The sequence below is a fragment of the Misgurnus anguillicaudatus genome, chromosome 19 (assembly GCF_027580225.2).
Source record: "Misgurnus anguillicaudatus chromosome 19, ASM2758022v2, whole genome shotgun sequence".
Classification (NCBI taxonomy): Eukaryota; Metazoa; Chordata; class Actinopteri; order Cypriniformes; family Cobitidae; genus Misgurnus; species Misgurnus anguillicaudatus.
In genome coordinates this window covers 3913482-4057660 of record NC_073355.2, presented here as the reverse complement: position 1 = coordinate 4057660, position 144179 = coordinate 3913482, and the positions used below count along the sequence as shown (strand labels likewise).

The following is a 144179-nucleotide window of genomic DNA, read 5'->3' as shown; positions in this document are numbered from 1 at the left end:
TTTCAATGTGTGGCAGCGTCCTGTATCATAACTAAATCTCTGCCGCTTATAACAACTCAAACCGTGTGAAAAGCTGGTAAAAATTAGGTGAGTTATGATTATTCCTCATTAGAAATGAATACAAGGGAGCGCACTGGAGACCCATCCAAGATTGCGGCCACCCGATACGTCAGCTCCAATAGGCAGCTCAGTCTATGAGGTGTCTACGTATATAATGGCTGCATCCGAAAACTCTAAATTGCTGCCTTCTGAGGCAGCTTTCCAAGGCAGCAAGGCATCAAGGCATGTCCGAATTCAATGTTTGGTTTACTTCCTGTCTCCTGAGATACCTATGCGTGGACGTACATTAAGAATGTGATTGGTCGAGTCCGGTCGAGTTCGAAAAAATAAAATGGCGGCCAAGGACACGACTGGACCACCAATTTAGTGTAAATAAAAGGTATATTTTCACTTTTTACACCTTTTAATTGCATTTCTAGCGAGAAATTAGTATTGTAGTTTTCAAATATGTGATTAGTTATCACAAAGGCGCTCTCTGTTTACATTTCAAACACGCTGCCTTAGAAGTGTGTCCGAAAGTCTTTCTCTGAGCTACCTTCATGCCTCCGAAGTCATTTCCTCATGAGGCAGCGAGGCAACGAGTCACTGCCTTGAGTTTTCGGACGCAGCAAGTGTCTATGCCTCTACCGCGGAAAGTGGCGGTGTAGCAACCAATGAGAACGAGCGGGGAACACATCAAGGCAACGAAAGATTAGGGGCTCTATCTTACACCCGGCGCAATGCAGCGCAATGCGCGACGCAAGTGTCTTTCGCTAGTTTCCACCCTAATTTTCACGTTTAGCGCCGCGTTGTTTAAATAGCAAATGCATTTGCGCCCCCTTTTGCGCCCATGGGCGTTCTGGTCTGAAAATGAGGTGTGTTCAGGCGCATTGTTGGCGCGTTGCTATTTTGAGGCAACTAAAATAGACTACGCCATTGACCAACAAAAACCTGGTCTAAAGTCTAAAGTCAATGGCGCAATGTGTTTTATGTTATTTAAGGAGCGCATTAGTAAAATGAGGACAGTCAGTTAAATAGCAGGGGATTATTCATGCACACAACCAAAGAAAATGCTGTGAATAGACTCATTTTTTAGAGTAGGACCTAAAATAAAAGATGGTGTATCATTTGTGGCTATATGTGCTATCTGAGGCAGTCCACACTCAAGTTTCCCATATGTTTACAAAAGACGATTTTTTACCTATTCATTCGACGATTGTTGGATATGTGATAATAATAGGACAAAAATAACGCTGCAGCCTTATTTCTGAGAGTGAGAGCTTTCATTTGATATAAGACTTGCCCATGTTTGTCATACTTGAAAAATATGAAATATGTGAATATTAAATGATATTAAAGATTATGGGGAGGGGGGTGATAGTGTAAATTAAGTGTAACTAACTTTCTTACAGTAAAACATATCTCAAAGTGATGCATATCTGCAGAAAGTAGAGAGTCTACGCTTTCAAACAGTATCTCATATGTGGTACTGGGTCCATGACAGATTAAAGGAATATTTTATATTAAGTCAAAATAAGATAATTTTGGACCCGGTACAGGGTCCACAGAGTCAAACAAGAAGAACGTCTGTAATACACTTAAAACTATGCATTCGTATTAAATAAGTTCAGAGCAAGAACGTCTGTAATGCATTTAAGACAACATATGCGTATTAAATAAGTTCAGAGCAAGATTGTCTGTAATACACTTAAGATTTTGTATGCGTATTAAATAAGTTCAGAGCAAGAACGTCTGAAATACACTTGAGACAACATATGCATATTAAATAAGTACAGAGCAAGAACGTCTGTAATACACTTAAGACTATGTATGCGTAATAAATAAGTACAGAGCAAGATTGCTGTAATACACTTAAGACAACATATGCGTATTAAATAAGTTCAGACCAAGAATGCTTAAGACTACATATGCGTATTAAATAAGTGCAGAGCGAGAACATCTGTAATACACTTAAGTCTACTTATGCGTATTAAATAAGTACAGAACAAGATAATCTGTAATACACTTAAGACAACGTATGCATATTAAAAAAGTTCAGACCAAGAACGTCTATAATACACTTAAGACTACGTATGCGTATTAAATAAGTACAGAGCAAGAATGTCTGTAATACACTTAAGACTACGTATGCGTATTAAATAAGTACAGAGCAAGAACGTCTGTAATACACTTAAGTCTACTTATGCGTATTAAATAAGTACAGAACAAGAACCTCTGTAATACAATTAAGACAACATATGAGTATTAAATAAGTACAGAGCAAGAACGTCTGTAATACAATTAAGACAACATATGAGTATTAAATAAGTACAGAACAAGAACCTTTGTAATACACTTAAGACAACATATGAGTATTAAATAAGTACAGAGCAAGAACATCTGTAATACACTTAGACAACATATGAGGATTAAATAAGTACAGAACAAGAACCTCTGTAATACACTTAAGACTACGTATGCGTATTAAATAAGTACAGAACAAGAAAATCTGTTATACACTTAAGACTACGTTTGCATATAAAATAAGTACAGAGTAAGAACGTTTGTAATACACTTAAGAATTTGTATGCGTATTAAATAAGTTCAGAGCAAGAAGCAAGATTACCTGGGTAATGCACTTAAGAATTTGTATGCGTATTAAATAAGTTCAGAGCAAGAACGTCTGTAATGCACTTAAAACTACGTATGCATATTAAATAAGTTTAGAGCAAGAATGCTTAAGACTACATATGAGTGTTAAATAAGTACAGAGCAAGTTCGTCTGTAATACACTTAATACTATGGGTATTAAGTACAGAACAAGAACCTCTGTAATACACTCAAGACTTTGTATGTAATAAACTTAAAACCACATATGCGTATTAAGTAAGTACAGAGCAAGAACATCTGTAATACAATTAAGACAACATATGAGTATTAAATAAGTACAAAACAAGAACCTCTGTAATACAATTAAGACAACATATGAGTATTAAATAAGTACAGAACAAGAACTTATTTGTATTACAGATGTTCTTGCTCTTAAATAAGTTCAGAGCAAAAATGCTTAAGACAACATATGAGTTTTAAATAAGTACAAAACAAGAACCTCTGTAATACAATTAAGACAACATATGAGTATTAAATAAGTACAGAACAAGAATGTCTGTACTGTAATACACTTAAAACTGTATGCGTATTAAATAAGTACAGAGCAAGAACATCTGTAATACACTTAATACTAAGGGTGTGCTCGACACTTGATCAAATGGAGCCAGGAATTGAAGCACCAACCTTCCGATTTGTTGACAAGCTACATAAACCACTGAGCCACGTATGCGTATTAAATAAGTACAGAGCAAGAACGTCTGTAATACACTTAAGACTACGTATGCGTATTAAATAAGTACAGAGCAAGAACGTCTGTAATACACTTAAGACTACGTATGCGTATTAAATAAGTACAGAGCAAGAACATCTGTAATACACTTAAGACTACGTATGCATATTAAATAAGCACAGAGCAAGAACCTCTGTAATACACTTAAGACTACGTATGCGTATTAAATAAGTTCAGAGCAAGAACGTATGTAATACAATTAAAACTGTATGTGTATTAAATAAGTACAGAGCAAGAACACACTTAACACTAAAGGTATACTCGACACTTGAACAGACAAACCTTCCGATTTGTAGACAAGCTACATGAACCACTGAGCCACGTATGCGTCTTAAATAAGTTCAGAGCAAGAACGTCTGTAATACACGTAAGACTATGTATGCGTATTAAATAAGTACAGAGCAAGAACGTCTGTAATACACTTAATACTAAGGGTATACTCGACACCTGATCAGGTGGAGCCAGGGATTGAACCACCAACCTTCCAATTTGTAGACAAGTTACATGAACCACTGAGCCACATATACGTATCAAGCAAATTCAGAGCAAGAACGTCTGTAATACACTTAAGACAACATATGTGTATTAAATAAGTTCAGAGCAAGAACGTCTGTAATACACTTAAGACAACATATGAATAATAAATAATTACAGAGCAAGAACCTCTGTAATACACTTAAGACAACATATGCGTATTAAATAAGTACAGAGAAAGAACGTCTGTATTACACTCAAGACTATGTATGCAAAATAAATAAGTTCAGAGCAAGAACGTCTGTAATACACGTAAGACTATGTATGCGTATTAAATAAGTACAGAGCAAGAACGTCTGTAATACACTTAATACTAAGGGTATACTCGACACCTGATCAGGTGGAGCCAGGGATTGAACCACCAACCTTCCAATTTGTAGACAAGTTACATGAACCACTGAGCCACATATACGTATCAAGCAAATTCAGAGCAAGAACGTCTGTAATACACTTAAGACAACATATGTGTATTAAATAAGTTCAGAGCAAGAACGTCTGTAATACACTTAAGACAACATATGAATAATAAATAATTACAGAGCAAGAACCTCTGTAATACACTTAAGACAACATATGCGTATTAAATAAGTACAGAGAAAGAACGTCTGTATTACACTCAAGACTATGTATGCAAAATAAATAAGTACAGAGCAAGAACGCCTGTAATACACTTAAGACTGCATATGAGTATTAAATAAGTACAGAACAAGAACCTCTGTAATACAATTAAGACAACATATAAATATTAAAAAAGTAAAGAAGAAGAACCTCTGTAATCAGAGGTGTGGACTCGAGTCATGTGACTTGGACTCGAGTCAGACTCGAGTCATGAATTTGATGACTTCAGACTCGACTCGACAAAATGTACAAAGACTTGCAACTCGACTTGGACTTGAACATCAATGACTCGTGACTTCACTTGGACTTGCGCCTTATGACTCGAGAAGACTTGCTACTTCACACGAAAACCTGGGGAATTTTTTTTTCACACGGCCGCGCCGCTTTCAGTGTATCTGGCTCGAACTGATTTTGCCAAGTGGTTGATGTCCTCAGGGCAACATATTGTGTTGACCCAAGGACAACATTTTTCTAAATAAAACCTAAACCTACCGCAAATCCAAACCCTAACCATAACCAAACCCTAAAATCAGAGGGACATGATAAGTGAAAAACAATGGTCTAGAAACAGCTAATCCTTGTTGTAAGCTTAAAGGGCGTTTTGCAGGTAAAATTTTTTAACGAATTTGTGCAATTTGCTTGTTGATAATAAACATTTAGACTGTTATCCATTGTATTTTATGTTGTTGGGTATCACAAAACCCGAAAAAGTATGAAAAAGTACAGCGGTTTGCAATGATTCTCCTTTCCCCCACAACGCACTGTTATGACGTCACGCTGGGGAGAGAATTTACCAAAGCCGCCTTGAGAGCATTGAGAATGACTATAGAAAGACGAGTAAAGTACAGTTCTGATAGCGCAGATTATAGATAAATAGATAGATAGATAGATAGATAGATAGATAGATAGATAGATAGATAGATAGATAGATAGATAGATAGATAGATAGATAGATAGATAGATAGATAGATAGAGAAACAGAGAGACAGAGAAACAAACAGACAAGTATAGAGAGATAGGCAGACAGACAGATAGCATAACGTTAGCATATCTTCGTGTAGAAAGTAAACAAACAATTAACATACTCGTGCATGCTGGCTTGAGGGGGTCCATGATCCTGCCTGAAATAGGTGTAACATTATGCGATCATCAGCACAAATGGTTTTGGCAGCATGTCTCTAATCCTTGAAGGGGAGTGAAGCACGTCACGTCTGTTCGCGGGGACCAGCGACCCAAACGCACTCACTTTCTTACATCCAGTAGCGGAATGGCAATCGGGTGAGTCGGGACTTTCCCGGTGGTCCGATCTGATAATAGTTATACATTTCGAGTTAACGCCGTCTGGCGGCGTGATGTGCGCCGGTTCCCGCAGCCCGCTGGTCAAACTGTGCAGCCTCTCTTCTCAACAAACTATATAAAAGTGCTCAACCTGTTCAGCAGGTCCAAACATGTACAGGATTTATAAAAATACGGTGATCAATGAGCGGTTCCTCCTCAAATGGCATAGCCTGTCGTGATGTAAAAAGCCGCCGAACGCCTGTTTATTACAGTATGTATGCGGTCGGATCCGAGTATGCTGCAGCTGCTGACTGCTGCTGCATATAAAATGATCGTGTGATTCGTTATAATCGCATAAACAATATAACAAAGCATCCTTTTATTTCACAAAACAATATATTTGAGGTATTATTTGATAGACTAGTAAGTGTGGATTAAGGATGTTTAAAAATCTCTAGCCTGGTGGTCAGGACATAAATGGATCAAATCAGCAGATTTGCGAAGTTTTATTTATCTCCACATATATCATAAATAATAATTAGCATGGTAACTTTGCAGTATAACACATTATATATTTCCAACGATGTATATATGATTTCCAAATTATATACGTAAGTATTAAACAGCAATAAATGTCTCATCTATCTCTCTGGCTCTGGCTGAGTCTTTCTCCACTTCTCCCCAACGTGACGTCATCGCAGAATTGGAACCGTTAATACCAAAAACGTAAAAAAAGTGGTCTTTAAGACCATTTTTGAGACATTTTAAAAATTATAAACATATCTTGAGTGATTTATGTACCCATTAATCGACAGTGGTGGTTAACCTGCAATAAGCACTTTAAACTTAAAACTAACTGTAAACTTATTTCTGAAATCTGATTGGTTGATTGAAATGTTGTCCCAGGGTCAACATAATGTTGCCCTGAGGACATCAACCACTTGGCAAAATCAGGAGAGCCGTGTAGATCTGTGAACAAAAATGTGCACAACCTGCATGCAGAGAGCACGCGCGCTGCCTGCACAACCAATCGGCCAATCACTGTAGTCCCACGTTGGTTTGGATGTTGGGACCGTACCAGCAGTACAGCTCAGCAGTGGTGCAGTCTACGTGATACGCAGGTACACGCCTTACCACTAGGAATTGTCAAGGAATTCCGTATACCCACTAAAAATAGCGTGAGGATGCGTAACAGCATGGTTTTGTGACATTTCAAACTTTTAGTCATAGTGAAGCACTGACCAGCATGCTACACTTGCTACTTTAGCGGGTTGAAATGCATATACATATTAGGCTATATATTTGGTGTGTTTGACTTCCTGCCGACTGACTGGGGAGCAGACCGATGTGGCGCCACAGGCGAGTGACAGCAAAGTACCACGAGAGTGATTCCAGTTATCACATGGAGAAATCTGCTTTGAATCGCTCTCGCGTTACTTTGACATCACCAAGAGGTCTGCTTAGCGCCAAATGAAGTTGAACCTGCAGTGTAGCTGCTCACGCGACACTGTAAACAAACAATCCATGTGAAGTGAACGAGTGCTGCAACATAAAATCTGGAGAGTTAACAACGCACATGTGAGTAAACAACATTTAAATCATCAGTCCAGTTTATTACTTTTTCTGGAGGTAAGGCTCCAAATGCAATAAAATAAGCCCGTGTTTATGTCCTGATGGTTTTTAGCTGCCTTCAGCATGTTTGCTTGTGCTTCACAGTGTTAAACTTTCCTTCTCTGTGTTCATTTATATATCTACGTTCAAGATGTATATGATCTGAAACTTCTGTTTGATTTGGGTGTCTAATATTAGGCAATATGATAATCTTGTAACAATAATTAAGTAAAAACCTATTTTCATTTTTAGACAATGCTTGTATTATATGCAAATAAGCTTTTTATATCAAAGACTATGCAAATTAGAGTTAATTCATGGTCATCTTAAATGTGTATTAAATAAAAAAACATTTACACCATTAAATTACACATGGTAATGTTATCAATAGTTGTCAGATAATAGCTATTGAAAGAGTGGATTTTTTTTCTCCTTCAATGCAGTTGTTAGCCATGGTTTGAAGATTGTAAACAGTTTATTTAATTTGAATTAACAGTTGAGTAGCTTTTGGCCCTGAGTTAGATGTTAAATAACACTAAACTAGTCTAAAAATCAGTCCAGTTTCCCCAGCTGTAAATGCAAATTGGCTATTAAAGTCTTTTTTTTCCTCTTATAATAAACTGACATGTTTATACACATTCAGTTTACGTGTTTATGAGTAAACTTTCAGAATGCTCTCAGTTACATGAATATCTATACTGTATGCATCTGTGAGTGTAGTGGTGCATATGGGGTGTCGCGCTGGGACGAGTGAGCATAAGGGTGAGAGGGAAAACAAAAATCTAGACTACACCACTGCAGCTAAGTCACTACATTGACATGGCAGAAGGACAGAATGCCCTTTTGTTTTCGGCACTATTCCTTCACTCTTTTAAGTAGCCATCCGAGTCTTGGCAGTGCCTGCTTCTAGTGCTCCAGTGGAGTGAGTTTTCAGCCATGGTGGCATCATTCTGCGTCCCTATCGCGCACAAATGACTGACAGACTTTTGGCCAATTTGATCTTTTGCGAATGCAATGCAGTATAGGGGCCTCCCTCCACCTGTCCACAGCACACATTTTATTTCTGTGGTAAGAGGACTTGAAATGACTCGAAAGTAAAATGGTAGGACTTTTGACTCGACTTGAGACTTGTTGGCTTTGACTTGTGACTCGACTCGGGACTTGCCTCGTCTTTGACTCGACTTGACTCGGGACTCGAAAGCAAAGACTTGAGACTTACTTGTGACTTGCATAACAATGACTTTGTCCCACCTCTGTCTGTAATACACTTAAGAATTTGTATGCGTATTAAATAATTTCAGAGCTAGAACACCTGTAATACACCTAAGACAACATATGCGTATTAAATAAGCACAGAGCAAGAACGTCTGTAATACAATTAAGACTAAGTATGTGTATTAAATAAGTTCAGAGCAAGAACGCTTAAGACTACATATGAGTATTAAATAAGTACAGAGCAAGAACGACTGTAGTACACTTAATACTAAGGGTGTACACGACACTTGATCAGGTGGGGCCAGGGATTGAACCACCAACCTTCCGATCTGTAGACAAGCTACATGAACCACTGAGCCACATATACGTATCAAATATATTCAGAGCAAGAACCTCTGTAATGCACTTAAGACAACATATGTGTATTAAATAAGTACAGAGCAAGAACGTCTGTATTACACTCAAGACTATGTATGCGTATTAAATAAGTACAGAGCTGGAACGTCTGTAATACACTTAAAACTATGTATGCGTATTAAATAAGTACAGAACAAGAAGCTCTGTAATACACTTAAGACAACATATGAGTATTAAATAAGTACAGAACAAGAACCTCTGTAATACAATTAAGACAACATATAAATATTAAAAAGTAAAGAAGAAGAACCTCTGTAATACACTTAAGAATTCGTATGCGTATTAAATAAGTTCAGAGCAAGAACGCTTAAGACTACGTATGAGTATTTAATAAGTACATAGCAAGAACCTCTGTAATACACTTAATACTAAGGGTGTTCTCAACACTTGATCAGGTGGAGTCAGGCATTGAACCACCAATCTTCCGATTTGTAGACAAGATACGTGAACCACTGAGCCACGTATGCGTATTAATTAAGATCAGAGCAAGAACGTCTGTAATACACTTAAAACTATGTATGCATATTAAACAAGTACAGAGCAAGAACATCTGTAATACACTTAATACTAAGGGTGTACTAGACACTTCATCAGGTGGAGCCAGGGATTGAACCACCAACCTTCCGATTTATAGACAAGCTACATGAACCACGGAACCACATATGCGTATTAAATAAGTTCAGAGCAAGAACGTCTTTAATACACTTAAGACTATATGCGTATTAAATAAGTACAGAGCAAGAACTTCTGTAATACACTTAAGACTACGTATGTGTATTAAATAAGTACAGAGCAAGAACGTCTGTAATACACTTAAGACTATGTATTGGTATTAAATAAGTTCAGAGCAAGAATACCTGTGTCGGAGCCACTATTCTCGCAGTACTCTGCTGCCATCTACTGGCATACCGGTCACTGCATGGTGGAGAATCTATAACAGCTGAGCCTAATCAGCCGGCAGAGCATTCCAGTGGAAGAGACACAGTTTTCAAACAAAAATTGGGGCTCCTGTTTCTTTGTGTTTTTTATTTTGGAATATTGTTGTGAAACTTAAATAAATGGATAACAAGAAGGACAAGGTGCCCTGCGTGTTGAAACTCTTTAATACACTGGAACAAAGCAACAATTCAACAAGGAATTGGCTGATACAAGTTTGAAAACTCTCTTAGGGGTGGATTGAATGGAAAGTTCTCATTTTGGATTATATGTTGAAGAGGACAAATTCCTGTGAGTACATATGTTTATTTATGGATGAAATGGAAGGATTGGAAGCAACAGTCGCTTTGGCAGATAATGACTCTTTGAAAAGCCTTATTGGTTCACGCAGAGGGAGATTACAGTTTTTTACGATTGCTATGACAGATTTTTCAATACTTTTAACAAGTTTTCAAAACTCTTAACACAATTAGCACTACATCCACCTATGTAAGCTATACTATTAACATATTTCTTGTTGGTTTAACACAAAATGCATACAATTAACAAAAATGTAAGATGCTTTAACTTCTTTTACAGACAAGCTCAAACAAGACCAAAACAATAGATTTTAAATGTCAAATTTACAAATGCTTTCACACAGCATGTCAAAACAGATAACATCATGTGCTAAACCTCACTTATAGTCAAAGTAAACAGCTGTTTATATGATGAATTGAAACATAAATATATCCCCTGTATTTTATTCCATTGGGATTGAAAAACAACTTATTGTACCAATGCAAATATATAAATCACAGCTGATTCCCACCTAAGAAACACACTCAGGTTCTTTCAATTGCATGACTATATGGTATACAATAGAGTAAAGGATGGCCTCTTTAGGTCGATCTTGTTTGTAAAAGGAACAATATGAGCAACACAAAAAATAAGATATATGGCTGCACAAGTCAATGGAAGACCACCAGGTCAAGGGGAAGATTTTCCTCCAGTCCCACCTGGATGCAATAGATGGTGCATTCCCAGACATCATACCTGAACACTGTCAGAGGTGGATAAGACATGGCAAAATGTTCTTCACAAGATGCCTTGCCAGAGAAAATCAGGTGTAATGTGAATGAGAACATGTGGCCAAATAGAAACGCAATAGATTAGATGATGAGATTTTCTTTTTTGCTTTATTCTTCAGTGGCTTTTTCTGTTTGTATTTGTTTATTTTTACTTTTTTACTGTAAATGGAAGTAATATTGAATATCTTGCAGTAATGTCGTAAATAGCCTACTGTAAGTTCTTTACTGCAGCAATTATGTCTACTTTTTTTGTTAGGGTTAGGGTTAGGTAACGTACTCTAAGATGGATGATTCATTTTTGTCTTGAATTGCTGCAGCAAAACAATCATAATTCATGCATTTACTAAACCCAACTAAACAAAAATATAAAAAAGTTTTCAAAAAAAACCTATAATCTATAGTCTATAATCTACTACAGTCTATAAGGACAGATTTACACATAAACTTATGCAGTTTTTGTTTTTCCACCTTATGTTTGTGTTTTTCATGACATTGTGTTATGATTGACTAAATGTTTTTGTTGGAAGAGAACATGTGTTGGTGATCTGGTATAATAGTTGATTCTGAAACATGTTTACAGTGTTTTTGTAAACAGTGTGAGAGTTTAGTTTACAGTGTGTGATTTTGAGGATAAAATTAACTGTTTTGCCAGTTGTGTGTTTTAGGTGTGTTGGTGCGTTAAGAGTTTAGAAAATTTTTTTAAAGTATTGAAAAAAGTGTCATAACAATCGTAAAAAACTGTAGGAGTGTGTACCCGAAAAATGAATGAAATTATAGCCAGAAGGACTGAAACAGGAGATGCAAACGAAGTAAATCGACTTCTAATTGCATTTAATAATGCTCTTGATGAATTGGAACAAATCAATGAATCAGTGCAAATTTTGCAGTCAGTAGAGGAAAGAAAAATAGAGCAGGAAACCTGGTATAATCCGAAATTGATACATTTTAAAGAATTTATATCTGAGACACAAGCCTGGCTTGAAACAAAAGCACAAACTCACAGGGAAATTGAAATTCCACATCAAGCAGATCGGACAGATCTAGAAGGTAGCATTAACTTGGAAGACAGTCTTTCTGAAGTTATACTCAAACGAGCATCATCAAAGATTTCAAAATCATCATCAAAATCCAGTCGTTCCTCCTCATCCGCATCATCTACTGCCTCAGAGCATGTAAAAGCTGAAGCACAAAGGGCAGCTTTACTAGAACGAGCCGCTGCACTAGATAATAAAGAGCAATTGGAAATAGAAGAAACAAAGCTAAGATCAGCAAAGGAAAAATTAGTCTTGGAAACTGATATTGCAGCCACTACAGCCAAAATCCAGGTTTAAAAGAGCTTTGAAAGAGAAACATGCGGAGATGATATGAATGCATATTTGGATGAAGGCCAAGAAAACGTTTATCTTTATAGTGAACAAGTCCTTACACCAGCTGAATATACAACTCTTGGGGCAGTTCCTAAGACGCCATTTCAGAGAACAATTCTAGGGCAGGCTTCTCAGCCTTTTCCAAAGGTTAAAGCAAGAAGTCAGAATTCTTTAAGTCAGCGTTTTGACTCTAGATCTAACACTGGACAGCAGAATAATCTGATTGAAATACTGCTTAGGCAGCAGAAATTGGCTCTACTTCCTTCAAGGAAAATTCAGATTTTTGATGGCGATCCTATTCATTTTATGTCATTTATGAGATCATTTGAGCATGCAATTGAAAGTAAAACTCAAGATAGCCAAGATAGACTCTATTATCTTGAGCAATACACATCTGGGCAGCCTAGAGATTTGGTCCGTAGTTGCCAACATGTGGATCCAAACAGAGGATACTTTATGGCAAAGAAATTACTCAAAGAGAACTTTGGTGATGAGATAAGAATATCCATGGCCTATATTGATAGAGCAATGAATTGACCCAATATTAAATCAGAAGACAACAAAGCATTGCAAGCTTGATACAAGTCTGCAAGAGTACAGGATGAAAGTTCACCTTTTCGGTGCTATATCTTCTCCGAGCTGTGCAAACTTTGACTTCTTAGTTGCAGGTGTCTTCATTATCATCTGCTGTTCGTTTTAAAGCACTGACACCATTCAAAATAACTTCTATGTGGATGACTTTCTGAAATCAGTATCAACAGAAAAGCAAGCGTGTGATTTGGCCAAGGCCCTAAAGGAAGTGTGTGCTAAGGGTGGGTTCAAGTTGACAAAATGGGTCAGTAACTGCAAAACAGTCTTATCTTCACTATCTGAAACTGAGAAAGGAAGCCCAATTCAAGAATTGGACTTGGATAATAAAAGACTGACTGTTGAACGTGCCTTAGGAGTAGAGTGGGATACTGAAAAAGATGTGTTTTCATTCAACTTTGACATAAAACAGAAATCTCTCACTAGAAGAGGTATACTCTCTGTAGTCAACACAGTGTATGACCCCCTTGGTTTTTTAGCCCCTTTCACATTAAAGGCCAAACAGATTTTGAAAGAACTCTGTAAAGCAGGATGTGGTTGGGATGAGAAAATCCCAGAAACCTTGCTTGGTCTATGAGAGAAATGGCTAGAGGCGGCTGGCCATTTCCTAAATTCCAAGATGTATCAAATCACCAAATTTTGGGGAGGTTAAACTATTCAGCTTCATCATTTTTGTGATGCAAGTGAATGTGGCTATGGAACAGTGAGCTACCTCAGATACAGTAATGCCAAAAACCAAACTGAGACATCCTTTGTTTTTGCCAAAGCTAGAGTAGCTCCTCTTAAACAGATGACCATCCCCAAGCTAGAACTTACTGCTGCTACACTGGCGTCACGCATTGATTGGATGCCAAAAACAGAACTGCACTTGCCTTTGAAAGAATCAACTTTTTGGACGGACAGCCAAACTGTTTTAAAGTACATTAACAATGAAAGTTCTCGATTCCACACCTTTGTAGCGAATAGACTGTCTATCAAAGCCAAGCCAATGGAGGTTCATAAATTCAAAGGACAACCCAGCAGACTATGCATCTCGTGGATTGAGTGCAGGTGCTTTGATGGAAACAAAACAATGGCTGCATGGCCCAGATTTCCTAAAATTGGAAGAAGAAATCTACAGTACTCTACAGAGGAGACAGTACTCTGATGCATCTATGAACTATGCTATCGACCTGAATGATTCAGCAGTAAAAAGGCCTACATTAGTGTACTTGCTTTAAAGGAAGAACCAACAAGTGCTACTACCAAACTGATTGAACACTATTCCCAGAGCAGTAGCATGGATCTTAAAGTTTAAAGTCTTTCTTCAATCAAATACATGAACCAAGTCTGTAACAAAGGAAACAACTCCTGTCCTGACTTCTGATCTTACAGACAGAAAACTTGAACCCAATCTGTCAGTAGAAGATCTTAAAGTTGCAGAGGAATCTATCATTCGATATGTTCAAGAACAGTACTTCAAGGAAGAATTCAAAGACATTCGACATGGAAATCAAGTAAAAACCAAAAGTGAAATTGTCAATCTAAATCCTTTCATTGAAAGTGATCTACTCAAAGTAGGCGGAAGGCTTAACAAAATGGCAATGCCAATGGAACTAAAGAATCCAATTATTCTCCCTAAACAGTCATATATCTAGACCAGTGGTTCTCAATCCTGGTCCTGGAGGCCCACTGCTCTGCACATTTTGTATGTCTCTCTTATCTGCCGGACAATGAGATCTCTGCTAATGAGCAGATGATTTGAATCACCTGTGTTAAACAAGGGAGACATACAAAATGTGCAGAGCAGTGGGCCTCCAGGACCAGGATTGAGAACCACTGATCTAGACTAACATGAGACATTATCATGAGAGCTGTGGAATACACTGGAACAAAGCAACAATTCGACAAAGAATTAGCTGATACAATCTGTAGTACACTTAATACTAAGGATATACTCAACACTTGATCAGGTGGAGCCAGGGATTGAACCACCATCCTTCCAATTTGTAGACAAGCTACATGAACCACTGAGCCACATATACGTATCAAATAACTTCAGAGCAAGAATGTCTGTAATACACTTAAGACAACATATGTGTATTAAATAAGTTCAGAGCAAGAACGTCTGTAATACACTTAAGACAACATATGAATAATAAATAATTACAGAGAAAGAACATCTGTATTACACTCAAGACTATGTATGCGTATTAAATAAGTACAGAGCAGGAACGTCTGTAATACACTTAAAACTATGTATGCGTATTAAATAAGTACAGAACTATAACGTCTGTATCAGACAACATATGCGTATTAAATACGTACAGAGCAAGAACGTCTGTAATATACTTAAGACAACATGAGTATTAAATAAGTACAAAACAAGAACCTCTGTAATACAATTAAGACAACATATAAATATTAAAAAGTAAAGAAGAAGAACGTCTGTAATACACTTAAGACAACATGAGCATTAAATAAGTACAAAACAAGAACCTCTGTAATACAAGTAAGACAACATATAAATATTAAAATGTAAAGAACAAGAACATCTGTAATACACTTAAGACTACGTATGCGTATTAAATAAGTTCAGAGCAAGAACGACTGTAATACACTTAAGACTACATATGAGTATTAAATAAGTACAGAGCAAGAATGTCTGTAATACACTTAAAACTACATATGAGTATAAAATAAGTACAGAGCAAGAATCTCTAATACACTTAAGACAACATGTGCATATTAAATAAGTACAGAGCAAGAATGTCTGTAATACACTTAAAACTATGTATGCGTATTAAATAAGTACAGAGCAAGAACATCTGTAACACACTTAATACTAAGGGTGTACTCGACACTTGATCAGGTGAAGCCAGGGATTGAACCACAAACCCTCCGATTTGTAGACAAGCTACATAAACCACTGAGCCACGTAAGCATATGAAATAAGTTCAGAGCAAGAACGTCTGTAATACACTTAAGACAACGTATGCGTATTAAATAAGTTCAGAGCAAGAACGTCTGTAATACACTTAGGGCCAATCCCATTTCTCTGTCTTACCCCTTCCCCTTACCCCTACCCCTTAGTTTTGCACGTTCACGTGAGAGTAAGGGCTATCCCAATTCTCGTTTTGATCAAGGGGTAGGGCTAAGGGCAAGTGGTAGATACCCCTTAAAACCAAGAATTTACTTGAAACCAAGGGGTACCCAGAATACACTGCGCAACCAGCAAAAATGGCGGCCAGAGCGTCCAGAGAGTCCCATAAATGTAAGTATTTTCGGCTTAATAATTAATTTAAAAATTACTAACGTCTTGTTTTGTGCTCTACACAGTCCTGTTCATATATATTTGAATTATGTTCTTAATTTAAATGTTTTAAAATTTCGCTAGTTTGCTACGCTAACGTTACGTTGCTGATTTGCACAACATTCCCATATTTGCTGATTTGCACAACATTCCCGTATTTCTCTAACTAGCCATGAATGGACTGCATGCTTGTCTACAGTTTTAACTAAATTCCATTAACGTTAGAAGCGAATTTCGTTTGATATCAGTGCATAACACTACTTGCTTTGGAGACATCGGTACGTGCTTTACGTATACAGTCCTGTATCACACAGGGACGCCAGAAGAAACTCAGCGGCTGATTCACTGATGACGTAACCGTAAATATTAAGCGGTGTCTCATTTCATAGGGGTATGTTTTCACCCCTAGCGCTTAACACTTGGTTTTGAGGGACAAGGGCTAGGGGTAAGACGAAGTGGTAGGGGTAGGGGAAGGGGTAAGACAGAGAAATGGGATTGGCCCTTAATACTAAGGGTGTACTCGACACTTGATATGGTGAAGCCAGGGATTGAACCACCAACCTCCAGATTTGTAGTCAAGGTACATGAACCACTGAGCCACATATGCGTATTAAATAAGTTCAGAGCAAGAATGTCTGTAATACACTTAAGACAATTTATGCGTATTAAATAAGTACAGAGCAAGAACCTCTGTAATACACTTAAGACAACGTATGCATATTAAATAAGTTCAGAGCAAGAACGTCTGTAATACACTTAAGACTACGTATGTGTATTAAATAAGTTCAGAGCAAGAATATCTGTAATACACTTAATACTATACTCGACACTTGATCAGGTGGAGCCAGGGTTTGAACCACCAACCTTCCGATTTGTAAATAAGCTACATGAACCACTGAGCCACGTATGCATATTAAGTAAGTTCAGAGCAAGAATGTCTGTAATACACTTAAGACTATATATGCGTATAAAATAAGTACAGAGCAAGAATCTCTAATACACTTAAGACTACATGAGTATTAAATAAGTACAGAACTAGAACATCTGTAATACACTTAGGACAACATATGAGTATTAAATAAGTATAGAGCAAGAACGTCTGTAATACACTTAAGACTACATACGAGTGTTAAATAAGTACAGAGTAGGGCTGGGAAAAAAATCGATTTGATTTTAAAATCGAGTTGGTAGGTCAAATCGATTCATATTTTCAAAAAATCGATTTTTTTTTAGATTTTTTTCTCCCCCTCTGCAGTATAGCGCAGTACATACAGTGTTTCCCATAGGCTCTACTGGGCATTCCGCCCAGATAAATTGCGACCCGCCCAGGAAAAAAAATCACTTTCCGAATTTTCTGAACTCGACTGGATGACCCGTGTTTTGTTGAGAGAGCCCGTGAAGATGCACGCGTCATAAACTCATCATCCAGCGCATCATAAACTCATCATTCAGCGCGGCACACTGGATCAACTGCAGCACATACTGAGGTAACTGAGCAGCCAGGGAACTACACTGCGACCAAAATGCAAATGATCGCATATGCTTATGTGTTTATAGCATCCAAGTTGGCTTCATTTTGCGTGCAAGCACGTTGTGTCTCTCCCGTTGAGTCTCTCCCGTTGAGTGTCCGTTCACGTGCTCTTTGTTTCTCAATGAATTGGGTGCGACGCGAAGCAAGCTCAGTGTCACATTGTATCCTTTCATGTTTCTGAACTTGAGCAGAGTTTTCCCAATAGAGGTCTTTCTTCACTGAGAGCACCCGTACGGTTCCGGGTTTATATTTGAAATGGTCAGTCGGGTCCAGGTCGGTCCTAGTTTAATTACTTCATGTCTCAAGTCTAATTAATATTGTGTGTAAAATCTGAGTCGATCGGAGAACGGCCGTGAGCGCTACCGCGATAAAGCTCGTGTGCAGTTTCAGCGTGTCTCCGGTTTCTTTGGCGATAAGAACTGGCTCTAGTTACAACCACGCTCTGCATTTTCTTTCTCCTATTTTTTTATAATCTTACTATTAATAGACCATATCTTTTCTTAAATCTAAAAAGTTTGCACAGAGATTGTAGCAAAAAGCAGAGCTAATATCAAGCCCATTGCACTGAATGAGCAAAGCTCAAGCTGACTCAGGATATAAAAAACGCAAAGCTGTAATGTAAAGTCTGTCATCGGGACAGCAAGTTGACTTTTAAATCTGAAATAATGAGTGGATTAAGCTTTTTTAATCGGCAAAAGAGAAATATAAAGCAGGAGCAGTAAAACTGCCTATCTAATAGAAATTATTACCATTATAACATCAGTCACATGTATAATCTATAAACCTGCACTGTCTATTAATATACTATACATAGTATTGAATTAAATTGAGTTTGATAAAAGGAGTCATCAAATTGCTTCATATATCAGTGCAAAAACATTAAGTGTTTTGTGGTGCTTTGACAAACAGTGTCAGCTTTATTTATGGCAAAGAAAGTTTGGGGTGGTTAGATTAATGAAATATAATGTGAAATTAATATTAATGTTCAATAATTCAAAGTATTGTGTTGTGTCACACATTATTAGTTCTACGTCACATGTATAGTAGACCATTTTTTGGCAATCATTGAATTATAATGATTGCCCTTTTCACCAGCTACCACCACAAGTAAATTTCAGATCTGTGGGAAACATTTTAATTGATGCATTTTAATTAAATATAATAAATATATATTTTAAAAATATATACAGTTTGCAATTATTTTGTTTTAAATGGGGGCGGGGAAAAAATCGATTCGAATCGTAAATCGAGTTTTTTATAAAAAAAAATCTCAGATTTTTTATGGGGACGAATCGCCCAGCCCTAGTACAGAGCAAACGAAGTTTTGCCATATACAACATTTATTGGCAATAATTTATTGCTTGAATAGATGCTATAATTGCACAATACTTAAAGTTGCTCTACTTTTTCCAAATAGCAAGGTAAATCAAAAACCGACAATTTCACCATTTTACTTTGACCTTTTACTCTTTTTTATAATAATTTTACATTATATTGTCTATGTCATCAGAGTTACACCGTTTTTGTTTCACAACAAATATGTTTCATCAACACATAATATTATAGTTGTGGATAATCAAGAGACAATTTTTTGAAATGGCTGATAACTAACACAATATATCTGTCTACTATATCTGTCTAATCTATATATCTAGCTATACAGTATCTGTCTATGTCTGTATTACTTATTCAAACAGTACATTTTCAAAAGCTTTTTCCAAGTGAGTTCTTGGAAATGTTATTATTGATTGTATATAAACTGCCGAGGAAATGAAAAAGAAAACTTAATTTGGTGATTTGATAAAAACTTAACTATGAGATTAAATGTGACATTAAGTATGTAGTTCAGGAAGTGGAACAATATATACAATTAATTTCTGGAAGACCACAACAATCTGTACTATTTCCTGTGGCCAGATGCATAAACATAGCCACTAAATTAATACATCTTGGGCTGGTTTCCCGGACAGGGATTAATTTAAATCAGGAATAGGCAGAAATGTCAGTGCAGGTTATTTTCAATTTGGACAGCTCTTACATTTATTTAAGTCTAGGACTAGTCTAATCCCTGTCTGGGAAACCGCCCCCTTAAGTACTAGTCTGATCAAATAGCAATGAAAGGTTATGATCACTCTTGCAGACTTAAATTATATGAGTAACTTGGAACTAGTCTACTGGTTAACATATATGCATTACATATATGCAAATGGACACTGGTTGAATCAATTAATACTTTTAAAGTGAATATTTTAATCCTAAATTCAACTAACACCATTCTCAACCTTTTATTCACATAAATTTTAGATCTGTGTGGACTAAAATCTGATTTGGTACCTGACAAATTAAAGGTTCAGGTTAGGGACAGGCTAATACAGATTTGTGGAAAAAATGTATTTAGCTATTTAATTACATTCAGTACAACATAAATCAGAATGGAGGGTTGTTAGCTATTTTCTTATATTGTATAATGCAAACAATAAGTCAAGTACAAAATAATTAAGGCATGTTTTCACACTGTTTTTTTTTTAATAAATAAGCATATGGAAGAATAATATTAAATAATCTTTAGTTATATGCACCTATATAACAATACATGTTCATACAGAGCAAAATTAACCTACATATATTTTTAACAGTTTAATATATGAAAAAGCAATGCATTTTCAGCATTAACAAACAAATCTGTCCTGTAGCTCAGTTGGTAAAGCATTGCGTTAGAAGTGGAATGATCATGGATTTGATTCCCAGGGAACACACATACTTTTAAAAATGTATACCTTTAATGCACTGCAAGTCACTTAGATTAAACTGTCTGTTAAATGCAAGAATGCAAATAAATGGAATATTGATGCAAAGAACACATCAAATATGCTTTTGAAAGACCCACTCTGTCTAGTAAACAAATACTGTAAATAGTGCACTACAATAATTGCTTTATTTACAATGTTATTTCATTTAATACCATCAGCAAAATCATGACAAATAAGTTCCCTCAAGTACTAAATCTCTCTAGAAGGAATAAACCTGGATTAATTCTGCTAAATAACTTATGTGATAAATATGTGTATGCTTTAAAGAAGGCAGGTATGATGAGGTTTGGGCAGAAGATGTGGACTGGAGGGTTGAAGTCTACAACTCCCACGGTGCAAAGCAATACATCATGGCCATGAATCCCATCAGAAGCAGGAGGAACAGCAGGAGGATGTACTCAGAAGGAGACACAGCAGGGCGCGACGGTCGACTCCGTAGGTACTGATCCACCGAGTCGGTAAAGCTGTACCTCTTAGGAGAGAAACCCAGGTCTCGCTGTGCCTTCTCAATTTTAAAGGTGTGACTGACTGCAATGTTTCTCACCTGAGAGAGATGCAGGGGTCAGACAGAGAGCATGTTATTAGAAACCACACCTGAGACCTGAGGGATGACATGATAGGACTGATGTTTTTTATTTTTAAATCAGACATACAGGTGACATCTGTTCAGGTACTTTAGTGTCACGAGATACAAGCTTTGAATGGATTGTTCTGAGCTTTTCTATCGTATCTGAAACGCAAAGAGATACAAAGGATGCAAAATTTTGGTGACTTGACAGCTCCAGTCATTGTTCACTTTCACAGATCAAATTCCGAGGGCTTCACATTTACTAATGGCTTTAATGACCTCCTTTTACCTGGCATTACTTTTATATAGAGCTGCTCTGTTCTCTGCCCTGTGCTCTCCTGGCACGGTCAAATGCCCCATGGTCTCTCTCCCCTTACCAGTCTACAGATTGAGTATCTACATGGAAAATCTCCACTGGGCAAGGGCCAGGTCACATCCTGTCTTATACTCTGAACCATCACACTGGTGTCTATAATCAAAGGGGAGGGATGCATTAAAACCATGTTGACCTACGTCATGAATATTAATAAGGTGACATTATACTCACTCAGTAATGGGCAGCTAAGAAAGCTTGCCACATACAGCAAAAATACATTTCTCTGGCCAAAAATATGTTTTAAATACATTTTGTAGAAAGTAAAGCTTATTTCAAAGTTGAACAAGTAAATCAGTAGTTCGAGTAATAGATATTTTTATGGATGCCACATGGACTCGGTGCTGAAACAATTGCAGCACAGAAGCTTCAGCTCTGCTTCTGTGATGCCTACACGTGCACTGTGAATGCTCTATTCTGTTGGTTCTCAAACTGGGGGCCATGAGATTGTTCCAGGGGATTCCCAGTTTTATGACATTTTATGAAAAACTTGAATTAATCATAAATTCTGTGTGATTAAAGGACAAGTTCGGTATTTTACACTTAAAGCCCTGTTTTCAGATTGTTTATGATGAAATAGAACGGTTTTGTATTCTTGAAACTGGCAAAGGCGGATTATCGCCACCAACTGCGCTGGAGTGTTTATTATTCAAGCTCTCAACGGAAGAATATACGGGTGTGAGGCGTTTGAAAAAAAAATCCACAAGTTTACAACAAACAGTAAAACACCTGTTTTTGTGTGAGCATATCAGTGGACACCCCTGACCACTCGGTGAGTTTCACGTCTTTGTAAATGAAAGTTTAATGCATTTTAGGAAGGATTGTTCCAGTGCACCTATAAACCCATTAAAGAGGTGGGAGGTGATACAAGAAACACACGAAAATTTTCGGGCCAGCATCATATGTCCAAATTTTAGTCAAAACCGTTCTATTTCATCATTGTCCTTTAAACGTCAGAAAAATAAGGCTACTAACCATCAGCACTACATTGTATCATTGAATGTTTTGTTTAATTCAAATTGTACGTTTTAAAATGTTTTATGTCTTAAAGTCGAAAATATTTGAGAACCAGTTGTTAACATCAGCACTAAAAATGGTGCTGCTAATATGCAGTTCACATATGCATTGTGTAAAAACGGACTTGTGTTAGCAGTTGTGTGTCTGAAACTGTCGGATGTAGCATCTATTTACATATATATCTATGGTCTGAGGTGGTCCGAAAGAGTGGAGACAGAGACTAATTTGCATATTCATAGATCCATGTATATAAAAATGAGGCAAGAGTGTAGAGTTACAAACAGGGATGAATTTAAAAGCCACCAAACACTTTCATTTTTTCCCTAAAGACTGTTACATGAGTAGTTACACGTGTAAGTATGGAGGCACTATATAAAACATGACGATTTTTTAAGCTGAAAAGTAATGAGAACTATGTTGTATGGGGGAAGAGCACTTAGTTTGCAGCACTTTGACCTCGGGCGCAGTAATACCTCAGACGGAAGAGAGAGAGGCCCTGTCCCAAATGGCACACTACGGACCACGTTTTATTTTGTGCCACCATACTTACTTGTGTAACTACTCGTGTAACAGTCTTTAAATAGGGAAAACATGGAAGTGTTTTGTGGCTTCTAAATTCATCCATGTTTGGATCCTAAGGAATAAGTGGGGCTAGGCTAAATGTTAACAGACATTCTAACTACAAGTAACTTTCCAACTACATCTTAAATTAAACCCTTTCACTAACCTTACCCCTAACAGTGTATTAATACATCACTGAGAGTTAGTTGACATGTAGTTGAAAAATTAGTTGTATTTAGTAGAATGTCTACAATAGACTATCGGAATAAAGTGTGTTACCCTTTGCTGTTTGCCTGCATTCTTTACAGAAACATTCAAAAAGCCTTTAAAGTAAAACACACTGTAACGTAGGATGAAGGAAACTTACCTCGTTTCTTGTTAGAAGCAATGGGATTTCCACTATGGGACTCAGGGCTACATGCAAGCGCTCCATAAGAATTGCTGGAGAAGACGAGAAATTTAATTTAGCCCAATTTCACAATTCTGCCATGAACTTAACTAGATAAAATTTGCATTTTATTGCACCTGCTGTGTAGACGAGAGACACAGGAATGTGAATCAGTGGTCGCCTATAGCCCAGTCTTTCAAACTGCAGAAACAAAGATTTGCTACTATAATAGACAGGATAAATATGAGCAATTATTTACAGGTAAGTAGGTCTATGTTTAAATCTTACTTACCAAAGGTGTCAACCATTCAAAGACATTGACAGACTCCCCATCATTGATAAAGTAGGCCTGTCCACTCTGAAAAATACAAACAATAACCATTAACTTGCAGTTCAAACAAAAATACAAACAATTACCAATAATGTGCATTTCAAACTGCTGATGGCTAAAAAAGGAATTTTCCTCTATTGTGTTACACATACCGCAACAAAGGCTTTCTCTGCTGTGAGCCCCTTTGCTGCTAAAACATGTGCCATCACCAGATTATCCACATGTACCCAGTTCATCTTGGCATTTGGGTTTCCAAAACGAAAGCTAAACAACCTCCTCTCCACATTTATCTGTGCCAAGAGAGGTGAGAAAAAAACTGTTATAATATACAAGTTTTTTTATATATCTGTGATCAATAATCAATACACAGACCGAACATCCTCTTTTTTAGCATATTCTTTGCATTCTTCCTCACAGCATGTACAGTACCTGTGGCAGCACAGATGGGCATGTGTTCATACTGAATGTTAAGTCACAGCAGAAGCACAGGCTAAATGTAAAGTCACAGGCGGCATTGTGTTTGCACTGTATGTAAAGTCTATATTAGCACATTTTTCACATTCTTCTTCACAACATGTACAGTACATGTGGGAGCACAGGCGGCCATTCGTTCATACTAAATGTGAAGTCACAGCAGAAGCACAGGCAGTCATGTGTTTGCACTGTATGTTGAGTCACAGCAGAAGCACAGGCTGTATGTAAAGTCACAGCCGAAGCACATGTAAAGTCACAGCAGAAGCAGAGACTAAATTACAACAGAAGCACAGGCCATATGTAAAGTCACAGCAGAAGCACAGGCGGTCATGTGTTTGCACTGTATGTTAAGTCACAGCAGAAGCACAGGCTAAATGTAAAGTCACAGCAGAAGCACAGACTAAATTACAGCAGAGGCACAGGCCATATGTGAAGTCACAGCAGAAGCACAGGCGGTCACGTGTTTGGACTGTATGTTAAGTCACAGCAGAAGGACAGGATAAATGTTAAGTCACAGCAGAAGCACAGACTGTATGTAAAGTCACAGCAGAAGCACAGACTGTATTTAAAGTCACAGCAGAAGCACAGATTGTATGTAAAGTCACAGCAGAAGCACAGACTGTATTTAAAGTCACAGCAGAAGCACAGGTGGGCATGTGTTTGAACTGTATGTAAAGTCTGTATTAGCACACATTCTTCTTCACAACATGTACAGTACATGTTGGAGCATAGGCGGCAATGTGTTCATACTGAATGTAAAGTAACAGCAGGAGCACAGTCTGTAAGTAAGGCCTGGGTATACTTTTTATGCGTAGGCGAGGGTCAGTGTACAGTGTGTGTTACGCAAATTTTGTCAACAGAATAGTTTGCACACCATTGGATTGTTGGGTACAGGTCCCGCATACATGTACAGAAGTATGTAGGCCAGGAGAGGTATTGTAATTTGCGTCAAACACCTGTGTACACATAAGGAATCATATGAAGTATATTTGGCAAGGAAAACATTGTTTTCTTGGGCCTTAAGGTCACAGCAGGCGCATGGGCGAACATGCGTCCGCACTTTCTTTAGTTGTAGCAGGAGGATGGGTGGGCCTGCGTTTGCACTTATGTAAAGTAAAAGCAAATCTCAAAATGGTTTGCACTGTATGTAAAGTCATAACAGAAGCACAGATGAGCATGCGTTTGCACTGGATGTAAAGTCACAGCAGAAGCACAAACAGGGATGTGTGAAATAGCAGAAGGATGGATGGGCATGCGTGTGCACTGCATGTAATGTCAGTTTTAGCACATCCTTTACATTCTTCTTTATAGCATGTACAGTACGTGTGGGAGCACAAGCTGGTACGCTTTGCACTGTATGTAAATTTGCAGCAGAAGCACAGGCGGACATGCCTTTTTACTGCATGTAAAATCGTAACAGGAGGATGGACGGTAATGTGTTTACACTGTATGTAAAGTCAGATTAAGCACATTCTTCACATTTTTCTTTACAGCATGTACAGTACGTCTGGGGGCACAGGCGGGGATGTGTTCATACTGTGTGTAGTCGCAGCAGAAGCACAGATAGACATGCGTTTGAACTATATGTAAAGTCACAGCAGAAGCACAGGCTGACATGCGTTCATACTGTATGTAAAGTCACAGCAGAAGCATAGGCTGTAACCAAAGCTGCTCACAGACTTCATTAATATTACACAGGTCTGGCCACACAATCACAACTTGGGCTGTAGAGTACAACTTGTATCTAACACAACTCTGTGTGTGTGTGTGTGTGTGTGTGTGTGTGTGTGTGTGTGTGTGTGCGTGTGCGTGTGCGTGTGCGTGTGCGCGTGCGCGTGCGCGTGCGCGTGTGTCTGTGTGTGTGTTTGTGACAGGTAATGATGATTCTTAAACAAATTTCGCATTAAATCTTTTACATTTTGACTAGGGGGTTGCATCTTTAAGTGTGTTTGTGTGTCAGAGAGCAGAAGAGTAAGGGAGGACTTGTACAGACCATCACCCTGTGTAAATGTCTTCTCTCTTCAGGACCATAGATACCAGAGGGACGAAGCGTACATGTGTGAAGGAGACCACCACCTAAAACAATACCATAATATAAGCAGATTTAGCCATACAAAGCACACTTCCCACTGTCTGTATTTATTTATTAATATTCATAATCTACAGGAATGCTTAAATGTGGTCTAAAAAAGAAACTCAGCCACTGACAGTCTAATGCAGTGGTTTTAAAACTGGGGGCCGCAAGATGGTGCCAGGGGGGGCCCAATTTTTTATGACATTTTATGAAATACATTAATTTATCATCAATTCTGAGTAGTTAAACCTAAAAAAACAGGCTACTAACCAAAATAAGGCTACTAACCAAAAGCACTACTTTTTTGTTTAATTTAATGTTTTTTTTTATTTTTATTAAAATGTTGAGTTTTAGAACAGTTTTTTGTCACAAATTTTTCTTTGGGGGGCCGCGAAGGAATGCACCGTACACAAGGGGGGCCGCACGCTGAAAAAGTTTGGGAACCACTGGTCTAATGCATATTGCATGCTCCAATCAGATTGCTCCCACACTATTTAGAGTCAGTGTGACTGTGCACAGGTTTTTATCAGCCAATAGAGCAGTGCTTCTCAATTATTTTCTGTCACACCCCCCCCTACACTCTTAAAACGAATGTGTTAAATTAACACATCTTGTGTCTAGTTAAGGACAACACACCTAGTGTGTTGTCCTTAAATTAACACATCTCTGTGTTATTTTTAGAACAACACAATTTGTGTTGTTTTAACACATCTTGTGTTGTCCCTTTTATTTATATGAACTCTAAATCAGCACGAAATGACACATAATGTGTTAAAATTAACACATAATGTGTTAAATAGTTTAACACAAAGCAATGTGTTAAAATTAACATACCCTGGATGTGTTAATTTTAACACATTGCTTTGTGTTAAACTATTTAACACATTATGTGTTGTTTTTAACACATTAAGTGTCATTTAAGTTCATAAAAAATAAAAGGGACAACACAAGATGTGTTAAAACAACACAAAGTGTGTTGTTCCAAAAATAACACATAGATGTGTTAAATTAAGGACAACACACTAGATGTGTTGTCCTTAACTAGACACAAGATGTGTTAATTTAACACATTCATTTTAAGAGTGTAGGAAGAAGTAAACTTTTCGCCCCCCCCCCAACTCTCCGCCGTGACTGTAAATAGTATAATTTGTCTATAAAATTACACATCTGCAAAACATTGTATCCTTATTAACATTAAAGAAAACACAAAAAAAAGAAATATCAATCAACTTACAACAAAGAATAACTTTATTAACAATGTTTTTTAGTCTGTAACAGAAAAGACTTAAAAATACACCAATTTGCCTGAAATAAAAAAATCAATTCTTATTTAAAGTATAATATTTTTTGACCATTTGATACTGAAAAATTAAATTAAATATAATCAATAAATAATAATAAAAAACTCAAGCGGCTTATCAGCGTGATTGGAGTGTAATGTCTTTAAGTGACGGTGCAAAAAAAATCACTTCCCGAAAAAGTATTTTCCCCTGGGTCTCGCGCGCCCCCCCTGGTGTCGCTTCGAGCCCCCCCTGGGGGTCCCGCCCCACTATTTGAGAAGCACTGCATTCTTGCCTGCATACACATTCAGCATCTCCAAAATTGTCTGCTAAATGTATGTCTGGGATTCAAACTATATTTTTACAATAGAAAAATATTGGCCAACTAATGAGTCTGGCTGATACTCAAGCAATATACTACAAAACTAGTCATTTAAAAAGCTTTCAAATTCCTTGAAATAATAATGTTCTTAATTTTTAAAATAAAGGTACTAATTTTAAATGTTTTTCGCTAACTTGACAACTGCCAAGAAAAATAGGGACAACAAGATGAAAGCAATAGCATAAGCAATACTAGGTTCTCATTTTTATAAACATGGTGTATCTCGAATTGTCCGCTATACATTATGCATGGTGCATATACCTAATGACATTGTGATCCCAAACTTTGAAAAAGCTTAAAGATCTATTGATAACCCCCTCTTTTACTTTTAATAGATTTCCTCTTTTTTGTGATGCCTTATTTTTCTAGTTTTTTCCCTTTTTTTGTATGGTTCCCTATTTTGGATTTACCAAAGAATCTTAGAATCATAGGTTCTCAAACATTTTTCTTACTCTTCTTTTAGTCTCTACTATGTTTTGTGCAACAGAATTTTCTATGGAGGTACTAAATGAAACCATACAGCCCAACAAATAACATATAAGAAACATTTAAAGGGCTAGTTCATGCAAAAATGAGAATTCTGTCATAATGTCCCACCCTCATGTTAACCTGTATGAGTTTCTTGTACTGATGAACATAAAAGAAGATATCTTGATAAATGATGGTAAGCACACAGTTGGCAGTAGTCATTGACTTCCAGTATTTGTTTTTCTTCTATTGAAGTCAATGGGTACCATCAACTGTGTGCTTATTATCAGTTAACAAAATATCTTCTTTCGTGTTCAGCAGAATCAAGAATCGCATTCATCTTTAGTACAACATGAAGCTGAGTAATAACAGGTTTTTTTTGTGTGTGTGTGAACTATCCCTTTAACCTTTAGGTGTATTCTCCCTTAAGCCCTTTTCACACAGATTTGCCGGAAGATACACGGGACAGGCATCCTGGAATTTTACGGGACCGCTTGCTATTTTATTCATTCACACTGCCAAGTTTACACGGCATCTGATGGTCCCGGAAAGACACGTGACCTGTTGAAAGTCCCGCCCTCTCTTCTACGCAGTGTCTGAAGTTTGCATATTATTTATTATTCCTCTCTCCAGAAACAACTCGCGTGCATTTTTGTTTATGATAAGACTACAAAGGAGCGCGTGAACGCACAGTTCTATTCTGGTGAATGATCTCAGCTTCAGAATGGATATTTGACGAGCTCCCTGATTTCTGCTTTGATACAGTTTTTAGACATTTCTCATCGTGATTGTTTATATGCATTTAAAACCCGCATTTTGAGGAGCTGGACGATATATCTTGTTGGGATGACGTGCGGGTATTTTCGTTTATTATGGCTCAAATGAGCAAGTGGCGCGATATTCTTTTATGCTGCTGAATGATCTCCGTTTCAACGAAGTAAGTAAAAATCTAACTTACCTGATATCTGCTTCAGTCCAGTTTGCAGACATTTCTCGTCGTGAATGTTGTAAATCCCTCATTTTAAAGAGTTGAACCAACTTCATGTTGCCATGACACGCGCGTCCTCACTACGGCACGTGCGTCATTGTTTATGCGTCTCATTTATCATTTCCTGATAACTGCTTCAATCTAGTTTGCAACATTTCTCGTGTTGAATGTTTATATGCACGTTATCTCTCGTTGTAAGGAGCTGAACCATAACTTGCGTTGTGATGATGACGTGCGCGTCCTCACTTCAACACGCCCTTTATGGCATTCTTGCGGCTTCTTGTTCACACAGAGGGTTACCCGTGTATCTTACTAGGTCCTCTTTCCGGCAACGATCCCAGAAGATTAACGGAACGAGTTTTTGTTCACACAGATGCTTGTCTGGCAATTTAACGGGTATTTTCTGGGGCCAGAGGTCTGTGTGAATGGGGTTTTAGTGTCGAATTCATACAGCTCTTGGCTTTGTTGTAAAGTCTGGGTCTAAATTTAACCCAGTGTCAGCAGGTTTGGTTGGGTTGGGTTGCAGGCTGTGGTCATTACCATAGCAGCCATTACCTCAGTACCTCATAAGTAATGACACACATACACATGATATAAGCAGTGTGCATGATACCACTTGCGCTTATTGCTGTTGTACAGAATAATAGGATTGATCTTCGAAACCAACAAGTTTCCATTTGCGTACCTTTTATCGATCTTCCGTCGGCAGCAAGCACCATGCGGTCGGCAATAGCTTTAGTCCTAGAGTAATGATCTATGTGCTGAGACAGAGAAGCAAAGAATTACAAACAATGTGATCTGATAATCATTGCTTATAAAAGTTTCAAATTATAAAGGCCCAACTATCCCTCCATTTAATTTTCTTTAGAAATATTGTAGAAAAATTATATGAAGTTTATTTATAAGTTCGTGAGGAGCATGGTCATGTAGTCCAACCAGTCAGCACAAAGGGGTGAGTACTCTGGATTCGGGCTAAAAGTCCAAGCTCGGAGCTCTCCCCTCAGACAGCAAATATTTTTATCTAATTTTCTACTGACTTTACTCGCCTGAAAAGTCCGCTCCCCTTCTCACTCTTATAATGGGAGAGGGAGGGTGTTACTGCGCCGAGTCGAAGTACTCCCAAAAGTGCTATTACGCCATAAAATATAGTTCCTCTTTTAAATCCGCTTAGAAAAGCGCTACGTTTTATTTTGTACCACCAAACTTGCTCGTATAACTACTCGTCTTAAATAGGAAAAACGTTGATGTGTTTGGTCACTTCTAACTTTATCTCTGATTGGTACCATTGAATGAATGGGGCTAAGCTAAATGCTATCGAAGTGGCGCGGCGCGCTCCAGCGCTTACGTGCACACACACAGATGATAGAGGGATGTCCCAGCTAGAAATAAAAAGTTCTAAGAACGTTCCCTGAAAGTTCCCGAATGTTCCCAAAAACATTCTGCCAACGTTAAACGTTTTTTAAGTTCTAGGAACGTTTCTGTTGTCTGAACGTTAGAGTAATGTTACATTTTACCATTTTAAACGTTATGACAATGTCATGTTTTAATGTTCAAACAATGTTTAAAACAACAGCTGTTTATTATATTGACTTGTTTAATTGTTATGTAAATGATAGAGAAACATTGCATTTTATTATTTTATAAAACATTATTTCTGTATGCAGTAAATATATTGCTGTAGAAAACTCAATTCACTTACTATGTTTAGATGTTGATGTTTGTTTCATTTTAAGTCATCCTTATTGTGATTAGTGTTTGTTTTAGTTGGTGTCTTGACACTTGACTTTTTGCTTGCTAGTTTTTTCCTGGTTGTGTTAACTTTGTGTTAATGCACCACAGTTGTTATGAACATGCCAAGTTAATAGTGTTATTCTGTGGTTGGAGGTACATAATGGTAAAGATCATCACCTAATTCATTTACTAATCAAAACTTTATTTTCTGTCAAAAATGTAAATGAGATCCAGCACTTTCACAGCAGTTTGTCATTAAGGAGTTTTAGAAACTTTGGACAAAAAATATCTGCTGTATAACTGGGATGCACAAACATCAAGAATCAGACTATGAATCTCAATCATGGTGACAATTAAATGAAAAACGTTATGCTGCAATGCATGCTGGATATTAACAAATTACAAACCTCATTCAGGACTCCCAGCATGCACTGCAGCATGGATAAATAAGGATTTTTTTAAACAATTTTGGTTGTCACCATGGTTGAGATTCGTGGTCTGGTTCTTGGTGTTTGGGCGTCCCAGCTGTACAGCGGATGTTTTTTGTCCAGAGTTTCTGGGACTCCTTGATGACAGACTGCTGTGAAAGGGTTGGATCTAATGTACAATATTGGCAGAGAATAGACTTTTGATTGGTGGATGAACTGGGTGATGGTCTTTACCATTATGTACCAACAACCACAGAAATACACTAATAACTTTTCGTGGCAAATGTGGTGCATTACCACAGGGTTAACGCAACCAGGAAAAACTAGTAGGCAAAAAGTCAAGTGTCAAGAGACCAACTAAAACAAACACGAATCACAATAAGGGTGACTTAAAATGAAACATCAACATCTTAACCTAGTAAGTGAATTGAGTTTTCTACAGCAATGTATTTGCTGAACATTCGGAAATGATGTTTTATAAAATAATAAAATGCAATGTTTCTCTTACATTTACATAACAATCAAACAAGTCAATATAATAAACAGCTGTTGTTTTGAACTTTGTGTGGGCATTGGAACATGACATTGTCATGACGTTTAAAATGGTAAAATGTAACATTACTCTAACGTTCAGACAACAGAAACGTTCCTAGAACTTAAAAAAAACTAGCCGCTTTTAACGTTGGCAGAATGTTTTTGGGAACATTCGGGAACTTTCAGGGAACGTTCTTAGAACTTTTTATTTCTAGCTGGGGTATCAACAATTCTTAGTTAAGGTAATAACATATTTTGATATTGAAAATGAGTAGACTATTCCTTTAATACTTAGGTGTAGGGGTTTGTTCAAATAAGCAAAACAGTTAACTATCTCACCATGTCCAGTGGTACACACGGAACTGATTCTTCATCTCCATCCTCAATAGGTCTGCCCGCAAATGCAACATTCACTGTGCTGGTGTAGATCAGTCTTGAAATGCCTCGCTCTATACAAACTAAAAACACATAAACCTTCAAAACATGCGTTTAGAAAAATTAAATAGAAAATACTGAAAGAATTACAAAAACATTAGTCTATAAGATCTAGTACAAAATACTTTACTATTTTAATGCTCTTTGGTTCCTTCAAGAACGTTTCAGTCAACAGATCTATTTTTATCCAACCATTTTTAATTTTTTATCTTTCGACCAACAGAAAGGTTCGGTGGATGTTCTGTATGGAACCATACAACTGGACAAAGAACCTTTGGAACCTTTAAGCTGTGGGTTGGCCAGTGACCAGCAACGGCAGAGTGACACAATCTGGTTCATTTCAATGGAAGCTTGGTGACTTCCATTGACATTCAATTCAATTCAATTTTATTTATATAGCGCTTTTCACAAGTGTTAATTGTTGCAAAGCAGCTTAACATGAGAAGATGTAGAGGAGAACACAGAAAATCAATAGATAATATAAGAAGTAGAGAAAGCGGTTAAACCGTACAAGCGAGCATATTAATAATGTAACGTATACAGTAAAGTGCTAAGTTAAGCCAAAGTTGGCTGACTCTCCCTGGGACTAAAAACCCTCTAGGAAAAAAAAACCCAATGGGAAAAAGTCCTAGAAGGACAAAAACCCTTGGGAGGAATTAATATATATTTATATATATATATATATATATAGAAACGGTAGGGATAGGAGGCGGGTAAGCGAATTAAACTGGTTTAGCCGGTGGTCGTTGGTCGGGCATCGGCTGGTCATCACGTTGAAGGACAGCCAGTGGATCAGTGATGCAATGATCTTCACAGCAACAGGAACTGGGTCTGTTTGTCTCATGGTCCTCGTGGTCGAGGACGAGACAGGGAGAGAAAAATAGAATTCTATTAGCGTAGGGGCCGTTCGCATGCAATGCAAGTGTCAAACATTATAGTGGTTCAAGTCGGCTCGGTTCCAGACAGGCTAACTATTGCGGCAATAGTATATTACCCATATGAGGTATGTGAGTGCTTTGTTCTAGACAAACTAACTACTGCGGGAAAAGTACATTTACTGGACATTTTATGTGAATGCTTTGTTAAAGAAGAATGTCTTAAGTTTAGATTTAAATTGATCGACTGTGTCTGATACTCGAACATTATTTGGTAAATCATTCCAAAGCTTAGGGGCTAAGTAGGAAAAGGATCTACCACCTTTAGACACTTTTGATATTCTAGGGATAATTAAGTGACCAGAATTTTGTGAGCGCAGTTTACGTGATGGATTGTATTCTGATAGTAGTTCTTTAATATACGAGGGCGCTAGGCCATTTAAGGCTTTGTAGGTGATTAGTAATATTTTAAATTGTATGCGATATTTAACTGGTAGCCAGTGTAAAGATGCCAGAATTGGACTGATGTGGTCATACTTTTTAAATCGAGTAAGCACTCTTGCGGCGGCGTTTTGCATCCCCCGAGTAGCGAGTTACAATAGTCTATTCTAGAGGTCATAAAAGCATGTATAAGCTTTTCTGTGTCTGATGCAGACAGCATATGGCGTATTTTTGAGATATTTCTAAGATGGAAGAATGCTGTGCGGCAGATGTTGGCGATATGACTATCAAAAGATAGATTGCTGTCGAACATTACGCCTAAATTCTTAACCGTGGAAGATGGCACCACCGTGCAGCCATCTATGGGCAACTTGTAATCTGACATAGTATGTTTGTAGCGATTCGGTTCAATAATAAGTATCTCTGTCTTATTGGAGTTTAGCATAAGAAAGTTTTGTGCCATCCAGTCCCTAATATCACTAATGCAGTCTGTTAGCTTAGAAAACTGGTGGGTTTCGCTAGGATGCGACGAGATGTAAAGCTGGGTATCATCCGCATAGCAGTGAAAACTTATGTTATGTTTCCTGATAATGTCTCCTAGAGGTAACATATATAACGAGAATAGGATAGGGCCTAGAACTGATCCCTGAGGTATGCCGTATTTAACGGGGGAGTGATATGACTCTTCCTCATTTACATAAACAAAGTGATATCGATTGGTTAGATACGATCTGAACCAGGCTAACGCCTGACCACTGATGCCAACATAGTTTTCTAGTCTATTGAGTAAGATTGTGTGATCTATTGTGTCAAAGGCTGCACTAAGGTCTAGTAATATAAGGATTGAGATTTCACCACGATCGGATGTTAATAGGAGGTCATTTGTAACTCTAAGCAGCGCTGTCTCTGTGCTATGGTGGGGCCTGAATCCTGATTGGAACTTTTCATATGTATTATTATTTTCTACGAATATGCGTAGCTGGCTTGCCACTACTTTTTCTAATATTTTAGAAAGAAAAGGTAGATTTGAGATTGGTCTAAAGTTATTAAGATCTCCCTGGTCAAGGTTTTGTTTTTTAATGAGCGGTCTAATAACTGCTAGTTTGAAAGCTGTTGGAACGTATCCTAATTCTAGAGATGAGTTAAAGATATTAAGTACCGTGTCTGACACTACATGAAATACCTCTTTTAGTAATTTTGTGGGAACGGGGTCTAGTATACAGGACGATGATTTGGATAACGTTACTAGTTTAGAGAGCTCTTCTATTGTAGTAGGATTAAATGACTCAAGATGTTCGTTTGGTAATCTAGTGGAAAATGTACTGTTGGGTAGAGTGGTGGCTGCTTGCGTAGTTTCTATGTTTTCCCTAATAAACATAATTTTGTTAGTAAAGAAGTTCATGAAGTCATCACTATTGTGTTGGAGTTTACTATTGGTTTCTGTTTGTTCTTTGTTTCTAGTCAGTTTCGCAACTGTGCTAAATAGAAAACGAGGGTTGTTATGATTTTCTTTAATAAGCGTACTGAGATAGGTAGATCTGGCAGTTTTAATAGCCTGTCTGTAGTGTTGAACACTCTCTTTCCATGCTGAACGCCATCCCTCTAACTTTGTGCTTCGGTAGTTTCTTTCCATTTTTCTAGCTACTTTTTTAAGGGCTGCAGTATGATGGTCATACCATGGAGCTGGCGGTTTTTCTTTGATTCTCTTTTTTCGAATGGGAGCAACGGCATCCAACGTGCTAGAGCAGACGTTGTTCAGGTTTTCTATTATAATATCTAGATCTTCACGATTATCTGCTACATGTTTCATTTGAGACAGGTCTGGAAGAGTGCTAATAAAGCTATCTTTAGTGGTGGAAATTATTGTTCTGGCTAATCTGTAGCATGTTGTAGACTGAGCAGTCCTATCTAGAAGTATTGTGTATGACAGAAGGCAATGGTCTGAAGCGGCATCGCTCTGGGGTGATATTTCGATGTCATTAATATTGAGTCCGAGTGACAGAATTAAGTCTAGTGTGTGATTACGAGTATGCGTGGGCCCTGACATGAGCGACAAAGACCTTTAGTGACAGGAAGTGTACAGTATAGGTGGAGTTTGGGGGGCAATCATGATTTTGTATGAGATATTGATGAAAATGGAAGTATAAGAATTAAAATTGTATTTGTCTAATTAAATATTTGAAAAGGTACACTGAATAACTTGAGGCTAAAATAGTATTGCAGCACCCTTGTTTGCCAGTAGACAAACGCAAAACTTCACCTACACTGTAAAAATAAACACAGCATGAAGTTAAAACAACTTGTTTTTGCAAGTCAATTCAACCTACTATTTTAAGTTTTGATTTGTGATAAGTTGATATAACTTATATAACCAGTTGAAATTGTTTAACTTAATTTGTTAAATTAAAGGGGACATATTATGAGATTTTTTTTAAGATGTAAACTAAGTCTAAAATAGGTCTGAGCAAAAGTGTGCCGTTTTGGGTGTGTCATTTAAAATGCAAATGAGCGGATGAAGTGCAACCACTGATCACAATGATGGTGGTTTGTTGCAATTGAAACTCAATTGTGCTGGGAAATATTTTATCTCTCTCTTTCTCTCCATACTAAATGGTTGTGCTGTGGTTGGATAGTGCAGATAAAGGGGGCGGTATTACCTTATTCTGACATCACAATAAGGGCCAAATTACAATGACCTATTTTTTCACATGCTTGCAGAAAATGGTTTACCAAAACTAAGTTATTGGGTTGATCTTTTTAACATTTTCTAGGTTGATAGAAGCACTGGGGACACAATCATAGCACTTAAACATGGAAAAAGTCAGATTTTCATAATATGTCCCCTTTAAATTATAAAACAGTTCTCTCTGGTTCTCAAAGATTGGCTGATAGCCGTGATATATTCCACCAGTATTGTCACGGTAATCGCTTCACCATTCGTCACGGTAACCGCTTCACCATTTCGCATCGTTTAGGTATCATTCCGCAACTGGTGATTATAAAATGAGTGAGGGAGGCGTAAACCACTTGAGCCGTACGGTCACTCATATCTATGGCTGGAAAAAGGTGCCAAGAGAGCGGATGGTCACACATGGGCACAAATGCTTTTCCGTGTGTCTCAATAAGTTCCCTAGCTCGTGAATCAGTCTGTGAATAACAATCAGAACAAAGCATTCACATAATTCATCTGGGTAATATCTTCTGGCTGTCCTTCAACGTGATGCCTAGCCGATGCGCGACCAACGACCACCGGCTGAACCAGTTAAATCCGCTTACCCGCTTCCTATACCTACCATATCTATATATATAAATATATTAATTTCTCCCAAGGGTTTTTGTCCTTCTAGGAGTTTTTCCCACCGGGTTTTTTCCTAGGGGGTTTTTTCGTCCCAGGGAGAGTCAGCCAACTTTGGTTTAACTTAGCACTTTACTGTATACGTTACATTATTAATACGCTCGCTTGTACGGTTTACCCTTATCCGCTATATTCTACTTCTTATATTATCTATTGATTTTCTGTGTTCTCCTCTACATCTACTCATGTAAAGCTGCTTTGCAACAATTAACAATTGTGAAAAGCGCTATATAAATAAAATTGAATTGAATAATATACTCATGCCACAATAGTTAGCTTGTCCGGAACCGAGCAGATATTCCTCCACTATACTGTATGACACCTGCATTACCTGCGATTGGCCCTTATGCTTATAGGATTTTGTTTCTCTTTCCCTGTCTCGTCCTGGAACCCGAGCACACTAAGACTAACAGACCCAGTTCCTGCTGCTGTGAAGGTCATCACACCATTGATCTACTGGCCTACTTCTACATGATGCCCAGTTGAGTCAGGGCAACCCATAGGGAGTCAGCTGACATTGGCTTAACTTAGAACTCTCTTCTATGCGTTATATTATTACTTTGTTCGCTAGTAAATGTGTTTTCACACAGGTCAGTGCTGTCATTGGTCTCTAACAGCTCTTACCCATGTGACCACCCCCCCCCCTGTTTCCACGACAATCAGACTGACAGGAAGAGTGAAGCTAGCAAGATATGGAGATAAACAATGCACTTCTTTGTGAAGTTTCTTTGCTTTAACGCGAAGTTGTGCAACTGTTCTATTAAAAGCCCTTCTCAAGGACCCATCAACTATTTGTGTGTGTGGAGGACAGCTATGCATTTATAAAATCATCAGCTCAAACGTCCAAGAGATAGCGAATCTCTGCAACGGACCAAGATTGCCTTGTTTGTTGTTAGCCCACAATATAACACCCAGCTCACGTCACGACAGAAGCCCAGTGGCTCAAAGATGTGGTGTGAACATGTGCCAATTTAAAATGTTGTGATTGTTTGCGTTTGTTGGATCAATGTGAATCAGCCTTGAGGGTTTCAATAATTAATCTTTACATACAGTAAGAGTAGTAAAAATGCCAATAGCTCACCATTTATCACATTATTTGTGCCGCCAACATTGATGGATTCAACCTGCTTTTTTCTCAGCTGTAGAAGAAGAAAATAACACTTGATTACTTTCAAATGGGATGAAAAGTTAGTGAGGCTATCTCTGAAGAAAAAGAGGATTGTTACATTCATAATGTCGATGTGACAGACCTAAACCATACAACAAACACTGTGTAACTTAAACTGGCGTACTAACACAAAACAGAAGTGAGCACATTTTGTTTGTTAACAATTACACACAACAAAATACTTATTGGCCTGGTTTCACAGACAAGGCTTAGCTAAGCTAGGACTATGCCTTAGTTAAATGAAGGTGTTTAAGCATCTTTTATAAACATGCCTTGGAAAAAGACATTACTAAGACAAATCATTATTGATTGCATTGATACAGTATATATTTTAAGATCTGTCAGTGCAAATTTATTTTCCCTTAAGACAGGTCGAACATGTGTTTAAGTCCAGGACTAGTCTTAAGCCTGGTCTGTGAAACTGGGGGATTGTGTTTCACCTTTTCTTTATTCATCATTTCTTGTCATTTTCACTACATAGTGAAGACATTTCACTTTTTTGAAATATGCTCATTTTCCAGCTCCCCTAGAGTTAAACATTTGATTTGTACTTTTTTGTAATCCATTCAGCTGATCTCTTCGTCTGGCTCTACCACTTTTAGCATAGCTTAGCATAATCCATTGAATCTGATTAGACCATTAGCATCACACAAAAAATAACCAAAGAGTTTCAATATTTTTCCTCTTTAAAACTTGACTCTTCTGTAGTTACAGTGTGTACTAAGACTGACAGAAAGTTAAAAGTTGCGATTTTCTAGGTAGATATGGTTAGGAGTAAATTTTCATTCTGCCGTAATAATCAAGGACTTTGCTGCCGTAACATGGCTGCAGGAAGCAGAATAATATTAGTCCCCTTAGTAACTTTCAATAGCAGGGTACACTGTAAATTATAACATGTTCAGTTTAATCGAAAAAACTAAGGAAACCGATTGCCCTTATTTTCCCAAACAAACTTAAAAGGAAAATTAAGGTTAACTTACTAATCAGCTCTTTTTTAAAACTCATTCATAGCTCCCATCATGCATTGCAACTTGACAAAATTGTGCAACTTTCTTACCATTTATCTTCACCATCATTGAGATTTGTATCAGAAATCATTATGTCTCATTTAAGCATCAATAAAACACCTTAAAGCGGTGTTATTTTGGAAAAGTGCCATATGAGCAGCATTTTTATGTGCTTTATTTTCTTTACCATTTATTTATAAACAAATGTTTAATGAACAACTTGGTACAATATAATTTTTAAATTAACCCCAGATGATCTGACAGGCTTACCTCCTACATCAAGCAATGAACAAATAGTTTTATTAAAACACTGTTGCAATTGCTAAAAAAGGAGAGTTAGTTCAGTGAATGTAGGGACAAATGTCTAACTAAAGGCAACAGTAATCACGAAAATGGTGACTTCAAATGAACCCATAATAAAAACACAAACTGGAGATTTAATGTGATACATTTTGTGGTAAATGTCCATTTAGAAACAGGTGTGGAGGAGGGGAATTGCGATCAAATGCGCATGCTCAATAGAACGTCTTGGATATTTTGTGTCATTTTACTTAAATTGCTTCAGTTGTGTGAATTTTATATTTTAACATTTAACCAACAATTAGCAATTTTAAGTAAACATTTAAGTTAAAAACAAGTAAACATACTAGCATTTTTAATGTAAGGTATACTATTTGATTTTACAGTGTACTATTTTCGGGCACTGCATAATATCATGGCAAAATGGATTCCAAAACGGTACAAATCAAATTTTTAACTCTAGGGGAGCTGGATAATGAGTATATTTTCCCTTTAACACAATATATATTTTACTAACAACAACTGGTACTATTGGAATATCACTGCGAAAATAAATGGATGTCTCATCACAAGATTTCGTCATGAACGGTGCTCTTAGGAAATGCATTTATGATCATGCAGTTATGAATTTCACTTACTTGTTCAGGACCTGACATTCCATAGGAAGCAGTGTGGAATACAACATTCACTCCTGCAGAGACCTTATACAAGGCATCAAAATCCCGGATATCATTCTTGAAGTAAACACACAAAGACTAAATTACAACAATGTCAATTTAAAGATCGCTACTACACTCTAAAAAATGCTGAGTTATTTTTAACCCAGCATTGGGCCAAAAAGGGACGAGCCCAGAAACTTGGGTTGTAATTTTACCTTGTTTCAAACAAAAATTTGAGTTGTTTTAACAAATACTGTATGTAAAAATTATCTGGGTACATGTTTTTCCAAGTAACCAATGACCATCTTTCCAACTGGTATTTCGATTTTAAGAATGAAGCTAAATTTGAAGATCTAACATATTTAACATATGTTATTTAATATATATGTTATATAGTATTTACTGTATAGTACAAAAATTAATAAACACGTCCATAAAATTATATTGATAACTTTAGTGTAAGCATTTATTATTACTGCATTAAACAGCATCAGCCAACAATGATAAACAGTAAGTTGACACCAAGTGACGGATGAATTTCCACAAAAAGTTTAACATCAACAACAAAAACTAAATTAATACACTCTCAGAAAAATAACTTGCCACTGGGACTGTACCTTTGAGGTACCAATATGCACCTTTCATGTACAAAAGTGTACTTTTTGAAGAGGTACTGTCTAGTATTGTCACGGTCCTAGAATTTTGGTACTGTACCTGGAAATTTTCCAGTATTCAATAACATTTTCAGTACCATGAGGAAAATATGCCACTGGCACAACATTATTTTATTATAAGACAAATATAACAAGCAGAATTTTTTTCATTTTCACATTTTTAACATGACTATGAGGTCTTTGGAGATTTATTCTCCTCAGCTTTTGTCTGATGCTATAACAAAAATATGCACAGTTTAGGAAATATTTTTGTTTTTCTTCAGGCCTTTAAAATAAACTAATTTACTATCTAGTTAATGGTAATGGTCCATATGTTAAAATGATTAACAATGAAATATACTCTAAAGCATTTATTAATGTAATGTTAATTTCAAAATTTTCTAATACATTTACTTATTCAAATTAAAAGTTGTATCTTAACATTATCTAGTATAAACATCCATAAACATTGTATAACAGTAAAAAAGATAAACTAGTACTTAAACAAATGTATTGCTTTTTGTTCGTTTGCATTAGTTAATACATTAACATTTATATGATAAACAGATTATAGTGCAAATGTAAAAAATACACCTCACTGAGGGTTAATAAATGACATGTTTTTGTGAACTTAAAGCACAACAGTATCTGGGTTGATTTTTTTTCACCACAGTCAAAGTATTTTCTTGTTAGCTTAAAATGCTGTCTGAATTTCCTCAGTCTGATAACTGTAAGGGGATTGTATTAACTTGGATAGTCAATTAACCTGACATTTTTGACAACACTAGTACCACCACAGTGACAACTTTTGTCCCTTTTTGTACCTTTTTTGAGAGTGTAGAAACGATTATATAATTAGTTAGTTAAACAGGTAATAATTTGCCTTTAGTATTGCTTTTTTATCGGACCCCAGGTTAACATGTCAGAAGCACTGTAACTCTTATACAGCCATAGACTGTAAAAACAGACCAGTTTAGCTACATGTAAGCCAAATTTTTAAGGAAAATATGGCGTACCAGAATGGATGGAATAGCTTTAAATGGCTGTTTCGGTTTTATATGGCACTTTCACAGCTCTTCCTGTAGCCCAGCAGGTTTCTCTGTGACATCTGAGCATGTTATCGAAGAGTCATGCAAACTTGTGCTGAAACTTGAAGCCGTCGTCCTACCTTGACTTGCATACTCTGCACCTGGCACCTGCTTTTGATACCTAAGAACCCCTCAACAATTAAATGCAAATACAATTCAACCAACATTACTATTGTGATCTCCAATTTCACTTTACCTGACAGAAGACAGCTCCATCTGGGATGTCCCAAGGTGGCTTGTGGAGATCTAGCAGTATGACGGAGACCCCTTGACGGGCCAGAGCTTGTCCCAGCCTAAATCCAAAATATCCGGCCCCTCCAGTGACCAGTACCCTCCCCGGCCCATTGTGATCCTGCCGGGAACCGTCAAGCTTGGTGGCGACCAAGCAGTTAGGACTGTTGCACAAGGCACCCACGGCACCATTGGCTCTGTGTCTGATCGGGGCGCTCGTGCCATTGCGGATCATCCAGTGGCAGTCGGTGGCTGAGTCCAAGAGACATGCACATGACAGCTGCTCCACCTGACATGAGGACCTGTTCTCCATCATAATGCAATCCGGGGTGCAGATACCTCCAGACTGGGAAAGATCTGAGACAGGGCAGTGAGAGTATAATGAATGCATGCCCACTGCTACATATCTGCCTATGAGTGAGTAAGTAATAAAATGCATAATTTACTTCTCCATGTAAACGGGCTGATGACAATTTTTTCCTTGCACTCTGCTCAATATTAAAAAAAAAACTGCTCACTGATTTGTCATGCATGGAAAAACATCCCTTACAAGTTCACTTGCTTTCTTTGTCAGATAAAAAATTAAAGAAGCAGGAGATTATATCCATGTGTAGAGAAAAACAGCTCTACATGTTAAACAGATCTGCAGAATTGTCACAGCACTCAAAAATATTCCAATATGTATAAAGAAAATAACGCTACAACCCAAATCAAACAATCCTAAAGGAACGTGTACAGCAGATTCAGATAAGAGTATCTATAACAGCCTCCAACCTTTTTGTGAGCAGGGCTACCACAATGATTAAAATCTGGAGCGCCCCTTTTTTGATATATCATTGTTTAAAAAGTTAACATACATAAAAGACGCCAAGCTAATATAAAAATATGTAATAAATAAATATTAAAATTAAGGCTAGAATGTGCTTTGGCAAGCAACTCAGAGACTCTGTGGGGGCAATCTGTAGACCACTGGCCTATAATCATTTGGAAAAATCCTAATAATCCTAATAGGATAAAATGCCAGTTGGTTTTTAGGGAGCCTTCCAGAACTGTCCTTTTTGATATTATTGCCACAAATAAAAACAAATTCAGTCAAAACACTATCTAGGACACCAAGAAACAAATAGCTGTGAAGTAATTTCAGCTAGATCCTATTTTATTAATTGATATTCTGACCCTTAGGAAAATTAAGCATGCAGTTTCATGATAGTAAATGTGAAGTAAAGATGTTGGCGGATTGATTATCATTTGTATTACAGTTTTACTACAACTAAGTAAGATCAAGGTCAGTTTGTGGTTGCTAATCAAAAATACGATAGTTAGCCTAAAAATTGTGTATGGTTAATTTTCATAAGTGTATTGCATAAGACTATTCATTTGATGTCTGATTTGACATTCCTTTCTAGTCTTTTGGAAATCTAGTAGCCTAAGTAGGCTAGTGTAGCCGACTGTAAGTCAAAATGGCTGTTTGAATATCTTGTAACTTATAGACCAGTGGTCTCCAACACAGGTTGCACGCATGTTGCACGAGTCTGTGAGGTGCCCGCCAAAGCACATTCTATTAATAATCTGAATTGTAATATGTAGGCTAACATATGTTTTATAATAGCTTGGCTTATTTTATGTATGTTAACATTTTAAACAATGATAAAACATATCAACAAGTAAAATAAAATAACATTTAAAATATTTTTTTTTTGAGTAGACTATATCAAAAAGTAGCCCTCCTGTTTTATCTATTGTGGTAGCCCTTGCTTACAAAAAGGTTGGAGACCCCAGACTGTAAGTGTTGGGGAAAAGCAGTTTGCTTTCTTTAAATGTTGACATGGGCGCTGTTTAACCCAAATCATCAGAAGTAATGTAAGTTTTAATAAAGAAGAAAATCATTTGTGATTCTAAATTCAACACAAGTTTCGTTTCTCAAGCAACCTACAGTTATTATTTATTTATTTTTAGGAAGGTTATTCATCTCAAATACCACTGTTAATAAATAATAGATTGAAGTGCTTCGTAAAAACAGGATGCACACTTTATCATTAGAATACCTCATACGTGTAATGTTAAAGCGATAAACTTGTTGCATTTACTAAAACTGACTTTTGGGCTATAATTAAACTGCAAGAATGTGTTACAAATTTTATAATTTATATTTTTTCCTCTTTCCTGTTTTTGTTAATTAAAAGGTTACACAAAGAGGTGTAGAGTTTTTGTAAGTGTTTACCTTTTGTAGTGTTATTTTCAGCAGCAGCAGCTGAGCGTCCAGCGGGCGATTCTGCCTTAGGTCTCTGGTGTCCTGCACCTGTCAATCACATGTGCTTCACCTGAGCGCTTTACTGTAAGTCACTGAGTAGAGGCGAACCACAATCTACACACCGATCAACCAATGAGCAAAATTAGTATTGATTCAGCTTAAACCCAATAAGCCTTAAATACCATCTCAGTTGACGTAACAATCTTGAAAAAGTTTGGTTACTTATTTACTTATTTTATACACTTTGTCCTTTAAATTAGACTTTTTACATTTTAAGATATGAAACTTTAATGGTTAATGTTGTCATTCGAATATATCTAAATAGTTAACACTGAAATTGTTGGGAATAAGTTGCTTTAGATAAAAGCTATACAAATAAATTAGAAAAAAAAAAAACATATTTAAAGAGCTAAGGCTTTTCATCTAGGCCATATTCTTTAATTATGAAAAAATAGTGGCATTTTTGTTTTGCATAATAGTGAGGGCTTTGGTATAAGAAACAAAAGCAACATGAAATGCACAAAATATAGGTATAACTTTAATGTATATTACAGAATAAATATTCATTAATATTATTGTTCATAATCAGTCAATACATAATGTCCTGTAAGGAATCATTTTGAAGGTGATGTTTTTTTTTGGGTGACGCCATAAATATCCATCCATAGTGTATCAACATGGACACAATGATGTTCAGTAGTTTCAGTATCAATGTATTGGTTACAATTCTAAATCTTTTTTGTACAAATTCGCTAGATGGATATATGCCATTTAACAGAATCATTCTTTTTCTTTTTGCTTTTTTAACAGCAGATATTCTTTTTCTTTTTTTTGAAAAATCAAGAATGTTCTAAACATTAAAGAGTTATTACAATGCATATAATTATATAACATTATAAAAGGACAGAACAAAAAACAAAAACAGGGGTTTCATTGCACATTATTAATTACTGTAGAGATTATACATAATAAAGACTTTACTGCTTTTCACATAGTTTTACAAACTCATAATACAGTTTTTTACAGATGCTAGGACACATTTCTCAATACTTAGGTCACTTTTGCAAAACTCTTCACACAACAAAATTCTATGTGGACTAAACTGAGGATCATTATCATAATTCTGCATCATGTCTAATTCAATCCAGTAACGTATATTGCAGTGAATTATAAACAGAGAAAACAATGTATAATACTACATGTTGTTAGTGTTTTTTAGGTCATTGTTTTGTGGGTGACAAGGTGTGTTTGTCAGCTGTCAACCTTTGCTAGTGTTCTGGAAGAATGAGTTGATTTGAGACATAAATAAAGTGTTTTGGTGGTTGTAGTGCATTTTGAATGGGAAATGAACTGCTTTGCAAAGCTAAAAAACTGTGTGAAGAGTTTTGCAAGAGTGACCTAAGTATTGAGAAATGTGTCCTAGTGTCTGTAAAAAACTGTAATGTTTCAGTTTTATAAAAACAGATTTTTTCAAAACAGGGTTTTTTCCGAACATTTTGATTTGTGATCTCACAAAAATAATAAAAAATGAATAATAAAAACCTTGATTAGCTGATTCACCTGTGTTTGATTGGATGGAGTTAAAATCTGCAGGACAGTAGCTCACAGGGAGCAGGGTTTCCCAATCCTGGGGTCTGATGTATAAACGTTGCGTACGCAAATTCTGCTTTATGTGCGTAGGCAGACTTAAAGGATGGAATCTACGCAAAGTTTTATACATGAGGCCCCTGGTCCTTAAGAACCCACTCCCAGAATGTTTTAGAAGTCACCTTATTTAAAGCAACACTATGTAGTTTTTTACCTTTAAATAATGTCAGTGATAGAACAACTTTTAACTGGACAAATTGTACTGTTGCTGCAACCTGAGCAGCCTCCTAGCTGCTACAAGCACACTCTGAAGGTGGCGGTGGAGGGTAGAGCACACAGCCCCGCCCCGCCCCTCCCCCTGCCTGCAGAAGAGTGTCTGATACCAGGCACTGTTGTGCTTTTCATCCACATGGAGCTGTAAGTCATTTTTACATGGAAACTACATAGTGTTGCTTTAACACTCTGATTAACAATCTGATTTTTTCCTTTACAGAAATAAAGAAAAATAAAATCACAAGACGTCAAATTTAGCAACAAAACAAAATTAAAAAACAAAACAAATACTGGACAAATTGCTATTGGGGGACGAATAAACATACTTGTTTTGTGTGTGTGTGTGTGTGTGTGTGTGTGTGTGTGTGTGTGTGTGTGTGTGTGTGTGTTGGGGGTGCTTATGGATTGGATTTGGCCACAAGACCTCATCAACATTAAAGGCAATGCGGGCTAGGCATTGGGGAAAATATCACCTTGTGTGCTGAAACCACCCTGGGATTGATCCCACCTCAATTCAATTCAATTCAATTCAATTTTATTTATATAGCGCTTTTCACAATTTGGTAATTGTATCAAAGCAGCTTTACATAATAGATGCAGTGAAAAGCACAGAAAATCGACAGATAGCACAACATAATAAACGATAGCACAAGCAGTTAAATTTGCTACGACTATAAATCAACATTATAAACAAACCTATTACTAATGTAACGTATAGAAGTTAAGCCCAAAAAGGCTGCCTCCCCGGGTTGAAAAACCCCCTAGGAGAAAAAAACCCCGGAATTTTAGCCGGGGAAGTAAAAAAAGTCATAGGAGGAAAAAACCCTTGGGAGGTATATATATATATACACACATTGAAACGGAAGGAGATTGAGCGGAGATTAAGCGGAGATTAAGCGGGTTCTGCCGGTGGTCTTTGGTCAGGCATCAGCTGGACATCACGTTGAAGAACAGCTAGTAGATCAGTTGTGTGCCGACTTTCACATGTACCGGAACTGGATCTGTTTGTCTCGTCCTCGGGATCAAGGACGAGACAGGGAGAGAGACACAAAATCTTATTAGCGTAGGGGCCGTTCACATAGAAAACAAGTGTCACACAGTAATGTGGTTTTAGTCAGCTCGGTTCCGGACAGGCTAACTATTGCTGGTTAAGTGTATTACATATAGTTAATGATTTTAGAAACGGAAACAGAACTCGTTTGACTAAGGCCAGAGGCCCCACTGCCGTCGTTAATGCTAACGTACAGTGGCAAACGGTTCTGTATGACATACTATTTTAAGGTATTACATATAGTTAATGATTTTAGAAACGGAAACAGAACTCGTTTGACTAAGGCCAGAGGCCCCACTGCCGTCGTTAATGCTAACGTACAGTGGCAAACGGTTCTGTATGACATACTATTTTAAGGTCATGGGAAAAGGCCAAAATTGCAAGCCGGCCATATTTGGCAGTTAAGACTCAGTCGAAAACCAATTCAAAGTTTCAGCATATTACTAAAGAGTATTAATGAGATTTACCATGCTTTGAAGTGTTGACGAAAAAAAAAAGGTTTTAATTTATTTATTAATTAATTAATTTATTTATTAGGTTGTACAAGCTAGCTATTAGGAGATAAGTACCATTGTTAAAACAACTATTTGAAAGCCTTGTTAAAGAGAAAAGTTTTAAGTCTAGATTTAAAGTTATCTACTGTCTCTGATTTTCGGACATCGGTTGGTAAATCATTCCAGAGCTTAGGGGCTAAGTAGGAAAAGGATCTGCCACCTTTAGACACTTTTGATATTTTAGGGATAATTAAGAGGCCAGAATTTTGTGACCGCAATGCACGTGATGGATTGTATTCTGATAATAATTCTCTAAGATATGAGGGTGCTAGGCCATTTAAGGCTTTGTAGGTGATTAGTAATATTTTAAATTGTATACGATATTTAACTGGTAGCCAGTGTAAAGATGCCAGAATTGGGCTTATGCGGTCATACTTCTTAGTTCGAGTAAGAACTCTTGCAGAAGCGTTTTGAACTAGCTGAAGCTTGTTGACCTGTTTTGCATGGCATCCTCCGAGTAACGAGTTACAATAGTCTATTCTAGAGGTCATAAAAGCGTGGATAAGCTTCTCTGCATCTGATGCAGACAACATATGGCGTATTTTTGAGATATTTCTAAGGTGGAAGAATGCTGTGCGGCAGACATTGGAGATATGGCTGTCGAAGGATAAACTGCTGTCGAACATCACACCTAAATTCTTAACCGTGGAGGTTGGCACCACAGTGCAGCCATTTATGGGCAACTTGTAATCTGTCATATTATATTTGTAGCGATTCGGTTCGATAACAAGTCTCCGCATGCCTTGTTTTGGCCAGATTGAAGCCTGCCTCATTCACGTAGATGAACTCATGTGGCAATTTTGCGTTGTTGCAACTCACAAAGTCTAATTGCATTATTTTCTCACACCATTTTAATGATGGCAAGCTCTTGTTGTTGAGTGAAGAGCCGTTCCCTTCAAACTTGAGGAGGTCATCCAACCATTCTGTAGAAAATGACACCACAAGATATCATTGGTTAGGTTCTTTTTCACATACTGTACAGTACTGTAACATCACAATGGTGTTATTTTACATATACTTCACAGCACTACCCATTTTTGTATAGTACAGTTATTGTACAGTAAGTATATGATACAGAATCATGTGACACATACAGTAGGTACAGTCTGGACCAGAAACTTACAGTTTTTTCTGATTGCTTAAGCACATTTTTTGTAACTATTGGCTATTTTTGCAAAACTCTACACACAAATAAGAAAACCTTTCACCCAATTATCAAAATATTGTAGATCTCTTGCAAAAGCGAACACAGCTAGATTAACTCTGCACACCTTCGTTAAAATGGTGTTTTCGTATCAAACAGTAAACACAAGCCATCATCTACTAAGCACACAATGTGCCAACTACACACTGATGGTATGAATACAAAACACATCTGGCTTTTGCCTTCTCTGTGTACAGATGTCAATTTGAGGTCATACTTTTGTCATAGTGTCATGTAAACATACAAGGATCCAAACTTCAAGTATTGGTGTTTATTCACACTCATTAAAACCAAGATAAAGTCAGAACACAAAATAGTAATTTCACTAAAAAAAGACAATCAGCCTACATCATTTCGTCTTTCTGGGTCCGGCCACAAAATTTCGTCCACATCGCATGCGATATCCTCCAGTCCAAGGCACCGGGGATAATATCTCCTTGAATGCCGTATCCAGGCCTGACATGATGCCTGGTCAATATCTCCACATGCCTCCTCCATTGCCTGTAAAAGGGCTACCTGTGAATGAGGATGACGGTCATACACTTTCCAGCGCCAGGCAGAGAAGAACTCCTCGATGGGATTTAAGAATGGAGAGTATGGAGGGAGGTTGAGTGCCATGAAAAATGGGTGGTCTGTAAACCAGTTGCGGACCAGAGCAGCCCTATGGAAACAAACATTGTCCCATATGATGACATATCGGGTATGCTCTGGTCTATGAACATGTCATGTGTGTCCAGGAATGCAATAATGTGTGCAGTGTTGTATGGGCCTATGGTTGCATGATGGTGAACAACACCATTTTGGCTTATAGCTGCACACATGGTTATGTAACCACCACGTTGTCCTGGGACATTGATGATGGCACGGTGTCTAATAATGTTCCTGCCATGTCTCCTGGTTTTACTGCGGTTAAAATTGGCCTCATCTACAAAAAGTAGCTCATGTCCCATGGCATCTGCTTCAAGTTCCATCACTCTCTGGACAAGACAAAACAAATGCAACACATCAGGCCCATGCACAGCACTACAGTATGCACTTCCAAATTCAGAACCAATGACACTATAGCTTACCTGCACATAGTCATATCGCAGTTGCTTTACACGTTCTGTGTTTCTCTCGAAAGGAACTCTGTAAATTTGCTTTATTCTTATTCTGTGGCGCGCAAGTACACGACTTAGTGCAGAAATGCTAACATTGTGTATATTTTGAAAGATGGTGTCATTATCAATTATCCGCTGCTGTATTTCGCCAGTCTTATTGCATTATTGGCAATCACCATGTTCACTATATGGGTCTCTTGCTCTGGAGTGAACATTCTTCCTCTGTCCCCAACATCTGGACGTCTAGCAATTCTGTAAAGTAACAATTTCAATATTTTTGCATGTATGGTACTATAGTGTTTCTCATTAAAGTATGGCAGTGCTACAAAGTACTTACCGATTCTCATTTCGAAATGTCCTAATGATGCTTGCCACAGTGTAGCGGCTCAAATTAGGCTGAACCCGTTGGCCAGCTTCCCTCAGGGTCATCTCATGGTTGATGACATGGTCCACTATTGTAGCTCTGAAGTCATCAATTATTCTATGTCTTACTCTTCTTACCCTTCCTTTTTTCCCCTCCTCGTCCTCTTCTTGCTTCTCCTTGTCCTCTTCCTCTAATTTCCTCCAACCCTCTCGCTTCTTCAACTCCACGTCCTCTTCCTCCAACTTTTTCACCTTCACGTCCTCTCCCTCTGGCTCCTCGTCCTCTTCTTGCTCCTCCTTGTCCTCTTCCTCTAACTTCCTCTAACCCTCTCGCTTCTTCAACTCCATGTCCTCTTCCTCCAACTTCTTCACCTCCACATCCTCTCCCTCGGCCTCCTCTAGTGATGTTACATTTGAAGCGAGGCTTCAGAGCTTGTGTCGAGCAAAAGTGGGCGTACCAGGTGAAGCTTTGATTCGAAGCTTGTGTTGTTAACGTTGAAATCACGTGACTAATGACAAACGAAGCTTCACTTTCTGCTTAGTCACGTGCGCGCTTCGCTTTGCGTGTCAGAAGGTTAGAACCCTAGAGGTTTTTTATGAGTTATTCGCCTTATTCACATTTTGGTCCCACATAATACTGTATATATAGTATTGTATTTACTTATACTTGTGTGCGCGTCTGTTATTATATGCCTGTGAACATTATTCTGTACAATACAGTATTGAATCATATGAATATTAACTCCTACTGGAATTTATTGCCACACTTTAATCAGTAAATACACGCGGACGGCGACGCACAAGTATAAATGAAAACCGACGCGGAACCTACGCCGTCGCTGCTACGCCGTAGGACCTACGCACGACTATAAATCGCCCTTAAGCAGTGAGTTGTGTTTACAGTTCTGCAAAAAGAGTGTTGTGCAGTGAATTGTGCCTACAGTTTTGCAAAGTGTGTGTTACAAAATTGCAAACTGAGTGCAAAGCAGTGTTTGTGCTTTTAGTTTTGCAAACTCAGTGAGTGGTTTTGCTTTACGTATTACAGTTTTTCTCAAATGCTAAAACACATTTCACAAACGTTTCCTCCATGTTCCCCAATGTCTCAACACAACACCCTTTTCTAAAACACAACCACACCTTCTCACTTCAAAACTGAAACTTTCACACCAAATGAGAGGCTCAAAGCTTTCAAAAATGTAAACACTATACACATCATTACACACTACAGCAAAACAATTGAAAACACAATTTGTGAGAAGGTTTTTGTTTCATAAGAGCCAATGCATATTTTTAGAAACTTTGCAGAGATCTAACTCTGCTGTACTGTGAACATGGATGTATACTTACTTGCACATACTCGTAACGTAGGTCTTTGTGTCGGGCAGACTTGCGCTCAAAGGAGAACCTTTAGACCTGTTTCATCCGCATCTTTTGTGTTTGTTTGGAATCTTCAGCAAACTGTGCACTCTGAACTTGCTTTTATACATGTGGTCACAGCATTAGCAACAAGTTTCTTCAATTTTGAGTCGTTGTGTGTAATGAATGACACCAGGTGTGTTCATTGTGTTCAAACATTGCTGACTGTGGCAAGCATTTTGTATCACACGAGCTTTCATTTGAGAATATGAGCAGAGTTCTTTTGCAACTTGTGTTTTAGCAAAGAAAAACGTGTTAAGATTTATGAGAATGGAGGATTGTGTTTTGTGAATTGTGTCTTCATGTGAAATGTGTTTATGATATTGGAAAATGATGGCTAGATTAAGTAAATGTGTTTAGACAACTGGTGATTTGGTTTAGAGGATTGGCTTTTGTGTTTTAGCATTTGAGAAAAACTGTAATAGTTTTAGAAATTGTGCTACAAAAATCACGATTAGCGCTTAAGCATTCAGAAAAAAACTGTAAAGATATACAGTCTTGTTCAAAATAATAGCAGTACAATGTGACTAACCAGAATAATCAAGGTTTTTAGTATATTTTTTATTGCTACGTGGCAAACAAGTTACCAGTAGGTTCAGTAGATTCTCAGAAAACAAACAAGACCCAGCATTCATGATATGCACGCTCTTAAGGCTGTGCAATTGGGCAATTAGTTGAAAGGGGTGTGTTCAAAAAATATTTTTTTATTACATTTTTCTTTTGTAAATGTATAGTTTGTTTATTATTCTCACTTTAACAGGTGAAAAAAACAAATGAGATGGTAAAATCTTTGTTTTTCATTTAGTTGCCTAATAATTCTGCACCTTAATAGTTGCCTAATAATGATGTACATAGAAATATTCTCTTAAGAAAGCCAAAATTTCACTTTTACTATTTAAATGTTTAGGTTTGAGGGTTTGTTAACATTTTGAATTGACCAAGAGCCCTGTAGTTGTACAATAACAAAAGTAATCCTCAAAAATACAACTTGCCTAATAATTCTGCACACAGTGCATAGTTACAAAAGCTTCAAGTTTTGTTACTTTGGTCTTAACATGTGTCTATACTGTAGTGTTCAAGCAATAGACAAAAATTGTATTAGGCATTTAGGCTAAACACCATGCCCATGTTGTCATTTGCAAAAAGCAGACAAAGGAAATCAAACATTCTTTATAGAGACTTGAATGCACTTGAATGCATTGATAAGTCATATTAGTAAAGGTCAATCAATATATTAAAAGCCCTACACTTAAAATGATTTCCCCCATAATGTACAGTTTAATACACCCTTTAAGGGGGGATGTTGTAGGGCTAGGATGGTTTGATTGTGTGCACTTATTTGCAGTTAACCGTAACCGCAGTTTTTATTGTAAATTTTGTTGCATATTAGTACATTTTAACACAGAATTCACAAAAAAAATTCATTTATGACAGTTTTGAACTTGCTGTTTAAACCAATAGAGCTAGAGAATACACATATTTATTAAATTGTTATTTAATCTTTATAACAGGTAACCTCTTTGTCAGTTTATATGTGAATATAGCATTTTTTGAAAAAGATATAATGCTTCAACATCTACATACAGTGTTTCACAACAATAGAGTCTATAAACATTATGTGTGCTACTTAAAAGCTCAGTGGCAGAGCATTGCGTTAGCAGTGCAAAAGGTCAAACACACATGCTGATAAAAATGTATTCCTTGTAATGCAGTGTAAGTTGCTTTGGATAAAAGCGTCTACCAAATGCGTAAATGTAAATCTATATTTATTTATTTTAAACAAGTATAGTATGGTACATTTTTTTGCTTATTGAAAAAAATCAAATGACAAGTTGTCGATCACACACTGATAGCACTGTTAAGGTCGTAGTGATCTGAACAAAATATCAGTGCTTATGTCTCCTTCAGACTTTTAAACTGTAAAATAGTTTCCCTGTAACACCAAAAGACAAGTCACACATTAAAAACAGTCCACAATAACAGCAAGCAGTGTTAGTCTATAAGAAGAGGCAATATATGCTTTTTTTTAGAAAAGTGATTCAAAATAAATGTAACATGATAAAAAGTTTACTAATGACCTAATGTGCATCACTCATAATGTGTATATTATGTAAACATGTGTCTTTCATTTGCAGTAGCAAACATTTCGCATTAACACTACTGATGCATCTGTTGAAGGACATTACAAACCTGAAAGTTTTGGCTTGTTTCTGGAAAAATGTCAGCTTCTCAATCTCTTCTGCAAGTCTCCTTAAATCATCCCCCTCAAATTTTGGTAGGGCTGAAGCCTTTAGTTGTGGACAGAGGAATTGGTACATTTCATAACAAAGCCCCCAAAACTCATTTCAAATAACTCTGTCTGCTACTGTGCAATAATATTAAAGAAATTTTGTGTTCTTCCCCTTCAGGTCACCAAACAATAGCATATACGTACTGCGCTGTTCAGGTCTGACAAGCATTTCTTCACAAGATCAGTATCCGTACTGTCTGGAGCCAGATGAAACCGACCACCTGTTTTATGAGCCAAGCACTTCAGAAATTCACTGCATGCTCTATTAATGATCAAATAAAAATGAGAGATAAAATTAGATAAATACATTTCAAAAACACATACATGCACTTTTTCTTTGTGTTTATCTAAGTTTAGCAGCTTGGTGCCAGAATTACTAACAGTTCGAGCCAGCACAAACCATCATTTTGGCGCTAAATAATGACTGTCGGGATTTACTAATGCACAGTGGATAATTAGCAATGAAAAAATGTTAGTTTTGCGACTGACCTTATTGCATATGCATTTCTAGGAGTTTCCCTTTCAGACGCAAAATTTATGAGAGGAGAGTATTTAAATGATTGTAATGATACTAATTTGTACTAGTTTGCGCGTGTGTTATGACTGGCATTTACCAAATAATGTTCGAGAATCAGACACAGTTGGTCAATTTAAGTCTAAACTTTAGAAATTTTTCTTTAACAAAGCATTCACATAAAATGTCAAGTAAATGTACCTATCCTGCAAAAGTTAGTTTGTCCAGAACAAATCATTCACATATAACTCATATGGGTTATATACTTATGCCGCAATAGTTAGCCTGTCTGGAACCGAACGGATTTTAAACCACAATACTGTATGACGCGTGCATTACATGCGAACGGCCCCTATGCTAATAGGATTCTGTTTCTCTCTCCCCGTCTCGTCCTCGACCCCGAGGACAATGAGACAAACAGACCCAGTTCCTGCAGCTGTGAAGGTCATCACACTACTGATCTACTGGCTGTCCTTCAACACGATGCCCAGCCGATGCCTGACCAACGACCACTGGCTGAACCAGTTTAATCTGCTTACCCGTTTCATATCCCTATCGTGTTTATGTATTTAAATATATATGTATCTCTCTCTCAAGGGGTTTTCTCGTCCTAGGAGTTTTCACACAGTGTTTTTCCATCCCCTGGAGAGTCAGCCAACATTGGCTTAACTTAGCACTTTCCTGTATTCTGCTTCTTATATTATCTATCGATTATTCTGTTTTCCCCTACATCTATTCATGTAAAGCTGCTTTGAAACAATTAACAATTGTGAAAAGCGCTATATAAATAAAATTGAATTGAATTGGTATTTGCGCCATTATTTAACAACGAAAAAGCATGTCTTAAATCATTTTGCGCTTGACATGGCTGCAGTTGTAATTGATAGGAGAAGGCTTGGCAGACATATGAAAGCGTGTGTTTTTCACACGTAACATTTTATTTGGAATGCCAGAGGAACAAATTCAAAAACATTGTTTACCAACCCATGTTGTTTTTTATTTGCTGGAAGAAAATAAAAGATGAGTCACAGGAGAAGTCACACAATAGCAGGTGTTTTAAAACTTCTTGTATACTTAAAGGAAAATTCCGCTATTTAACACTTTGAGTCTCATTTCTGGTTTGTTTTGGATGAACTACAGTGATGGACACTGAAATGTTGACAATGGGTCATGTCTTGACTTTTTGACTCGTTTAGAAGCGTCTCTTGACTGCTTCAGAATGGAAGTCAAGGGCCTTGCACAAACATGTCATTAAAACAACACTTAATGTTATTCACCAAGTGGTGAAAAAAAGAGGAACTCGTGGCAGAAGCCATTTCTCAGTCTGAAGGTTGCAGCCTCCGGATGTCGTATTTCTAAGCTGCATACGTCATCAAGACTGCCTTATTTCAGAATATTAACCATTATAAAGTTGACTATTATACTTAGTTAATCGTAAATTGTTGCAGTATGCTTATGACTTGCGAATGTAATGCCCAGTTTACCTTAATAAACCAGGCTTGATGACGTATGCAGCCTGCATATTAGACCTCCGGAGGCTGCAGCCTTCCAATTGAGAAACGACCAGAAGTATTTCCTTGCCTTTTTCAAAACAAATATTGTTGCATCGTCTCTCTCTCCCTCGCTACCAGGATTTTCCGCAATGGCGCTCGTTTTTCCTCTCTTTTGTGTGAAAATTGTCGCTCCAAATCCAAGTAAACCGATGTGTTTAGGTCTGCCGCTTAGTAATACGTCACGCGAGTGCAGCAAATGAGGAAGAGAGAAGAGAGAAACGCTCAGATCTGATTGGTGAATAAATAGGGTTTGGTTTTACACTGTGTGAGTTTGAGCAAGTTTGACTGCTATAGCATCCTGGATTGTAATGTAAATACCATAGACAGTAAAAGAAAGATAAATACGTGAACACGTGAATGCAGCTGCAGCATCTGAATACAGGGAACTATATGCAAGATAATCGCCGTCATTTATAAAGAAGATCGCATTTATGTATGAATCAAGATCGTGAGTTTATATAAAAAAATTGCCTTAAAGGGGAATAGAACCCGGGTCGCCCGTGTCAGTGACACTAACATGGTGCCACAGAGTCATATAATAGAAGTTGCTCAAAATTCACGCTGAAAACAAATTGTGTGGAGGAAGTGACGCATGCTGAAAGCAGTCGAATTTTTTAGTTTTTTTGTGCTCTGGTTACTACCAGAAACCCTAAGTTTTAAAATACGGGTAAAAGTGATACAGACCCCGTCAGGCTATGGTAGACATGTCATTCAACCTATTTAAAGTCGATGTACTATCACAAGGGTCTTGAAAATTTATTATGAAGGTTGAAAAATTACATGGTGGGAAAAAGAGTTCAAATAAAAGGGCAAAAAATAAAGCATTGAGTTGAAGTTGCAGTACTGTACAACTCTCACACTACATTACAGTTCACCTGTCATGGCTGTTGACTGCGATAGTGTGTATAGTGACATGTTTCTCTTTTCTCAGTCTTTCTGCCTCTTTAAGTATCAGACTATGGCTGGAGTCAGACCCTCCATCACTGATCAGATAAAGACTCACTGCATCTCCTAAACCACAGCCTGTCTGCAAACAAAAGATCACACTACATATCACACTCATGACAAGTAAAAATATATCTGAAAACAGCAATTGAAAAAAATTCTCACACAATGTATTTCAATGATAGGCTTCACAAATTAAAAGCTTTTTTGTTGTGCCACCATGTGGCTAAACAGGGCAAGACTACTACTACTACTACCTATTCTCAAAGTTTTTAGGCCTTTGGTTTGGTCTGCAATAATCAGTTTTGGGGCAGATAATAATAATAATCACTACAAAAGCAAAAGGTTTTCAGCACTTTGTGATCCTGTCTGTAAAAATTCAGGTTGAAGTTTTATAATCTAAAGTTTGATTTCAATCATAGATTTCACATAATCTTTGGCATGATCTTACTCAGTCAATTTTACAGATATCAAGGTTATATTTTCACAGAAGTTCTTTACATGATATAGGGGGAATTTATGTAAAATCACAAAAAACGACTTTAGCTGGGTTTTCAAAGGCAGGGTCACAAATATAGGTATAATTATTTTGCTCTAAATATGTATTATAGCAGATTATATAAATATACATAGTATTACTGGGAAACATGTATCGTCTATGCTGTTATAATAAAAAAATTCTGCTGATTTACAAATTGCAGTAATTCATTTTGTTTAATGAAGCAGAGTTACATATCAGTGCGAGTACCTGTAGTGCTTGTAGCATGCATGAACCTCCGTGTGTGCTGAGCTGATTCAGCCATTGCACGGCATCCTTACACAGATCCTCTGTGGACTGAACCAAACCATGCTGCCAGAGCCGTACCTCTCCAGAAAACGCCACCATATTAAACCTGACTCACACACGTATATACACAAACACATATATGCACAAAGGAATTTGAGGCTATAAACATTTTTTATTATTTACAAACTTTCATATACTGTTGTTGTTCATGCTTCTCAATTATTAACAGACATTGATGTAAAGATGAGTGTTCATATGTTAATAAACATACACTAAAAATGCTGGGTTATTTTCAACCCAGTGTTTGGGTCAAAAAGGGATGAACCCAGCTGGTTGGGTTGTAATTTAACCTATGCTGGGTTGTTTCAACTCAAAATGCTGGGTCAAATATAAACTTTTTGTGGGTTAGTTTAACCCAACGGCTGGGCTCGAACCTTTTTGACCCAATGCTGGGTTGAAAATAAACCAGCATTTTTTTAGACTGTATGATATTGCATCACAACCATGAGGATTCAGTGTTTGGTTTCAATAAATAGTTTGGAGACTAGAGTAAACTTTACAGTACAAGCAAAACCTTTCTGATATTGTTAACTGAGAGATGTTCCTGAGTCAACATTTAAAAACAAATAATCAGATTTGAGAAGTTAGGTTTAAATTTATAGTAACGTTTAGGCTTACAACCAATGTAAGGTGCTTTTACAAAATTAGGTACATATACATGCAACCTAATAATCTGTTTGTAATTGTATTCATGGCTCAATCATATTGAGAAGCCTTCATGTAAACACTGAGGTCAATCGGATGCAAATTTGGATCGTATTTTAACGGGGTGGTGTACATTTATCCAGAGATAAAGCGTAAACTCGACGAGAGATGCTTTGTGCTGGGTGGTGTTGCAAAGTCCTCTGCTTTTTTCGAGTTCAGATTTGGCTACTGTAAACTGTAAACATGTTGTTTTTTTCTGTGGATTAAAGATGAAAGGATTTTGTTCATTAGTTATTGGTATTTGGATGCTTTTGGGCTTGAATGTCCATTGGGATGGTTTTGATGCACGAAGCTGGCAACCCTGGCTGTGCACTTCCGCAGACATTTGGTTCATATAGAATGTACATGTAAACAAACATTATAATCAGATTGCAATGTTTAGGGTGCATGTAAACTGTATTGTCGTAACCTTCAATCATATTAAATTCAGTCAGATTGACAAAATTTTGTGCATGTAAACATAGCCATTGTTATTCATCTACCACTTTCCTCTGTTTTTATGGATTAAAGATACAAACAATTTCCTCTGTGACAGACTCTGCACAGTTTTGTTTAGGGTAGGGTATACTTATATTTATCCAAAATAAGTAGTTAGGTTAATTGTATTTACTTTAAATTAGTTTAAACTCAATTTCGTTTGCGTTTCACTTGAAAAATGTTATTAAAATGTTCATAATAACATTATTAAAATGTTTCAGTTAAAGAAAGCAAAATATTGCTTGTTTGATGCATTCAAATAAACATTATTAAATAGCACTCTTATAAAACTAAAAATCATGGTTTATCTGAAAAAGTATTTGCATACATATCAAGATAAAATATTTAATTGCCATCTAAGAGTGAAAATAATTTACCTTACACTGTTTGCATACAGCTGGTCCCAGATCAGCAAAGCCAGTCCTTTCTGAAGGTCAGAAAAGCAAGAACCCATAGATCCAGAAACGTCCAGCAGAACACAGACTGTATTCTCCAGCACTGTCCCAAACATACACCTGCTACCTGACAGGCAATGATTTTACTAGATCTCATTTTGAGCAAAAAGAGATACACACACCCAGAGATACACTCTGTGTAATGTCTCTGTTCCAAAAATTTTTGTCAAATGCTTCACGAATGACAGATTTAAATCTTTTGAAACATGACAACAACTGTGTGTATCTCCAGGACATTAGACTTGATTTACAAGAATTGATTGTAAACAGAGATTATAACAACATAATGCACAAATATATAATAAAATAAAATATACTTCCAAAATAAAACTAAATGTTTGTGAGAACAATTCATAATTTGAGCTTATCTAGCGATTGATATATTGTGTACTCATCTAAACATACACACTGAATATATTTCACTTATGTTGTCAAGTCTCCTCGACCTCGATAACTTTGAGAGCCCTATTTTAACAAACTAAGCGCATGGTCTAAAGTGCACGGCGCAAGTGCATTTGGGGCATGTCCGAATCCACTTTTGCTAGTTTTATGACAGGAAAAATGGTCTATACCCCTGGCACACAGTCGAAAAGGGTTGTTCCTATTCTCGTAATGGGATTTGTTTTGGGTGTAACATGCAGTAAACCAATGAGAGTCTCATCTCCCACCCCCTTTAAAAGCCAGTTGCGCTCGTGTCATGTCGATTATTAACATGGCAGAGTTTGTAAGCGGAAAAACTATCATTTAAAAACAATTGCATGATATTTAGTATTTATTGAAACTGTTTTAATATAGCAAATAAGTAAAATGTGTTTTAATTGCTGATAAAGTATGACGCATGATCACTGTAATCTCAAAAAGTTTTTTATAGGAATAATTGCACAAAAAAAAGGTTTTGTAAAGTAAAAATACTTATAATTTACAAATGTGTTTCAGCACTGGGACAGCAGCGCCCTCAAAAATGGTTCTCATTTCAACATATCCAAATATACAAAGTCATCATATACAATAAATCCGTGGTGGGGCACTTAAAAAAATTCTAAATAAATGCAATATTAGCACTTTTAAAAGCCACCAAACCACCAGGGGGCCACCTTTCTCGTAATTTTATGCGGTGCTGCACAGAAACTAGCAAAAAACATTTTTGTCACGCATTGCACTGCATTATGCCGGGTGTATGATAGGGCTCTGAATCTCATGTCACGTTTATGTCACATCCTATAGTGTAGTATAGATTATAATGGATGCCTATCCTTGCTGGAGCTTCATAATATTGACAGACTATTAAATAACTAATTCATCTCACATATGGAAACACAGAAATAATACAATGTTGTTTCACATTTCCTCAAAGAGCTCAAATCAAAAGCAATTAGTAATTTTGAATAAGGGGTTGTAATAAGACATTTGTTGTACCTGTCAGTAACCACTCCAACCTCCGACTGTATCGCTGCATCAGTTTCTGGGTCTCATTTAGATACTGCTTTAACTCACCAGCGGTCAGATGCAAGTGTTTAACACTCCCCTGTGATAAACATTAAGACTGTATAGTCAACCTCTTAGCACAAATCTACTGTATGTACGGTATCACTGATGTGATAGGTGCACTGTGCTTACGTTGATTTGAACGCTGGGGAATATGCCACAGTACTTAGCAGACACTCTTTTTTGGACAGATGGCACCATTTTTTTTAAATGGGAGCATTCGGGCCCAGACAGCATTTTGTGAAGGTCCATCTTCAAATTTTTGATACCAAATCTTTTCAGCCACTTAAACAATAAAATCAAAAGAAATTAATCCTACTGAATCCTTTATGATGTACGCTGATGGTATTTTTTGGGAATGGGTGCTTTGTCAGTCTAGCCAACATAATGAGATGTTCTCGGACTGAGATGGACAGGTAATACCTGTTTAGTTGAACAGAGGTCTTCGTGTTTTAGTAGTTTAATGGTGGTGATAGACTCACGCGTGCTTTTTGGTTTTGGATATTTCTTGAAAACAACACCTGTCATCGAACAGTCTGGATTACTTTACATAATCCAGAAATGGATATGGGGGAGACATTTTTGTTTGAATTATTTGTTTGAATTAAGTGATACAAACACATCGACTGCCACTAACCTACGTTGCCGTCTTCCATGTAGAAAACAGACTGTGATACTTTGATTCTCCTCTGATCAGCAGATCTCAACTGTCCTGCTGGTTTGCTGACATCAGTCGTCTGGACTAAAAATAAACACAAAAGACAAGTCTGAAAAAATCAAATGCACCATGAGTCACACAAATAGCCTCAGTCTGAGGATGTTTTAAACTGGGATAAATATAGAGCTGATAGGGGTTATGCTATTATTACTTACAAAAATAGAGTTCTTTATATGAGTGAAGTCTATTTTAAGATAGATCTCTATTCATTACGGTTTGGATGTTTGTAAGACAACAGACCTGGTGGGAAATCTGCTTTAGAGCTGCTTGGTCTCCAAGCAAGTCTTTTCTGTGCTGACCTGACTTTCTGCCTATTCTCCTGTACACATAATACATCATGATAAAAAATTAGACATTAAGATGACATCTTTTAATAATACAGAATTCATTCACCCATAGATAAAATGTCATGATTTGTTCTTTCATGTCACTCCAAACCCATGAGATTTTCTCCTGTGGAACACAAGAAGCTGTCAGGCAGAATCATAGAAAATGCATTATATTAAGTCTTCCTAACCATTTGATAGCTTTGTGCAAAGAAAATACTGAAATCGACAGCCAAAGCCACTGTATACTTTAATTTTATGGAAAGGGGCAAACAAGCACATTTCCTTCACTGTAAATAAGAGCTTGTATAAAAGTCATAAAGATTTTCATATGGATTGACATGGATATTACATGGCAGAATTTTTTCTGACATTTACGGTACATTCAAACGGGGTGTAAGCGTTAACGCTTGATCGAAGGCTTTTCTGAAGCATGGCCAACGGCCAATCACAGTGGCCGCAACACAAGCTCCGGTCTTCCATAAACGTAATTGCCTGGCTCTGCCTAGGTTATTTGCATAAGGCGAAATGATTGGCTGACGCACGTGTTGCCGCTTGAAAAGTTGAGAAATGTTCAACTTCTGCCGCGAGCAACGGCACTGACTTGGTGCTGACGGATCCACAATTCAGTTCGCCAACGCATGACGTCACCCATTAAAAGTGAATGGGAAGCGTTAACGCTTACGCCCCGTGTGAACTTACCGTTACTATGTCACAAAGTTTCTCCTCGGAAAAGACCAAATTGGACGAGCATTAATTTGTACTATGGTTCAAGCAGATTTGCTTTACTCTTATTTGAGAAATAATTGTTTTAGTGGGATTTTTAGTTTATATGTAATTACAGAATATGTGTAAAGCCAGCCAATCAAATTTCAGCTAGCTTAAGATATATCAGATGGTAATTGAATATACATGCTTATCCCAAAAACCATAGCTAGTTATGCTGCTCAAATTGCAGGGTCTTTCTGGTAAACCTGGTTTACTTTTGTCTGCTTTTTGTTGACTAGCTGGTTGAACTCATTAAGACGTCTAGTGGGAACACCAGCACACCAGCATCTAAAACACATTTGAACCAAACACAGTACAACTTCCAGTAGACATCCACATAGAATCATAGAAGTCCTTTAACATTAGTTTATTTCTTTCGTTCATACATTGTAACGTGTATCAACTAGGCTAACGTTACTCTGTAAAATGAATGTATACAATGTTAGCTACAGGTCTTTGAATTCTTACCTGGCTGCCAAACCCCTCTGCACAGTTGTGATCCATGCACGCCGTCTCCCCTTGTCTTTAGCAAACCAAAACATTTTATTTTCGACAAGGTATTTGTTTCAGAGATCAGTTTAGCCACTAGGCAGACGGATAAATAAATAAAAACCGGAAGTTTACTTTGGTTCAGGCGCTTAACCGCAACAACGTGCATTCGTCTGATGAAACGGTCTATATTGGTGACAAGCGGCACTGGTCTCTTCAGCAGGGGGTTATCGTAAATAAATGTGAAAAAATACAGGCAATATGACATTCCGTTTAACTGTTATATGTTTGCATTGATCTGACCTGTCTAGTAAGACTGAGTATTGTGGGTCTAGGAGGAGGTAGTTTTGCACTCCGGTCTGAAGTCTGGGGTTTGATGAATGGGGTGCTCATCTCCTGAAATCTTTGTTCTGATCCTTCGATGGAGCTCCTCTGGATCAGAGAGTCCACTAACTCAGTGACCTGCATCAAAACATGAGAGAAATATACAGTATGAACCATACCAATTAAAAAGCAACGTCATGGTTAAATCCATTTAAAGTCATATCCCATTTTACTTGTGAAACGGGAGTTTTGGTTTCACTTGATTTTGATTTTCCACTTTAGATATTTTCCTTAATGTATTACTGTCTGTTTACTGTATATCAGCTAACACTTTATTGTACTGATCGCTGAACAGTCCTTATAAATACACTAACTTTGCATCTACATATCAAATTATTCTCTGGGTTTTGATGAGTTATGTGAAAGTGAAGTGACCAATTTGGTAACCCATACTTGGAATGTGACATCTGCATTTAACCCATCCACTGAGTAATGAACACACACACAGCAAGTCGTGAACACACACACACAGAGCAGTGGGCAGCTATCACTGAAGCCCCTGGGGAGCAGTTGGGGTTAAGGTGCCTTGCTTAAGGACACCTCAGTCGCAATCTGCCGGTCGTGATCCAGACTCTCTAACCCAGTGGTTCTCAAACTGGGGGCCCTCAAGATTGTGCCAAGGGGCCCCAGATTTATGACCTTTTATAAAATACATAAATTTATCATAAATTCTGTGTAATTAAACCTAAAAAAACAAGGCTCCTAACCATCAGCACATCATTGTATAATGTAATGTTTTGTTTAAAGGTGCAGTGTGTAATTTTTAGAAGGATGTCTTGACAGAAATGCAAAATAATATATAAAACTATATTATCAGGACCTTTCATGATGAACCGTTATGTGTTTATTACCTTAAAATGGGACGTTTTTATCCACATACACAGAGGGTCCCCTTACATGGAAGTCGCCATTTTGTGCCGCCATGTTTCTACAGAAGCCTTTAACAGACAAATTGTGGGACAAAGTTGTCTCAGACAATGACGTGATTGTCCGGTAGCAGCTACGGTAGCTTCTCTATGTGTTTCAAAAGCGAGAGGTGAGCAGTGGACTGAGCCGTTGGTTGCAGTTCGCAACCTCACCATTAGATGCCGCTAAAATTTACACACTGCACCTTTAATTCAAATTGTAAGTTTTAGAAAGTTTATGTCATACATTTTCTTTGGGGGGCCACACGCCGAAAAAGTTTGAAAACCACTGCTCTAACCCCTAGGCCAGGGTTCCTCAAATCATACCCTGTTGGGCCGGAGCACTGCAGAGTTTAGCTCCAACCCTGATCAAACATACCTGAGCTAGCTAATCAAGGTCTTCATGACCACTAGAAAATCACAGGTGGGTAAGTTTGATTAGGGTTGGACCTAAACTCTGTAGTGCTCCGGACCTCCAGGGTAAGATTTGGAGAACCCTGCCCTAGGCCATCACTGAAGTTATTTAGAGATTGTGGACCCGTGTCAGGTACAGAAAGCATCTCACACACACTGTACTGCTCTGATCTTACCTTCTGAGAATAAATAGCAGCTGTTTCCATTTCTTCAATCAGGAGGCTGATGTCATCACTCTCTATGATGCCTGCAGGGACAGAAGAGGCACAAACTCATATTTTCCACCACAAACAAACACAAGACTTCCTGTTGCAAACCTCTCTGGGCTTACATAACATGTGGCAAACAAAGTCAACAAATTTTGTCAGACCTATAGACATTATTTGTTACTTTCAAAATGTTTTCTGTCATTTAAAGACAGGTGGGGGCTAAAAAATTCCTAAGTAAAAATGAGCTTGAGTAAAGTAAAAACAGCACCCCCAGCTACCTCAAAAGCAGCAAGAGTTCTTATGTCAACACTGCATTATGACTGCTTAAGCACCATACAGTATACAATAAAGTCCAGTGAGAGAGAACAAAGTTGTTTAGTAGCTGTGAAACTGCTATCAAAGCCATTTTATTCACTTTAAACATCAGATGAAGTAATTCTTTCTCTTTTCTATACGGCTCGTTGGAGTGCTTGATTCTGATTGGTCAGTCGCGACATTTGCAGGTGTGTTATTCAAAACTAATAACACACGGTAACCTGGATGATGGACATCATTTTGACAGGTACAGTTTAATATTACACAACAATTTAAAATACATTTCTTTTAATTCAATTCAATTCAATTCAATTCAATTTTATTTATATAGCGCTTTTCACAATACTCAATTGTTTCAAAGCAGCTTTACATTAATAGAAGCAGTAAAAGCACAGAAAAATGACAGATAGCACAACATAATACACAATAGCATAAGCTGTCAAATTTGCTGAGGCTATGACTCGACATTATGAACGAGCGTATTACTAATGTAACGTCTAGGAGAAGAAGCTAAATTAAGCCCAAGCAGGCTACCTCCCCGGGGTAAAAAACCCCCTAGGAGAAAAAAACAAAAACCCCGGGTTGTTGAGCCGAGGAAAAAAAAAATAAAAAGTCCTAGGAGGGAAAAACCCTTGGGAGATATATATGTATATAAACACATATAAACGGATAAGGAGATTAAGCGGGGATTAAGCGGGGTTTAAGCGGGTTCTGCCGGTGGTCGTTGGTCAGGCATCAGCTGGGCATCACAGTGATGGACGACCAGTAGATCAGAGGTGAGTCGACTTTCACATCTACCGGAACTGGGTCTGTTTGTCCCATTGTCCTCAGGGTCGAGGACAGGACAGGGAGAGAAAAACAAAATCATATTAGCGTAGGGGCCGTTCACATGTAATGCAAGTGTCACACAGTGATGTGGTTTAATCAGCTTAGTTTCAGACAGACTAACTATTGCGGCATAATTATATTATCCACAGTTGAGGATTTTGCAAATTGGGGGCCCACTGCGACGGTATATATGGTAACTAAGGGTCACCTTCTGATTTTTAAGAGAAAGAGAAAATGAAACCTGTCGACCCGTTTGACTAAGGCCTGTAACCCCACTGTCGTCGTTAATGCAGGTTCAGTGGCAAACGGGTCTATATTGCATGCTATTTACAAGATCATGAGAAAACGCCAACATCGCAACCTGACCATACGTGCCAACCCGTTTGACTAAGGCTGGAGCCCCACTGTCGTCGTTAATGCAGGTTCAGTGGCAAACGGGTCTGTATGGCATACTATTCACAAGACACAAAAAAGCGCCAAAATCGCAACCCGACCATTCGTGCCAACCATTTTGACTAAGGCTGGTAGCCCCACTGTCGTCGTTAATGCAGGTTCAGTGGCAAACGGGTCTGTATGGCATAGTATTCGCAATATAAAGAAAGCGCCAAAAGCCCAACCCAACCGTACGTGCCAACCCGTTTGACTAAGGCCGGATGCCCCACTGTCGTCGTTAATGCAGGTTCAGTGGCAAACGGGTTTGTATGGCATACTATTCACAAGAACACGAAAGTTCCAAAATCGCAATCCGACTATACGTTAAGATAAGGTTTTTATTTATTTATTTGGTTGGTCTGTTTTATGACCGCGAGTGCTTTGTTCGGTACAAATAACTATTTCGAGTTAAGTACTTTTACTAGACAAATTATGCGAATGCTTTGTTGAAGAGAAAAGTTTTAAGTCTAGATTTAAAATTATCGACTGTGTCTGATTCTCGGACATCGGTTGGTAAATCATTCCAGAGCTTAGGGGCTAAGTAGGAAAATGACCTTCCACTTTTAGACACTTTTGATAGTCTAGGGATAATCAAGAGACCAGAATTTTGTGACCGTAGTGTGCGTGATGGATTGTATTCTGATAGTAATTCTCTAAGGTATGAGGGTGCTAGGCCATTTAAAGCTTTGTAGGTGAGTAGTGATATTTTAAATTGTATGCGATATTTAACTGGTAGCCAGTGTAAAGATGCCAGAATTGGGCTTATGTGGTCGTACTTTTTAGATCGAGTAAGTACCCTTGCGGAAGCGTTTTGAACTAGCTGAAGCTTGTTTACTTGATTTGCATGGCATCCCCCGAGTAGCGAGTTACAATAGTCTATTCTAGAGGTCATAAAAGCATGGATAAGCTTCTCTGCGTCAGATGTAGACAGTATATGGCGTATTTTCGAGATATTTCTAAGGTGGAAGAAAGCTGTACGGCAGACGTTGGCGATATGACTATCGAAGGATAAGTTGCTGTCGAACATCACACCTAAGTTCCTTACCGTGGAAGATGGCACCACAGTGCAGCCATCTATGTGCAACGTGTAATCTGACATATTATGTTTGTAGCGATTCGGTTCAATAATAAGTATCTCTGTCTTATTGGAGTTCAGCTTAAGAAAGTTATGTGCCATCCAGTCACTAACATCGCTAAGGCAGTCTGTTAGCTTAGAAAACGTGTGTGTTTCGCTGGGATGTGAGGAGATGTAAAGCTGGGTATCATCCGCATAGCAGTAAAAACTTATGTTATGTTTCCTGATAATGTCTCCTAGAGGTAACATGTATAACGAGAACAGGATAGGACCTAAAACCGATCCCTGCGGTACACCGTATTTAACCAGGGAGTGATATGACTCTTCCTCGTTTACATAAACAAAGTGATAGCGATTGGTTAGATACGACCTAAACCATGCTAGCGCCTGACCACTGATACCAACATAGTTTTCTAGTCTATTGAGTAAGATTGTATGATCTATTGTGTCAAAGGCTGCACTAAGGTCTAATAATATAAGAATTGAGATTTCACCACGATCGGATGTTAATAGGAGGTCATTTGTAACTCTAAGCAACGCTGTCTCTGTGCTATGGTGGGGCCTGAATCCTGATTGGAACTTTTCATATGTACTATTATTTGTCAAAAATGTGCGTAACTGGCTTGCCACTACCTTTTCTAATATTTTCGACAGAAAAGGGAGATTTGAGATTGGTCTAAAGTTTTTAAGCTCTCCCTGATCAAGCTGTGGTTTTTTAATCAGCGGTTTAATAACTGCTAGTTTGAAAGATGTTGGAACGTATCCTATTTCTAGCGATGAGTTAAAGATATTTAGAACCGGGGTTGACACTACAGGAAATACCTCTTTAAGTAGTTTTGTGGGAACGGGGTCTAATATACAGGACGATGATTTGGATGACGTTACTAGTTTAGAGAGCTCTTCTATTGTAGTAGGTTTAAATGAATCAAGATGTTCGTGTGGTAGTCTAGTGTTAAGTGAACTAACGGGTAGAGTGGTGGCTGCCTGTGTAGCTACGATGTTTTCCCTTATAGCCGTAATTTTGTTAGAAAAGAAGTTCATGAAGTCGTTACTATTGTGTTGGAGTTTACTATTGGTTTCTGTTTGTTCTTTGTTTCTAGTCAGTTTTGCAACGGTGCTAAAGAGGAAACGAGGGTTATTATGATTCTCATTTATAAGCCTGCTAAGATAGGTAGATCTGGCGGTTTTAATAGCCTGTCTGTATTGTTTAACACTATCTTTCCATGCTGCACGCCATACTTCTAATTTTGTGCTTCTATAATTTCTTTCCATTTTCCTAGTTGCCTTTTTAAGAGCTGCGGTATGATGATCATACCATGGAGCTGGCGGCTTTTCTTTGATTCTCTTTTTTCGAATGGGAGCAACGGCATCCAATGTGTTAGAACAGACATTGTTTAGGTTTTCTATTACAATATCTAGATCATCACAGTTATCTGCATGTTTAATTTGGGACAGGTCTGGAAGAGTGCTAATAAAGCTATCTTTAGTGGTGGAAATTATTGTTCTGGCTAATCTGTAGCATGTTGTGGATTGAGTGATCCTATCTAGAAGTACAGTGTATGACACAAGGTAATGGTCAGAAACTGCATCACTCTGAGGTGATATTTTGATGTCATTAATATTAAGCCCGAGTGACAGAATTAAGTCTAATGTGTGCTTACGAGTATGCGTTGGCCCTGTCACGTTTTGTCTAATATTGAGAGAATTTAGAACATCCATAAACGCACGTCCTAATGCATCTTTATGGTTATCCACATGAATATTAAAATCACCAACGATAAGAGCTTTATCTACAGTGACTACAAGCTCAGACAGAAAATCTGCTATTTCTTTAAGGAAATCTGCATGGTGGCCCGAAGGTCTATAGATTGTAGCTAAGGCAAAAGAAAGCTGTTTGTGGTTACGATCAGTTATTTCCATATTTAACAACATTAGTTCAAATGATTTAAATTTTAATTCAGATTTTTGGTTTACTTTAAAAATTTTGTTGTATATTGTAGCTACACCACCCCCTCTCCCCTTTAACCTAGGTTCGTGTTTATAATAATAGTCTTGTGGGGTGGATTCGTTTAAACTAATGTAGTCGTCTGCTTTAAGCCAGGTTTCTGTTAAACAGAGTGCATCTAAGTTTTGGTCATTAATTATTTCATTAACAATAGGTTCTTTATTGGTAAGCGATCTAATGTTAAGAAGGCCGAATTTTAACATTCGAGGTTCATCTTGTAATGTATTGTTTCCTAATTTTATGTTGGTCAAATTTGTACGTGATGTGGCAAGCGGTGCTCTGTATTTGCTTGTTCGGGGAACAGATACAGTTGAAATGTATTGATATTCTGGTAAGATCGACTCGAAGTTCTGGGATATATGTGATCTAGACATATCATGCCAGCTAACAGACGGACAGTTAAGCTGATCCGTCTGTTTCCTGACCTGGGCCCTGGATAGTCATACTATATCAGAATTAAGAATATTAATCAGATTTCTGGTGAGTATAGCACTTCCTTCTGATGTCGGATGAAGGCCATCTCGGGTTAGGAGAAATGGTCTACCCCAGAAATGCTTCCAATTGTCTATAAACCCTGCATTATGCTGAGGGCACCACTTTGCGAGAAGGATTGATTGACAGCTAGCACACAAAGGCTTGCATTTTAATAACATATATGACATTATATTTACAAATTATTTAACAAAATAGTGTGTTTGTGACATTAGAACATTTAGTCTTATCTTAAAACCAAAAGTAAACTGGTTTTCCTCGCGAAAGGTTTGCATTCGTTAAAAATTAGCAAATAAAATACTTCAAATCAAATCAAAGTGACTGAACAGGCTTTATACAAATCAAAGTGACTCAACAGGCTTTATACAAACAAACAAGAAGTGAATGGTGAAGTGAGACATGACATGATTTCAAAATAAAAGACCAGAGACATGACTTCAAAATAAAAGACCTAAACAAGAGAACACAAGACAAAACCATTACAATTTAATGTTCCTAACCTTAAATAGCCGTGTAATAAGCAAGGTAATGTTCAGGCAGCTGGTGCTAATTGCGAAAAAAACCCTTTTAGTGCGATTCAAGACACTCAGCTTTGCGTCGGGACCTGATCACACTGTCAGGGGTTTATTTCTGTGATAACAACATGCCTATACATTATCCCTTATCTAACACAGATGATGAGTTATTATAAAATGAATCATGACAAAAATGATGTTAACTGATGTTCTTTAGAAGATTTTTTAAGAATATATTAATAAATAGTCTTAACTTTTTTCTTAAAACGTATTTGTTTGTTTTTTTGGCTTGTTAGATGTACACCTTGTAACACAGCAGCTTTTAGGTATTGTTCTGTTTTTAAGTTTAATCTGTAAATAAGTTTTTATAAGCTGTCGACCCCAAAAAAACAAGCGTTTAAAGACAAAAATGGATACAGGCAACTTTTCATAGTACTACTATTAGTAAAACTGCGTCCACTAGGGGGAAACGTAGTCGGCGATCCACTTTATTCTCCTTAAAGACTGGGTTTTACGGCTCGACAGCTTATAAAAACTTATTTCTGGGTTCTTTGGCTTGTTAGCTGTACATATTGTCACACAGCAGCTTTTAGGCATTATTCAGTTTTTCGTTATAAGCCAGAAATGACAAGGAGGCGGCTTCTCGCAATACAAAGTCAATGGAGACGGTTGGATTGCGTTCCCCCCCGGTGGGCGTGGTTTTCAAATTTGCATAACTGCGCTCTGTCTCTATGCGAGAAGGATTGATTGACAGCTAGCACACAAAGGCTTGCATAATGAGCTGCATAATGAGGCAGGAGGGAACTATACAGTAAAGAATGTGAGGACAAATGTACATGTTTGTTTGAGGTTTATTAAGAAGTTAACAATATAATCAAAAATGATTTGAGAGACAGCTGGCGGAGACAGAAATGTCTGAATGCGCACCCTGTTTATTTTCTTTATTTGACAAAAACACAAAGATCTCTTGTTATTGTGAATGTACACTAATTAAAGAGGACCCTTCAGAGTTTCAAATGATGTCAAACACGTAAGTGTTTGATTATTAATGATGGAGTATTTTAAGTTGATTCTGCTATGATAAGGAAAAAACACGTCAAAACGCGTCCCCCCGTTTTTGGACCCCTGGGGGTTAATAAAAGCTTTTGGGTAAAGTTAACCAGTCAGTCAGTGGCTGTGGGCGGGGCTTTGTTAGTGTGACAACACATTAACAAGAAAATCAAAAAGCATGTGTAATGAGACTGTTTTGGTGTAATGTAGATTTAAAAAGCATGAGTGGGTGGATTTTTGTCATTGTAGGTATCATTCCAACTCACTGCCAACACACAATTATGTCCAAACACCTTGTAAAAGTGGATTTTTCATAATATAGGCCCTTAAATATTAACATTTTGCAGATTCTGCAAGGGGTATGTGCTCTTATGAGATTAACTGTATCTATCCATGTAGCCCGCCTATGGTCTCACTTCTCACCTGTCTCAGTCACCCACAGAAAGCGCCCATGACCCGCATGTGCCAGGCCACGCAATGCCCGGGCAGTAACGGCATGAGTAGAGTTGCAGGACACAGGGCATTGTATAGTTTCCTTCTCTCCGGTGAACAGGCACACATGGATATTCAGGTTTGCAGTTCTGCAGTGCTCAGACACATAGGCATTAACAGAAGCCTAAAAAAAACAACACATTAAAAACATTAAGAAAAAACATTGGACTGTTGTACTAGTGCAGTGACCACTAGCATTAGTTTGAAAAGCCTAATCTAATATCTTTAATTGTGAAACATAAGTGCAATACAAAACAGCATTACAATTTATAAACACTTTAACAGCGGCAACACTCGTCACAAATGATATTATTACATCACATTAGACCACAACATTTTGTTGAACAGACTCAGCTGCTTAGGTTTTAGTAAAATGAGTATAAATTGGTTTTATAATTATTTATCTGAAAGAACGCAGTGTGTCTCAGTCGAAAATTTTACTTCAAAAAAACTTGAAATTAAGAAAGGTGTTCCTCAGGGATCAATTTTAGCACCTGTTTTATTTTCAATCTATATAAATGATTTAGGTAATGAGATAACTACAGCTAAGCTGCATTTATACGCTGATGGTACAATTATTTATGCGGCAGCAAAGTCCATGGAAAAAGCCATAGAGATTCTTTCCAGGTATTGCAATCTTCATCGTTAAATGTAAAATTGGTTTTAAATATTAAGAAAACTAAATATATGCTCTTTACTCGCTCTCATAACAAATTTTATTTTAACTTTGGAAGGGGACTGTGTAGAAAGAGTACACACCTATAAATACCTGGGCATATGGCTTGATGAAAGATTGGGTTTTAATATTCATATTGAAAATCTTTCAAAAAAGCTCAGACCCAAATTGGGGTTTCTTTTTCGTTTTAAGAAATGTCTTCCATTTGAGGCAAAAAAAGAGAATTATTCAAAGTTGTTTTCTTTCTGTGCTGGACTATGGTGATGTGATTTATATGCATGCTAATTTATCTTCATTAAAAAAATTAGATAGTATATACCATGTTGCAATACAATTTGTGACTAATGCTCCTACATGTACCCATCATTGTACTTTGTTTGATTTGGTTGGTTGGTTCTCCTTGTATCAGAGGAGAAAAATGCATATGCTTTAAAAGGTAACTTGCCTTTTTATATCTGTAGTCTCTTATCTTTTTGTTTTGGTAGTTATAAAACTAGATCATCCTTTAAATTACTCTTAACTGTGCCTAGATCATACTCAGAGTTCGGCAAAACTGCCTTTTCTTCTTATGCGCCTAGATTATGGAATGCCGAGTATTTTGATGCTGGATGTGCTCCCATCTTTAAATATTTTTAAAAACCTTTTGGAATCTTACCTGAAAGAATCTATCATGTTCGTGTTTTACTTAACTTTTATACATTTCATTTTTAAGAATTGTAGTTCTGAGTGCTGGACTTTTTTGTATTGTCTGTCTTGAAATATTTTTGTGTAAAACTTTGTGTGCTGCCATTTTGGCTAGGACTCCCTGGCAGAACAGATTTTTTTATCTCAATGGGATTATTCCTGGAAAAATAAAGGATAATTAAACAAAATAAAGTTTTTTTTTTTTTTTTTAGATATATTAAAGTTCAATAAGTTTCCTGTAGGTTTCATCGTGTTTCCAGAAATTTCACCCTGAGCCCGCACCATTGGTTCAGTGCCTTAGTGTTTACTCTTTTCTCAAAGTCTCAAAGAAAGGCAACAGAAATGTAACTCTGCCATTTGGGACAGAGCCTTTGGTTTGATTATAAAATAAACTCACTAACCATATTTTGATCTGGCATTCCGGTAGTGAGGAGATAAACTCCACAAGTCACTGAAGATCCTCCATACGGTTCCTCCTCTAGAGCATTCTGCAGAGCAGCTAGAGTATTACGACCCCAGCAGCAATCTGTTCTCCGAATCCATCTGAAGAAACACAAACACAGACTTCAAAGATTACCTATCAAAGACTTTAATTAAACTGAAGACTCAGAAAAGCAGTACAGAATGACAGGTTGCATACTTAGCAGTTCTTGATTTCAGTGAACCTAAGCTGAATTTGGAAAGTTATTAAAATGAAGTGGTTGCCTCTGAGTCAATGTAACAAAAGACCAGACCAAGAGTACAGCAACGCCACCAAATCCATTTCAAGAACTGGTTGATATTCTCTGTAACCCCCTTTCTGTTTTACACATTACTGCCAAAGTGTTTAGACATTTTGGTTTACTGACAGAGGCCCTCATTTTATTTCCTGTTAACATCCACATCACTCATTGGCCACATCGTCCCCTTTTTAGCTGGTTTAAGGTGGCAGTAGCTGGTCTTAGCTGGTCCAAACAGCCTGGCAAAGCTGGTGGGTCAGCTGGTCTTCCAGCATGACCAAATAAGTCCAGCTAGACCAACTTAAGTGACCAAAACACAGCTAGACCAGCTTAAAAAGTGACCAAAACACAGCTAGACCAGCTGAAAAAGTGACCAAAACACAGCTAGACCAGTTTGCTATACCAGCAACACCATTCAATTCAATTCAATTCAATTCAATTTTATTTATATAGCGCTTTTCACAATTGGTGATTGTTTCAAAGCAGCTTTACATTAATAGAAGCAGTGGAAAGCACAGAAAAACGACAGATAGCACAACATAATACACGATAGCACAAGCAGCTAAATTTGATGCGACTATGAATCAACATTATAAGCGTGCGTATTGCTAATGTAACGTAAAGAAGAGGGTGCTAAGTTAAGCCCAAGAAGGCTGCCTCCCCGGGTTGAAAAACCCCCTAGGAGAAAAAAAAACCCCAGGCTCAGCCGGGGAAGTAAAAAAAAGTCATAGGAGGGAAAACCCCTTGGGAGATATATTTATATACATTGAAACGATTAAGGAGATTAGGCGGAGGTTAAGCGGGTTCTGCCGGTGGTCGTTGGTCATGCATCAGCTGGGCATCACGTTGAAGGTCTGCCGGTGGGTCAGAGGTGTGCCGACTTTCACATTTACCGGAACTGGGTCTGTTTGTCTCATTGTCCTCGGAGAGAAGGACGAGACATAAAGAAAGAAAAACAAAACCCAATTAGCGTAGGGGCCAGCAAAAAACCAAGCTGGGAGACCAGCTAAAACCATCTCACCAGCTTTTTAAGCTGGTCTAGCTGAACTTAGCTGGTCATATTGGAAGACTAGCTGACCTACCAGCTTGACCACCTTTGCCAGGCTGGGAGGACCAGCTTAGACCAGCTACTGCTACCTTAAACCAGCTAAAACCAGCTACCAGCTTATGCTGGTCTTTGCTGGATTTTTCAGTAGGGTTGAGCAGCTACAGGCTACAATCATTCTGAAATCATTGTAATACTGAGGTAACTGCTTTAACAATTGTTCACATTTTTACATTTTGACATAACAATCATAAATTACTGTAAACACACTTTTTTTGGGTTGGATAGGTATTTTCGTTTTGTCTGTATTTTTTATCTTAGTGCTTGCCTCTTAATATCAGGAACTATGAAGCTAGCACTGCTGGCTAGTGTGGTGTCTAACTATGAAAACAATCTCCTCAGCAAGACCTAAAAAAAGACTGCCCCTACTGAAAAATCCAGCAAAGACCAACATAAGCTGGGAGCTGGTTTTAGCTGGTTTAAGGTGGCAGTAGCTGGTCTTAGCTGGTCCAAACAGCCTGGCAAAGCTGGTGGGTCAGCTGGTCTTCCAGCATGACCAAATAAGTCCAGCTAGACCAACTTAAGTGACCAAAATACAGCTAGACCAGCTTAAAAAGTGACCAAAACACAGCTAGACCAGCTGAAAAAGTGACCAAAACACAGCTAGACGAGCATGTTTGGTGGTACAAAATAAAACGTAGCGCTTTTCTAAGCGGATTTAAAAGAGGAACTGTATTTTATGGCGTAATAGCACTTTTGGGAGTACTTCGACTCGCCTGAAAAGTCCGCTCCCCTTCTCCCTCTCATAATGGGAGAGGGAGGGTGTTACTGCGCCGAGTCCAAGTACTCCCAAAAGTGCTATTCCGCCATAAAATATAGTTCCTCTTTTAAATCAGCTTAGAAAAGCGCTACGTTTTATTTTGTACCACCAAACTTGCTCGTATAAATACTCGTCTTAAATAGGAAAAACGTTGATGTGTTTGGTCACTTCTAACTTTATCTCTAAATGGAACCATTGAATGAATGGGGCTAAGCTAAATGCTATCGAAGCGTCGCAGCGCGCTCCAGCGCTTACCTGCACGCACACAGATGATAGAGGGATGTATCAACAAATCTTCGTTAAGGTAATAACATATTTTAATATTGAAAATGAGTAGACTATTCCTTTAAGCTAATCCCTGTCTGATAAACCACCCCATAGAGTTGATCCTGATTGGTTCTCTTCTGTGCATTCGAAGTGCTGATTAGCTCACACAGATAGAACCTTATAGAGCCAAGTTAGAGTTCGACTTTGCAGATAGAACCTTTTTGTTTTTTTATAAAACGTCCCAAAGTGTACAAAACTTAAAAAAAACATCACATAATGTAAATAAGTTGTCACAGAGTAAGAATATGTAAATAACTCAATTTTGACAAAAATGTCAGATAGAACCTTATAATTCCAAGTGGACAACATGTCTTTGAACGTATTTCCTAAACTGCTTCTCGGAAGTAAACAAAAGGGACGAAAATACAGCAGACACCATGGACAGACGACTGCGCGCTGTAATTATGTCCGTGGTTGAACTTGTTATACATAATTTGTATACAGCACTTTAGACAAATTGTTCATTTCCAGAATGAATCGCAGATGCAGCTTGAAAACAACGTTTTAATGCACAGCAAATGGCGAAGCCACCAAATTTCTGAGGCTCCGCCCGCAACTAAAGGTATGTCTGCAACTTGTCATTGTGCTAATATTGCTAATAGAAACTGTCAACAAGCACCCTTTGTTAAGAGCAATGAGAGGTTTTCTCGAAATGCTGTTTGATTAACACAAGTGACAGGAGCAAAATTTGTAACTTCCCCTTTAAGACCAAAGACCGGAACTAATATACACATGCGTTTTATCTTTCAACTGTTTACTTTCTCTCAAGACATGTTTACTTCCTCTTAAGGAACTTAAGACTTTGTTTTGTTTTCTTTGTGTGTATGGATTACTTTTATGTCAATAGCACCTTTGGAAATATATTTACCATATTTTTTGGTCTATAAGCCGCGTTTTTTTCATAACTTGGCTGGTGCTGCGTCTTATAGTCAGGTGCGCCTTGTAAGTCAGTATGAATTAATTTTGACATATATGAGGCAAGAGACAACATTACCATCCACAGCCGCGAAAGTCGGCCATATGCTGCTTTATTTATTTATTCAGTGATGTGGAATGACGAGCCTGGAAACTTCACGCTAGTTGGCTTGTTCAGTTAATTAAGCCTATTCAACCTTCCAGGTAAGTTCAATATGCTATGGTTTATCGTTTAAATAACTGATAGTATTACTTTTAACGTACAGACATCTATTCAGCCTGCTGTTCTGTCTACTATTGTTTAGTTGAATAACTTGCCTTTCCAGATTAAATGTCTGTTCTTCGGCTTGGATTTTGTGAAATAATTTTCTAAATAAACTGTGACTTATATGTTATTTTGTCTAAATGACGCATTTTTGAATGATGTGGCTTATACTCCGGTGCGACTTATAGTCCAGAAAAAATGGTGACATGTTCAATACTTATTTCACCCGCTGTATGTTTTTGTCATAATCGTGCCAAAATTTTGTCAAAAGTCGCATTGTTGTTCTCCATTAGATAAATGTGTCTGCTAATGCTTAAATTTAAATAATGCTTGGCTTATCAGACCGTACTAATAAAAAAGACATAGAAAAGCAGAAGAAAATAGGGCACAGAAAGAGAAGTACAGCAGCTCTGTCCTCTTACTGCCAGACAGCTTGCAGGTTTTCATGGGTGGTGGGAACCATCTTCTCTTGCCATGACTTGACATCTGAACCAAAACTGTAAAGAACATTAACAAAATCATGTGAAATACTGCACAACAAACAGGAAATGGACATAAATAACACTGTACAGTACATGGGTTAGTCCTGTTATGCAGTAGGGTTGAGTGGGGCACAAACTAACGCACGGTTAATTGTAACACAGCTATTTTACATAGTATCAGAAGAAATACAGTATCAGGGGAAATTTAATTTTTTGGCTTAATCGTGCAGACCTTTCAAAAATATCTATATATGTATTGATGCATAATAATAGAAGGATGGTCAGATAAAGAAAGATCATAGATGAATGGATGTGTGGATATCTATCTGTTATAGACAAACAATATCCACCACTAGTATATACAGGTGCTGGTCATATAAGTAGAATATCATCAAAAAGTTGATTTATTTCACTAATTCCATTTAAAAAGTGAAACTTGTATATTATATTTATTCATTATACACAGACTGATATATTTTAAATGTTTATTTCTTTTAATTTTGATGATTATAACTGACAACTAAGGAAAATCCCAAATTCAGTATCTCAGAAAGGGTCAATATTGAAGACACCTGGTGCCATACTCTAATCAGCTAATTAACTCAAAACACCTGCAAAGGCCTTTAAATGGTCTCTCAGTCTAGTTCCGTAGGCTACACAATCATGGGGAAGACTGCTGACTTGACAGTTGTCCAAAAGACGACCACTGACCAAAGAGGACAAGACACAAAAGGTCATTGCAAAAGAGGCTGGCTGTTCACAGAGCTCTGTGTCCAAGCACATTAATAGAGAGGCGAAGGGAAAGAAAAGATGTGGTTTCAGCTGTCGCATTTCTTGTGTCAAGCCACTCTGAAACAACAGACAGCATCAAAAGCGTTTCAAAGACAAAAAGGACTAGACTGCTGCTGAGTGGTCCAGTTATGTTCTCTGATGAAAGAACATTTTGCATTTCCTTGGGAAATCAGGGACCCAGAGACTGGAGGAAGAGAGTATAGGCACACAATCCACGTTGCTTAAGGTCCAGTGTAAAGTTTCCACAGTCAGTGATGGTTTGGGATGCCATGTCATCTGCTGATGTTGGTCCACTGTGTTTTCTGAGGTCCAAGGTCAATGCAGCCGTATACCAGGAAGTTTTAGAGCACTTCATGCTTCCTTTTGCCGACCAACTTTATGGAGATGCAGATGTCATTTTGTGCCAAAGCTACCAGTACCTGGTTTAAGGACCATGGTATCCCTGTTCTTTATTGGCCAGCAACTTGCCTGACCTAGAAAATCTATAGGTATTGTGAACAGGAAGATGCGATACGCCAGACCCAACAATGCAGAAGAGCTGAACGCCACTATCAGAGCAACCTGGGCTCTCATAACATCTGTGCAGTGCCACAGACTGATCGACTCCATGCTACGCCGCATTGCTGCAGTTATTCAGGCAAAAGGACCCCCAACTAATTATTGAGTGCTGTACATGCGCATACTTTTTATGTTCATACTTTTCAGTTGGTCCAGATTTCTAAAAAAGTCTTTCTTTGGATTGGTCTTAAGTAATAATATAAGTAATATATTTTCTGAGATACTGAATTTGGGATTTCCTTAATAAATAAACATTTGAAATATATCAGTCTGTGTGTAATGAATTAATATAATATACAAGTTTCACTTTTTGAATGGAATTATTGAAATAAATCAATTTATGAATTATTTATGTTTAATTAGAACTTTCTAGCAAGTTTAAAAACAAAGCCTCTTTCTGTTACAATTAACCTTACCTATGGGGTAAGTTAAAACATTTCCACTTCTGTCACTTTTGTTGTAATTGTATGAAAATGGTAGATTCAAGAAGCAAACGTTAAGTATTTATCAAAAAGGTTAATCAAAGTTGTCTTAAGACAAGAACTGGTATTGGGTATTGTTTTTAAGGCAAATTTTAGGAAAGGTTTTGATCCACTTTAAATGTTGAGTAGTGTATATCGGGTCACATCTGACAGCATTTCAGTGACATTGTACTTGACCCTTTACTGTACTGTACTGTATTGAACTGCACTGCCCTCTTCCATGTGTGGCTTAGCAGGTATGTTATAATACAAGAAGTTTATCAAATCAAATATCATATAAAAAATATTTAAACAAACATATAAAAATTACACAAATACAATATTTCCTCAAGAGATGAAGACTCTGGGTCCAAATAACAATCTGTCACAGTATTAATGACTAAAAACAGCCTCCCACAGCCACTCTGTTTGTGTGTATGACCTACACAGTGACATTGAAGCTCTGTCTATTAGGTAGCTGTTCCTGTAGCAGGAGCCTGATAGCATGCTGGATATGTAGCTGGTAGTGGAGATTTATCCCAGACATGTCCAGAAGAACTTGCACTCTGAGAGAGAGAGAGAGAGAGAGAGAGAGAGAGAGAGAGAGAGAGAGAGAGAGAGAGATTTGACATAAATTAGACAATGTGCAAAACTCTTAAACAGCTTGTGACGTTACGGCTTAATGTTTAATGTTAATGTTTTTAAATTAAACCGCACAGAATTGTCATTCAGGAGTCCAGAGTCTTTTATTCAACTAGTCATTTCGACTTGGACCTCTAGTGCTAGTGGCAGTTTTCAAATTCTGCTCTTCACTCACTCATAAGTAAACATAAGTTCATTCCAAATACACCACAAATGAAATCATAATAATGTAATAATCTCAAGAACAAAAACATTCAAAATATTTTCAGATACCAAATATATATATAAATCAAATATTTTCATTTTAGTCATATTATCAAAACAAATTTCATAATTCCTATATCACATAATAACACACCATATCTCAATGTCACATCTCATGAAATAAAGCATATAAAGAGTCCCTTTTTAGACTGTTGCACAATTAATTGTTCATAGGGATCATAGAGTCACGTTAGTGTTTGTGTTCGTGTGTGTGTATGACGTAACGAAGGAAGACAGTTTTAATCTTAAACAGTTTCAGTCCTACCTGAAGTCAGTTGCACAGATAGTTCATATACTGCTTCAGAAGAGCAAACAAACTCACGACATCCAGGCAATGGTCAACTCCAGCCGCCTTGCCCAAACACAGCAGGGAAAGTGTCCTTTAGGATTGGCAATAATGATTATCCCAACACTTCACTGTAGAGCAGCCGGCATGCACATCTCAGTACCACCGCAATCTGTTGTCTGCTTTCTTTTCCGCAGCATCGCAGCAATAATCACGTCAGCTTTTCCAGCATCGATAAACACTGCGATGTGATAACCAAGCGTGTTCCAAAACTCTTAGCCGTGCAGCCAGCGGGTTCTATATCTATAACTTCAGTCGTCAAACTTTCTTCCGTTCACCCTTCACGCCATTTCATTCATAAACTCCTCACCGAACTCTAACGCACACACCTGTCGAGGCTTACTACGATCTTGTCGTCACAGGCTTCCTTTCGCCTTATCAGAGTTTTTTTCTCAATGAACGCGTTGCATTGTGGTTAATGTAGTCTCACTTCCGTCTCACTCCCCCCCCCCTTGAACAAAACATCTCGTAGTTTTCAGAGATGTGCAAATATTAAAATCCTAAGAACTCCTCTTCCTCATCTGAGGACTCCTTAAAAAGATCAAGTACCTTTTGTTTCTCTTGTGCCTCTAGCTCTGAGGCAGTTGGATAACAGGGTTTTAAATTACAGACATGGACATTGCGAATATCCTCTCCTGTAGACTCCAGCACTATTTTGTAGTTTACCGGTCCCATTTGTTGTATTACCCGGTAGGGTCCCTTCCACTTTGGCGCAAGTTTGGCAGTAAAGTTTTCCCTTGCACTGGATTGTGGGAAACGTCTCATCCACACTCTATCTTTCTCTTTGAATAAAACATCCCTTCGGTGCTTATTATAGTTTCGAAGCTGTCGTAAGGAAGCTTTTTCAGCATTCTCTCTGGCTTTTGCTTGGAGTTGGTTCAAATGATCAACTACATCATAGCTGGGAGCATCTGGTGAAAGATCAGGAGTTTTAACTTTAAGAAGCTTGTCCATCGGGCTCTGTAATTTTCTTCCTAAGTGTAGTTCTGCAGGTGACATTTTGGTGGTTTCTTGCACAGACGAATTTATGGCAAATCTGAGTTCTGGCAGATATTGGTCCCATCGCTTGTGGTTATCTTCCACGTAGGCTGCGATCATACTCTTCAGAGTTCGGTTGACCCTTTCGGTCATGTTTGTCTGCGGATGGTAAGCTGTCGTCAGCTTAGGTGTTACATTCCAACTTTCACATAATTCTTTGAATAAGGCTGACACAAACTGTGTGCCTCTGTCAGAAACTAGAAAGTCTGGGACTCCCCATCGAGTAAGGATCTCCTTTCTGAATACGGTAGCAACTGTCTTTGCTGTAGCAGTACGTAAAGGGAAAATTTCTACCCACCGGGTGAAGTAATCAACAAAAACCAAAAGGAAGTCATTCCGGTTAGTGCTACGTGGTAACGGGCCCATTATATCTACACCTAGCATCTGATTCGGTCGAGTGGTAACAATTTGTTGCATCTTTCCAGCAGGTTTCTGTTGACTAACTTTTAAGGTCTGGCATTTGATGCACCTTTTTACAAACTGCTTGATGTCGGACCACATTCCTGGCCAGAACGCCATAGCTTGAATTCTTTTGTAGGTCTTATAAATCCCTGCATGACCACTCATAGGGCTAGAATGATAGTGTTGCATTATACAAGGTACAAGATCTTTTGGAATGAAGAGACGGTAATGGTAACTGTTGTCAGAAGATTGGGTTTTGATATAAAGCTTATCCTCAATGACTTCATATTTAGCCTGCTGATCCCCACTGTTCTCAGCTAAAGCTTGAAATATTTTCACAATTTCTGAGTCATTATGCTGTTTTTCCCAGATCAATTCCTCAGTTACTGGAAGAGTGCTGACATCCTTTGGATCCCCATAAAGGTTACATGTCAGGGGGGGATTGACTCGTGAAAGGCCATCAGGGACTGCATTCAATTTGCCTTTTCGATATTCCACAATGAAATCATACTTTTGCAATTGCAGAGCCCATCGAATAAGCCGACTGGTAGTTTTGGGTGAATTCATTACCCACTGCAAGGCAGCGTGATCTGTGATGACAGTGAACATTCTGGTCTCAAGGTAGTGTTGCCATTTGTCTAAGGCCCAAACTACAGCTAGGCATTCCTTCTCAGTGGCTGAATAATTTGACTCAGCCTGGTTAATAGTTCTGCTGGCATAAGCTATGACCTCTTCCACACCTTGTCCTCGCTTCTGGGTTAGCACTGCACCAAGCCCTGTCTCGCTAGCATCGGTGTATACCACAAAAGGTTGCTCCAAATTGGGATGTCCAAGGATGGGTGGCGTCATTAAGTATGCCTTAAGCTGCTCAAAAGCCTGTTGGCATTGCTGTGTCCACTGAAAAATTCTTCCTTTTCTCTTTAAAGCATTAAGAGGTTCAGCGATCCTAGAAAAATTAGGAACAAAGCGGTGGTACCACCCGGCAAGTCCCAGAAAGCGTTGAAGTTCCTTAAGATTCTTTGGCACCGGGTAGGTACGAATAGCTTCCACTTTGCTAGGGTCAGCCGCAATGCCTTGGACATTAATCACATGTCCCAAGAATGTTACTTCTTGCAGGCAGAACTTACTTTTTTTGAGGTTGATTGTTAAGCCAGCTTTTTGTAATTTTTGGAAGACACTTTGAAGATCAATGAAATGCTGAGTAATGGATGGAGAGTAGACAATAATATCGTCAATATATACCAAACACACACCTCCACGCAGGTCTCCCAAAACAGTCTCCATGAGGCGTTGAAAGGTGGCTGGGGCATTTTTAAGCCCAAAGGCCATCACGTTAAAATGGAATAATCCAGCAGGGGTGACAAAGGCAGTCTTGGCTTTACTGGCAGCATCCATGGTTACTTGCCAGTACCCACTATTAAGGTCCAGAGTTGAAAAGATGGCTGATCCTGATAGTGATTCTAGGATTTCATTAAGATTTGGCATGGGATATGCATCACTGTCAGTTATAGCATTTAATTTGCGATAGTCTACGCAAAATCGAAGCTTTCCGTCTTTTTTCGGCACTAGGACCACAGGAGACGCCCAGCCTGACTCTGATGGCTCCACAATTCCCGCCTCTTGCATTTCTTGGAGTTGTTGTTTGACAATAGCTTGTTTAGCTGGTGACATTCTATAAGGTTTTTGCTTTATGGGAATTTGATGATGTGTATAAATTTTGTGTTGAAGCACATCTGTCCGTCCCACACGGAGAGTACATACTTGAGAGTTTGCTGTTAACAGTTGACTCAAGTGTTGTTTCTGAGCAGGGTGTAACTGAGCTGCTTCAACTGCTTGGTTAATAAAGGTGATGTCATCTTCATTGTGAACTTTAAAAGGACAGGGTGGTGTGAAGGGTGGAACAGCGCTTAACAAGGAAATACCACCTGTTGTTGGGTGTTGAGCATGACTTCCTTGTTTTACTTGGTTTCCCTTTTGCACACTTTGTATTAGAGTTGGAACACTGGCATGCCCAGGTTGGAAGCAGTAATCCACTTCTGGTTCAGTTGAAAAGGAATATTTCCCATCAAAGACTTTTAAGAGCATACCACTGAAGAACATAAAATCTAGTCCTAGGACAAGAAGATAAGCTAGGGCTTGGGATGTTAACACCGCAACAGGGAGAGTACAAACTTGGTCATGAACTTGAAGAGAGACATTAAACCATCCAAGTGGTATTTCTGCTTTCCCGTTGGCCAAGTATAAAGGTCCCAGACCCCAGGGGCTAAGGCCTTGTTCAGTTTCATCTAGGTCTTTCCATAACTGTTCATGGATTAAGGTGTAACTTGCTCCGGTATCTACTATGGCTTTACCTTCCCATTTTCCAATAATGACTGGCACAATTAACTGTTGTGGTATGACAGCAGTGTGTTGTTTCTGGGTGGTGGTTATTTTCTTTTGTATTACATTTGCCGCAGTCATTGAGTTATTGCTGGGTTTTCCTTTAGTTTTAGAAGGAAAAGACTGTTGCTGCAATGGTGGAATAGACTGAGAAGCCAGTGTGAAATGTGGACAATTTCCAGGAGCATGAAACCCCTTACATCTCCAACACTGTACCTGTGGCTTATCTGCAGATCGATTCATTGTTGTTAAAGGTCCCTTAAACCCACTTTGTCCATGTTTTGAACTCAATCGGTAGTCATATTGTAACTGTTGGACATGATCTTTCTCGATTTGTTGTCCTAGTCGTACCAATTCCTCCACAGTTGTTACACGACCTCGCAGTTGGCTAGCAAGATAAGGCTTCATATTTTTCAAAGTCATCTTGACCAGATCAGGCTCAGTTAGTGCAGGCTTCCACCTTTTACACAGTGCTCTATATGTAAAAGCAAAGTCTCTAATGGACTCTCTCTCTCCTTGAGTTCGTATTCTGACACGCTCCGCAAGCTCATCTTCATAATCCTCTGACAGGAAAGCAGTCCGGAATGAAGACTGAAACTCACTCCAAGTATTTATTGTGCCTCTGGCTACCTCCCACCAATCCCGGGCGGTGCCATGTAGAACTGTCCGAAAAGTGGCTAGGATCTCCAGATCAGACAGAGGATGTAATGCAAGGAAATCTTGACATTTTGTTAAATATAGCAAAGGATCTAAATCATCTGAAATTCTTCCAAAAGTAGGAAAGTTCAGTTTTAGATGATCACTCTTAACAGCAACAGCATTTATAGGGGGACACACATTGGACTGGAGCGAGGAATCATTGTGAAGATCATCCTCCCTTGCTTGAGGATCCGTGCCTCTTGACAATTCATTTATTCTGTCACTTAGAAGTTCAAGCTGAGAAGTCCAGAGGGTGAGATCTTTAGCATATTTCTCATAACTTTTTGTAAAGTTTTGCTGTGCAATCTTCATATCTTGCTGTATTTCCAGTTGAAATTGTTCCATTGTAAAACGAATATTTGATGACAATGATTTCTCAATATGTTGGAGTTCCTCGGAGATTAACAACTTCATTGTCTTAACCATATGGTCGGCCTCTGTCTCGGAATGTTGTCTGGAAATCGATTGAATTGTTGTGATTTGTTGTGTGTGGCTATCAACCTTCTCAGACAGACTTTTTAACTGCCTTTCATGTTGAGAAGAAGTGGCTTTTACTTCACTAGTAAGTGTACTTAAGGCCGCCTCCTGTTTTCCCATAAAGTCAAATAATTTTTTCCAGTTATCTTGGACCTGAACAGTAATTTGTCCAATCTCCCTTGCTGGGGTTGGAACCATCGCAGGCAACTCATACTGGGCACCACCTAAAGAAACTGAAGAAGCACTAGTCGCGGCCTCTTCTGACAATGGAGTACACAGCTGCATAGGGTCATCATTATTATCGTTATTCCTTGCCAAGTCTGGCCTAGGGGTACTACAGCCACTAAGTAATGGATCAAATTGCACATGAGGCCCTGATTGTAAAATACTGGATTGGACATGGGTAGAGGGATATTTGGGCAACCGAGTTTGTGGGACAGGTGGCCAGACTGGAGTTGTAACCTCTGGGACATCCATGTCCAGTAAGGATATTGTAGGGTGTAAACTATCTGCCATATTATCTGCAGTGTAGCATATACACTATGTTTGAGGTGTTCAAAGTGTGAGATATTTAGTGTTTTGTCAATTTTGATGAAAAAAAAATAAATAATAATAATTATATATATATGAATAAAAATAAAAAAAAATTACACAAGCAATATAAGTAAGTGTATGATAGTCAAATGTTATACTTCACAAATCAACTTAACCTGCTTACAAACAAACTTATCACATCCAAGTTCTGAACATATTCACTTTACATCATCAGGTAAGGTAAGGTGTAAGGTAAACCCACATTAAAATGAATTTCCAGTTACATAGTAATGCACTTTATACCCATCCAGTTAAATGTATTCATTCATATAAAGTACCAGTTTTAACAGCTCTTTACTGTCTTCACTCAATCTTACAAGGCAAACAAAATAACAAAATACATCAATTAATGAACCAAGATAACCAAAGCATGTTAACCGTTGGTTTCAAGTCCCTGTTCGGGCGCCATTTTCTGTGACGTTACGGCTTAATGTTTAATGTTAATGTTTTTAAATTAAACCGCACAGAATTGTCATTCAGGAGTCCAGAGTCTTTTATTCAACTAGTCATTTCGACTTGGACCTCTAGTGCTAGTGGCAGTTTTCAAATTCTGCTCTTCACTCACTCATAAGTAAACATAAGTTCATTCCAAATACACCACAAATGAAATCATAATAATGTAATAATCTCAAGAACAAAAACATTCAAAATATTTTCAGATACCAAATATATATATAAATCAAATATTTTCATTTTAGTCACATTATCAAAACAAATTTCATAATTCCTATATCACATAATAACACACCATATCTCAATGTCACATCTCATGAAATAAAGCATATAAAGAGTCCCTTTTAGACTGTTGCACAATTAATTGTTCATAGGGATCATAGAGTCACGTTAGTGTTTGTGTTCGTGTGTGTGTATGACGTGACGAAGGAAGACAGTTTTAATCTTAAACAGTTTCAGTCCTACCTGAAGTCAGTTGCACAGATAGTTCATATACTGCTTCAGAAGAGCAAACAAACTCACGACATCCAGGCAATGGTCAACTCCAGCCGCCTTGCCCAAACACAGCAGGGAAAGTGTCCTTTAGGATTGGCAATAATGATTATCCCAACACTTCACTGTAGAGCAGCCGGCATGCACATCTCAGTACCACCGCAATCTGTTGTCTGCTTTCTTTTCCGCAGCATCGCAGCAATAATCACGTCAGCTTTTCCAGCATCGATAAACACTGCGATGTGATAACCAAGCGTGTTCCAAAACTCTTAGCCGTGCAGCCAGCGGGTTCTGTATCTATAACTTCAGTCGTCAAACTTTCTTCCGTTCACCCTTCACGCCATTTCATTCATAAACTCCTCACCGAACTCTAACGCACACACCTGTCGAGGCTTACTACGATCTTGTCGTCACAGGCTTCCTTTCGCCTTATCAGAGTTTTTTTCTCAATGAACGCGTTGCATTGTGGTTAATGTAGTCTCACTTCTGTCTCAAGCTTTTGCCTTCATTCTAAGGGGGCGTGTACCCCAAGGCTTTAATGTTGGTGGCCGGCGTATGTTTTCAGTTGTTTCCATGTTTTCAAATATGGCAGGAGCTGGCTTTTTTTCGGGTGCTAAGAACTTATTCCATGCTCAACTGAAATATTTACAACTTTGGGTGAAACGTTAATTCGTCAATGTCACTTCTCCCTCACTGGCTTTTCACCTGCCTTTAAATGCTTTGGTGTTTAGGGTTAACAGTTGCCTAATGATGCCTGATCAGTTCCTATCCTGTTCTTGTTATACATGTTACCTCTAGGAGACATCATTAGGAAACACAACATAAGTTTTCACTGCTACGCAGATGATACCCAGCTTTACATCTTCTCACATCCTAGAGAAATCCACCAGTTTTCTAAGCTAACAGACTGTATTAGGGATATTAGTGACTGGATGGTAAATAACTTCCTTATGCTTAACTCCAATAAGACAGAGATACTTATTATTGAACCAAATTACTCCAAACAAAATATGTCCGATTACAAGTTGCACATAGATGGCTGCACTGTGGTGCCGTCTTCCACAGTCAAGAACCTAGGTGTGATGTTCGACAGCAATCTATCCTTCGATAGTCATATCTCCAATGTCTGCTGCATAGCATTCTAACATCTTAGAAATATCTCAATCAGATGCAGAGATGCTTATCCATGCTTTTATGACCTCAAGAATAGACTATTGTAACTCGCTTCTCGGGGAAGTCACTCAAATCAGATAAATAAGCTTCATCTGGTTCAAAACGCCGCTGCAAAAGTGCTCACTCGATCTAAGAAGTATGACCACATAAGCCCAATTTTGTCATCAATGGCTACCAGTTAAATATCGCATACATTTTTAAAATATTGCTAATTATCTATAAAGCCTTAAATGGCCTAGCACCTCCGTATCTTAGAGAATTACTATCAGAATACAATCCATCACGTACACTGTGGTCGCAAAATTCTGGTTACTTAATTATTCCTAGTATCAAAAGTTTCTAAAGGTGGTCGATCCTTTTCCTACTTAGCCCCTAAGCTCTGGAATGATTTGCCAAAAAACGTTCAGGAATCAGACACTGTCGATTAATTTAAGTCTAAACTAAAGACATTTCTCTTTAACAAAGCATTCACATAATTTGTCTAGTAAATGTACTTATCCCACAATAGTTAGCGTGTCCGGAAAAAAGCATCCACATAACTCGTCTGTGTAATATATTTATGCCGCTATAGTTATCCTGTTTGGAACCGAGTGGATATTAAACCACAATACTGTGTGACACTTGCACTACATATGAACAGCCCCTACGCTAATAGAATTTAGTTTTTCTTTCCCTGACTCGTCCTCATTCCCGAGGACAATGAGACTAACAGACAGTTCCGGCTACGGTGGAGGTCATCATGCCACTGATCTACTGGCCTCCCTTCAACATGATGGCCAGCCAATGTCAGACCAACGACCACCAGCTGCCCCCATCTAATCTACTTATCCGGGTATATATACACATGTATATTATGTTTTAATCCCCATAAAATTGTAAAAAATTTTACCTATTATATAATATATCCTCTATAGCAGGGGTGGGGAACCCTGGTCCTGGAGGGCCACTGTCCTGCAGAGTTTAGTTTCAACCCTAATTAAACACACCTGAAACATCAAATTATTGTCTTCAGGATTACTTGGAAATGAAATTCAGGTGTGTTTGATGAGGGTTGGAACTAAACTCTGCAGGACAGTGGCCCTCCAGGACCCAGGGTTCCCCACCCCTGCTCTATAGAATCAGCCAGGGGCGGAGCCAGACATTGTAGACATTGGGGGCTTAGCCCAAATCTAGGGGTTTCAAAGCTTGGACCCCTGTTGATATTTTTTCTCCATTTATGGCAGCTTTTTAAACTATTTTTTAACCGAAGTGTTCTCTGTATTGTCCAGTGTTGGGTGTAACTAGTTACTAAGTAATTTGTTACTGTAATTTAATTACTTGAAAAAGTAATGTAAGGGATTACTCTTATTTTTCTTGTAATCGAATTACAGTTACTTCTGATGTAACTAAATACTGTCTATGGACTGTAGAACAATTATGTATACTATAATAAATAGTGGATTTAACGTGGTTTTAGTTTACAATTCTCACTATTAACTGGTTGATTATTAGCATTAATATTACTGAGATGTTGACTGTTTTTAGTAGGCCTACATAATAACACATATTAATGCCTGATTCTGCAAAACCTTATTCTACAAACTTAACCCTCCCCATTTCGACAAATACTTAAAATAAACAACTACTTTAGTATTAATAAGCAGTAGTTGGAGTTTATTTAGGCAAAAGTAGTTAATAGTTAATTAATAGAGAGAAATGAACCCTAAAGTAGGACCAGAATAATTGATGTACTTTTATATATTGTTTCTTCGAGCCATTTCAAGCCTCTCCTAGTATCATGTACTAAATAGGATTTAGAAAGTAATTAGTAATAATTAAATACTTTTTGGAGAGAGTAATTTGTAAAGTAATTTAATTACATGATTGAAGATGTAATTAGTAACTAGTAATTAATTACTTTTTTGAGTAACTTGCCCAACACTGGTATTGTCATTTTGAAACTGCAACATAACAAATTTTGACAATGATACTTTAACTTCTCTTATCCAAAAATAGGCAAACATGTTTGCTGAAGGCTAATCCAGTAACTATAAAGCTACATAAGAATAACAATTTTTGACTTCATTGAAAGAACAATTTCTCACCTGCTTATGAAAGCGTTTCTCTCTCTTTCTGTCTATCTGTCTGTCTGTGATCTCTCTCCACCCTCCTCTCTTCCTTTTTGCACTGACAGTTATCACACATAAGGATATTTTAATGTAAGAGATTGGGGATTCACATTTTATAACTGTCTATCAATGTATTTCTGAGGTAAAATCATTGCGAATTTCAATTGCATATGGACAAAACATAAGCTACCTAACTAACTATATACTTTTTCACCGTCTTACTTCTGACGTCTTTAAAAATATAAATCGTATATCCATGTATAAAAAAGTATATATGCAACAATGAGCAAGTTTTTTCAAAGTTTTAATTCACTGTTATTAAATGTACTTTAAATACAACGTTACCAATGACCAATGAGGCAGACTAGACCAGAGCACCACAGTAAGTTAGACGTTAGCCATGCAGATAATATATCAGTTGACGCTATTTAACAGTATTTACATCACATAACTATAAATATACACTTACAGTAATAACGAAGGCACTGTAATAATAAAGACACTTTGAAAATGCGTTTACTGTGGGGAGATTCAGCATATTATTTTGCCTTCAACACGCATCTCTTATTCATTTTCAGCTGAGTGGGGGACCGGTGAGTTAAAGCTGAGTGCCGCCACCTAGCGTCCTGGATGAATTCATTTTACACATCTAAAAAGATTCGGAGCTTTTGACAAAACATTCGGGGCTTGAGCCCCATAAGCCACCCCTTACAAAAAAGAAGTTTATTCAAGTATACTTTTTTCAACTTAAAATAAAAAAGTATACTTTCAGTTGACTTTTTATGTACTTCTCTAAAATGTACTTTAGGTACTTCTCAGAAATATACTTAAATTGTACTAAAGTATACTTGACCTATACTGACCGAAATGTCTAAGTATATTTGGCCTATACTTGTTTACTGACATATACTTAAAAGTATTAAGTAAAAATGCAACAACAAAAGCTACATCAAGAAAGCTGCAAAAAGCCATATGATTAGCCCTGGTGAAAAATAAATATACTTAATTGTATTTCAAGTATATTTTACTTTGCAATAGTACATTACAAATATACTTAGAAAGAAATGTACCATCTTTGAATATATTGAAAGTACTATGCTTACAACATATTTGTTTACAATTAAACTTTTAACATATTTCAAAATAATTATAATTTAGTATATTTTCTAAAAGTATACTTTAAAAAAATATATACTTGGAGTTAAAGTTCTGTGCAATTTTTAAAGTATACTAATTTGAACTTATTTTAAAGTTTATTTTAGGTATACTTTATCTGTTAAAGTTATCATTATAATGCACTGACAGCATATTTATAAAATACATTATTTAGCATCCTTTAGAAACAGTATATTTTAAGTAAATTTTGAAAGTATATGTAGTGTACAAATGTATATTATCTTTATGGAGAATCTTTAGTGTTAGTAAACTAGTAGGTTATTAATTTTGTGCTGCAGGTATACTTGCAAGTATTCTTTTACTATACTTTTACTTAAGTATGTTTTATTTAAAGTATTGTACTTCGCTACATTTTAAATCATATCCGTTACTGAGTAAAAAAATATTTTAAAAAGCAAGGTGATAAAGACGCGCAATGGATGTAAATGGGCGGGGCCCGGGGGAACGCGCAAAAAGAACCATGGAGACGGACGAGACAGGCACGCGCTAATGCAGACCCGCCTCAGTTCAAATCTTATGATAGAAACCCCTGGTCATATTTAAGCGACCACTTTCCACTGACGCGAAGCGAGTGTTTCATTTCTATGAAAGGTAGGATTCATGCTCTTAAGTATGAAATTGCACGACGCGTTTTTAATACCATGCGCATTATCTTCCGAGGTCTAGCAGCTTCGCGTCAAGTCAAAAACAACTTCAAAACGTCCTCAAGAATGCGCAGGTCATTAGACATTGCAGAGAGAGAGAGAGAGAGAGAAAGAGAGAGAGAGAGAAAGAGAGAGAGAAGAATAAAGGTCATCAGGTACCCAGGTCAGGGAAGTAAGTAGATAATAAACGTGTCAAATGTATATAGACATGGCACTCATCTCATCATATGCTCATTTAAACTATATAAAGTTTAATAAAATAATGTATGTTACCAGCAATACATCAATTACAACCTTACTATAGTGACTGTATTTACAAGCTGCTGACCACCTTCAAAAGTGCATAACTCACCTTTAAAAATCATTAAACAATTCCATAAATGTTTCTTACTTTAAAAAAGCTTTTTATTTTATTAACTTTTTGTTATTGCACTTTAATTGTAAAGATGTTCCTACAATTAAAAACAACTAGTTTGAGATGTATATTCCCTTGTCGTTTTTGAACTATACTAGAATCCTCCACCTCTTCCCGCTGTACAAAAAGTAACTTTTACTCTGAGTACACTCTTAAAATGAATGTGTTAAATTAACACATCCTGTGTCCAGTCAAGGACAACACATCTAGTGTGTTGTCCTTAATTTAACACATCTCTGTGTTATTTTTGGAATAACACACTTTGTGTTGTTTTAACACATCTTGTGTTGTCCCTTTTATTTTTTATGAACTTAAATGACACTTAATGTGTTAAAAACAACACATAATGTGTTAAAAAGTTTAACACAAAGCAATGTGTTAAAATTAACACATCCAGGGTGTGTTAATTTTAACACATTGCTTTGTGTTAAACTATTTAACACATTATGTGTTAATTTTAACACATTATGTGTCATTTCGTGCTGATTTAGAGTTCATATAAATAAAAGGGACAACACAAGATGTGTTAAAACAACACAAAGTGTGTTGTTCTAAAAATAACACAGAGATGTGTTAAATTAAGGACAACACACTAGATGTGTTGTCCTTAACTAGACACAAGATGTGTTAATTTAACACATTCGTTTTAAGAGTGTAAAGTTAAAATGACTTACTTTTTACTTTTACTTGAGTAGATTTTTAGACAAGTAACTTTACTTTTACTTAAGTAAAATATTATTAAAGTAACTTTACTTTTACTGGAGTACAATATTTTAGTACTTTTTCCACCTCTGAACATTTGATATGTTATCTATATTCTATTGTGAATAAAATATAAGTTTATAAGATTTGTAAATTATTCCATTCCTTTTTTACTCACAATTTCTACAGTGTCCCAACTTTTTCTGATTTGAGGTTGTATATATATATATCTATATATGGCTGAATCCCCTGAATATTTACTTTCGTTCTGGACTCCATTTCCCATAATCCCGCATACCTGGACTGATTACTCTGCCACCTGAAACTCATTGGACAGCCTATATAAACTCTCTGGAAACATTCAGTTAGTGCAAAGTCTTGATTTGTACCGGCTGTCATTGCTGAGCGGTTTGCCTGCCTGACATTGCTGTTGTTTGACCTTGCCTGTTGGAATATGAGTGTTTAATAAAAACCTGCAGATGGATCCTCAGTGTCAAAGTGCTTTGTTACACAAGCAGTATACAATAAGTAACCTACTAGTTTAATAAGAGTACACTTGCATGTACACTTTCAGTATATGACTAGTAAACTACTAGTTAACTAAAAGTATATTAAAAGAACATTTGGAAGTATACTTGCAGCACAAAATGAGTAACCTACTAGTTTACTAAGAGTAATCTAACAAACATTTGCATGTACACTTGAAGTATAAGTCTAGAAAATTACTAGTATACTCATGAGTTCACTTGCAGTACAAATGAAGAACTAATTGTGCACTAGTTGTACACTTAAAGTTGACTACTTTTACACTTATTGTACACTTAGAAGTATACTTTTATATACTAAAAGTGGGCCAATTTAGTCCCAAGCGGTATTCAAGCAGTACACTTACAAGTTTACTACTAGAACATAAATGTTAGTACACTTACTACATAAAGTATACTTAAAACTATACTCCAACATTACTTAAGTATACTTAATAAAATGAACTTGAAGTGTACTTCTTTTTCGTAAGGGACCCCCCGCTCCGCCCCTGGAATCAGCTATGTCTGGCTCTCTCCCAGGGTTTTTTCCCCTCCTAGGACTTTTCGCCCACAGGGTTTTTCTCCTAGGGTTCTTTTTTCAACTCCTGGGGAGTCTGCTGACATTGGCTTAACTTGGCACCCTCTTACATACGTTACATTTTTACTACGCTCGCTAGTATGGTTAATCTTAACCGCTGTATTCTGCTGCTTATGTTTTCTGATTTTTCTGTGTTTTTCCCTGCATCTATTAATGTAAAGCTGCTTTGAAACAATTAAACAATTGTGAAAAGTGCTATATAAATAAATTAAATTGAATTGACTTGAATCAAGCAAATCACATATTGCTACACAGGTCATTGCAAAAAGCCACAAGTCCAGCACACTATCAAATCACTGGCTGAGCTAGAAAGTGAAGTACTAACTTGCTTAGTCTTGTATTTAAACTTTAGTTTAAAGTTTATGACTTTATGTTCAGAGTAAAAAGATCTAAGGTCATGACAGCAATTACACTGAATATGCAAATTGTAGGGCATGGAATGGCTGAGGCTTTTAACACCCATCAACCAACATCCCCCTTCAATATTGGCGCTGGGTCAGCTCATCTCACTTTGGCGTGGTTCGCTTTTCCATTGAGTTTAGTATCACTTCGCAGTGGGAGGGATTATAGGCGTGTCGTTATATTTGCGCTGCCTACAGCTGTGATATCATACAAGTGAGAGGAGAGCGTCGTTGTATATTCCCATACGTTTATTTATTTCTCAGTCCGCTACAAAATTAAAATTGGCTACCACAAATAGATGTTTGCACATTGCGTTTATTACTACCTCTGTATCACATGACAGTTTCTGTTCAAACACCCGAGGCATCAGCCGACGGCGCTCCGCTGAGCCTCACTGAAGTTGCATTTAAGCGTATAATGCTGACTTGCTCGTCGCGAATGTTCCGCCACAAACTGCAAGTCTGGAAAAAAACTGTTATGGTGTTCCTGATTCTCAACATGTGGATCTTTTTCATCGCTTAAAGGGAGTTTGGGAACTTATAGCAGAGCACAGATGACAACATGTTTGCTCGAGACAGCGCAAGCTAGCACTAAAGGTAAAGTTAACATTATAGCGATGACGCTGTTAGTGACGTTTCTTTCAGACCAATCAGTGATCTACTGTGTTTTCGCGTCACGTTTGGTATCAGCTCGGGTCGCTTGGAACCCCAACCGAGGTGGTACGAAAAAAAGTATCGGGTACCAAGTACTGCACCTAATGGAAAAGCTCCCAAAAGTAAGCTGACCCGACCCAAACTAAACCAAACCGTGGGGTACTATGCAATGGAAAAGCGCCATAAGTAAATGTAAATTAAGCTTCTTACTAAAAATCAGCTAGTTAGATGCCAACTTTAGGTGAAGAGCTGTAGGTCCTTACCTCTGCTCACATACGGCTCCCCATATCTGCAGACTGCCTGTCCTGTTCAGATAATGAACTCTTCTTTCAAAGAGATGCACTGCATTCATGAGCTTCCTCTGCATTCCACACACATGAAAGACAGAACGAAGGGAAGAATTAAAGATCTTCCCTAAACAATCTTGGGGAAATGTGTCAAACTTAAACATGCTGTAAGTGATTTATATAAAATAGCATGAATAAAATGTCCTAACTGAGAGATGTGGAGATACATAAAATGTGACACCAATATCAGTATCTCCAGTGATTCCATAGAATCAAACAACTGAACACTGGCCTGCAAGATCCACTTTTTTGTAATACTTAGCTCCAACCTTGATAAAGAGCGGACGAAGCACTCTGCACTTGAATCGCTCTCACAGTACTTGGGTCATACGGCAATCGTTCTTAATCAGTTTAATTAAGACAGACAGAAATGGTCTACCAGTTCTAACCGTCTTAAACAGCAAGGAAGCAAAAAAAAAAAAACTTTCATTAACCATCTTGTTCAAACATACCTGATACCATTGCAGTGATGGAAGATCCACATGCAAATACTTCACTGTTCCATCATTCCACTTAAACGGTACCATGGCACGCTATGGACAAACATGATCAGATCTGAGTCAGTTAGACACTGTAGTTTAGCAAGACTTCCATTCATAGGTGTGGAAGGAGAGGAACATCACCTCATGAACTGTAGAGGCAATTGTCTTTCCCAGGATTGGCACAAATGTCTTTTTTGGAGAATAAGCATTAGAAGCCAGCAGCTGATACAGGTCCAGCTTCTGAGCTGCATGTACACAACCAAAAGACAGTGTAACATTTTTCATTTATTTATTTTAGGTATCTTACAAGATCTATTGGTTAAAGGTCATGTTTTCCTGTGTTTTTGAAGCTATTATTGTGTTTATGGTGCACAATATAACACGTGTTCATGTTTCGTGTGTAAAAAACACAGTATTCTTCACACAATTTACTTATCTCTATACCACTGTTTTTACTGTCCTAAAAATGAGCTGATGTTTTTCTTGTTCTATGAAGTCCCTCCTTTAGAAATCTGTAATGGGCTCTGAGTGTAGCTTGTTTTGTGTGTTGTGATTCGACAGCAGCTTAGCTTAACCAGGGTCGTTTGAGCTTTGCTGGCGACTGACGTATTCCTGTTGGCAGAGGTTAGTCAGAAACTCTTATTTTGACGTCATTCAACTGGGAAGTAAAGGGCTGTAGTCCAAACCGGCCGTTTGCTGTGGGCTTTGAAAGGTAAATTCTACTAAAGAAAATATATTGCTTGGCATTGAACTTTGAGCTTTTTTGCATGTATTATTTATGCTCTAACAGCAACATTACACACTAACTAAAGTTTGAAGAATGGGATCAGGAAAAACGGGACCTTTAAGCACCATGCACACAACAAAATATCATATGATCAACTATGAGCCACGCAATAACCAATTACACTGTGTCCAATATAAAGGTGCGTTCACACCATACCCCTAATTACAAGATTTTAACATGTAAAAACCGTTCACTTTCACATTGAGCTTGTTATTACAGCTCATAGACTGGGAATCCATCCGAGATTGTATACTTTCCTACTAAACAGTATGTGACAAAAGAAGTGAATGACCGAATCCACAGCCCTCATAAAAGAGTAGGCAAAAAGATTCTGCAATGTGCATTTAATGAACATTTTCTATCCCATGAGGCCATGGGAGAGGATTTGTGAACAGAGATGACAATTGATGCTGGTAGGTCACATGACAATGACAATATGGTAAATGTACCATACTACACACATTTATACTATTATATAGAACATACTTATTATGAACTCATTAAGTATTTACTGATTTAAATAAGTACCTACTCAGAATAGTATGCGATTTCGGATGCAGCCTAGGAGTTTTTACAGTAGGTGACTGCTGATATTATTGTTACCTGATGCACTTTCTGTACTGCGATGTTTAGCAAAAGCATTAAAATGTCATTTAATGTTGTATGTATTTTACAGCTTTCAATAATTCTTTCACATGGTTTCATTTTGCCGTTGTATTACCATTGCTACAGAAACTCATAATTCCCAGTCTGATAGCGTGAACAGCTTCAAATTGAATGTCAACGTGTTATCATCTTGAAATAGTGGTAATTACGATACGGTGTGAAAGCAGGATATCATGTAAAGTCCCATTAGACATTTTTCTTTTTTAAAATCTTTGTTTGTGTTCAGGTGATAAGGGGAAGTTATGTGATCCAGTCTGCAACATTCAAAGTCCTTTATTTGTGATTAACAGTACACTGCAAAAAATTATTTAAAGGTAGGGTAACAGATTTGATCCTGAAACATTTTTAGTTATGCTGGTTAAAAGTCTCCTCACATCCTGATAGCAATCACTGTGTTAAGTTGTTTAAATGTATTTGTAAAAATTTATGTCATCTGTGAAAGGCGTAGGACCAAAAGTTTTCAACCAATCAGATTTCGGTCCGAACGGATGTTTCCTTTTTTGTCCCTCATACGTAAGCGTAATTTGAATGCCCACCGCGCAGCGAGTCCACGCAGACACCGTACGTCATCGGCGCGTTCACGTGCGCTCACCTCCTGTCTGTAAACAGCGAGAATGGCAAACTTTTCTGCTGAATTGACAACCTACACAGGAGGCACAAAATGAAAGACATCTTTTATAACAACAACAGCAAAAACTGCCTGGATCAGCAAAGAGCAAAAACCCAAATGAACATCGGTAACTTACTGCTTTACCACTAGATGCAAACCGCTGCAGGAGGCAAAGGGTCTGAAAGGGTCGTTGCACTGTTTATTTTGGTAAGGTAGGTACGCAATATGTTTGTATTGAGATGGATTCAGATTCTACTTTGATGAAACATTGTGTTGCTTATGAAATTGTGTTCGTTTACGGATTAGCGTAACGATAATTACATCTACACAACCGAACGTATGCTTAAACTAATTCTGATGTAAACCAGTTGTTTATGTTGGTTATTTTGGAAATGTTATTTACTTTGTACTGCAAAGTTCCCTTTCAATACGGTTCACTTCGCATTGCGTCAGTTGCTGGCGTTATGGGGGAAACTTCTGTTTACTCCGCGATTGAAGCCTATTGGTAAACGTCTGTAAAAAATACAGACCAATGACGTTTGAACCCGCGCGCGGGACGCACACGTCCTTATATAAGCGTGGGTCAAGTGTCAAGAGCTCATTCATTTTCTCCTTCAGCGTGAACCTCTCGCTGCTCCAAAGAAGAAGAAGCCTTACCTCGCCGTCGACACAAGCCCTGCAGCGGAGTCCAGGCCTAGCGTCTTCCCCTGCCGTTCCGGCTGAGAACCGAAGATAGCAGAATCCAGGTCTAACTTCTTCCCCTGCCGCTTTCCGGCTGAGAACCGAAGATAGCCTTCGCTTGCCGTGGTACGAGCCCTGTGCAGCGGACACATGCCTGACGAGGTCTCCCCTGCGGCCGCCCGGTAAGATCAATATTTTTAATATAAAGCTATAAGCTAAAAGAGCAGGCGCTGTTGTAATAGCGTCCAGCACAGCGGCTCTGCTATGAATTTCCTCCGAGCGCGTCACCGGTCTGGCACCTACCACGCCGAGACCGTTCTCATATGCTTCGGTTGCCCTATCCATGTTTCGTGCTCCCCCTGCTGTTCCTCTCTGGCTGGGACGATGGCGAGCCATGAGACTAGATGGATGCATACACAAGCACACACGGGCTACCCCCCCTGTGTTCTGTCATGACGCAACCGTTCATGCTTTACACTCACAGAGTCCCTCGCTCCTCTCACAGTCAGTGGCGAGATCTCTGGCACATTCATATGAATCCCCCGAGTGCATCGGGTGATACCGTTCATACGATGCATGGCTGTTCTATCTGTGTTGCATGCTCCCCTCTGCCGTTCCTCTCTGTTGAGATGAACAAGCGGGGAAGCCGTAGAACTAAGATAGGTGCATAGGACAAGCAAACACGGGCGGTTCTGCCCCTGTTCCCTGTCATAGCACAGCCACTCATGGTCTATGCTCGCGGAGTCCCTCGCTCCTTTCCCCGCAGTGGCGAGGTCTCTTAACGGCTTCTTAGAGTTAGCACGCGGTCTTACGGCTCGCTGCCTCTAAATGCAGCTGTCTAGTGTTCAACAATTACAGAGCTTCATGCCCCTCCCCTCCTGGAGCGGCACGATCTCATTCGTCTGCTCGATAGGGCAGACACGCCGCTATTGGAGCACTAAGAACACTTATTATAAGAGCTTATCCGGCCTGAGTCTGTCTCACTCCGGTAGAGCTCACTATTCGTCTATACAGAGCTTCATGCCCCTCCCCTCCTGGAGCGGCGCGATCTCATTCGTCTGCTCGATAAGGCGGACACGCCGCTATTGGAGCGCTAAGAACACTTATTATAAGAGCTTAACTTGCCTGAGTCTGTATCACTTCGGTAGAGCTCACTATTTGTTTATAACATGCTGAGGCCCGAATACCTCCCTTTATTCAGTCCCGTCCTATATCAGTGCGCTGAATATTGGTACATTTCTTATATACCCTGGTTTTTCTGCCCTTTTAATAAACAGCAAAACCGCTGGCCTCACGGCAGACTTCCTCTCTGTGATGGGTCCAGTCTGACATTAAACCACCCAGACATACTGCTCTGCTCTGTGAGCCGCACTGGTCACCGTCACTACTGAGGCTTGTGCACCTGAACGGCCGAGCTCTGGTCTTCGCAGCATAGCTGCGTCGACAGAGAACAAACTGTCTGGGAGAGGAAGGGTTAAGTCGCGCCTCGGCTGGACTGCCCTGAAATGTTTTCTGTGTGCTGTTTATCCAAAAAACATACTGTGTAATACTGTCGGTTATGCGACCTCACTATAGTGGCGAACGGTATTGAATTCCTCTAAAGAGCAATTTCCGTGCTTACTATACTGTGTATTGACACCCCACGGCTGTACGGTGTCTCTAAACACTTTTTGCCTTACCGACAAGCAGTCAGTAATACGCACACACGGCCCGCCGTCCATAATTGTATCGACGCTCGCCAAAAAAAACGGGTTTGACGCTTCTCGCTGAAATTTCCTCGCAGCCGCACACGGTCTTACGGCTATTATTTTCTCTTCCTAGAGAGACGGCAGTCTCAGACTTTCATGGCTCGAAGCGTTTGAATCGCGCCCTCTCTGGACGGCCACTCAAAGGCTTACAGCCAAGCGGTTTATGACGTTTTTCGGCCATATAGCTGGTTTATATCAGTGAATCCGAAGACGCTCACACCTCCGCTCCGCTCCAATACTCTGAGATATTTAGGGTAATATCAACCTCAAGTGAGCTTGCTACCCGCCACAATAAGTTTCGTTTATGACGCTCGGAAAGCGAGCTCAACACCAAAGTGCGCTCACAGTCAGATGCGCTGCATTTCGTTTAAGACGGGCTCACGTACCCCTCTAACGAGCCCCAGAAAGCTGAATATTGTGGCATTCTGTTCATAAGACCACTTCAGTTTGACAAAGCAAGGTCCCGCCCCGAGCTGACAGCTGGGAAGCTTATACTTTAAGTTACACACGGCTGCATGAAGTGCGATCATTACAAGCTCGCCCAGCATCTGCTGTGGGTTGAACATGCCTTACGACGGCAATCAGCCTTCGGCGCATGGAACGCCCGTTTGTCTCATATCAATCACCTTGTACTGTACATACGGTCCATTAAGGTGATGATTTTAGCACTGCAGCACTCTCGATCGTGTTATTGTGATAATGCGGTCGAGCAAACTACGGTGGTTTCATTATTCACCGAGCCAGACTGAGATCTCGCCCCTGTACAAGCTGACGAGTCATCTCCTTTATAAACTCATTGCATCGCTTTATAAGCTATGTTCAATCAGAGTGATACGCATCTCGTGCTTAAACCACCAAGATGCAGACATATTAACCCGTTACGACGGGCGTGTGAAGATTGCATCCGTGGGACACGACCTACGTTACGTGCCTTTTGACGCGTTGGCACGAGCTGCTAGGATCCGTTTTGCAAGGCGTCCTTATGCAAAGTCTGATCTATTTTGTCTAGTGACAGAAAAGTCTAACCCCCCGCGAATTGTGGTGTGGAACACTTTTCTCTCCTCACTACAGAGGCTCGTGCACGGCGGCTCTCTCCCCCTTTGCTATATCTATGAGGCGGTGATAACAGCGAACCACGCTTTTGCGACCGACCATTCACTTCTCATTTCTCAGATGTGGACGAGCAAAAAAGCTCACCTGTATACACGGCTGTGTTATCCTTTGTGACACATACATTGTTGTTCATCTGTGTACGTTCACGGTGCGTTGGGTACCCACCGTTACGTTCATCAATCATATCTGTACACATTCTCACCGCGTTCTGTGCACTGATTTATCTATACGCATTCACGGTGCACTGAAGGATTCACCCTTGTGCGCACAATTTATTATCAGAACATATGACGGCGCGCTCGAGAATCTTGCCGGCTTGTGCACTATAACACTCTGATTCATCTATATGCATTTACGATGTACTCAAGTGTTCACCTGTGCCCGTGCAATTTATAGTCAGTACAGATTTACGGCGCGCTTGGAAAGCTCACCGATCTGTGCACTATAATACTACCTATGTGCATCCCGATGCGCTCGAGGGCTCACCTGGGTTCACACTATTTTGGTATCTGTTTATCCCCCGCTACAAACCGTTCTGCCACATATTATAGTCAGATCGGCCGTTCGTGAGCTTCGCAGATCACTCACTACGTATGCCTGTTGCTAACAGTGGCTATTTAGATGGATCGTTGAAGCCATGATATGATAGCGCGAGTTTGGCTTCATCATGGACTTGGTCTACAGGGGTATCTATATTTGATATCTGCTACGCGGCCGGCTGGTCTTCGCTGTCTACGTTTGTCAGATTGTACAGCTTAGACATCCCTGCCCTACGAGCGCAGGTTCTCTCGGCTTAATCATGCACGCTCATGCGTTTTATGTGTACACCACGGTGCGCTCAGCGAGCTCACTAACGTGACTCTGAATTTACTTATCTCGCACACCCGCGGCGCGCTCGGTTATCTTGCCGTCTTGTGCTATGTTATGTGCTCCCGGGGCGTCTAAAACCCCACCGTATGCGTGTTAACATTTTATATGGTCCTTACACTTTTGCTTTAAAGCTGTGAATATGCCGGATATAGGGCCACACGCAGTGTCTTTCCGGTAAGGCACTTCAGTACGTTGTGTATGCACGGCGTGATGGGATTACGTTCCCCCATAGCGTCAGCAACTGACGCAATGCGAAGTGAAACGTATTGAAAGGGAACGCTTAGGTTACTCACGTAACCCCGGTTCCCTGAAATAACGGGAACGAGCATCGCGTAGCTGGCCGTGCCACAAACGTCTATGCAGCGAGTGTTATTCGGCTGCACGCTTCAGTCGAATAATAATGAGCTCTTGACGCTTGACCCGCGCTTATATAAGGACGTGTGCATTCCGTGCGCGGGTTCAAACGTCATCGGTCTGTATTTTTTACAGACGCTTACCAATAGGCTTCAATCGCGGAGTAAACAGGAGTTTCCCACATAGCGTCAGCAACTGACGCAATGCTCGTTCCCGTTATTTCAGGGAACCGGGGTTACATGAGTAACCTAAGCGTTTTCTCACTGGTGAATGAGACATGAGATGTGACCGTGTGATCTGTGCGTGTTCATGTGTTTTGAAAGAGGCGTGACTTTGGATGGCGATTTGACCTGAGGGTGGGGTCGTGATTTCATTGCTAGGCGGCTACCGTTAGCATTTTTCAAAATGTGTTACCCTACCTTTAAGGAAATATTTTTAGTATTTTTGTCTTGTTTTCAGTAAAAATATCTAAAAATTCTTAAATTAAGATGCTTTTTCTTGATGGGGAAAACAACCCAAGAAAATAAGTCTAAGATATTTGTACTGAAAACAAGACAAAAATACTACGAATTTTTTTCTTGAAAATCATTTTTTGCAGTGTACATTCACACGGGACAGAAGCATTAACGCTTGACGGAACGCTTGTCTGAAGCATGGCCAACAGCCAATCACAGTGGCCGCTACACATGCTCCGGTCTTTCATAAACTTAATTGGCTGGCTATGCCTAGGTTATTTTTCCTTAAGCGATCTGATTGGCTGATGCACACGTTGCTTGAAAGTTCAGAGATGTTCAACTTCTGCCACGAGCAACGGCAGTGATGCGGCGCCACCGTATACACAAATCAGTTCAGCAACGCTTGACGTCACCCCTTAAAAGTGAATGGGAAGCATTAACGCTTACGCCACGTGTGAACGTACCGTGACTGTTTTCAAAAAATCATTCTACGTACTGTAAAGAACATTCTGTGAAAATATAATCTTGATGTTTTTTTTGAAGACCTTGCAGATCTTACAGACTGAAAAAGCAATGCATGGCATACTGGTCTGTTACCCTTCAGTCCGTGGGTCTTTAGCCATTCGCTAGAGCTGATGGGTACCGGGCCTGTGGGTTGGATACACAGTGGGTCACTGACAGAACATGATGCGGGAGTGGAGTCAGAAAGATTGAGATGGTTTAAACCCATAGAAATCTGTCAAGACAAATATAAAGGGCCAATTAGTTAGGAAAGTTTTCAGCCCTTACAATGCTATCACAATCTTATTCCATCACTACTTATAATATATGCTTATAGTATCACCTCTGACTGAACAGTGACGGGTATGCCTTCAAGTTGACCAAGACGAATGCTCTGAATTTGGTTAAGTATGTCTCGAGCTGCTTTAATCTCTGTCCAGAGCAGCTCCATATCTGTACTGCTATCTACTACACCCTTGTGCACAAATATACACACAAAATTAAGCTACAGGAGAAACAGTGGCACCAAAAAAATCTGCTAAATCTGAGCTTTTTTACAACTAGCCTGAATTATTCAACCAACTGGTTAAAAGAAGTCAGTTCTCCTAGTAACCCCATTAACATGAATCACATTAACAATCCAATAAGGTTTACTAACCATGTAAGCTGTCAGCTACTGAATGCACATACAGTAAATGTAATGGCAATCATAAATTCTAGGGCTACTAAATGTGAGATCTATGTAATACCAATTTAAGAGAGATATTTCTGAAAAATGTTAATGTGATCCCATTCATTCAGGTCTGTTTTTAACAGATTACCAGAGCAGCAGAAAACACGTGATATTTCCCTCCGGTAACTGCTGCCATTTGCTTCACCGTCTCCTGTGTGAGGAAATGTCAATCAGTGACACTGAGGATAAATTATCCTTTGAATATTAAATAAAGAACAGTTTACACTCACAATGGCAGCTGGACTGCTGCAGTTGTAGGCGACTGTGTGAACAGAAGGCATTTTGGTTTGCACTAAATAATCACATATCACGTCTACCATCTGATCAGGGCTGCAAATAAAATATAGGAAATCAGGAAAATAATTTTGCCTTACAAAAACATATATATATATTGATGTGTAATTGAATTATTTTCTCTATCTCAACTATTCTACTCTTTACTGTTCATGTCTAGAGTCTCAGAAATTATTATCAGAAAGACCTACAAGACAACAAGCAGCCAGGCTTCAAATGCAATCACTCCACTGAGACGGCACTTCTATCATTCACGGAAGCACTACTTCTGCTAAGGCAGAATCCTACTCCTCAACCCTGATTCTGCTAGACTTGTCGGCCACCTACGTCAACCATAAGATCCTACTAGCCACCCTAGGGATCACAGGTACTCCTCTCCGATGGTTCAAATCCTACCTCTCTGACAGATCTTTCAGGGTGTCATCCACAGCTCACCAGACAGCCACTGGGGTCCCTCAGGGATCAGTGCTTGGACCACTCCTTTTCTCCATCTAAACAACATCCTTAGGACAAATCATACAGGTGCATGGCTTTTCCTACCACTGTTATGCTGATGACACCCAGATCTTCTTATTTCACTCAGATGATTCCACTGTAGCAGCGTGGATTACAGCCTGTTTAGAGGACATCTCAGCTTAGATAAAGAAACACCACCTCCAGGTGGACCCAGCTAAGACAGAGCTGCTTGTATATTCTGCACAACCTAAGGTACAGCATAACCTCTCTATTAACTTGGCAACACAACCATTACACCATCCCAAACTATCAGAGACCTCTATGTAATCTTTGATGACCAGCTGTTTTTTACTGATCACATTGCAATTTGCCTTATACAACATCAGGAAGATACAATCATTATTTACTGAGCATGCTGCACAACTCCTGATCCAGGCCCTTGTAATCTGTAGGCTGGACTACTATAATGCTCTCTTTTTTAGGCTGGACTACTATAAAGCTCTTTCTGTGCGGGCAATCAAACCACTCCAATTGGTTTAGAACACATGAGCTCGGCTCATCTTCCAGGATCCCAAACAAACTCATGTTCTTCATTTCTCTCCACTGGCTTACGATTGAAGCCTATCAGGAATGTCACTAGTTCTCACTTACAGAACTTTCACCGGCACTGTGCTGGCATACTTTTACACCTTTCTACATTCTTACACCCCATCCAAAACCTTGTGTTCAGCAAATGAGCAGCGCCTTGTGATACCTTCACAAAAGTGCACTAAATTACTTTCCGGCTCATTCTCCTTTACTACTTCTCTGCTGGTGGAATGATCTTCCAAATGCGATCAGGTCAGCCACATCTCTTGCAACAATTAAAGAACAATTAAAAACACATATTTTCTGTGGATACTTGACCAGCAGATGATAACTGCTCTTCTATTTTCTGTTATTAAAAAAAACTTCTCTGTTTCAACAGGTATTGTTTCAGAATTGTGTAGAACTAGTAACTTGGCACTTTTTGTATCGTTCCCTCCATATGACAAGTTGCTTCATTGTTTCATAATCTTTGTCACTTTGGATAAAAGTGTCTGCTAAATGTCAATTGTAATCCCTGAAATCCCAAAAATAACAAGTAATTACTTCTATATGTTCTTACAAAATGTTTTAAAATGTAATAACGTGCAGCTAAAAACCATGTACTGTAAAATGGGATGTCAAACAAACAGAATTATGTGCATAACTCTCTTTCAGTGTTCCGAATTTATGTATCCTTCCATATTCGTTTTCAAATAAAACCAAATAGTTTTTTATTTTTCCATTTCCCACAAAAAATAGAAAAAATGTAAACATTTTTAAAAACACTTAATATTCATTTTATAAAGAAAATCTTTAAAATGAAAAAGAACAGTTATTAGTATTTTCTACTAATAATCCAGAACCACACATTCTCCCACTTCTTCTTGATTAAAGGGAATCGCACACCGGCCGCGCAGCTCAGCGCCGCGCAGCGCCGCGCCGTTCTAAAAAAATGTAACACATTGTTTTCTATGAGTGTACGCACCCCGGCGCCGACAGGTGGCGCCTGTCCGCGCCGCCCAGCTGTGAAGGGGATCGCACACCGGCCGCGTCGCGTCGCACCTAGGAGAACTCGGAGGTATTGTAAACCGGAAGTGCACATTAAATAGCGCAAGCTTCGTCAGATTGCGTCTACTTCAAAATGTAAAATATACGTTAGCGGCCAATGTTAATCATTAATGATGTTGGAGAAAATATGATGTTATTTAATGTTAAACTATGTGAGTGGCGCTCTGTGGCACGAAAGGGATTTGAACAACTTCCTGAGTCACAGCTGGGTCACAGCGCCTGTCCGCGCCGGTGTGCGTACACTCATAGAAAACAATGTGTTCGATTTTTTTAGAACGGCGCGGCGCTGAGCTGCGCGGCCGGTGTGCGATCCCCTTTAGGGAAATTAATCAGCAGAAAACAAAAACAGAAATTTGACCACAATTATTTGACCATTAATCTTATGGCATTTCATGTTTTTTACAATGGTGTATGACCAAATTTGTATGTTTTTGTTATATTTCCTTACACCTCTGTGACGTTGGGATGGGGTTTAGGTGTGGAGTATCATTATTTTTTTTCTAATAATTGTAAAGTTTTGTACAATTTATTTCAGACAAATTCATACAAATAAGCTAAATTCACAAATTCTTGCAAGGATGACGCAGACAGAGCGGGATCCATTTGCGGATGTTTATTAAAACAAGCCAATCTAGCAAACAAATCCAAATCGTAAGGCGAGAGGGTAAACAGAGACAGGCAGGCAGGTCAATAACAGTAAGCAGTCCAATCCAGACAAACAGGTTCAAAGGTTAATCCAAATACAGCAAACAGGTAAACAGGCAATGGTCATAAACAGGCAGACAAAGATACTTTCAGAATAAACGCTCGATACGCAGGTAAACTGGCAATACTTTGCATTAGGGCTGAGTCAGATTTTAGCTTAAATAGGAACAAACAGGAAATGATCAGAGAAGGAGAGGGCGGCGCCCTGTCAGAACTCCGGAGACTCCGGAGGGCTCCCTCTGGCGGCGTGGTGGTATGGCGTTACAATTCTCATGAAAGCAGGTTGGACTACACAACCGCAAAATCAAACCATGTTTTAGGTTATAGCTGACAATAGCCTTAGTAAATAACTTTAACATAATTTTGAAAATGGCGAATCGACCTCAATGTCATAGTACATGATGAACAAATATGTAATTTCAACAAGAAATAAAGGAAGATTTTGCGCTGAACATGGCATTAGACTAAGTTCTATCTCCGACACATCTCCGATTTGGTAGAGATTGCAAAAGCAGTTGGGGGACATTATAAAACACTTAACATGAACATAGCTTAATGCTTAACACAAGACAGTTAAACCCTTAGTATACACTTTATTAAGAAAGCATACTAGGTAATTGCAAGCAAATGATATACAGGATATAAACGTAACGTGTTAAATTACTCATTAAGTGTGTTCCCCAAAGTAAATCATTTTAAAGACAACGCATAATGTAGCTAAATGTATTAAGACAATGATATTAATAGATTAAATAATACCTTATTAATAAAATACAGCTAAAAACTATATGTGCTTTGTTCTTTGGTAGGGCCATCTGCTTGATCACTGAGACCTTTTTGGGATCTGGCTTGATTCCTTGTAACGTATGATAAAATCCTAATTAAATAAGAACACCAGCATCTAAATCTAAAGGTCTGTGTATTCAGCATCAGCAGAAAATAACTAACCATAAGTACTTTTTTTCCGTTTTAAAGCATATATCATCAGTCTTAAAGGTTTTCTAAATTGCTGCTAAAAATCAGTTTCTTTGTGAAGAAAATGAATGGCATTTTGGACGCCTACTGATGTCTTTCTATTAGGCTAGGAAAAAATAGGTTTCAGCCATTTTTAAACTGTCTCATCAGACACGACCAACTATAGTACTCAAACTATTTAAAGGATTGCTGCTGCAGGGTCGAGTTAAGTTAAGAAATAATGGTTCATTAACTGAGACAAACTCTTACCATGAGCCCAGGATAACGAGAAGTGTGTCCAGCTCGGAGTGGATCAGTACCCTTTGCAAAGCCTGCAGGAGATCACAGCCCCCACCTGCCCGCAGCTGCATAACCCACACACGACTCTCTCTGTGCCTAAAATAGCATAATATACGTAACATGCAGTACTGAGGTAATTAACTGATTTACTGATAAACCAAAGTAGAAGTACACTTGATCTATATTATTGGTTTTGAATAAAACATATCTATATTTGACATTTTTCTCAACCATTTTGATGATCCCTGCAAGCAATTTTGCGTTGAAAAGACGTGTAATAGCAGTCTTAACACAACCAAGACATCTAGGCTTAAACAACGCAAATTTTGGCCTGTTTGGCCTGAAGCATTTTGCTGCTTGTTATTTCAAACAGCCTGCACTACGGGAGTGACTTTGACGCAGTATAATGTTGTCTCTAGGTACTTAAATCTATTCAGATTTCTTCTCCCCTCTCCCTAGTGGTTGATTGGCAACTAATACAAGGCCAAACTAGCCTGACTTGTACCCACTCATCCCAAAATTACAAACCTAAAGCAATAAGACCAATAAAACACACAACCTCCTAACGTAATTAAGAAATGCATCTATATGATCACGAAAATAATATTAAAAATAAATATTTCAAAAATAGCTTGTTGGTATAAACAGTAGGGAGCAATAGAGAGGTACAGTACAGTATATTCCCTGAGCTGAACATCACTCACCTCAGTGGGCAGGTATATACGGGTCTGTCCCAAAGGCTGCTGACATCTGTGCTATAGGACAGTAGATACAGTTGTTCCTTTAAGTGTAGCTGCTCCTCAATAAGCATCTGTTATAAAGTAACAGGAGTAAAGAAAAGAAAATCACCATAAGTGTCATTATAATAATTAGCACATCAAAGGAAGGACATTAAAGCAATTAATCCTACTAATAGATGTTGCTGTAGCTCTGGTAGTCTCTCCTCAGAACAGTTAAAATTAGATGTGTCAACAAGGACTCCAAGTCTGGATCCATTTACCACCCCAAACACCTATCAGATGAAATCAACCCAGCACAAGATACCGGTAAGAACCATTATAACAATCATTTTCTAAATGATGTTAAATGCTAATTAATGACATAATTAACCATGTTAGATAACCTGCCCACAAATAAATATTTGTTTTAACTGATAAATAGGAGTATTTCAACATCCACCGTAATTTCATTAATGATATCACAAGCTGGCTTTAATATAATAGTTAGAAGCTTTCTTAAAGGTAGGGTAACAGATTTGATCCTGAAACATTTTTAGTTATGCTGGTTAAAAGTCTCCTCACATCCTGATAGCAATCACTGTGTTAAGTTGTTTAAATGTATTTGTAGAAATTTATGTCATCTGTGAAAGGCGTAGGACCAAAAAATGTTAAACCAATCATAGATTTCGGTCCGAACGGACGTTTCCTTTTTTGTCCCTCATACGCAAGCGTAATTTGAATGCGCAGCGAGTGCACGCAGACACCATACGTCATCGGCGCGTTCACGTCTGCTCACCTCCTGCCTGTAAACAGCGAGAATGGCAAACTTTTCTGCTGAATTGACAACCTACACAGGAGACACAAAACGAAAGCCATCTTTTATAACAACAACAGCTAAAACTGCCTGGATCAGCAAAGAGCAAAAACCCAAATGAACATGGGTAACTTTACTGCTTTACCACGAGATGCAACCAGCTGCAGGAGGCAAAGGGTCTGAAAGGGTCGTTGCACTGTTTATTTTGGTAAGGTAGGTACGCGATATGTTTGTATTGAGATGGATTCAGATTCTACTTTGATGAAACATTATGTTGCTTATGAAATTGTGTTTGTTTACATATTAGCGTAACGATATAGTTACTACGTCTACACAACCGAAACTGTGCCTAAACTAATTCTGATGTAAACACGTTGTTTATGATGGTTATTTTGGAAATGTTATTCACTTTGTAATGCAAAGTTTTCTCACTGATGAATGAGACATGAGATGTGACCGTCTGATCTGTGCGTGTTCATGTGTTTTGAAAGAGGCGTGACTTTGGATTGCGATTTGACTGGAGGGTGGGGTCGTTATTTCATTGCTATGCGGCTACCGTTAGCATTTTTCTAAATGTGTTACCCTACCTTTAAAGGCGGAGTCCACGATGTTTGAAAGCCAATGTTGATATTTGAAATCACCTAAACAAACACACCCCTACCCCAATAGAATCTGGAGCTTCTGTTGATAGACCCGCCCCACACATACGCAACCCGGCAAGGATGACGGTTAGTAGACACGCTCCTTACTGCTGATTGGCTATAAGTGTGTTATGGTAGTCGGCCCATCTCCTTTTCCAAAGCGTTTTCCAAACATCGTGGACTCCGCCTTTAATGCATAACTGTGTACATGGTGATCATTACAGTTCCAATGGTCTGCATTAAGTACAAGGACACAATAGCACAACGGGGACCTGACATTTTTAGTTTCTAGATGTAAATGGCCAGTGCAAAGAAGATTTTTCCAGCACAGGTTTGCTTTTAATTTCAGTAAAAAAAAGTCCTGTCACAAGAAGAATAGGAACCCTGGAAATAAAAAAAGTAAAGATATCAGAGAGATCAAGTTTACCTTTTTGCTTCCTTGAGTGAGACACTTTATTTGATCATGGTACATCTCAATGGCTCTGCAGAGAGCAGATCAACACATGCATTACGTTAATTTAATTGCACTAGGACATGCACTGCATTCGCTAAGAATGATTAAGGCTGCGTCCAAATAACCACACTTGCAGTCTTTGGACTTGACCACTTGACTACTTACATGATGTATTTTCTGTATTTTGCCCAAGTGTTCTAGTGGGCATGAAGATCCCAAGCGTGTATGCAAAAATTATTTACCCGATGGGACAAGTGTAAAACTGTCAATCCAGGTAGTGCCAGCAATTTTCACCAAACCGTATACATTTTTTTTATTTAGGCTACTTAAAAATATATATTTTAAGCTTTTATTTAAATAAAATGAACACAGTAACTGTCACGGTTGTGGTACAGACGAAGGAGGACGAGGAAGGTAGTTTTAACTGCATTCACTTTAATAATAACACAATAAACAGACGAAAGACTAAGAATCCACTTCCGCATCAGTAAATACTTCACATAGGTTAGCACACAGTATATAACAAGTAGATCTGACCAGGAACTGAAGACAGGCAGGGCATTTATACCAAACACAGGTAATTAATTCAAACAAGGAGTGAAATAGAATAATTAACAAGACAATGACTAAATGAACATGAGGATAAACATAATAAAAACATACTAAAAATACTAACAAACCAAGATGATGATATTGTGACAGAAACAAATGAATAAATAACTGAACATTTAAAGATTATTATCTACTTACCTGATACTTTCAGAAGCAAAATTCTTTGCACCTGTAAAAACTCTTCATTTTGTGCATGCAGCTTTATTAAAGTTTATTGTTTATTCAGTAGTCCTTGAATAAACGACATCATTAATTTTGTTTCTAATTATGTGATAAAAGCAGTTGCAAATATTTTACAAAATACATGCTGGCAACAATAAAATGTGCAACACTTTTCATTTAATTACCAACATAATATGTAATAAACAGTAAATTATGTAGTAAATTAACTTACAATTAAAAGTTTCAGCGAAATCTTGCGAGGTTTGGGCAAAGCTCTTACGATTTACATCCAGAACATGGTGCATGATGGGATACGCTTAGCCTTAAGAAACGCTCTGAAGCGGTTTTCGAGACGGTGGGTTTAGTGTGTGTTAAGGGCACTGTACTTTGCCAGTTTGAATACATGGGACAGTCTTGCGCACTCAAGTGGCCAAGACCACAAGTGTGGGTATTTAGACGCAGCCAAACCATCGTCATGGCTCCTGTAAAAGTAGAAGTGATGATCCTTACGTGTAAAGCTGCTCTTCAAAGTCAGCGAGTGGCACGGTGCTGATGTGTATGTGATGTCCATCTGCATTCTCAGGCCTGCCAAAAGCACGTTTACACAGAAGACACATGGGTCATCCCAAAAGCACTGTTTTATTGTGACATTATTTTCATGACATTTACCATAATTGCTTTTATGTGTAAAGGGGAGTGATTTTTTTCCTAAAATTGTCATGAAAATTAGGCTATTTAAATAAGTTTAAAAAAGATATTTCTAACTGAACAATTCATTTGCATCAGCACCAAAAATGGTTTGGGAAGTCTGTGTGGTATTTTCATAAGTCAAACACATGGGTAAATTTAACAGTCCACCTCATCAACCCTAAACTGCCATCATCCAAATCAACCTAATACCAACGCGCATCTATAACTGCACTATGTATTAAGTGCACTTTGTCCTTGTGTACACCTACTGGAAAATGTATGTGTATATTCTGTTCTCTGCTGTGTATTTTGTGTGTATATTGTGTATATCTTCTCTGTATTGTGTACATACTGTGTATAATATAAATTGTAATTTGTACAGTTTGTCCTATTGTATTCTGCACTCTCTGAGGCACGCACTGAAGAATTTCACTAACCACTGAACATGTGCTGTTGGTGATGTGACAATAAAGTGAATTGAATTGTAAAAAGAGATGTTCAGATGTTTAGATGAAAGGAGAGCTGTTTCTTTCATTCAAATTTTGGAGAAAAACTTGTACAGTAATTACAATTCTACAAGATGGTTTTAACTTTACACATACAGCAAATGAAACCTCAACAATAAAAAACAGCCTGAACAGATATTGTGTCTTACATATGTTTAGTATTGCAGAGTGAGATGAGATGTGAGAAAGTAAGTCCAAAGCTCTCCAGACTGTGTGACTCCAACCACTCCATTGAGCTCTGAAATCCAGCAGTGTACTTCTGCACCTTCTGAATATTAACAGTGACATGAAAGTCTGCTTAAGGCATATTAACAACATTTAGTCAAAGATGATGTCATAAAGCAATAATATATAGGTTTGTGTTTAAGTAACATGATCTTTACACTCGCCTAAACGATTATTAGGAACACCTGTTCAATTTCTCATTAATGCAAGTATCTAATCAACCAATCATATGGCAGTTGCTTCAGTGCATTAGGGGTGTAATCCTGGTCAAGACAATCTCCTGAACTCCAAACTGAATGTCAGAATGGGAAAGAAAGGTGATTTAAGCAATTTTGAGCGTGGCATGGTTGTTGGTGCCAGAAATGGAGTATTTCACAATCTGCTCAGTTACTGGGATTTTCATGCACAACCATTTCTAGGGTTTACAAAGAATGGTGTGAAAAGGGAAAAACATCCAGTATGTGGCAGTCCTGTAGGGGAAAATGCCTTGTTGATGCTAGATGTCAGACAAGAATGGGCCGACTGATTCAAGCTGATAGAAGAGCAACTTTGACTGAAATAACCACTCGTTACTACCGAGGTATGCAACAAAGCATTTGTGAAGCCACAACACGCACAAACTTGAGGCAGATGGGCTACAACAGCAGAAGACCCCTTATCTCCACTACAAATAGGAAAAAGAGGTTACAATTTGCACGAGCTCACCAAAATTGGACAGTTGAAAACTGGAAAAATGTTGCCTGGTCTGATAAGCCTCAATTTATGTTGAGACATTTAGATGGTAGAGTTAGAATTTGGCGTAAACAGAATGAGAATATGGATCCATCATGCCTTGTTACCACTGTGCAGGCTGGTGGTGGTGGTGTAATGGTGTGGGGGATGTTTTCTTGGCACACTTTAGGCCCCTTCGTTTAAATGCCACAACCTACCTTAGCATTGTTTCTGACCATGTCCATCTTTTGTGACCACCATGTACCCATCCTCTGATGGCTACTTCCAGCAGGATAATGCACTATGTCACAAAGCTCGAATCATTTCAAATTGGTTTCTTGAACATAACAATGAGTTCACTGTACTAAAATGACCCCCACAGTCACCAGATCTCAACCCATTAAAGCATCTTTGGGATGTGGTGAAACGGGAGCTTCGTGCCCTGGATGTGCATCCCATAAATCTCCATCAACTGCAAGATGCTATCATATCAATATGGGCCAACATTTCTAAAGAATGCTTTTAGCACCTTGTTGAATCAATGAGTATGTTTACATGCACAGAATAGGCGGATAACTATCAAAAATCAGCTTATTATTAAAAAACTGTTTTCATGCGTTAACATGCAAATTAATAAACCGGCTATGCAGACAACTGCATTTACATGGGACTTGGAGATTTGTCAGGTTTCTCGCAGGTAGTGACGTCATCGCCTATAGTACATAATAGTCTATCAAAAAGCCGAAGGCATATCTGTCTTAAGCTATACTGTTGTACTGTATCTCTTTTCGTGTCTCCAGAATCTGTAAATATAACATCAGTTTTTATTTTCGCAGATTCTCTGCCAACTGCTTATGTAGAGCAGAGACTATTATGCGTTACTTTGCACGCACTTCCGCGTCTGACATTTATCTTTCATACGCGGAGACATGCGCACATGGACAAAACTGTGAGAAAGCCGGTTAAGGTGTTTACATGCCACGCAAAATCAGGGTAATGAGCTAAAAACTACCTGTGCCGATCGCTTTTTGCATACGCCGTTTATGGGCTTTCCTCGATTAAAGAAAACTGTTTTATGTGTTTACATGACCCCACGTGTTATCAGTTTATTAAGCATAATCGGTGTAAGACTGTGCATGTAAACGCACTCATTGCCATCTAGAATTAAGGCAGTTCTAAAGGCAAAAGGGGGTCAAACACAGTATTAGTATGGTGTTCCTAATAATCCTTTAGGTGAGTGTATATTTTGTTTCATTCAGTCAACTACCCAACATTTCTGCAAAATTCCTAATAAAATTAATGTTTTTATTTGCATTTAGTAAAAATTGAAATAGGGGAAAAAAATTGAATTTGCGCCCCTAGGAAGAGAAGTCAACAGCCGCCACTGCTCTTGAGATTTGCTTTTGTTGGAATTCAAACAACACAGGACTAAATTTGCACACATGAAATTATGATTTTTTTTTTCAGAGGCTGTATATAAATATTGTTTATATATGCTGTATATACATTGTTTGTGTGTAGCCTATTATTGTATAAAGTGCACAGATGGTAAAACACAAAATGCAGGTACAGAATGCCGTTACAATTGTGTTTTCAGTTTGATTGCCTCTGGAGACCAACAGGCCAATATGCATGTCTCTGGAAGAGGAGACATCATAAAGACAGTTTTCTGGTCTATTAAAGAAAGAAAGAAAGAAAGAAAGAAAGAAAGGGAGGGAGAGAGAGAGAAAGAACGGAGCTAAGGGAAAGTAACACTGTAAACAGCTGAAAGCAAAAACCAAAGCTAAATCTGTACTGTAAATTTAATCCACTTTAGCTCCATGCTGAGATCATTACAGATTTCTTGAGAGAAACTAATGAGATTTAGTGTCCTGGGATGAACATTTATGGACTATTTGAGATCTTCAACTTACTCTTTGACTACAAATGTTGCAAAATAAAGTACAGATCCCTTTACAAAGATACGACTGTAAAATCATCATGTTAATACTACTATAATTATATTAGAATTAGAAAATCGTGAATATGCAATCGCCTTTAAACGGTGGAGGAGTTTCTTTCGGCCTTTTTGTGTGAAAGCCTATAGGCTAACAAATGAACATAGTTTTACTCTCGTATAGTTGTAACTATAGAGAATAGAATAATAACTGCAGTAAATATGGCATTTTGTTGCTGTTAGTATGTGAACGAACGGTTATTAATGTTTACTCACGAGATCCGAGCGCTTTGCCCAAGAGTGCGTTTATCCTCGCGCAGTCAGTAAACGTCCTTGTTGGGTTCAACCTCGCCGGTGACAACGCGTCTCCGTGGCAACCGACTGAGCTCTGCAACACGATAGACCTGTGCTGCGTCCCAGTAACATACTTTGCCTTAAAAGGGTGTATGCTACTGTTTTCGTGACAATATATATTTTTATATATACTTAATGCATAGAGTAGCCTACTGCGCAGACAGATCAAGCAATGACATCAGCGTATTGCGAGATCAGCGCGAGACACGCGCACACACACACACACACACACACACACACACACACACACACACACACACACACACACACACACACACACACACACACACACGCATAGGCCTACTGCAGAAGCATCAAACTGATATTACATAGTCTCTGCTTTTATGTGTAAACAAGTAATGCACCAGGACACAGTTCATTACTTAACACTTGTGAGACGATAGTCTCAATATGTATGAGAAAAAGTGGTGGATGAGGGAGAAGAGTATAAAGATGATGTGAGTGGGAAGAGTATGAGGACGATATGGTGAATGACGTGAAAAAAGTGGTGGATGAGAAGAAAGAGTATGAGGAAGATGTGGTGGATGAGGAGGAATTTCTTCTATTCAAATTTGTTCTCATCTGACCAGAGCACTTTCTTTCACATGCTTGTCTTAAACTGCAAACAGGACTTCTTATGACTTTCTTTCAACAATGGCTTTCTTCTTGCCACTCTTCCATAAAGGCCAGTGCCCGGTTGCATGAAACTCCTTAAAGGAACACGCCCACATTTTGGGAATTTAGCTTATTCACCGTATCCCCCAGAGTTAGATAAGTCCATACATACCTCTCTCATCTCCGTGCCTGCTGTAACTCTGTCTGACGCAGCCCCCGCTAGCTTAGCTTAGCACAAAGACTGGAAATGCATGGCTCCAGCTAGTATACTGCTCCCAATAAGTGACAAAATAACGCGATCATTTTCCTATTTATGTGTTGTGATTATGCGTCTCTGAAGACGAAGCACTGCCGCATGGGCGGAGTGATCTGCTCGCAGCACACGAGAAGCCCTTGGTGAGGAGCAGAGAGTTCGGTCAGAATTGTGCAAATCACTCCGCCCATGCGGCAGTGCTTCGTCTTCAGAGAATATAGTTCTCAGTATGTATACTGTTTAAAGATCGCTGTGTCTCATATCACCTTGTTATTTGTACACGGTTTGACTATACAAATCACAACACATAAATAGGAAAATGATCGCGTTATTTTGTCACTTATTGGGAGCAGTATACTAGCTGGAGCCATGCATTTCCAGTCTTTGTGCTAAGCTAAGCTAGCGGGGGCTGCGTCAGACAGAGTTACAGCACGCACGGAGATGAGAGAGGTATGTATGGACTTATCTAACTCTGGGGGATACGGTGAATAAGCTAAATTCCCAAAATGTGGGCGTGTTCCTTTAAGTGAGGGTTTCCCTGAGGGAGAAAAAATCCCTGAGGTAAGGGATTTATTTAAGAGCGTTGCAACAAAGGTCTTAACTGTCACCCTTACCTAAGTGTTTATACTAAGTATTTTACGGTAGTCTCTGCCAAAACACGGCAGCGGAGACGCGGTTGCTATGGTTACAAAATCTCACAGCGGTAACCAATCAACGCACGCAGCTCGACAGACGGCGGATTTGTGTACACTGAAACATCGCAAATAACAGACTGTAAAGTGCTGCGTGTATAAAACCTCAAAGTAATTCAAACTGGAAACACTTTAGATTGACGGACGATCAAACCGCTAATCTCCTAATAAATGCGCATCTTTTCTCTAGGGATTATTTCGATGGTTAGAAATGCGCATTGGTACTTCATTTTCTTAAATAACCATAAAATCAGCCATCGCGTGTGACGTTAAGGGACCTGTTATAGTCCCTTAAGTTTTTAAGGGAAAATGTGACTTAAGGACTTTGTTGCAACGCATAGCAGAACTTAAGGTAATACTTGAGCATTTAAGGGTAAATACTTATTGACAGCCTTAAGGTTCACTTAAGGGTTTTTCTTGCAACCCATTTTTTATTAAGGGCACCCTTAACCTTATATTTAAGGGATTTCTTAGCTTAAGGACTTTCATGCAACCGGGCACAGATTTGTGAAGTGCGCGACTAATAATTTTACTTGTGGACAGATTCTTCCAACTGTGCTGTGGATCTCTGTGCAGCTCCTCTGATTAGTGATCTCTTTGCCCAGCCTGTCATGTCTTCCCAGCGGGCACCTTGACGTCAATTTGACATCAACAAATAGTCAAGATTTTGACCACCATGTATGACGTGCATGAATATGCATATTTTCATTATATTTTGTAATTATTTCCTTGTGGTTGTAAAGAGGCCCAACAAAGGTATCAAACTGACATGTTTTTTGTGGTCTCTATATCTCAGGTCAATATCATTGACATTAAATTGATGTTGATTTGATGTCAGGAAATAAGATGTCAAATTGACGTTAAATTTATGTCAAAACAATGTCTGAAAAAGTATATTTATTATTCATTGTAAATCAATGCGACTCATGTTTAACATCTTGAAAGTTGTAATGGGGAGAGTTAAAAATGTAATAAACACGTGCAAATAAACTATTATTGTTTTTTATTATTATTATATTTTCATCACAGTGTCTAAAATATAACATTTTAAATATAAATTTGAAAAATACCATTAATAATAAAATAACATCAAGACGTTTATATGTTTCATTCATACAAGTCAGTTTGGAATGTTTGATCCTGACAAAAAAGAAGCGAGGTAATCTCGCGAGATTACACGATACTGGAGAGTTTAACGGCTGTCTGCGTGATCATCGAGAAGTGCATCGAGGTAAGGAAATATCAAGTCAATAAGTCAATGTTTAAAACGCGTAACATAATTTTATTCACACATAAAATGTTGTATGACAAAAAGCACGATGCCAATTAATTGTGTTTTTCTGTAAATTGTGAACGTATCCGTTATAATGGTTTATTCGCTATTCCACGGGATGTTCCCGCCGAAATTGGACTACGGTTACATGAATATGATTGTAATATGAATATTAATCAATTAATATTATATCGGGTGTTATCAACTTAACCACATTGTTGTTTATTGCTTCAGAAAAGCACATAAATGTAAGGGCTTTTTGGACAACTGTTCGGTAGAAAAGCGTTGATATCGTAGTTCAGTCAGTTTATCCAACTGAGAGGTCTTACAGGCGCCACAGACACCTCTGTCAGAGTCATTTGTAAAGAGGAGCAGCACGGCAGCTGGATGAGTGCGGTCAGTTAATTAATGCTGCTTGCTTAATTTCGTGTAACTGATTAAGTGTTTATACTTAAAGTTAGATGATATGTTGGTGTTTTATGGCTCGCGGATTTGCAATAACTGCATTTATCAGGCAATCACACGTTACGTCACATGCTTATGCTTGTACCTGCGGTCGCTCGCGCTGTATCCACAATTTAAAGCAGAGAATAGACTCTGAACTCCTTTGTAAGAAAAAGTCAAGCAGTGTAAGTTTTTGGCATGTGCTATTTGAATTGAAATGAAGTGTAATGGTGTTATTTTGCTTACTTCTCTTGATGAATAATTAGCACGTTTAATGGAACTTGAAAATATTAGTTATATATAAATGTGCTCTTGTTTTCAGTGTATTTTTATAAATCTTTTGTAATGTCTTTGTTATCAGAGCCCTTCAAATTAAACATAGTGATGGTGATCTTGTCAATGCTGAGATTTTAATGCATCAACAGCCATTACATCTGTCTGGATCAGGTAATGTTGTGACATGTTAACCCTGATATTTTACAGTATATACTTAAATGCAGTATGCAAGTGTATGCATTACATTCTGATAAAGGTCATCATTTATAGAATTATCTTTTACTATTGCACTAATTTTACTTTTTTATATGTTGTCAGGATTGAACAAGAAACAGACAGCAAGGGTTGTCAGGTCAGAAACGTGATGACACACAAACATATGAAACTTCACAGGTGAGCTTTTTAAAAACACCTGCTACTTGTTTCTCAGTACTGGTTTATCATTGTCATTAGGAAAATATAAGAAAATAATTCAGTATGCAATGGTCACTGTTCAGCACAGCACTTAATTTCTTCTGTATGTCACTATTCCCTCTATAGTACATGTTTCAGACCCTTCGTTTTCAATAGACAGACACAGAAGTTAATTCATAGTTCAGAGTGGATGTTGATGCAAGTTTTAAAGAGGCTTCATATTGACAGACAAAATGGATCTTTGTGGTTGTGTACATAACAGCATTTCTTTCTGTCTTATCTTTATTATGGCTGTGACAGTATTTTACCACCGCCATGGTAATGCACCAATTCACCACTGTGGTGCGGTGGTTTATATAATGTGTTTGTGTGAGGGGGGAGGTATATATCTTTTTTATATATATATATTGAAAATAAAAAATGTAAACAAAGATCATATATGATGTTTCTTAACAAACGTGTGTGTTCATAGGCGGCAATTTCTTTTTCCATCGGTGGGTGCTCATCACAACCTCCAGCTTTACTGGACACCAGGTGCTCTGGAGCGCTCAAAAGCTTTGAAGAGGTGGAAAGCAGTGCAGTCATGTTTTCGTGTGATTTTAGATGCGAATTGTAAAGTTAAAGGTAATGTTTTTTCTGTGTTTTTGATTGTGTTCATGTTTTGTGTGTAAAAAACAATATTTTTCACACAATTTACTGTATAGCGCTGTTTTCACTGTCCTCAAAACGGGCTGATGTCTTCCTTGTTCTATGAAGTCCCTCCTTCAGAATTATGTAACGAGTTCTGCTTGTGTAGTTTGTTTAGTGTGTTTCGACAGCAGCTTAGCTTAGCCAGAGCTAGGGCTGCACGACTAATGGCACGCGACTGTCACGCGCATCTCGTCAGTAAAGCTGGTTTCTTGATAAGTAATAAATCACCATCAGCTGCTTTCAGATGGAGCGCCATTTACTACACAGAGCCATAGTTCACTGACAAAAGGGGAAATAAATATCGCATTCATAATCGGCAATGATTTCACGTTTTGTCAGTAAACTACGGGTCTGTGTAGTAAATGGCGCTTCATATGAAAGTAGCTGATGGTGATTTATTACTTATCAAGGGGCTTTACTGACGAAATGCGCGTGACAATCGTGTGTAATTAATTGTGCAGCCAGAGCCATTTGAGCTTAGCTGACGCCTGACATGTTCCTGTGGGCAGAGGTTAGTCATAGCTCATCATTCAACTTGGAAGTAGAGGGCTGTAGTACAAATTGGCCGTTCGCTGTAGGATTTTGTTACAGGTGGGAGCGGAGCGGAGCGCCCCTGTCGCGGGTCATGCTCCTCCTTCTGTTTCCACCCCGAGGACGTCCCAAAATGCCCCAATGACCAAACAGACAAGAGGAATAAAATGTAACAGTCTTTATTTAATTAAAAACAGGGAAAAGGGGAAGGGTTCTAAAAATGGTGAGCTTTTTGGAACTGAGGGAACAGTGATCCGAGTCACTTCTGACTCTTCACGTGGACTGCAGGTAAGTCTTCTTGACTTTCCCTCTCTCTTCGTCTCCACGTGAACTACAGGTAAGTCTTCCCGGCTTCCTCTCTTTGCGTCTCACAGGTGAACTACAAGTGAACGTTTCTAGCCTCTTTTCCTGAGCTCAGAAGGATAGATACAGGTAAGAACACTGGTAAATAAGCAGGTAAGTACACTGGGCTTGCAGCTTCGGGCGTAAGTGGTAAGTGGCTTTGGGCGTACAGGGAGGTATGCAGGTGAGTACACTGGTAAGTAGCTTTGGGCGTATAGGGAGGTATGCAGGTGAGTACACTGGTAAGTAGCTTCGGGCGTACAAGGAGGTCTACAGGTGAGTACACTGGTGAGTAGCTCTAGGCGTAGAGGGAGGTATACAGGTGCGTACACTGGTGAGTAGCTTTGGGCGTGCAAGGAGGTATACAGGTAAGTACACTGTTAGGTAGCTTTGGGCATACACAGGGGAGTATACAGGTAAGTACACTGGGCTTTAGGCGTACAGGGAGGTATACGAGTGGGTACACTGGTAAGTAGCTTTGGGCGTACACAGGGGAGTATACAGGTGGGTACACTGGTAGGTAGCTTTGGGCGTACACAGGTGAGTATACAGGTGGGTACACTGGGCTTTTAGCTTTTAGGCATACAGGGAGGTATACAGGTGGGTACACTGGTAAGTAGCTTTGCAACTTAAACTTACCGGCAAGGGAATGGGCGGAAGTACAAGGCTTATCCTTCTTGACACTCTGGTGGTTGGAGCAGACGTATAGGCACACAACGACTTCTAGTCTTCCTCTCTCGAACAGACTTACGACGACCACTTAGGCGCCGACTTCAGGGCATAGGATAACACAATCCCACGATGACACAGAGCCCTTGGCTCAGACCTGCAGGCTGGCAGCAAAGACACACAATCTCTTCGACAATAACAATACTTCAAGGAACATGCAAGGAGGATTACACCACCTCTTAGCTTCAGGCAGGAAAGGGGCAGATGGAGGCACCGGGTGAGGCGGATTGTTGTTTAGACAAACGCACCCACTAGATGGGGTCACAGAGGTAGGTAGATGGAGGTGGGGGGTTGTACGGTACAGCGTGCTACAAGAGCGGGGCCAGCCATTTCACCTCAACTTTCTTTCAGACAACCAGGCAGAAGATATGGACATAGATTGACATCTGGAAACACTCGACACGTGTATAGTTATACACAACAACAGTAAGTACACTTTTTCCCCACCACAAATAGATAGATACAAGCTCTCCCTCTGCAGATGTCGAATACAATGTTCACAGCCCAGCCTTACTTGCTACAGTCGAGGCGCCACCACAGGCGGGGGGGAGTTGAATCGGTCCCAGTCGTATAGGAATAAAAGACAGCTGTCCAGTGCCACCACTCTGCTCTTCGGAAACAGGTCTCTTTCTTCAGTCTGGGAAGTGATCGCTGACAACACTGACAATACACAGCACTCCAAAAATCCAAGTGTACACTCTCACAAAATAATCACCCACCGCACTCCACGCATTCACGGTGATGAAGGTCAGGGTCACCCGTTGGGCCGTGTTCAGAGTCCTGTATCGTTCGATGACTAAGGCAGAAGACAACCATATGTAAACGTCAAGGCCACGACTACTTGAGCCCTTCCCTTCCTCGGCCGACTCCAATGTGTCAATGAATTTTCACAACAAGCTGGGGGCTCTAACACACTCAATCAGGGAACAAAGACAAACTAAGAGGACAGTATGGTTAATATTGCAAGTGACAGAGTGATAACAAGACAAACTCCAATGTATCGCACTGTTCCTTTAACTCCTTCTTCCCTTTTTCCTTACAGATGTCCCAACCATCCAGGGCCTTGTTTATGCAGACTCATCCATCCTTTCGACATATAAGATTCCTTCAACATACACAGTAGAATCAACAGCGCATCACTGCAGTATAAATGAGTTCAGCACTTATCTCCGTCTTTATTTCAGCCCAATTCTCCCGTCTTGATTTCGCCCAGCCTACAAATCCACACAAAAGATGTCTCTCCAAACACACCATAGACCTCCGCTTCACACACAGCGATCGACGGAAAACGAGCACCCGCTTCGCTCTTCCGCGAACGCCGGAACAAACGTGGCTTTTCACTCCTTCGTTGAAGGCTACTTTTCATCTGCCATTGGCTTCTTTCATCCAGATGCTCGTCTTTACTCTTCGTTTCGTTTTTCCGGCTTGCCCTCACCCGCCCCCTTTCACAACAATCCAGCGGGCTCCCAAAGCGAACTCGTGGAACAACTGCTCTCCTTCAGTTTCTTTCACGCCCTTTTTATGGGCCTCCTCTCCTCTTCAAAGCCCAATCATCATTCGCCACACTTGCTTAACACACCTGATCCTTCTAATCCTCGATTTGTTTGCCCGGAGTTGGCCGGAACCGACCTGGTGTTTCATTAAAATTCATGCGGGCGGAAGGATCTTCGCCCTTTTCGTTCCGCCGATAAAAGTCACTCCATGACAGTTTGAAAGGGGAATATATTGCTTGGCAGTGAACTTAGAGCATAAATAATACCTTAGCTCAAACAGCAAGATTACACACTAACTAAAGTTGCGATCAGGGAAAACCGTACCTTTAATGTGAATAAACTGAGCATATGTGCTTTGCCATTTTGCTGGGTGCTAGAGCCGAGCTTCTGAGCACCCACGGGATTGGCACCTATGTGTGTGTTTATTATAGCACTTCAAACCATGAAACAAAAAGTGAGAAACCTTATTGGGGTTATAATGTTTCCAGCAGCACTAAAACATGTTCTGATGGTGTACGGGTAGCGCAGATTGATACTTTTTCACAACCTTGAGTGACCAAGAAAGAATATTTTGCCTTTGTTCTGCTCGAAAGCTAGCGGATCATCACTGATATCAGTTGCAAATAGCGCTCTAACTCTGAATCTCCTGGCTGTTTGCGTTCACACAAACTTGAAGATATCTCGCTGGGGGAGATTGTACTTTATATTTTTTCATAGTTTGTGACGTGCACGCAACCGCAGGGCTCTCCTGATTTTGCCAAGTGGTTGATGTCCTCAGGGCAACATTATGTTGACCTTGGGACAACATTTCAATCAACCAATCAGATTTCAGAAATAAGTTTAAAGTTGGTTTTAAGTTTAAGCTTACAACCAGGATTAGCTGTTTCTAGACCATTGTTTTTCACTTATCATGTCCATCTGATTTTAGGGTTTGGTTAGGGTTGGGGTTTGAGGTGGGTTTAGGTTTTATTTAGAAAATTGTTGTCCTTGGGTCAACACAATATGTTGCCCTGAGGACATCAACCACTTGGCAAAATCAGTTCAAGCCAACCGCAGGCCGCACTTTACCATATGTATTATGGCTCTAATCATCACTTTTAAAATGATGGCTATGTCCATGAGTTATAAAGTTAAAGTTACCACCAACCACTGTAATCCACCACCAAGCTACCATGTTGTAATGGAACCTTACAAAATATTTTGTACTTGTTTTGGATTGTATTCAGATCAAATTCTAGTTATCCTAATAATTAAGATGCAGTGTTTTGTATTTCACAATTTATGTTAAAAGGGGCTATGACTTGTTTTTTATTTTATTATGTGTTTTATTGTAGGCAGACCACCATGCAACTTGGTGAAGTCATGTGTCTTTCCAGATGCCAAAATCTGTACCCCTCAAAAAGTAAGTAAATAATAATGGTGTCCCGTGACAAAAAATGGAAACATTCTTTATTTTTAATAGTTGTACTTGGGCCAGTTTTTTGTATGTTTCTGTACTAATGAAATATGTTTTTTTAAGGACTTTATTAAATGCCATGATAGCCAAGATGAGCCTGAAGAGGGGATTTGGGAAGATGCTGTTTCATAAGTCTTTGTTTTGCCAGATTACCTGTGGTAAGTTTGTAAAATGTGTATTAAAAATAGGACAAGAACATCTCCTAATCAAAATTTTTTTATCAGGTAGGGGTGTCTGCCAACGTGATGCCTTGCTGGTCTGGTTTGAGTTTGAAGTCTCTCACAGACAGTCCAGAAGGTCTGGAGTCCATCTTAGCTTTCATTGGTAAGTGACTGCATGACTGCACAAGAGGCTGTTTGACCCACACATAAGGCAAACAGTCAATGTTTGCTTTGTTTAGCATCTAAATTTGGGGCAATAAAAATATAAAGTCAATATCACCCAAGTATTCAGACCCTTTACTCAGTACTTAGTTAACGCACCTTTTGAAGCAGCAGTTACAGCCTCAGGTCTTTTTGGGTAGGATGCAGCAAACTTTGAAACACCTGGATTTGTTTGGAACCAACCCGTTCAGAAGCACCATTCACTTCCATAGTATTCTTTTATCCTGCTATGGAAGTCAATGGTGCTTCTTGTCAGTTTGGTTACAGACATTCCTCAAAATATCTTTGTGTTCATCAGAACCCTTTAAAGGACAAGTTCGGTATTTTACACTTAAAGCCCTGTTTTCAGATTGTTTATGATGAAATGGAACAGTTTTGACTGAAATTTCAACATATGCGGCTGCCCCGAGAATTTTCAGGTGTTTGTTGTTTCACCTCCCACCTCTACAATGTGTATATAGGTGCACAGGAACAATCCTTCCTAAAATGCATTAAACTTTCATTTACAAAGACGTGAAACTCTTCGAGTGGTGAGGGGTGTCCACTGATATGCTCACACAAAAATCGCTGCGAAAGATGCTTTCCAACAGGTGTTTTAGCATTCGTTGTAAACTTGTGGACCTATTTTTTTCAAACGCCTCACACCCGTACATTCTTCCAGTTGGTGGCGATAATCCACCTTTGCCAAAAGCAAGAATATAAACAAAGTTCCCGCCGCGGAGTAATACCGTAACTCACAGCACATCTAATACAAGTCAATGGAGTTGGACAAAAACTACGATAAAACCTGTTGGAATTTTGCAGCGATTTTTGTGTGAGCATATCAGTGAACACCCCTGACCACTCGGTGAGTTTCACGTCTTTGTAAACAAAAGTTTAATGCATTTTAGGAAGGATTGTTCCTGTGCACCTATATACACATTATAGAGGTGGGAGGTGATACAAGAAACACCCGAAAATTCACGAGCCAGCATCATATGTCCAAATTCAGTCAAAACCGTTCTATTTCATCATAAACAATTTGAAAACAGGGCTTTAAGTGTAAAATACCAAACTTGTCCTTTAAGGTGTAGAAACATCAAGACCAATAGGAGACACCTGAGCTAAATTTCAGGTATTGTTGCAAAGGGTCTGAAATATGTATAATGTAAAAATGATGTTTGCAAACGTTTCAAAAAATCAATTTATGAGGAAAAATGTAAACAATTGCAGTATCATGCAAAAACATAACAAAATTGAGAAGTGAAGGGGTCTTAATACTTTCTGAATGCACCGTAGATTATCTTAATTAAAGCTCATTGTCACATTTGTAAACACATCAGCTTTCTTCCTTCATCAGACAGCTACGCTATGTTTCTAGTCAGACCATTAAAGAACACACATCTTGCCCTAATGTGCAATAACAATTTTTTATACATTGGCTAAAAAAACAGCATTTTTGACAATGACATAACAACATGTGGTTTGTTTTTCCTCTTTAGATGCTGTCATCATATTGTTAGTGCATGAGCCAGAATGGATGGGTGGTGGTGGCCATAAGACGACTGTCAACTAAACCAACAACAAAATTCATATTTGCAGTAATAAATAAAATGACTTTTAAACATGTTTTTGTTTTCTTATTTTATGATTTTATTCTAGATTTGGAATATTCCACTTTTGCACTACTAAGTGGAAACTGTTTGAAAGAGTGTGTTTTTATCCATAAAAGATAAATTTCAACGGTGAATCAACGTTGAAATGCCGGCTGGGATATCAAAATAGCATTAAAATGACATCAACATCATAACATCCTGATGTCAAATAGATGTAGAATTGACATCAAAATGACATCAGCAGAGGTCAAAATCTTGACATCAAATTGACATCAACACTTTGACGTCAAAATGACTTTCATTTTTGACCTATTCTGTGACGTAATTTTGACGTCGATGTTTGATGTCAAATTGATGTTAAATTGACATCAAATGCCCGCTGGGTTGGTAGGTTTGCAGTTGTGCCATCTCTAGTGAAATGTGCTTACTGCTTTAAACTTCTCCACAACTTCATCCCTGACCTGTGTGTTCCTTGATCTTGCTGTTTGTTCACTCATGTTCTCTAACAAACCTCTGAGGGATTCACAAAACAGCTGTATTTATACTGAGATTAAATTACACAGGTGGACTCTATTTACTAATTAGGTGACTTTTGAAAGCAACTGGTCCCACTGGATTTTAGACTATGTTTACACGTGGGCGGCTATTTTCATAAACAGACATTTCAACCTCGCCGGTTTCAAAATGAACTTTGTGCACACATGTCAGTTTTCAGAAAAGTGTTCATTGACACATACCCATGTATGCTGTCAAGAGCATGCCAAACCTTTAGGTGGTGGTGTAACGAGAAGCTCAAGCCCACGTAAGCCAATCAGAATCCCAAAAACAGCAACAAATCACTTCCTGTTCCTCTTTTGAACAAGGGCACAGTTTTAGCGTAGGCAAAGAGTATAGAAGCACAAGATGGGAAACTCTCGTGCGATCATATTAAAAATAGTAATCTGCTGGGCATCTCTATTGCTGATAAAACAGTTATTATTAGTCAGCTGGCAGATGATACAACACTTTTTTTAAAAGACAGCTCCCAGGGCTGCGTTCAGCCCCGATAAAACGTTGCACAACGTTTATTAAACAGAAACGGTGATGCATTGAACGCCCTGTTGTGATGACGTAAGAGTTGCAACTGCGGTAGCTGAGAGGCCATTCTTTGTGTTCTTTTTAAAATGTTTCTGAAGCCTGATGAAATCGTTATAAATGTGTGTTTAATACTGTAAAAGACCCTCAATGTTACCTTGCCGTCCAGAATGAAAGACAAAATTCCAACTTGAACCCACTAAGCGAGCTGTCCCTTTACTACCGCGTGGTTTTATACATCTTGCCGTTGATTGGGCCGACATTTCTGACACACCCACCAAACGAGAGAAAATGCTTCTAAAACCTGTTGCATTCCGTTGCACACCGTTTCCAGGAAACATGTCGTTCAACCCGGAAACCGTAGCAAATCGTTGTGCACCGGTGTGAGATTGAACGTGCCCCTGGTTCCTATTGCTATTGATATAATAGAAGCCTTTAGTAAAGCCTCTGGTCTCCGCTTAAACCTTAAAAAATGTGAATTATTGGCTCTTAAAGACTGTGATGCTGAGTTTATTGCTAATATTCCTGTGAAAAGCTCTGTTAATTACTTGGGTATTGTGATTGATAAAAATGAACCCCAAAGAAGCAAGAATAACCTCACTCCCATTGTTGAACAAATGAAGAAGAAATTTAACATGTGGCTATTACGTGATTTATCTCTGAAAGGCAGGATTTTGCTATCTAAGGCAGAAGGTATATCAAGGGTAACTTACGCTGCTCTGTCTTTGGACATAGATCAACCAATGTGTAAAAACATAGATAAAATCCTTTATGACTTTGTATGGAAAAATCGTAATCATTATCTAAAAAAGTCTGTTTTAATGAATGAGTACAGTAAAGGTGGCCTTAGTTTTCTTGACTTTACTACTTTGAATTACACTTTCAAGATTAAGTGGATTAAGCGGTATTTAGAGTGCCCAACCAATCTATGGAATTTTATTCCCCATTATATCTTTTCTTCAGTTGGTGGACTCCAGTTTTTGTTGGTATGCACTTATAATATTGAAAAAATTCCTCTTAAACTATCTCTGTTTCATAAACAAATGCTACTGTCTTGGTCAATAATTTACAAGCACAACTTCACTCCTCATAGATTTTACATTTGGAACAACAGGTATATTTTGTACAAAAACAAATCCTTGTTCTTTCAAAAGTGGTATGACAATAATATTTTACTTGTAAATCAATTATTCAATCAACATGGTCAACTCTTTAACTACAGTGAATTTCTTCATCACTTTGGAATTCCTATTTCACCAAAGGACTTCTCTATCGTCTTCGATGCAATACCTCCAGCTGTCATCTCACTTTTTAAAGGTGTTAATAGACTTGTTGATCCCCCTACTTTGGTGGACGTGAAGGAAACAACTGTTGGGAGTATCTGTTTTGCTCTGCAACCTAAAAGTAAGAACAAGGCAGTTCGTGAACTTTTGAAGAGGACATTAGGAGTACACCCGCTGTTGTGTCTTATTGGTCTTTATTTGTTGGAGAGATTTGCTGGGAAAAAGTTTGGCTTTTGCCACACAAGTTTTTTTTAACCAACAAAGTCAAAGAGATATCATTCAAAATGCTTCATAGGTTTTACCCCACTAACTATTACTTGAAAAAAATGAAAAAAGACTTGGATGTCAGCTGTACTTTCTGTGAAGGGCAAAATGAAACATTGGTGCATTTATTTTGGTCTTGCGCGCATACCAAGAAACTTTGGGGCAAAGTGGCTCAATTTATTGTTGTCCATATTTACCCTCAATTTGATTTGTGGTGGGAAAATGTGTTGTTTGGTTTCACTCAATTTGACAATAATTTATGTTCAGAGTATTATATGATAAATTTGCTTATTTTATTAACCAAATTTTATTTGCACAAGTCAAAATTCCTAAAAAAGAAACCAAGCTTTCTGGAGCTTGCTGCTAATATACTGTAAGGCACTATGTTCTATCAATATCTGAGTGTAAAAAAGCTGTTAGATCATATGACCTCTGTAAGCTTTACAAGATATTTATTTAATCTTTTCTGTTTTTTTATTTATTTATTTTTATAACCCCTGACCTCCCTGGCTTATTTGTGTCTTTTTCATAGACTCTATTGATGTACAGATAATTATTGCTGTATTCTCTATTTTTGAATCATAATTAAAAAAAAAGAATGCTCTGTCAGCACATATTATACGTTCATTAAATACCTTCACTTCAAAAAAAAAAAAAAGGGGAACTCTCATTTGTTTTTGGCAACAGTCACTAAGTGGAGCTTCAGTACGCGGCCTCCATTTTGGAATGAAATTCATTCTCAATTCATTCTCAGCGAATCTCACAGCCAAATCAGAAGCGCAATAGTAAGTTTCTTAAATTAAATTTTTTTTCACTTGCTACACCTACACGAAATGCTGTATTGTCTTGTATGTATGTGTTGTGTTGTTGTTGTTGTTATCAGTTGTGGAATCCAATCATTAAATAGATACCCCAAATAAAAAGTTCTAAGAACGTTCCCTGAAAGTTCCCAAATGTTCCCAAAAACATTCTGCCAACGTTGAAAGTGTCCAGTTTTTTTAGGTTCTGGGAGCGTTTCTGTTGTCTGAATGTTGGAGTGGTGTTGCATTTTGCCATTTTTGAACGTTGTGACAATGTCATGTTTTGGTGTTCACACAATGTTTAAAACAACAGCTGTTTATTATATTGACTTGTTTAATTGTTATGTAAATGATAGAGAAACATTGCATTTTATTATTTAGAAAACATTATTTCTGTATGTTCAGTAAATATATTGCTGTAAAAAACTCAATTCACTTATTAGGTTTAGATGTTGATGTTTTGTTTCATTTAAAGTCACCCTTATTGTGATTAGTGTTTGTTTTAATTGGGCTCTTGACCCTTGACTCATTGCTTGCTAGTTTTTTTCCTGGTTGTGTTAACTTTGCACCACATTTGTTATTCACATGCAAAGTTAGTAGTGTAACTCTGTAGTTGTTGGCACATAATGGTAAAGATCATCACCCAATTCATCCACCAATCAAACGTTTATTTTCTGTCAAAAATGTATATTAGATCCAACTCTTTCACAGCAGTTTGTCATTAAGGAGAATTATTAACTTTGGACAAAAATATCCAATTTATAATTGGGATGCACAAACATCAAGAATCAGACTATGAATCTCATCCATGGTGACAAATAAAATTGTTTAAAAAAAATCCTTATTTATCCATGCTGCAGTGCATGCTGGGAGTCCTGAATGAGATTTGTAATTTGTTAATACCCAGCATGCATTGCAGCATGAAGTTTTTCATTTAATTGTCAGCATGATTGAGATTCATACTCTGATTCTTGATGTTTGTGCATCCCAGTTATACAGCAGATATTTTTGTCCAAAGTTTCTAAAACTCCTTAATGACAAACTGCTATGAAAGCACTGGATCTCATTTACATTTTTGACAAAATAAACTTTTGGTTAATGAATTAGGTGATGATCTTTACCATTATGTACCAAGCACCGCAGAATTACACTTTTAACTTTTCATAACAAATGTGGTGCATTAACACAAAGTTAACACAACCAGGGAAAAAAATAGCAAGCAAAAAGTCAAGTGTCAAGAGTCCAATTAAAACAAACACTAATCACAATAAGGGTGACTTTAAATGAAACAAAACATCAACATCTAAACCTAATAAGTGAATTGTGTTTTCTACAGCAATATATTTACTGAACATTCAGAAATAATGTTTTATAAAATAATAAAATGCAATGTTTCTCTATCATTTACATAACAGTCAAACAAGTCAATATAATAAACAGTTGTTGTTTTAAACATTGTGTGAACATTAAAACATGACATTGTCATAACGTTTAAAAATGGTAAAATGTAACATTACTCTAACGTTTAGACAACAGAAACGTTCCTAGAACTTAAAAAAACTGGACACTTTTAACGTTGGCAGAATGTTTTTGGGAACATCGGTAGTTTTTTCTTGCTTTATTATGTAATCCTTGCTACTTTACACATTTACTACTATTATTAGTTAACAACTTAGTTAAGTAATTCTGAGCTTATGATTAATGGTTTTAAATTGTATAGGAAAGACTGGGATAAATATGGTGGTGGAGTAGCCTTTTATATTAGAGAACATTTTGGTGTGTTGTTAAGGGAAGACTTAATGAACAGTTATATTGAAGACATATGGGTAGAGATTTCTGTTCCACACTGTAAACCAATTTTAGCTGGTTGTTGTTATCGGCCTCCTAGTGCTAATGTGCAGTATTTGGATAGAATATGTGAAAGTATGAACAGGGTCACAGATGAAAATAAGACCATATTTTTATTGGGTTATTTTAATATTGATTGGATGGCTAAAAACTGCTCATTAACAAAAAAGTAAAAATCTATGTCTGATACTTGTAATCTTACACAAATGATTATCCAACCAACAAGAATTGTTATGAAGGCCAACAAGGTTAGTACTTCTAGCTGCATTGACCTTATATTTACCAATGTCCAGGAATTGTGTTCAAAGGCAGTATCAGTGGCAGTTGGCTGTAGTGATCACAATTTGATCGCATTAACTAAAAAGACAAAAATTACCAAATCAGGAGCCAGTATTTTATTATCTAGGTCATATAAAAGATTCAATCAAGATCTGTTTATTAATGAAGTTCAGAGTGTGCAGTGGACTGAAGTGTGTCAAGAAAAAGATGTTAATAAAGCCTTAAATATTTTTATGGATATAATAAATAAGATAATTGATAAATACGCCCCACTTAGAAAAAGATCAGTAAAAACTAAAAATGCTCCTTGGCTCGATGATGATCTGAAGTGCTTAATGCTGCAAAGAGACAAGGCATAGAAGGTAGTACAGAAATTAGGAAGTGACTATAATAAAAAATTCTATTGTAAGTTAAGAAATAGGGTTTCTAAATTAAATCATATTAAAAAAAGGGAATATTATAAGCAAAAAATTAGGTCTGCAGCTGGTGATTCCAAGAAAATATGGAAAACACTGAATGAAATAATGTGTAGGAAGACAAATAATTATCAAGGGATTGTGGAAAATGAAGGTCAGTTTATTACTAAACCGTTAGAGATAGCTAATTATTTTAACACCTTTTTTAACAATAAGGTGAACAATTTAAGATCTAGCATGTATGGCAATATCAGCCTGTAGTCCTATTTCTAAAATTATGAAAAATAAATTATGCAGTTTTAATTTTAGGTCTGTTGATCAAACTACTGTAGAAGAAATGTTGCTTTCAATTCCAGATGATAAACCTTGTGGAGCTGATCAGTTAGATGGAAAATTGCTAAAAATGGTAGCTAGACAGCTTTCTCAACCGATCTGTCATATTTATAATAGGTGTTTGATTGGTGGCAAATATTCAAATCTTTGGAAAGAATCTAAAATTATTCCATTACTTAAAAAGGGAAAAACAGACTTTTTAGGTTCTAATTGCAGACCAATTAGAATACTTCCAATTTTGAGTAAGCTTTTAGAGAAGATTACTTTCAAGCAAATTTTACAATATTTTAGTACAAATGGATTACTTGCCAATGCTCAACATGCCTATCGACCAGGACACTCCACAAGTACTGCTCTTATACATATGACAGATGAATGCGTGCCTGCGTGCTCGAAACGTTACCTGATGCCTAGCACTATTTTTAATTAATAAACATTTTTGATATTTTTGGAGCTTTGGTGTTGCCGACTTTGCATCATTACTATTACGTTTTTTTGTCGAGCACCCTATTTAAATTGATGTGCGTGCTTTAATTCAATTCAATTCAATTTTATTTATATAGCGCTTTTCACAATTTGGTAATTGTATCAAAGCAGCTTTACATAATAGATGCAGCGAAAAGCACAGAAAATCGACAGATAGCACAACATAATAAACGATAGCACAAGCAGTTAAATTTGCTACGGCTATAAATCAACATTATAAACAAACGTATTACTAATGTAACGTATAGAAGTTAAGCCCAAAAAGGCTGCCTCCCCGGGTTGAAAAACCCCCTAGGAGAAAAAAACCCCGGAATTTTAGCCGGGGAAGTAAAAAAAGTCATAGGAGGAAAAAACCCTTGGGAGGTATATATATATATATATATACACATTGAAACGGAAGGAGATTGAGCGGAGATTAAGCGGAGATTAAGCGGGTTCTGCCGGTGGTCTTTGGTCAGGCATCAGCTGGACATCACGTTGAAGAACAGCTAGTAGATCAGTTGTGTGCCGACTTTCACATGTACCGGAACTGGATCTGTTTGTCTCGTCCTCAGGATCAAGGACGAGACAGGGAGAGAGACACAAAATCTTATTAGCGTAGGGGCCGTTCACATAGAAAACAAGTGTCACACAGTAATGTGGTTTTAGTCAGCTCGGTTCCGGACAGGCTAACTATTGCTGGTTAAGTGTATTACATATAGTTAATGATTTTAGAAACGGAAACAGAACTCGTTTGACTAAGGCCAGAGGCCCCACTGCCGTCGTTAATGCTAACGTACAGTGGCAAACGGTTCTGTATGACATACTATTTTAAGGTATTACATATAGTTAATGATTTTAGAAACGGAAACAGAACTCGTTTGACTAAGGCCAGAGGCCCCACTGCCGTCGTTAACAGTGTTGGGCAAGTTACTTCCAAAGTGTAATACATTATATATTACAAATTACTGTCATTTGAAAGTAATTAGTTACATTACAATATTACTGTCTCTGAACTGTAATGAGTTACACTACTTTTGCGTTACTTTTGAGTTACTTTCATCAAAATAACAGAAGTATGACTAGGCATTATAAAATGTTAAAATGTAGGTTGTTGCTGCTTATAAATCTAGAAGTTACGTGTTGGCCCTTGAGCTTTGAATAGGCACAGTGAAGACTTATGGCAAAATACAGTAACAATCACTGTCATAATCATAAACATAGACACATGATCTGGTAAAAGTCTGGTAAATTATGGTACACATACCAAACACAATAGAGCCCACTATAATGCAACCTATAGCCTAATAACATGGTAAGACACGCAACCTCTTTTTCTTTCTATTCTTTAATTCACTTTTAATTCAGATTCACAGCACAAACCTGGCATGCACTGGGTTGACACAACTTATCAAAAATTGCTATTGGAGGATTAGGTCTCAAGGAATACAGCTCATTTCAGTACAATATAAGGATTACATGTAGGCTAACATATAAAGCACAGACAAACAGAGGAGCACTGCTTTTTGCCAAACAATGAATATAGGCTCCCATACAAAGGCTGGTAAAAACTTTAAACAGTGATGTTTAAATGTACTATTTAGATAACCATGTTTAAGTCTTCACTAATGTTATGTTGTAGTTTAGGTTGCTGTTTGTAATAGCATAGTAATAGCCTAGCAATGTATATGTATGTATATGGACTGTAACCATAGCAACGTTAGCTTACCTTGTCATTGCTGGTGTGATATGGATTTTACTGGCAACATTTGTAAAAGTATCTTTACTTCTGAGGTTCAAGCAGCACAGGAGACCGATAGAAACTTTCTGTTGATTTTACTTAGTGCTCTTATTCGCAAAATTATGCGTGTGCGGCGGTACCGGACCTGATTGCGACCACTTTAGTCAATGCTTACGGCCGCGGACTTCCACATGTCTATATTTGACGCGCACCGCGTCCAAATCGCATTTCAAATACAAAGTTAAAGTAAAAATGAACATGTTGCATACAGCACGTGGAAACAGGCATACGCTGCGTCCCAAACCGCCTACTTCCATACTATATAGTAGGCAAAGAGTACGAGAAGTAGTGCTTTTCGCCCACTATATAGTATAGAAGTATGCTGTTTGGGACGCAGATAACTATTTTACACGCAGCTTTTTCATGTGTGGATGCTGGTCGCGCGCATTGGTCAAAAATAAAAAAACAAAAATAACACAGTCTAATTTTGAAATGCATTGTTGTAACGCGCTCGTTACTAAAACTGTAACGAGTAAAATATGTCCAAAATTTTATTAGTAATGCGTTATATTACTGCGTTACAGCAAAAACTAATATATTACTGTAATATATTATATTTTGTAATGCGTTACTCCCAACACTGGTCGTTAATGCTAACGTACAGTGGCAAACGGTTCTGTATGACATACTATTTTAAGGTATTACATATAGTTAATGATTTTAGAAACGGAAACAGAACTCGTTTGACTAAGGCCAGAGGCCTTAGTCAAACGAGTCCTGTTTCCGTTTCTAAAATCATTAACTATATGTAATACCTTAAAATAGTATGTCATACAGAACCGTTTGCTAGATAATAGCCTGCTCTTAGCATGTCTAGATAATAAGAAACTGGTGGGTGCTGTTTTAATTGATTTTACAGCAGCCTTTAATGTCATTGACCATGATATTCTTATGGCTAAACTAAAATGTTATGGTTTTTCATTGACAGCCCTTAATTGGATGGGAAGCTATCTTTCTAATAGAAAACAGAGAGTGTTTTATAATGGATCTTTTTCAGATGCTAAAAATACTTATTGTGGTGTTCCACAAGGAAGTTGCTTAGGTCCTTTATTGTTTTCTTTTTTTATAAATGATTTACCATATGTTGTTAATAATGCTAATATAGTTATGTATGCAGATGACTCTACAATGTTTTCTGCAGCACATTCTTCAGCTGAACTAAAGAAAAATTTGAGTGATGAGCTTCTAACAATTTCTAAATGGGTTCAAATTAACAAATTAATTTTATATAGAAAAAACAAAATGCATAATTTTTAGCCAAAAATACAATATTTCTAGGGCTGCAGATTTGAATTTATTTATTGATGGGAAGCCAGTGGAACAAGTAACAGATGTTACATTGTTGGGTGTGATACTTGACAATACATTGTCCTGGTCCAAACATATAGATCATATAGTAAGCAGCATGGGTAAAGGTATAGCAGTGGCCAGGAAATGTTCTGCATTTATTTCGTCTTTGGTTTTAAAAGATGTGGTGCAGTCAATAGTTTTATCGCATCTTGAGTACTGCCCTATAATATGGTCAAGCGCATCAGAAAAGCACTTAAAAAAACTTCAGATAGTTCAGAATAGAGCAGCTAGGTTGGTGCTCCATTATCAATTTCAGGCCAGTGTTGCTGATATGCATAGAAAATTATCATGGCTTTTAGTGAAGGACAAATTACATTTACGAGTGTTGGTATATTTTTATAAGGTAATCAAGTATCACACACCATGTTTTTTCTTTGAAAAGTTTGTATATGTTGGTTTTAGACACGATCATAAAACACGTCAAGTGAGTAAGTCTCAACTGTTTTTACCATGTCCACAATCAAATTTGCTGAAAAAGACTGTATTTTATCGTGGCTCTGCTGCTTGGAATGTTGTTCCTATAAATATACGTAAAAGTAATTCCACACGTGTTTAAAAGAAATTGTGAAAACATGTTGTTAAAGGCATAGACGTACTTCTGCTTGTGCTGCTACTATTAATATGTATGGGTATAGTTTTGTGATGTCACTGGATTAGTAATTGTATTTTTGTTATTATTTTATTTGTTTGAATTATTTTTTTGTATTGTGCAACTCTGTGGACCCCAGGAAGATTAGCAACTAATGGGGATCCAAATTAACAATAAACAATAAACTCCACTAGGTATGAAATATATTTTGTACATATTAATCCCCTGGATCCCGCTACAAACAATCTTATAGAACATGATGCATTGTTCTGTCTGTTAACTATAATTGCCACTTTTGGACAGTGGCTGTTTTTTTTTTTACTTAATCCATTTCGAGCAAGTCAGATGTATATGTGTGTATATGTGTATGTATATGGAGCCAAAATATTATGTGTGGATGAGTTTATGTCGGTATGTTTGTATGTAAAATTAGCCTATAAAAGTGGAAGACTTGTCTAAATATCTGAAAATAAGCTGTAAAAAGGGATTAATGATCACTGGTCTGATTGTATGTTATTCTGTGTTATCATCATTCAGTTTGAATTTGATCTTTTAATGTAAAAAGTAGCTGATATTGCCATCACTTCTACAGTAGTTGACTCCCTAGTCGCTTTCATTCCAAAATGGCGGATTCGTGGGGCTGCTGCCGGGCGCTGGTGTTGCAATGGAACGTTCTATTGAGTTTCCTCTCTTGTGCTTCTATACTCTTTGGCGTAGGTGCGAGCTCTGGCTCATACTGTGACGTTGGCTGTCTAAACATCCGTTTGACTCAGTTTACATGTAACCATGCAACCGAAGATTTTCAAAATCTCCACTCTGGCTGGAGTTTTTAGAAATAATCGGTTTCAGAGGCGAGTTCAACGAAAAGTGAAAACGGAGGGAAACGTCTCAGTTTTTTTAAATAACCATGTACGTGTAAAAAGGGCCTATATGGGTATCAGAGTAAAGGCAGTACAAATTCACACCACACTTTTATTTGTTTTTAAACATTTGGACACCACTTATCATCTCCTCCCACTTCATAATTATGTGCCAGTCTATCATATAAATACATTTTTGGTTGTAATGTGAAAAAAATGTGGAAAAGTTAATTGGGTATGAATACTCTTGCAAGGTAGTGTATACAGTTTATCAATGATTTGGCAGACCAGGCTGAGTGGAGCTATGCTGACAAGGATCAGATTTAATTCTGGCACATTAACTTTACATTTAAGTTTTTGTTTTATGCACAACTGCATCCCCCATGTGTCCACACAAGGAATGATCAAGGCATAAGTTAAAGACCTGAAAACGTTGCAATTTTATGTTTTTTAACCATATTGCCCCATTTTAATTTTCTGCAAATTGCACGCATCAGCTTTTTTTGAAAGAAATTGTACTGGAGGATTCACGTTTTATGGATTACCAAGTAATAAGTTTTCAGCTAAAAATACTTCTTTATTGTTCTGCTGAAGAAAAACATGTCACGTTTTTCGTGTGACAAATTAATGATAAGCTAATAAGGAAAGATTATTAGTATTTCTTATAGCACCTTTGATATATAACCTGATTAACAGTAATTAATGATTATATTGAATATATATATATATAATATTCAATATAATCATTAATTACTGTTGCCCTATGCTGAAGAGGACATGCCCTTGAAATGGTTGTTTCAACAAGACAATGACCCAAAACACACTAGTAAACGGGCAAAGTCTTGGTTCCAAACAAACAAAATTAATGTTATGGAGTGGCCAGCCCAATCTCCAGACCTTAATCCAATTGAGAACTTGTGGGGTGATATCAAAAATGCTGTTTCTGAAGCAAAACCAAGAAATGTGAATGAATTGTGGAATGTTGTTAAAGAATCATGGAGTGGAATAACAGCTGAGAGGTGCCACAAGTTGGTTGACTCCATGCCACACAGATGTCAAGCAGTTTTAAAAAACTGTGGTCATACAACTAAATATTAGTTTAGTGATTCACAGGATTGCTAAATCCCAGAAAAAAAAATGTTTGTACAAAATAGTTTTGAGTTTGTACAGTCAAAGGTAGACACTGCTATTTTTTTGAACACACCCCTTTCAACTAATTGCCCATATGCACAGCCTTAATAGCGTGCATATCATGAATGCTGGGTCTTGTTTGTTTTCTGAGAATCTACTGAACCTACTGGTAACTTGTTTGCCACGTAGCAATAAAAAAATATACTAAAAACCTTGATTATTCTGGTTAGTCACATTGTACTGCTATTATTTTGAACAAGACTGTATATATATATATATATATATATATTATTGTTAAAATTATATTGTACATTTCTTATACTTTAATGAATTAGTATAAAATTATTATTTATTTATTTAGTAGTATAAGATAAATTAGTGGTAGTATGGTGCATGTTCCTTGACATGTTTGATTTTTTTTTTAAATATATAATGCAATGGTAAACATTTCAGTGGTGAGGACATCATCATGCACTGTTGAGAGCACCTTTTTATTGTGTTTAGTAGCTCAATTCCTGGTAATTCTTCCTAAAGTATATTGTTTCTATACCTCGAATCAACATCTTTAAATCAATGATTTGATCTTTTTCTATTCTTCACATTTACATTTCTTCATAGAAAATTAATTTCCTCATTAAATATATAGTGTACGATATGCAATATTTGTACTGATTCTTTGATAGACAACCATATTCTAATACTGCACTAATTTGGCTTATATGACAATTATTTAAAATCCTTTAAACTACATACCTCCTCTCTCTCTAAAACCACACCCACGAAAGACTTGCCAGTAAATATGAACATGTACACAACAGAAAGGCAATGAAAGAAACAATATTTTCGGCTAAAATATAAAAATGTCACTTTTAAGTGTGTACTGTAAAATAATAACGTGTGACATCTTAAGACAATAAACTTGTCTCAAGATATCAGTTTCTGCATAGTATTCATTTTAAAACAACACTACCATTCAGGTATCTGAACAAATCTACCACCTGCAAGAGACAAAAAGCAAACATTTTGCAAGTTGCTACTATAGTTGCCACACTTGACAAATTTGATTTGTTTTCACCATAAGGACAAAAACATATAGCTGGTTTGCTAAAGTAAAGCTCAGTTTAATTCAAACTGTACACCGTCTTTAATGCCTTTAATTGCATACAGTGAGATACTAAAACAAAGAGAAGCAGCGAAAACAGATGCCAGTAATACGATACTTCCCAGTAATATGAATCTCTTAACAGTAACTGTGCACAAAGACTGTTAACAACCTTTATAAGTAATACTGTTATTCAAATATTGGTATACTTCCCTTTAATAACGGTTGGGTTTAAAAAACAAAACATATCCAGAGTATGTACAGTCTTTAGGATAAATGCGATGTCTTCCACGAAGGGCCACTGATGTTTCACATTAATTTAGGTCCCAGCGCTGTAGTGTAGAGTGACATTGCAAAGAAAAATTGTACAAATCATAAATTAAACAATGAAATTATGTTTTGGTTTCTCTTATAAAAATCACAATTAATACTTCCCTACAAGCGTATGCTTTTACTTGAAACATTTTTGAGAACCCTTTAAAATTTTAATAACTAGATTTTTTTCTCTTTGCTGTATGATAATAAATTTCAGTACTTCAGTAGAAAGTGCAGTCTTCCAAAGGAATTTAAAGGATTACTCCACTTTCATAAAAAAGAAATCACGATAATTTATAATTTACCCTCCCATGTCATCCAAAATGTTGATGTCTTAATTTGTTCAGTCGAGAAGAAATTAAGTTTTTTGAGGAAACATGCCAGGATTTTTCTCAATTTAATAGACCCTACCGGACCCCAACAGTTTACAGCCTCAATGCAGCTTCAAATGGCTCTAAACGATCCCAGACAAGGCATTTTAATCTTTTGACGTGCTTAAGCAAAATACGTAAGGTCGCGCTGGCGTGTCACATGACTAGTGCAAGTTGAAAAGTTGTGGTTTAAAAGTCCTATTTTGTATTTTTCTTGTCAAAAATGACTATCGTTGATAAGGCTCTTATGCCTTGGTTGGAATAGTTTAG

General features: G+C 38.0%; 2 protein-coding genes and 1 long non-coding RNA gene across 11 annotated transcripts; all 3 read right to left on the bottom strand.

Annotated features, from left to right (window-relative positions):
* Positions 1 to 19227: 19227 nt before the first annotated feature.
* On the bottom strand, positions 19228 to 44919 carry sdr42e2 (short chain dehydrogenase/reductase family 42E, member 2). The gene is made up of 12 exons (XM_055184039.2): positions 44737 to 44919; positions 42481 to 42872; positions 40523 to 40618; positions 38491 to 38548; positions 32643 to 32761; positions 30296 to 30371; positions 26412 to 26494; positions 24097 to 24234; positions 23906 to 23971; positions 23751 to 23814; positions 23593 to 23666; positions 19228 to 21250 (listed from the first exon to the last, which is right to left on the bottom strand). The coding sequence occupies exons 2-12, from the start codon at positions 42829 to 42831 to the stop codon at positions 21026 to 21028; spliced, it is 1350 nt and encodes a 449-aa protein (XP_055040014.1). The 5' UTR covers positions 42832 to 42872; positions 44737 to 44919; the 3' UTR covers positions 19228 to 21025.
* Positions 44920 to 47424: 2505 nt separating this feature from the next.
* LOC141350964 (uncharacterized) lies at positions 47425 to 51036 on the bottom strand. Its single transcript, XR_012359073.1, has 3 exons — positions 50873 to 51036; positions 49784 to 50787; positions 47425 to 49154 (listed from the first exon to the last, which is right to left on the bottom strand). It is a non-coding gene; the product is annotated as an uncharacterized lncRNA (long non-coding RNA).
* Positions 51037 to 54063: 3027 nt separating this feature from the next.
* vwa3a (von Willebrand factor A domain containing 3A) lies at positions 54064 to 118639 on the bottom strand. Of its 9 annotated transcripts, XM_073856818.1 has the most exons (31): positions 118361 to 118635; positions 115366 to 115486; positions 114531 to 114605; positions 113220 to 113274; positions 111529 to 111630; positions 111323 to 111429; positions 110589 to 110714; positions 106505 to 106604; positions 106363 to 106425; positions 105885 to 106016; positions 105638 to 105776; positions 97898 to 98001; positions 97727 to 97807; positions 97191 to 97288; positions 81193 to 81312; positions 78876 to 78950; positions 74764 to 74905; positions 72934 to 73126; positions 65766 to 65836; positions 64190 to 64348; positions 62544 to 62622; positions 62223 to 62327; positions 62009 to 62106; positions 61718 to 61870; positions 61517 to 61625; positions 60023 to 60167; positions 58365 to 58509; positions 57547 to 57698; positions 54749 to 54866; positions 54505 to 54602; positions 54064 to 54247 (listed from the first exon to the last, which is right to left on the bottom strand). In XM_073856818.1, the coding sequence occupies exons 2-31, from the start codon at positions 115446 to 115448 to the stop codon at positions 54208 to 54210; spliced, it is 3267 nt and encodes a 1088-aa protein (XP_073712919.1). In that variant the 5' UTR covers positions 115449 to 115486; positions 118361 to 118635; the 3' UTR covers positions 54064 to 54207. The 9 variants fall into 9 exon arrangements, with proteins under 9 accessions (XP_073712919.1, XP_073712921.1, XP_073712920.1 ...); XM_073856820.1 differs by lacking the exon at positions 110589 to 110714 and having other exon boundaries at positions 118361 to 118636; XM_073856819.1 differs by lacking the exon at positions 111529 to 111630 and having other exon boundaries at positions 118361 to 118636.
* Positions 118640 to 144179: the final 25540 nt, after the last annotated feature.

Bases quoted from the DNA above. Each gene is read 5' to 3' on its own strand.
- sdr42e2 (XM_055184039.2), bottom strand. From the start codon at position 42,831: ATGATGGAGAACAGGTCCTCATGTCAGGTGGAGCAGCTGTCATGTGCA. The intron at 32,762-38,490 runs GTGAGCTATTGG...ATGTGTTTTTAG, and splicing joins CACAAATAATGTGATAAATG to TTTGTATAGAGCGAGGCATT. The intron at 24,235-26,411 runs GTCTGTACAAGT...CTCTTGGCACAG, and splicing joins GACATTTACACAGGGTGATG to ATAAATGTGGAGAGGAGGTT.
- vwa3a (XM_073856818.1), bottom strand. From the start codon at position 115,448: ATGGAGTGGTTGGAGTCACACAGTCTGGAGAGCTTTGGACTTACTTTC. The intron at 98,002-105,637 runs GTAACAGACCAG...GTGTACATGCAG, and splicing joins AAAGACCCACGGACTGAAGG to CTCAGAAGCTGGACCTGTAT. The intron at 62,328-62,543 runs GTCTGTTGTCTT...GTTTATTTTTAG, and splicing joins TAAAGCAGATTTCCCACCAG to TCCAGACGACTGATGTCAGC.